The sequence below is a fragment of the Nothobranchius furzeri genome, chromosome 12, assembly GCF_043380555.1.
Source record: "Nothobranchius furzeri strain GRZ-AD chromosome 12, NfurGRZ-RIMD1, whole genome shotgun sequence".
In the NCBI taxonomy this organism is placed as follows: Eukaryota; Metazoa; Chordata; class Actinopteri; order Cyprinodontiformes; family Nothobranchiidae; genus Nothobranchius; species Nothobranchius furzeri.
Genome location: NC_091752.1, coordinates 6,380,292 through 6,518,874, shown reverse-complemented (window position 1 = coordinate 6,518,874; position 138,583 = coordinate 6,380,292). Strand labels below are relative to the sequence as shown.

At 42.4% G+C, this 138,583-nt stretch overlaps 3 protein-coding genes across 6 annotated transcripts in view; 2 read left to right on the top strand and 1 right to left on the bottom strand.

The window, feature by feature from the left end:
* Positions 1-24,204: 24,204 nt before the first annotated feature.
* Positions 24,205-68,144, bottom strand: fam204a (family with sequence similarity 204 member A). Of its 2 annotated transcripts, none has more exons than XM_015944134.3 (7): positions 67,790-68,144; positions 67,586-67,667; positions 67,462-67,492; positions 64,760-64,862; positions 60,034-60,123; positions 24,497-24,606; positions 24,205-24,388 (listed from the first exon to the last, which is right to left on the bottom strand). In XM_015944134.3, exons 1-7 carry the CDS (start codon positions 68,006-68,008, stop codon positions 24,337-24,339), a joined length of 687 nt encoding a protein of 228 aa, XP_015799620.1. In that variant the 5' UTR covers positions 68,009-68,144; the 3' UTR covers positions 24,205-24,336. The 2 variants fall into 2 exon arrangements, with proteins under 2 accessions (XP_015799620.1, XP_054605886.1); XM_054749911.2 differs by having other exon boundaries at positions 67,407-67,492; positions 67,790-68,080.
* On the top strand, positions 38,766-43,697 carry LOC129166742 (uncharacterized). Of its 3 annotated transcripts, none has more exons than XM_054749912.2 (5): positions 38,766-38,885; positions 40,269-40,385; positions 40,468-40,623; positions 42,099-42,188; positions 42,969-43,697. In XM_054749912.2, exons 2-5 carry the CDS (start codon positions 40,350-40,352, stop codon positions 43,284-43,286), a joined length of 600 nt encoding a protein of 199 aa, XP_054605887.1. In that variant the 5' UTR covers positions 38,766-38,885; positions 40,269-40,349; the 3' UTR covers positions 43,287-43,697. The 3 variants fall into 3 exon arrangements, with proteins under 3 accessions (XP_054605887.1, XP_054605888.1, XP_070398293.1); XM_054749913.2 differs by having other exon boundaries at positions 38,816-38,885; positions 40,248-40,385; XM_070542192.1 differs by lacking the exon at positions 38,766-38,885 and having other exon boundaries at positions 40,226-40,385.
* Positions 68,145-125,150: 57,006 nt separating the features above from the next.
* The window catches only part of pik3ap1 (phosphoinositide-3-kinase adaptor protein 1), a 34,762-nt gene continuing 21,329 nt past the window's right edge, over positions 125,151-138,583 (top strand). The window contains exons 1-11 of the mRNA XM_015944135.3: positions 125,151-125,400; positions 126,024-126,440; positions 127,339-127,562; positions 127,632-127,776; positions 132,555-132,697; positions 132,767-132,899; positions 132,978-133,174; positions 133,268-133,439; positions 133,530-133,592; positions 133,666-133,917; positions 134,090-134,146. Coding sequence (XP_015799621.1) covers positions 125,370-125,400; positions 126,024-126,440; positions 127,339-127,562; positions 127,632-127,776; positions 132,555-132,697; positions 132,767-132,899; positions 132,978-133,174; positions 133,268-133,439; positions 133,530-133,592; positions 133,666-133,917; positions 134,090-134,146 — 1,834 coding nt within the window. The 5' untranslated portion in view covers positions 125,151-125,369. The remainder of the gene's footprint in view (positions 125,401-126,023; positions 126,441-127,338; positions 127,563-127,631; positions 127,777-132,554; positions 132,698-132,766; positions 132,900-132,977; positions 133,175-133,267; positions 133,440-133,529; positions 133,593-133,665; positions 133,918-134,089; positions 134,147-138,583) is intronic.

Genomic DNA, 138,583 nt, shown 5'->3' with positions numbered 1-138,583 from the left:
GGTTTGGACTACTGGAGGACATAAAGACCACATTTCCTCTGTTTGCTCTTTACACTCCTAATCCTTTGTTTTCTTTTTCCCCTCTTTTTTTTTTGTTTTGTCTTAAAAACCAGAGCATGGTATTACTGAATCTGTTAGTATTTTATTATACTTGCATTCAGCTAAACTGTATATTATTCTGTTTGGTGGCATGTATCAGTTACCAACCAGATCTGTTTACCTTTTATACAGAGTCCTGCGATGATTGAATTAAACACAAGTCATTAGAGCAAAGGGAACATTTACCGTGGCATTTGCCGAAAGTGTCACTTGTCACATGATTTTCTAAACGTGAAAGGGTAGAAGAGGGTACCAGTGTTTGACTTCAACCCTCCAGCCACCTCCACCCACCCACCCACCCACACCATCTGTTTATGTATCCGTGCTCATGTCAAGCCCAGACCTGCACATGTCAGTTATCTTCCCACCATATGGATTTCAACTGTGGCTTTTGGCAGATGTTTGTCCAACCACTGTTCAATTAGACACACGGGACTTTGTGTCACCTTGTGGGAGTTTGAAAGATTGGTGTCAGTTTTAGATTTTCAGTCCTCATTGGTGGATTTTTTTAAGGTCGTAATCCAGTTCAGTTGTTATTCATACAAGAAATGGATTTTACTCTTATTTATTCATTTCACCTTTACTTTTACAATAGTCTGGAGTTTTACCAGTCCTTACCTACAGAACATGCTTATTTTATATGAATATTTATCAAATTATATTCTGGGGATTAAATCCTCCCCTTAGATGTAAAGAGGTAATAAATCATTTTTAGAGGCGGGGTTCCCATGTGCCTGTTGTCAGTTGTCAGTAGGCATGTCAGCACTTGATTCTCCCCGACAACCGAAGTACAGACGGCCGCATCTCCAGTGAGGCGTGCTGAAGTCCTCTGAGAGCCTGGTGTGATGTCAGCACTAAACAGTCATGATTTGTATCATGCTATATGTAATTCAACTCAGTTTATTTATAAAGTCACCAGCAAAAGTCATCTCAGGGTGCTCTGCAATAAAGCTAAACACCTAATCCAAACCCAGATTAAATCCAACTATTTGCAGTCAATTTAATCAAGCTGCAGTATAACCAGTCTCAGTGTGTTATGAGTATTTAAGCAGTAAGGCAGATTGCATCTTCATCATAATTAGGGGTAGACCAATATATTGGTCATGACGTTTACCTATCGGCAATAGAAAAACCAATATTGGTCAACTTCTAATCCTAATCCTTTCTGAGAATGCACGGGGTGACAGTGGGAAGAATTGACACCATTTAAAGCAGTTCCCTCACACCCTGGTCTTCACGGACCCCTATCCAGCATGTTTTAGTTGTTTCTCTGCTCCAACACACCTGATCTGAATCAGTGGGTGCTTCTACAGTGCTTCATGACCTGCTGAACAGGTGATTAAACAACTGAATCAGGTGTGAATCAAAGCGAGTGAAAGACTTTGATCCTAAAGTGCTCTGGTCCAAAAAACACAAACAAACTGTCATGCTTATTATCCAATTATCAGATTGGCTTTATTAGACATCACAAATAAATATAATAGAGTATCATCTGCAAAACTGTGGAAATGTCTTGCATAACGTTGAATATTTTTACCTAACGCTGGATTTTATTAAAATGTACTGATCCGAACATAAAACCCTGAGGAACTCTAAGGTTTAATTTAAACTCTCAACACCATGGCCAAGCCTCTGTAATACGTAGAATAATTTGATCAGCTGTATCTAACAGTACCAGTGCAGACACCAAACTACCTTATGAGACCATGACAGTTTTATTAGTACCTTCTTCCAGAGCTGTTTCAGTGGCATGATGAGCTCTAAACTGTGACTGAAACTCCTCAGACGGATGTAAAGTTACATTGCAGTCACTATTTCAAAAGGAGAGGTTTTCTAATGTAAAGCAAATACCTCCTTAACCCTCTCAGGCTCAAAATAAGTTTTGATAAAAGGACGTAGGGCTGCTCAATTAATCGAATTTTAATCACGATTACGATCTGAGTTTTGAACGATTATAAAAACAAAACAAGCCGATTATTTGCTCCTCCCACTTGTGCTGCCCCGAGTTGCAAATGAAGCGCTCCTCCCACAGTGTTGCCAACTTAGCGACTTTGATGCTATTTCTAACAGCTTTTCAGACCCCCTTCTTGACTTTTAAATCGTAAAAGTACCTAGCGAACACCTCAGAAACATCTCTGGTAACCCTTAGCTACTTTCTGGATAACTGTCGTCAACATTTCCTGCAGGTTAGCTAAACACTCCGCCTGCGCTCCGGACCGTTCTTCAGGACATTAGGAAAGGGAATGATGTAGTTATGTGTCAGTCGCTAAAGACAGCTCTCGGAGCCGGCTCCCTGTTGGATTAACCAGAGTGAGTGACACACACACCGTACCTGCGGACTCCTGAGCCGATAAAAACGGCTAAATGTTTGCGTGCGGCGCACTAAACACACGTGCAGCTTGCCCTGATTGCTGTGAGACCGGGTTGGGGGGTGGGGGGTGCAGCTGTGGTTGGGACAATTATAACATTAACTGATGGACCTGTAAATAAATAGTTTATAAATAAGGTAGAAATAAGTTCCTCACGCTGATAAATGATAACTAATCTCTCTGAGGACACGGTGCTAGTGCACTCTCCTACAGCACCTTGACACGAGTCAATAAATGTTATGCAACATTTTGTGAACATCAATTTATTTGCATGTATTTGTTATAAATGCCACTGTATAATTCTTGCTGTCAGTATTAGCAAGATATTGGTATTTGGGTCTGTACTGGTTAGACTTAAATGAGTTAAACCAAGGTCTATAGTCCTTGGGTCATAGACTATGAGCTATAAGTATATTGGTCTTTTTATCCTGGGAATCAGGAGTTATTTTAGTGATCATCTTGTTTCTTATTTATTTTTGTCCTGAATGTGCCCTGAGCAATTTTATGACTGAATAAAAACAATTATAATCAACATAAATTGAAAAATTATCCTAAATAATCGAGATCTCAATTTCAGTCACCATAATCGTGATTATTATTTTTGCCATTATCGAGCAGCCCTAAAAGAACGAACAACTAAGTCCTTCGGGGGAACTTCTGAGTTAAAAAATGCTCATGAAGTACGTGTGTGGAGTAACCAGGTAGGTAGGTTTTAACGTTGCTCATCTGCAACGCCTGCCTCCAGAGGGTTAAGCAGTGTTGTTGGGATCTAGCTGATTTGTTGAGGCTATTTTTTTTGCCAACTTCAAGTCAACAGGGCAGATAAATCAGATTCTGTTACGCCTGAAGTTGTCCAACTTTCCAACAAACCGACAGCTATAGTCTCTCTAAACAAAACCATGTGATAACTGTTCCTCCAGGTTAGATCCACCCTTCCAACTTAGTGCAACACTATTTTTATTCAAACCATCATCAAGTCTGTTTAAAAATGTTCAGCAACCTTCTCCGTTTACTGCCTTAACAGAAGATCAGCTTTGTCAAATGGAGTTAACATTAAAGCAGTAAAACGACCAATGAGATGATAAGTTAGGGCAGAAGTAAAATGCAGTTTTCTGCCCTTTGTTGTCTCGCCTCGTTGGACTGAAGGAGGATTCTTTAAATGTGGTTTCAGCGTTCTCTGATAGACATCTATATTAATAAAGAGGTCTCTTGGAGACTGAAGCCAGTTAATGCAAATTCAAAGTATCTAGTCAGAACAGGGTTGTAAGGATGGCATAGACACAAGTGATGCATCACTCATACTCAGTGGGTGTTTCTCAATGTCATGGAACCTTGCCTTGATGTCTTGGCCCCACCCCGGTTGCCTAGGAGATACGTCATCGGGAGCCGCCAAGGAGTGTTCCAATGTTCATGTTCTACCGAGGCGTGTGTTCTCCGTTTGTTAGCCGTTTAGCTAGCTGAGCGAGGATACACGGGAGGTGTCTTGTAGCCTAGCCTTGGTCAAAAATTACCCACAATACACCGCGGTATTTTCAAAAGGACGGCGGATCAGAAGCCGGCAGCTTCTTCGGGGACAATTTTAAAGTTTAAAAGTAAGTCAACTAATTGAAAAAGTTTTTATTTTTTAGATCCAAAGAAGTTATCTATGGTTGGTTAGTTGCTTAGTAGTTGCAGCTTCGGTGGCTAGCGGGTAGTAACTCACTTATCCATTTAATTTAATAAACATATACACAATGTAAAAAGTAAAAGCCTCGTTACATATTTATATTGAAACTTATACGTATAAAATATAACGTTATTTCCCATGTCACGTGACGTTACGTGACCGCCGTGGAAGCCGCGGTCACGTGATGCAAGTCTGTTCCATTTAACCGTTTCCTTTGACCAAGGAAGGACCGTGTCCTCGTAAGCAAGGCGTCTGGCCTCGCAAGACATCGCCTCGCGAGGCCAGGCGCCTTGACACTGAGAAACACCCATTAACTCCACGGAAATCGCCATAATGGCTCCCACTCATCATCTCCTACAGCGCACATTGCTTTGAGTTGCCACACATTTTTAGTTCAAAGTTGCTCCAGATTGCCCCGACAGCGGATGAAATGCTTGGTGCTCTTTGTTGCTTTTGTGCAACAAACCTAACAGCAGCGACGACGGGGAAGTAATTTATTCCTTGAAGTAATTAAATGCCTACTTGATCCTTTTTTTTCTCCCAGAGAAAATGCGAGAATGTGACAAACAAATTAAAGGAGCGCGGCTGTAATTTGTTTGCCAGGGCGAGGATGACTACACGTATCCCGTGCACGGTGGAGACACCACAAGTGGAGCAAACGCCTTTTTATCTACGGAGCTACATTTTGAAGTTTAGGAGAAAACTATTTGGAAATGTGCATTTTATTTTATTTGTTATTTATTTTTTTGTTTTATTAATTACATTTTCTACAACCCCACTTACTCCTGCAGTTTAATTAATGACGCTGGTTATCAGCCGTGCTTAAGGGGTAATGGACAATGGTGAATTTTGAGTGTGTACAGCACTGAGGAGAAATCCTGCTTTACCCCTTTGTAATGGACTGCCAGTTAACAAGAGATTAACAGTGTTTGTCTCTCCTCCTGCTGCTGTGTTATAAAGTAAAGGAAAGAGAGGGAGGGGGGGGGGGGGGGGGTATTAAGCACACAACTTTGAAATGATGACTTGAAATAGCTTCCATGGCTAAATGAACTGGCATGGCCCTTCAACACCTAATCCATACCATAATTCCTGATCTAATTAGTGGAAGGGTCAGCGCATTGAAGAAGGATGAATGCAGACGGCCTGTGAGCCCGGAAAATGGAGGTCATAAGAACTGGAGAGAAAAGAGAGAAGAAAGGCGAAAAGAACCAAAACACAACAGGGTACACATTTGTGGTTCTATTTTCTGCACAGAACATCTGAAATGTAAAAATGTTAGCATGTTTAAGTGGTCGTTAAATGTTCGTTTGTGCAATTCTAACACATTTCTTCTCTGTATTTACGCTCTGCGACAAAGAAAGTCCGAGAAACAGGCAACTCTGACATCACAAACGCAGAGAAAACGAACGATTCACCTAAACCCGACAATAGATTCTAGAACCCCATTGCTAACCCCCACCATTTAAGAAAATAAATTACATAAGAGAAACACGAAGAACATTAAACACAAAGAGAAAGCAGGAAGAAGAAATACCGGGACGAGACAACAAGAAGAATCTTATGTCGGACCAAAAGGAAAGAAAGAACCACATCTGGGTTTTAGTCCACTACCGTATTTTCCGGACTATAAGCCGCTACTTTTTCCCACGCTTTGAACCATGCGGCTTTTAACGAGGTGCGGCTTTAGTCAACCAGACAGGATGGATGCTGGAAAGTCTAATGAAGGAATGGTTAAAGGAGCGCTACGGAAAGCGCCCAGGAGGATTTTTTTCACAGTAAAACGGCGCTGCTTGTTTTCCCAGCTTCTCCCCGGGATGATGACAGCAACACGGAGAGCGACACTGACATCGCCACAGAAAAGGTGTGTGACGAAGCTCTTCTGAGGCTGTTCAACTCCGACACTGAAGAAGAAGAGGACTTCAGTGGTTTCAGTGCGCAGGAGGACGATGAATAAACTAATCAATAACTTTTCTGTTTTGTTTGATACTGATCAGTTCAGTCACGTTCAGTTAAACTACGCTTTCAATTCAGTAGATATCTGCGGCTTTTAGCCCGGAGCGGCTTAAACTGAGGTGCGCTCTATAGTCCGGAAATTACGGTACTTCTTCTATTGCGCCATCATCAGATGAACCGTGAACTTTGAGTGTTTCCAGTCCCAGTTTCACATAGGGCTGTCGCGGTAACCGCAAAAATGAAATATCGCAATATGAAGAAACCCACCGCGCTGCATCATGGGCCACCGCGATTACTGAACTTGGTTCAACTCAATGATGCATGTTGAGAAGGATGGCTGCACTGGTATCAAAACGAAACGTTACTTCGCTCCTTTGGGAGCACTTTGGTTTTCAGTACGTCAGCTGCTGCGCAGCCAGAGTCCTTGGCCGAGACAGAGCTGCCACCAGCGGCAAAATAAATAATAATAAACGCTCGGAGACCTGCTGAAGTCCCGGACAAGCACTGCTTCTGCAACCGTCCCGAAGAGAGTTTGAGCCGAGCTGGAGCTCACTCGCTACCTGCAGGAGGAATGCATCCACCCTAAAGAAACCCCCCTGACATGGTGGAGCAACAACCGGGAGAGATTCCCTTTACTCGCACGCAAGTACGTGTGCGTTAGTGCAACGAGCGCACCATCCGAGAGGGTTTTCAGTGTTGCTGGAAATGTTGCCACCCCTCTCAGATCCTCTCTCAAACCGTATATGGTTAACATGCTGGTTTTGCTTGTGGGTAACAAGGACGTGACCGAGCTATAAATCACCGTCATTCGTGTGTGTGAAAGTGAAATGATAGCGCGCCCGCCCCCCGGCGCGCGCGCCCGGTACATGTAATTTTTTATGCTTGATTTTAAACAACTAAACAAAATGGGGACTTGTTTCTTATTTGTTAGATGCTGCAGCCAAATTTGCATTTAAAAGTTTAACCTTCTCCTGAATTTTGTTGTTTTTAAGTTCAGTCGGACTCCGACTGTCGGAGAAACAAACGTTACTGCGATCAGTGTTGTTACTGCCCTTTGATCTGCATTCAGTAAAGTGTTATTAAAGAAGGCACGGCAATTTTTCACCTTTTTTAAATGTGTAAACATTATGTTTAGATAGTACTGCAGTAATATCACACACCGCAATATTAAGCCACCCTGAATCACAGCAGGGGGAATTCCTCAACCGCGACAGCCCTAGTTTCACATCTAAGCTGACTGACTTTTGGTTGGTTATTATCTACAAATCAGCACTGGAGGTCTAAGACCAGTTAGTGTAAAGGATGCAGCGAGAACATCGGTTAATGACGGTGTCGGCCTCAGATCTACACAGGACTACTGACACCAGTATTAACGGTTGGAATCTTATGGTTCTTGGAGAACTAAACCACCAACTTTCCCTACAATGATCCCAAGGTCAGCTGCTTGCATCTGCGACGTTCTCTCCTTGCAGCCACCTGCGATCTTCCCAGTTTCAATCTTCAGGCCCTTTCCGTCTGATTGTCGGTGGCGTTACGGCCACATCCCACCCCGTTAGTTTTCACTGAAAAGAAATCTGCATCGTGTCTGCCGGATGGTGCCGATGTACCGTTTTATGACGTTGTCTTCTGGACGGTTTCTGCCAGGGTCATGTAGACTGCTGGGGACCACACAAAGTGACAATGTGGTCTATGTGTGATCCATAACGTTCTCGGTTTCTAACAGCTGTCGCGTTCCTGAAATTCCCTCCTCCGGAAACCAGATCCAATGGTGGGGAGCATTGCCGAAACTGGAAAGACCTGACGGCTCAGTTGGGTTTGTCACGCCCACGGGGGCCAGACAGCTGATAGAGACCAACACCAGGAAACGCTTCAAAGGAAGGCTGAAGATAACTATCAAGGAAAGAGGCCTGGATACTCGCCCCGTTGTGTGGTTTACTTTATTGAATTAGTGCGATGACAGATTACATCCTGCTTGGACATTCAGAGACAAATAGAAAGAATTAAATAGAGGATCTAATCAAAGTTCCTGCTAGTTCCCTCAAACGTACGGATCAGTCCATTTATCCCATAACGGTTTACAAAAATTTAGCATCCAAGCAATAATATTTCCACTGGGCTGCAGTTAAATTGTGTTTTATTCATGACATCATTAAATACCACCACCAAAATAATAGGTACACGTTTTTATGCAGTTCAGTTAACAGTTTCTGTGGCTTAATATTGTTTAGGTAAGCATAACAATACCAATTATAGCAAGAGAACAAGTCTGAAGGTTTTTAATTTGTACTCCTGGATTTCTGAGTCTTCAGGGCAGCGCCGGCCATCACTCCCACAGCAAGAACCCAGAAATAAAAACCGAACCGCATTAAAACTCGCCAAAATGTAACGCACGTGCTTAATCTCCGTTTGTGAAACCGGACGTTTCTTCTTTCATCTGGACGGGATGAAGCCATTTAAAACGCCTGCTCCTGCTCAGGTTCAAAGTGTCTGTTTGAGGTCTCAGACTGGACACTTGCTGCAGGTGCTGAGCTGGAAACACTGATGCAACAGCAGAAATGTTCAGCCTCGCTCCTCACGGGAGGGAAGAGCAGCAGCTCCGGAGAAAGACCGCGTCGCCTCGCGTGGAGAAGACACTAATTCACGTTAAAGATGGTTATAAATCAAACTGCAAAAATCAAAGCTATCAATGTCTTTCCAGAGGCCGAGAGCGCAACAGCGAGTCAGCATGGCTTGCATCGCCAGCCGGAAAAACAATTGGGCTTTTCCAGTAATGAACTCATGAGGATGTCAGCAACTCCCCTGTGATGTAGCTTCGTAGGTTAAGAACACTGATCCACAAGGAAGATAGATGTGCTTACCAAGGTCAAGGAGGCTCCCCGGCGTAATTACCCGACTTACCGAACACAAAGGGCATTGTTATTGGACAAGTTTAATGCCACACATTACCACAGCAACGCAGCGGTTTCTGTCAGCGAGAAAACGAGCAGGGGAAGACACTGGGCGGGCATCAATTTAGACTACTTATCTAAAGTCTCTAATTACTTGGTTTATTAGATAAACAGAACAAGGAGAATCCTTAAATGATTCTGCGAGATCCAAAGGGGATTAATTTCTCACTCCTTGAAAAAATAAAAAAGCCAAATCGCTGCTAGATTCCTGTATTTCACACTTTAATCTCACATTAATTAGGAGCAATAGGGCACCAGTTACACTTGACATTTGGTGAGATTGGAGAGAAGAAGAAAAAGAGAAGAGCCCGCGTTAGCGTCTGTAGAAGAGGAGGTGAGCACATCGGGTGAAAACAAAAAGCGTGAGGGTGCTTCCCAAGCCACGTTCACACAGAAAACAACCGTTCAAATCCAAACACCGAGTCTGGATGGTCACGACTCAACAGACCGGGTCAACGTTTTCCCTTCCAAGCTATTTCAGCATAAGTTTTGTCTAAAAACAGACAAGAAGTCCTGCAGCTCATGGACAAGTGACAACAGAATAATTGAGTTTTAAAGCAGAACAAGTAACACATAAACTGGGAGAAGTGAAGTCCATGTGGCTGCAAAGGGCTGCGCCATGCACCTGGGGAACGTCTGCAAGCAAAAAAACAAAAACTATCTAGTTAATGGCATTTAAAGGAGTCGTTGGAGGAAGGGAGTTGTAATTGGAGGGGAGTTGTACCGAGGTTTAGCTGGAAAAGAATACCACTCAGGGAAAAAGGCTTAATGCAAAGCAGGGACTAAATACCTTGGCTGTGACTATACGCATGGAGTCACTTAATGAATGTCTAATTAAAGTTTTGTTTCACTTACGCTATTTACAACTAGGTAAAAAAGAAAAAGACCCTGAGCCATGATGTTCCTCTTTGACTATGATGGTTCAAACTAAATATTCTTCTTCTAGCAGGAACAGTGATGGAGTTCACGTGAATCAGCTTCTAAATGCATCTTTAACGGAGGCCTGTGTTGATTTATTGTTGATGTGCGAGCCGTCACGTCACATAGCATCTTATTGGACTGAATATGCACCCTGGGTAAGAAACAACCTTCCTCTTTAAAGTTTTGTGCGCACGAGAATGGTGCTTAAAAAAAATCTCATCAGTTTTGCACCTGGATGAAAATGCTATTTAAGGAACCATTTAGAAAACTTTCCTTACTTTTTTTTTTACTATAACAGGTCACACCGAGTTTCACATGAAAATAGTCTCCTCCATCTTCCGTGGGTCTTTGGGGGGCAGGTCTGTGGCCCCTCATACTCACCATTGAACCCACCTACAAAGAAACCTTACATACACAAGCACACACACACACACACACACACACACACAGGTGCTCACAAGGTGCTCTCACAAGTATGGTCCTCCAAGCTTTTGTTATTTACTGCAGTGGTCTCCTAACTGATCTTCCCAAAACAGCTGTGCAGCAGCTGCAGCTTGTTCAGAATGCTGCTGCTGGAGTCTTAACAAGAACTAGGAGAAGGAAGCACATCACTCCTGTTCTTAGATCTCTGCACTGGTTACCAGTAAACTACAGAATAGACTTCAAAGTGCTACTACTAGTTTATAAATCACTCAATGGCATGGGACCAAAGTACATGTCCGATCTCATTCCTGTACATACACCCAATAGGGCTCTGAGATCCTTAGGTAACGGTCAGCTGGTAGAACCTCGGGTCGGAACCAAACATGGTGGAGATGCATTTAGGCCCTGTCCACACGTAGCCGGGGATCTGCCAAAACGTAGATAAGTTTTGGCCTGTCGTCCACACAAAAACTGAGTTTTTTCACACGAAAACGGATCTTTTTAAAAACTCCGGCCAAAGTGAAGATCTGCGTTTTCTCCGTTTTGGGTGTCTGCGTGTGGACAGACAAAACCGGAGTTTTAAGGTCCGCAACGTCACTTTCCGCAACAAAAAATGCTGACATCACGTGTGCGACCTGTGTTTACACTAGCCGACAGCATGGATGCCCTCAGAGCTGCGCTCGCTTTATCAATTGTCCAAGCGCTTTTTGCTTGTTTGTTTTTGCAAGAGGAATTACTGCTCCTTGCGGAAGACCACAGACGAAGGACGAGGTTAAGAACGGGGGAAGTAGTGCCGCCTACAGATCTGGCATGTCCTTAACAACGTATTTATCCGGGTACGTGTGGACAGAGTTTTTTTTAAACGAGGTGGTGTGGATGCAAGTTTTTGGAGGAGCAGGTATTCATTATAAAAAAACCCGGCTACGTGTGGACTAGGCCTGAGACATTTCCAGAAACAGGCTATTCTTTGTTTTTTCCACAACATGAGGATATATCTGTCCTGTCCCGGCTGGACTACTGCAACGCTCTGTATGCTGGTCTGGCCCAGTGCACGGTTGCACGGCTCCAGTTTGTGCAGAACTCTGTGGCTAGGTTCCTGACAGGCACTAGATGTCGAGAGCACATTACCCCAGTGCTGGATGCTCTGCACTGGCTCCCGGTAAAATATCGAGCTCAGTTTAAAATCTTAACTCTCGTTTATAAGGCCCTCCAGGGCAGTGCCCCCTCGTACATTAGTGCACTTTTGAACAGGTATGCTCCATCTCGGTCTCTTCGCTCAGCCGAGCAGGAACTTCTGGTGGTCCCCCGGTCGAAAATTTCGATCGAGGGGTCGTCGTGCTTTTTCTATTTTGGCTCCAACTCTGTGGAACAAATTGCCACTGAGCACTAGGCAGGCACCATCCCTTCAAGTCTTTAAGTCTCGTTTAAAGACTCATTTTTATCTGATTGCGTTTTAGCACTAGGGTCATTTGAATTGCCCTGACATTATGGTTTTAACTATTCTTCTTTTTAACCCAGATGCTTGATTTTATTTTGTCCGTCATTTGTTTTTTTATCGATTAGTCTTATTCCGCTATCTCTTATCTGTAATAGTGTTTGCTTGATATTTTATGATTTTATGTTTTTATCCTGCTTTTATGCCCATGTACTGGGAATGTTTTTCTTTTAATGATGTTGTTCAGCACCTTGGGCTTCCGATAATGATGTAGAAGGTGCTATACAAATAAAATTTGATTGATTGATTGATTGATATTTAACAGTTACAATTTTTATTGAAAAGCACACAGTAAAACTTCATTGTACATTAAGTATCAACCACAGCCTTAGGTCATGTGTTTAAAACACCCAAGTCCTTATGCGTAAGCCTATATTGTTTTAACTCATTCACTGCTAATGACGACTAAAGTAGTCATTTGCATTTATTTACTGTTTGGGCGTCGGACGAGCCCCCGCACCATGAGAACAAACATCTCAGCTCTAAAGCCGATCTTCATCCGCGTACGTCACACGTCACGTGATCAGGAAGCAGAACATCCATGTGTTAGGAGATCGTTTTGGGTCGCTGCTGTAAAAAAAGGGAGGCACGAAGCGGAAAAGCTTCTGCCGATCACAATTCAACAACGGATTAGGAAAGAACGGATAACGCTCGAAATGCGTGGATTCTTCCTGATGTAAGAGGTGAGTCTCTGCTTTGTTTTGGTTGTTTTGGCGTCGACATCATCCTAGCGCGCAACGTTCTGTGACTCTTAAAAAAACAGTAAAAAAGGTGGGAAACGCCGGCAGCGAATGAGTTAAAAAGATGAATAAAAAGTTTGTTTTGGAAAATGTGGAAAAAAAGGCCTCAGGTTATAATAATAGTGTTTTCTTTTAAAATATGTTAATATGTTGATATAAAAAATCTGCAAACCCAATATTTTTTAGAGAAAAATTTTACCGATCTTGTAAATCTGGACGATGCATCTAAATACAAACTACAAATCTGTTGCCTTTTGGTTATGTGGTGCCCTTATTGTGATACTTTTTGAGCTTTAAAATTATTTTTGAAAACCAGCTGAAACCAGCAAAGGTTTGGCAGGTTTTGGCTCTGAATATTTGAGCTCTACCTCTTATCTGAAGCAATGAGCAAAAAAGGCCCTAAAATGTGTTTTGAAACCATTTTGCTCCCAACCTGCTTTCTGATTCCACCAGCTTAAATAAAGAGGTAGCTTTCTAAGCAATCTTGGTTTTGTTTGTTTAATGTAATTACTACTTGTCCTCCCATCTTGTCGGCCCAGATGATGCATGAAAATTACCATTCCCCTACTTCAATCAAAGCAGGAAAAAGAAAAGGGAAAAAGGGGGACAGAGGCGAGCAGATGGAAGGGGGAGGTGGTGAGAGCGGAGCTGTGAGCTCCCTCCCTGCATAACAAAAAAAGGGCACTGTCTCTGATTAATTAGCTGGAGTTGGTAATCAGTTTAATAAGACTGAAGTTGATGGTGAAAGGTCCCCTTTGACTGAGCCACACTAAGCCTAGCACAGTGTTCAGGGCCATTGCTTTCTTCTGTCCAGTAAACACACAGGCTCTTTCTACATAAACAGTTGTTTCTTTCGGGGGGGTGGGGGGGGGGGGGGGTACTTCCAAAATGCCTGGAAACCTAACTCCAGTACTTCAGTTATTCCCAACAATAGGAAACACAGACCAATGAACGATTTCCTTTCAACACATGAGAACTAATTAGCAGGTTCACTGAGAAACCTTTTTCCACTAATTATTTTTGAAAATGATCAGTAACTGAGTTTAACATGCAGACCGAACGTGGAACAAAAGGGTTCTACACGTTGCCTCTTTGTATGAAATGTGCCATGTAAATAAAGAAGCTGCCTTGCCTTACACCCGTCTCCTGCATTAGCTTCTGGTACAAAACAGATGGAGAACACTGATAAGAAAAGCCTGACAGATCTACATCACACTGTCACTTAACATTCATGGACTCACCCGTCTGGACCCACGACGGGGCAGGCTGTTGGTGGTTTAGTCCAGGAAACAGCAGAGAACATCTCAGCTAGTAGAAGCTAACTGTTAGCATTAGCAACGACCACACAGCAGAACTCCTCCAGGCTTGTGTTCTTTATGGAGATAAAACATCAACGATGGTAATCAGTTCAATGACTGAAGTTGATGGTGAAAGGCCGCCTTTGGCTGAGCCACACTAAACCTAGCACCGTGTTCAGGGCCATTGCTTTCTTCCATCCAGTAAACACACAGGCTCTTTCCAATGTGCCCAAATGTATGCCTGCCTAATTTTGTTTATAGCACACTTTCTGTAAATCCTCCACACGTTGTGTCACTTCTCAAACATCACTGTGTGTGTCTCCTATGTGATATATTAAACTAAAACTTTTTATCATAACAACCAACAGTTTATACAGGAAAACATAAAGATTAACAAGGCTGCTCAAACTTTGGCGTCCCACTGTACGTATTAATAATTTCTCTCCATCTGCTAGGAAACCAAAAGCTTCCTATATATTCTAAATAGCATTAGTTAGTAAAATTACCACGGTAACCATTAAAGACTGAAACCATCACCCCATAGTTGTCATAGACTTCTTCTATCCTCCAATTCTACTTCTGCATCGACAGCAGTTGCAGCTGTGAGGGTTATCTCTAAAGTAAACTCTGAGGACCGAGCTTGAGATAACGAGCACTCCTCATCACCTCGTGGCGTTAAATCATCCACTGTTACGGCACAATGGCAGTCAAGGAGCAGATAGCGCACAGAAATAATTTAGGCCATGCTAAGTGGTCTGTTGTCATTCAAATAATAAATTACGCTTGGCAGAGATTTGGGTCTTTTATAAAACATTGCTATTGTTTGTGTCGAGGCAAAGTTATAAGCAGCTGGAATACAGGGGCTAAGTTGGGTGTTCCTTTGGGTTTGGGCACAAATTGGCTCGCTCCTCTTATCGGACTTGCCCAAATGTTCAGACGAGCCTTTAACATGATGGATGATGTTCACACAGCTCCACACTGGTGAGACATCACACTAAAGAGGATCTGGGAGCAGCATGGCAGCTGTATCAGTGCCTTGGTGAAATGTAAGATCTAAGACCGTCAGTAGGTAGAAGCTGCTATTTGCTTCTGTCGGGGCGCCCCAGGGCAGGTGTGGCTACAATGTATCTCATCTACATCAATGTTTATGAATGGGTGAATGACATTTGTGTTATATAGTGCCTTCTACAAGCCCAAGGAGCATTACAAGTACAGGCCGTTTAATCCAAAAGGGTTCAAATGAAGGCAAATGGACTTCTTTGGTTTCTTGAAAACATTTTGCTTCTTACCCGAGGAGCTTTGTCAATTCTGACTGGAATATGGGAGAGACAAGCTTACAAGCTGTAGCTGTCTATTCTTGTTTAACTAGCAGAAACTCCTCTGAATACCCCTAAGATTGTGGCTTCTCAGGGGTACAAGAAAGAACTTCTGGGTCACTCCTGTTTACTGGCTTCGGTTCTTTAAACAACTCTGGAACTTTTTGTTTGCTGCTGTTGAATTTCAAATGCCGGTAGTGCAGCGTTAGCACGCCGAAGACATGGCAACCTCACAGGCTCACAGATTGTTAACAGTAACTACGTCTTTTTTAAGGGAAAATCTGACAAACCCCAGCCGGCTGAGGAAGAAATCAGTTTGAATGTAACCTTCCTTCCAACAAGATTGAGCCGTTAGACTGTTTGGTGATTATTTCACTGTAGAATTCTTACATTTTCCTCTTTTAACAGATCTACAATATAATTTATCTATAATATTATGATCTAAGTTTGCTACGTTTGACAAGAGAAGAAGAGTGATAAATAAAACATTAATTGCAAAGTTCTTCTTTGCCGTGAAAATAAACCTAATCCTAGGAACTCATTTCTGATGCTGCACCGGTGGACAGCTTGTGCAGCCGTGAGTTTATCTTCAGCACTGGGATGAGAAGGAAATGGAAGATGGCCTGTGATCAGGACGGGCAGCAAAGAACCTACTCTCCCCAGGAAACCCATCAGAACCAGACTGAGATTCAGCTGAAGGTCCAGGGATCGGCCGCTGAGGACTGGAGGAAAGTGGTGTGACCAGGACTGGACACTCGTGGTCTAAGGGTTAGCATCCGACTTGTTGCTCGGTAACCGATTGATCAATAACAAGTGGTGCAGTTTCCTCTCCACACTAATGGCTTGTAATTACCTGCAGCACAGTTAAGTCGGTGTTCTTCCCATGGAAACGCAGCAATAAATTCCCACACAAGCTGGACTTACTGAGCTCTTTTCTGAGATATATCAAGGCAAAGTTAATTACACCATTAAATTAATTCTCTTTGAGTAAATCCCCTCCAGCTGCTCTGGATCATGCCGAGTCTATTCTTGAGACATAAAGAGATTTTTCTGATCTGTGCAAAATTGAAAGCAGGTCAGTTTAATTTCTACAGTAAACATGTGTCTATACTCGGCTCTGGAAAGATGATCCCCGATGAGCAAGAGGCACATTTATTCCTCTTTATGCAGGTACTCGACCTGCTTAGGATGTCATTACCTCTGCGGGGAACGTTAAATGGTTCCGTAAAGAAAACTGAAATATTCATTCACTTGGTTAATATTTCATCCAGATATAAATGAAATATGTGCTTTGTAGAATGGAGATGAATAAGAAATGAGTGCGTGCTCAGCATTTTTGTGTGTGGGAAACTTTTCATCACACTTTCACAGAAGAGGAAAATTAATTGACAATGTGTTTAATTATTGTTAGTCTTTGGTCCAAGAAGATATGCTAAATAATAAAATTAATGCTCTTCAAGCAGTTTCCAGAGTAAAATATATGCAACCCAGGTTAAAGGTGCAATATGTAAGAATGACATCTTGTGGTCAAATTTGGTTACTGCAGCCATTTTACTTAAAAGTTACTCTCACTTTGTGAATTTCATGACGGTTGCCAGTTACGCATCAGCAACAGAAGATTCTAGCTGACAAGCAAAAAAAGTCATACGCAGTAAGTTTATAAGTAGATAAATACATTCTCGTGCAAGCACCTTTAGATGTTTTATGGTTGGGAGCACTTACTTATTACGGTAATATATCCCTGGCATTAGGCCTGGAATATACTCGCTGTTTAACCTTGCACTGGCGGATGCAGCAGGCTGGGTCTTTGTTCACATACTTGTTGCTACACGGCACTGCATTGCATGTAGTGCTGTTGTGTTCCGCAAGGGGGCGCAATAACACAGACTGGATAGAGAGCCGGGTTTGTGGATACAACCAAAACAAACATGGCGTCAATAAAAAAGCTCACCAACTAGTTAACCCTCTCAGGCTCAAAATCAGTTTTGATAAAAGGATGAACAACTAAGTTCTTCAGGGGTACTTCTGAGTAAAAAAAATCTCATGAAATACGTATGTGGAGTAACCAGGTAGGAAGGTTTTAACTGTTGCAAAACTGCAATGCCTGCTTCCAGAGAGTTAATTTTGAGTTCACGACAGAAAAAAAAAAAGACAGCAGCGGTATTGTAGATGGCGTGAAAGAACTCTAAACCAGAGATGGAGTCACCATGGTGAGTGTGTTTAGCTCGTTACGTCATCTCCACCTATTGGCTAATCGTGTACTGCAGCGTTCGGATGCTTTGCGTTAATTTCAGTGGACGCGCGCAAACACTGCTTCAAATCAACGCTAGTAACGCGTGGAAGCCATTTTAAACATGCCTTCACGCCGTTAAACAGCAAATATATCACGACCCTCAGAGGAAGTGCCGTTGTCTGCCATCTTGCTGTTAAAGTTCTGAACGACTCTTTAAAACAAGTAAAACGCCACAATTGATTCATTATTCACTTCACACATACGTTTCACTCTAATATTGAGTTGTCGGTAATTGAAAAAGTAGCTTTATATTTTCTGAGTCAGCTGTTGCTAATTCACCATTAGCATTGTTAGATCAACGTTAGCCTCTAGCCTACTTCACCCAAAATTAGAGTCAAACAAAAATATGCTGTGGCTTCTCAGGGGTACAAGAAATAACTTCTGGGTCGCTCCTGTTAACTGGTTTAGTTTCTTTAAACAACTCCGGAGCTTTTTGCCTGCTGGTGTCGAATTACAAATGCTGAATCAGCAACTCGGAATGTAAACAGTAACTACATCCTTTTTACCGTTTCAATGTAACCTTCCTCCCAATAAGATTGAGATGCTGTTTAGTGATTTACTGTAGACTTTTTACATATTCCTCCTTTAATATGGCTAATTAATGAGGGAGTACCTTTAACTATTTACATTAAATTGCTGATTTCAGCGTTCTCGTCTTGAAGAAAAAAGCTCTCTGATGGAGTCAGTGTCTTGATCACATGACAGGAAGTTTAATCCTGACTAAAATGATCCAGGTGTTGCTCCAGATGCCACTTTCTTCCCCAAACAGGAGGAAGTGTGTGCATTTGGTTAACACCAGAGCGAGGTGTTCCCACACTGCCCCGCCGCAGTGTAAACAACACTCATCCAAGCGCCGTCAAACTAATTTTCTCACACCGCAGAGGTCCAATTTAGCTTCAGATGAATCAGTTCTCCTCTAATTATCAATCGTGACACCCCTAATGACTCCAAAACTGCAGCACGGAATAAATGGCATGTATTTTGTCATTTTTCCGTCCATCTTGACAAACACGACCCATTAAACAAACCTGTGGCCTTTATTTAAGAGTGACAATTACACTAATTAAAGCCGCTAAAGATCTGAGAGGGCTGCAGATGTGCCAGAATTAAACAGGTTATTAAATCAGTGGAGGGATTTTTTCCCAACATTGGCTTTTCTGTTGCTGCTTCAGAGCAGAATGTACAGAAATGTGCTCTAAAAAAACCCGATTTGAAAAGATTTTGCTTTTTTGGTAAATACAGCAGCCCTGAAGCGCAACACACTTGAATAAACATAATTAACACAGAAGATGTGACAATGTTTAATTAATTAATTTAAAATTTAGTTCATTAATACAAACTGCTTGTTGTTGTTTTTTCTTGCTTGCTTTAGAGATTCATGTTTAATGATCTCGGTCACAGAGGAACCATGCAATACTTTTTCTCTATGAAATCCATGCATGCTGAACAGGAACATGTTCTATAACAGCTCGCCCTTGACTTGCCGAGTCGGCCATTTTCCACAGTGCAAGCCTCGGACTGTTTGGCAACCCGCAATGGTGCCCTCTATTGGCTGGTAGATGTAAACATAAACCCAGGGTCGTGCCCGTCAAAAATAAATTAATTTAACAAAACCATTCTCCACTGTTTCAGTACCTTCCAGAATGAGCCGTTTCAGGACTCTTATCACTTTAAGAAAACAATCTGGAGTTGGTCATGCCCACCCATTCTCGCTCAGGCTGCTGTAAGCTGAGCTCAGATATTCGGGAGAAGCTTGGAGTACAGCCGCTGTCGGTACAAGATCTGCTCGGGTGCAAGATCGGCTCGGGGTCCTTCGACTGCCGATGACGTCAAAGTACGGCAAACAGACTCGGACAAAATACACTACACATCTATACTGTTGGAAAGAATTTAGCACTTTCGTTATTAAAATAACGTTTCTTAAGACGTAAGTTTGTGTTTATAATGGTATTTGTAAAATAAAACACTATATCTTATTCATAATGTTGAACTCCTCTTTGAGCACATCCCTTGAAGAATCATAGGTATTAGCAACACCTGTGAAATTGTATTTGCAGGAAAGAAGTGTGTCCCGTTTATTGAAGTATTTTGTGTTTAGAGTTTTTGACGTCTTGTCATAGACTGTAGCTGCTAGCCAAAACTCTGGAGTTAAAAGTTTTCTGGCTTTACTAAAAAACCTTTCTGTACTTATTTGATTGATGGTATTTTTACTTTCTATTAGACTCCAAATGTAATCATTTGGCACGTTTGTAATTCATTATTTGCAATAATGTAATCGGCGATATTAGCATTAGCATTCCTATGGGTTTTTCCATGTATATTAGCATTACGCTAACCACTCGCTGCCAAATTGAAGCCTTTGAGATTAGAAAATCTCCTTTTGTCACATCGCAATTTAATTGCACATGCAGTTAATCGTTCAGCCTAATATACATGCAGCTCTATGCTAAAAGTGTATATTCAAAGAGGTAATGATGGATTTCTTTGTAAAAGTTGTCCATCTTTCCAATAGAAAGATTTGCCTGGACCAACGTAACGTGATAACAACGTAACGTGATAACAACGTAACGTGATTACGTAATTCCGTAAGGTTCATGTTCAGCCAATCAACTACTTTGACGTCATCGGCAGTCGACGGACCCCGAGCCGATCTTGCACCCGAGCAGATCCTGTACCGACACCGCTACTCCTTCAACAGCAGCTGTATCTTGCATGTGAGGTGACTCAAATCTAATTTCTCTGTTTGTGACATCACAAACAGGGACGTTCAAACAGCTTATTTAAGCACAAAATTCCTGAAACCAAGCACTGACCTAAAATGGACAGATTATTCTCACCAGGGCACTAGAGACCCACGTGCCAGCACAAAAGCATGCAAAAGGTCAGTTTTGCATACGTCTCAAAAGCCAAGTAAGTCATGTACTACTTGGTGGGTAACTGATCCAAGACTCGCTCACAGGAGAGATCGTATATCCTCTCTGAACTGGGAATGCTTTGGAATCCCCTAGCAGGAGTTTCTGACATTTTTGTTCTTTTAAATTTGATCTCATAAATCATTGTTTTCCATCATTTTAACAGATAAAGCACATAGAAGTGAACCTGCCAGCACTGGAGTGGGAAGCCACAGTAACCATTCCACAACAAAGTCAGACTCCCTCTGAGCTAGGCGTGGGGTGCTTTAGGATCTCAGGGTTTTATCGGCGGCATCTCAGAGATCTCTCCTCGGCTAATCCTCTCCTCGACGACGATGCAGCGACTGATAGGGCAGATGTCTCGTTACCAGCAAACACATGTTCCTTTTCATAGAACAGCAGCTTCCCTACCTCTTAATAGGATTTTTGTTGTTGGTTTTTAAATCTGCCTCAACACAACAAACACTTCCTCGAAGAGGTTCGGGTTTTGCCCAGAGGACTTTGTCTCGTAGTTTCTGAACAAAACAGCTAACAGGTCAGGGGCTAAGACTGGCCTTCAGTTATGAAACAATAATAAAAAATACCTTCACACGGTTCGAGGAAGAAGTGGACGTTCCAGCTTAAAAGTAGATTCATTTCTGCTCAAGGCACTGTCCTGTATTCAAAGAGATTAATAAAGCAAGATGCTAATGATATGCAGCCGTGGTGCTCTTGAATTGGGTCGCATCATGTTCACCGGCATCTTCTAGCTAACCAGAAATGGTTGCATGACTTTTATGTCGGTATTCTGGGGCTTTTGTCCAATACAAAGCTGATGAGTGTAATTCGATACCAGCTGAAACCAAAGATCAAATGTACACAGACAATAAATAAATGCATTCGTTTTACATTTGAACGAATCAGTTTTGATGTTTCCTCAAGTCAACGTGTATCGACTGTCTGCTATCAAAAGGTCTGAAATGATTTAGCCACTGGACAGCTTTTAATAAAACTTACAGCTGGTTGGTTCTTGCAACCTTCGTTGGATTGTGTTGTGTTAAACGTTGTTTTGACTTGTGTCTCATAATCATCACAAAATCTCAAAAACTGAAACATTTTAAAAACCTCGATCGGCAATGTTGAACCCTTTTAATCTGCAGGCCAAAAAATCACAAAGTCGAGGGTCACAAAAACGTGATAAAGTGGTTTCCTGCTCAGGAACACATTAAACACACAATATGTAAATGAAAGGGAAGTATTTGGTATTTTTTCACGATACAATTAAAGGGTCTTGAACGTTTGTCTCAATAGAATAACACACATCTGAATCTTTGGACCAACTGGGTGGAGTGTTTTCCAGTTTGTTGGTAAAATAAATGCGAGGATGTGGGTCACTCTTGTTTTCTGCCACGTTTGTTGGATTCATTCGTTTTATGAACGGTGATCAAGTCAGATGTTTAGTCAAAGTCAGTGAGGGTTTGTGCTTCCATTTACCAGGAAACCACAATAAAACATGCACTTTAAAGTAACACAGAGCAGTTTCCGGCTCCTTCACACTACTGGTTGAAAGTGGAATTACAACTGTCATAGACAACCCTGCAGCAGCTAGAGCTAACAACGAGCTAACACTGACATGAGCCAAGTCTAACTAAATAAGCCACAAAGTAAAAAGACCCACATAGCTGGACAAAAACATTATTACAAGTACCGCAGAAACAAAGCCAGGTCACCATCAGTTCGTGATTTTGTAGCCTTCTTTAGCTGCCTCAAACGGTCGCACCGATGTTCACTCTGGTTTTAGCTCTTACTTTTACTTCCAGGCTCCGCTACGATGTCAACAGTAAAGGCAAACTTCTTTTTGTTCTTCTTGTGTGTTTTATTGATGACTAGCGAACTGAAAATGCTAACAGCTGTTAAGCAGGTAAAGAGCACCTTCTAGGACACAAAACTATCGAGTTTGGTTATTTGGGCAGCAAAGGGCCGCAGAGTGGTGTCAATATGAAACTGGTCAAGTTTCTAACGCATCAGTCACTGAGATCAGTGTTACAGCTAGCTTAAAGTAAAAGAAAAAAAAAGCATCTGTTGTTACTTTAAAGGTAAAATACATTCTACAGAGAAATTATGACAAAACAGTTTGTCTCAATCATGTTGGAAGGAAAGTTTCATTGGAACAGGTTTCATTCTCAGCCAGCTGGGGGGTTGCCAGTTTTTCTCCAGTAAAAATGGCCAAAGAGGGATGTAGTCACTGTTTATGATCTGTGAGCCTGCGGTAAAGTCTGCATACATCACAGGCAACATCCATGAAACCCACGGATCGGCAGTGAGAAACGCACTCATTTTGTTTTGAAATAAACCACGAGATGTCATTCTTACATAATGCACCTTTAAAGGCAAATTACTGTTTATTATATTAAGAGGTTGCACATTTACATTTACTGTATTTCTTTTGTGTAGTGTAATTCAATCTGACCACTAGTCAGCAGCGGCTTGTACCACCTTCTGTCTGACAAACGTCGAGATCTCACATAAACTTCCTGTCTTTTGGGAGTTTTCAGTAAAATTCAGTATTAAAAATGACAAATATCTGACACTCGTTTTGAAACATGGAATACAATACCCAAATCGGAGCACAGAATGTTTTATTTTATAACTTCATTTATCAGTTTTTTTATGAGGCCTCAAACATTTTAACATTAAAATGTTAAACATCCTTCCTCCACTGACGAAAGAAAATTCAGCCATTCTGGAATTACAGTCGCACAAACTCCGTCTGACGGCCGCAAATGGCCCACGTGCCACACTTTGGACACAATGTGATTAAAAAAAAAAACAGTCCTTTCAGCTTATTATTACTCAGCCCATGTTAGAAACCATCTAGGATTTTGTATCATAATTGCCAGCCAACTTTTTTTCTCAATTTTTTGCTGATGTCGTGTTAATTTGTCCTCGCCCTGATTAAACCTGCAAACCTACAAAAATACTTCACTGGAGGACAAACCGCTCAAATATGTGCAATGCAAACAAGTTAAACTCATTTTAATTCTCATTACCTTGAAGCAAAGCAATCACTTTCCACGTTTTTTTTCCCTCCTCTTTTCTGGGTGGGGGATGGGGGAACCACGCATTATGAATAAAGTAATTGTCTTTTTTATTTAACATTTTTTCAAAGGACTGTTTGAAATTAAGACTTCCTGGAATGTGAATGAGCCGTTTTCAGCAGAGCAGAGTCGCCGTGGAAGCGAACGCTGCAGATGTAAAAAAGATCAAAGCGGCAGCAACAACAGCTGGAATTAGTGGATTTCCGACAAGTTTACAGATGCCGAGGAGAGCTCCGAACACAATGATCTGCAAGTGTAGACTCCACAAAAACAAAGGGAACAAAAGCGTGTCTTCCAGCGGTAGCAAAGTCTCTTTTCAAAGTTCCAGTTTACAACCGCTCACAACAGTTTACAGCAGCCAAATTTCTTTTTCTGCTCCCAAATCCTATGGCACATTATCCTGTACATTGCATTAGAGCTCTAATCTTTTCTTTCTCTGCCTCTGAAGAAGAAAGGCGCGCCTTCATGATTAACCCACTTTACAGCAATAAATAAACGCATCATCCAGTAATGTACACCAGATTTAATTTGAAGGGGAAAAAGGTCCAGAGTGCTCAAATGTAATGAAAAATAACAATGCAGACACCAGTAGGCGCCTTAGGAATTAATTGGAAGGCTCCATTTTTTTCTTTGCACTCTCTGGATTGGTTTTCTTAGCCGACAGCTCCCCCACCCTCACCCCCACCTCAACCCAGCTGGTTTAACACTTCAAAACAAAAACAAAAAAAAAAAAAAAATATATATATATATATATAAATCATGATCAGACTTTTTGAAACCTTTTCATTAAATCATATTTTAAACGTTGCTTCTTCTCCTTGGTTTCTCACATGTAGCCCATGTTGCTTTTGGTCTCCCATCGTTTCTTCATCTCAAACCTAGAAACAAAATAAACATGGAAGCGTACATGAATAGTTTAGATGTCAAAGCACAGCAAAGTGGCAGAAATGATGGCGACCATAAAGACGAGGACGGAGACGTCATACCCCCAGGCTAACTGCTTCCTCCTCTTCAGCGCCGTCCTCTTAGCTTCTTCTTCCTGTTTCTGCTGCACGAAGTCACGACAATCAGCAGCTTGAGCGATTTTTACAGCCATCTATTTAGAAATGGACGAGAGGTTAAAAAAAAAGGAACTTATTATCATTATTAATAATAATTAGAATCATAAGAATAACAATTAGGGATGTGTATTGGTGAAATTATGGTGATACGATACGTATCACAACGCAGGGGAGAAGATACAATATATCACGATACATTCAGTTAAACGGTATTTGTGATTTTTTAGACTGAATTTGTTGTAGGAAAATTCAATAAACAGTCCAAACTGATACCTGACATGTTTAACATGAGGTTTCTGAACCACAATAGAGGGATTTACAACTAAACCCACTGCACACTGCAGCCAACTAGTGGTCGGTGTTTGAATTGCACCAAAAGAAAAGAAAAGACACAAATATTTGCTTTTGAACATCGATATAATATTGCAGGAAAAAATCCCGATGTATTGCCATATTGACACTTTCTGACGTGCCTAATAACAAAGAATTTATATATGGATTTATATCATGCTTGTTAACGCACCCAAAGCGCTTTACATTCTTCACACACCGCTGGTGATGGTTTGTCGCTATTTCTCACCATCGGCACCTAGGGATGGGTACCGAATTCGGTACTTTTAAGGTACCGACCGAATTCCATAGTACCGACCGTGCACCGATTCACGTCATTTCAAACGGTGCCTCGTTTCGGTACCCGTCCATCCTAACGAGAACTTGCCAAGACAGCTGCGCATGCGCAGGAGCGTTTTGTCGTCGCTTGCTGTGAACCAGTTGTAAACAGAGCAGCATGGTCGAAAGAACGCACGCTAAAGCTTGGGTCCACTTCACTAAATGTGATGGGTAACTGGATGATGAAACCAGCGACAACGATCTAAGTGAGACATCCTCATCTTAATCTGCTCCGGTAGGTAAATATAATTAGCTTGATATATTAGCTTCCGTTTCGCTAACGGTGCGTTCGCTTTCTCCTCGGAACTCCGAATTTCCGACTAGAACAACATGAACGCGCTCTAAAGTTTGGCTTCACTTTACTAAATGTGACGGGTGATTGGGTGAAGACGAAACCAGTGACGATCTAAGTGTGAGGCATCATCGTTTTAATCTGCTCCAGCAGCTAAATAAACTGTTTAAGATATCGTTAGCTTGATATGTTAGCTTCCATTGCCACCATTGTTATCAGCTAATGGTGCGTTCGCTTTCTCCTCGGAAATTATAACTTCCCAGTAGGAAAAATCAAATGAAAAAAGACAGTAAAAGGAATGAAGATACTCAGTAAATTTAGTTCACAGTAAAGATGTTTGCTTCAGTTTAATTATCAGCTTATAAAACTACAAGGACGATGTTAAAATACAAACAGTTGAATGTTATTTATCGTGATATTTATCAAATATTGTTATATATTGAGAAAAATATATATTTAATTATAAAATAGAATTAAAATAATAAACACTCAAAAGTATCGAAAATTGGTACCGTTAAGTACCGGTATCGATTCCTAGGTACCCGTAATTAGTACCGGATCGATTCAAATGTCAAAGGTACCCATCCCTATCGGCACCCCTGACCACCACCAACACAGGCAAGTTGGGTGAAGTGTCTTGCCCAAGGACACTACAGCAGAACGCCCCTGGCGGGAGCTGGAATCAATCCCACAACCCTCCAATCATGAGGCAACCCGCTGTACCTCCTGAGCTACCGCAGCCTCATTTCGTCAAAAAATAAAATCATGACAGAAAAAAAGTTATGAAACTTCCTAATTTCTCCTGATGATAGCGTCTCTACAAAACAATAATAAATTAAATAAACGGATAATTTCGTCCTTTTCACATGATATTAATGATTAGGAAGAGTAGCATCAATTAATTCAACCCAAGGCAACTACCGTATCTAGCAACAAGAACAATGTTTCTTTCATTCCTACATATTGTTCAATTGTGCAACAAAAGCTAACATTTTTGTGACATCCAGTCACAGCAGCACTGCGGTGAATGCCTAAATCGGCACCATGAGTTTCTTCAGATTTTACTCGCTCTAGTCTGTAGGGTGTTTGTTTATCGTCTGTAATTACAGTGTGAGAAAAATAAAATACATAATAATTAAAGTTTTTAGAAATGTCCAGGCTAGAGACCCACAACATGATGCTACCACCACCTCAAAAGATGCGATGTTTAACCGTTGAGGAGGAAGTGCTGGAGAACCTACACTCACGCCGAGCACTCCAGTCTCCAGTGGTGAAGAAAGAGCTGAGGAGAACAGCTAAGCTCTTCATTTTCGGTCCATCTAGATCCCAGTCCTCACCTGAGGTCATGAAATTTGGACCGTGACTAATTAAAATGAGAAAATGAAAACAAACCTTTCTAAGTCAGGGACTCCAGTACAACCAGAACCATTCACACACGCATGGCAATGAGCTGTATCCACAGCTGCCCTAGGGCAAATTGGCAAAAGTGCGGCTGCCACACAATCGGCGCCGCCGGTCCCTTCAGCCACCGCCAGCAGGGAAACAGGTTACCCAAGGACATAGTGATTGACACAGACAGAGCCTGGCTTCTAACTGGCAACCACCGGTTACAGGGCGAACTCCTAACCTTCGAGCCACCGTCGCCACCTCCAAGGTGAGGATCCCCGTTGTCTGAGTAGAGCTGCTTCACAATGAAGGTTATACAGACACTTCCAACTCTCTAGGCATAGAAAACCACATCCCTAGAAGGTTTCGGAAATTTTTGCTTGGGAAAAGGATTTCCAAGTTCCCCTTTGGATTAACAACCCCTATCACCCAACCTTGGACAAGAAATGGGAGAATAAATGACTGACTGACATTAGCTGCAGGCAGATCCGCCAATTAACCAAGTAGGTCTATTGACTCAAAAATGTAAAAGTGTGGAACACTGAAAAACCATTTTCTAAATCTTATTTCTGATCGTAACGGTTCACTCTGGGTTTCTCATGCAGGCCGAACATGAAAATAGTCTCCTACATCGATCCCCTGCAGTAGCTTCTGATAGAAAACAGACGTTGAAACTCCAGGATTAGAAAATCCTGACAGATCTACGTCACACTGTCACTAACATTCGTGGACTCACCCGTCTGGACTCACGACGGGTAAGGCTGTTGTTGGTTTAGCGTCCAGGAAACATCAGAGAACGTCTCGGCTAGCAGTAGCTAACCATTAGCATTAGCAACTCCACCACACAGCAGAACTCCTCCGGGTTTGTGTTATTTGTGGAAGACATCAACATTGCAGAGCAAACAGAGTTAATGTTGGAGCTGTGTTGCTGTTAGCCAATCAGAGGAGAGACGTCCAAATATCAGGAAATAAGACTCCAACTCCTGCCGTCTGAAGCTCAGCTGTGATGTGACTCACTTCTAGTTCCTAAAATTGTTGCACCAGTGCTTCTTTTCCTTAGAGTACGACTTACAAGGCATTCACTCCTACTGGAGAACACTGCTGATTTTGTCACTGATTGACCTTTCTAACTGTCTAATGTCTTCATTTAAAGAGCAAGTCACCCCCTACCAGAGTCCTACTCCACTCCCACTTCCTGTTTAAAAAATGCAACAAGTGATGTTGCCTGGCAGACTGAGAGGCCTGAGCTGCTAACAAATACACACACACACAGGCTCACAATGACATTGTGATGTCATAATGTACCAGCTAACGTCATAGTGCACCTTTTAGCCAATAGCGACTTTGGCACATTTGAATTCAAATGCAATGTAGAGTTGTAACCCTGTTAATGCCTTTTTTTTTCTCCCTCCCCTGAACTTTCCTCACGTATTCCCTCATTCATCTACAAAGGAGCGCCGTCATGGCTGCTCCCATGGTCTGCCTGTATCTGTCCTGTCTATATGTGTGTGTAACCTTGGTCAGGTTGTACTATGGAGTCAAGTTCCTATGCTCTGATCTGGAGCGCTGGCAATAAAATTCATTCTGATTCTGATTCTAAAGACGGCCCAACACTGACAGTTTTAGGCAGAAAATTTAATTTTCAACTAAGATGTTTATGTTTATTCATTTAGCAGACGCTTTTATCCAAAGCGACTTACAATTTCAAACCTATAGGGCATGTTGTGATCTGTGGGGGAAACCGGAGTACCCGGAGGAAACCCACGCATGCATGGGGAGAACACGCAACTCCACGCAGAAAGGCCGCAGCCGAGTTTTGAACCTGCAACCTTCGTGCTGCGAGGCAACAGTGCTAACCACTGCGCCACCAAGATGCACTAAAGTGCCAAATGATTGACTAAACGTGTCTGCAGCACATTTAACACATGCAGGAACCGATGGAAAATAGTCAGCGGAACTGCTAAATAATCCAATTTTTTAAAATAAAAGTGTGTTTGATAAAAAATATTATACTGTCAATTTTTACATTTGGTGTTGATGGCCATTTAATCAACATAGATCAATGTTGCACTCCTACAGCCTAAATCTTAATTTTATTTTACAGCTGTCGGTTAAGGCTTATTATAGTCTTTTAAATTCCTTTAATAAGCAATTTAATGAAATATATTTTAAAAATGTGAATCCCAACGAGTTTTTCACAATTCAAAAGCTGCAGCGGGATTTGTTTTGCACTTGTTACCAAAGTGAAGGAGATTTTTCACTTTGGAGTAAATCTGGATTGAAGAGAAGGACCATGACTGCAAGAGGCAAACATTCAAATCCCAGGGAAGACGTGCATGTTGTGAAGCAGAATAATCCCAATAACCCCAGTCACACGGAAGCCCGGGAAACAATGGGGCGGGGGGTGGGGCAGATCCTGCAGCTTGGCTCGATCTGAGTTGGGTTTATTATTCGAGCAAAGGCAAACTTTGATAAACTTTGAACAAATTCACCAAACCTTTCTGTAATATGGGGGGGGGTGTCTTGAGGTAATGAGGGAATGTGCCACCAACGTGCCACGTGGAAAAAAATCAAAAGAGCTGCTTGGAGGGGGGAAAAAAGTGTTTTAATTGTAATTAAGTGGGATAAACTTTATTAGAAAGACTGAAACTAAAATATCTCCTAATGCATGCTGGGATTAAGCAGGTCAGAGCGAGCAGGCAGGAAAATTTTAACTCTAAAGGCTTTTTATCACCATATTTCAGGGACCACGGGTGTAAAATGTTCTTATTTGGGATATATTAAAAGCCATAAAGGTCTTTCAAAAAGATTAATGGTACTTTGCTTGGATTTAAGATAAGGGCCTCGGCTGTCTGCAAGTACTGGGCTCCGGCTGGGCCCTCAAGGCATTCATCTATACAGTCACTGGGAGATTTGTGAAAGCGTCTGAATAACCTGAGGCACGCACGCTATGACAGTTCTCCAGTTCTTTGCCATTTTATAGCTTTTAAATTCCCCAAATCATGTTTCCTCCTCGTAAAGAGAGTTAGAACGGACGATTACTGCGACGTTTGCGGGAGATTTGTAAGTAGATACAACCACTTCGGGGGGTTCCCTGGTCCGTGTTAGGAGCAGCAGATTAGAAAACACACGTTCATTAAATAGTCCACAAACCCAAGGACAGCTGAACTCAAATCAAATCATAGCAGCAAATTCTGGGAGCAAATCAAACAAAACTGCATGATGCTAAATGGTTTTTATTTGGAGATTTACAGAAAGGGCTTTTCCGTTTCCCCCCCAAACACAAGGATTACCCACATTACCCAGCTCTCCAGTGGGGATGCATCTGAAACGCTAAAGATCTAAAAAACACGCCTTCTCCGACATTCCAAAAGCAAAATTTAAACCGACTTATTTGCCTCGTTCTCCCCTTCTTTTTAATTCTAAACACAAAGCAGTTTCTATTTTTAAAGCATTAAAGGTCTTTAATTTTCCCAATTTTTTTTATCAGTTTGGTCTACACTCGCCGATTGTCTTTACTGGGGCTCCGCATTAATGTCAACCAAGTTACCTTGGAGACAGAACAGATCAAAGAGACAAAAAAACCCTCAAATGTCTGATTAATCAAGCCTGCAAACAGCTTTTTCCTTTTAGCCTGCATGCAAGTATGAAAATGAGATTCCGAAAGCAGTACATTGTGCAGATTTGTTCATTCTTATCTGAACAAAGCCAGCGGCAGCTTATTTCATGGATCACTGGCACTGTCAGAGCCGTGGCGCCGAGCAGGTGACGGCTCCTCTTTCTGTGGCGAGACCAAAATTAGCAAAAAGTCGGCACAAATTAGCCTCTCGTATTTTCAGTAATATGACATTATTTTTCATTTACTGTTTTTATTATTCACTTTTCCGGGTCTCCCCCTCCTCCCCCAGAGTGAATCTTAGAGCCTAATCCTCTCACATCAGCCTGGCTAGGATGAAAAATGGATGCAGGAATAAAAAAAGAAGGGACAGGAAACATCCTGCATTCTTTGTTAGCGGGCTCGACTCTTCCCATTTCACCTGACATTAGCACACAATTAAAGACCCATCACCAGCAGCTCCTGTATGGTGTTGCTCTTTTGTGTGGCTTGTGTGCAGTGCTGCAAAACAGCAGCAAGCCTCATTCAGAGGATTAATTCTCTGACCTTTGAGAGATTCGATGACAAAAAATAAAAAGCATCCTGCACTGTGTTGGCGCTGCAGCAGCAGCTCAGGACCACTAGGAGGATTTGAGGTGTTGGCAACGTTCTCTGCGTCCGAGTCGCTCGCCACGGAGGTGGAAAGGACGTTAAAGAAACGGGGCGGCACTCATCTTCACTTGTGAGTTGATATTATTGCATCACGGCTGAAGTATGTGAGAAAACCATCACAAAAACAGTGTGGCAATTAAAGTTCACAAAGACAACAGTTGTGTGAAAGAGGAGCAAAAATACGTGTCCGTGTGGATAAAGTGTTAAAGCTCCTATTAACAATATGAAATAAATGATGGCTTTAAGGAAGAAATGGCCTTAAATCCATTCAGAAATTTCCTATCCAGTAAGCCTCTTCCAATTAAAACGTGTGAGAGGTGGATTAACACGAGCTATATGGCTTTGCCTCGCTAAATCACCTCCCCGAGCTGCTCTGCTGCATTTGACGTGTAAACGATTAATGACCAGCCTAATTCCTTTATCACACTACCGTAATGCCTAAATATGGGGCCTTAGTCAACTTTGGAAAGCAGGGCTGTATAAGAAAGGAATGAATATCAGATCGGGCTGCAGCTCGTGTGTTTTCTGCTAAACGTGTAGGGGAACGAGGCAGAAGGGTGAAGATAAACGTGTCATTAGCTGCAAAGCTGCAGGGGTGAAGATCAAATGCTGTATTGTTTTGGTCGGTCGACTTGAAAAGATGTTGGCTAAAGTCTTTTCTGTTTGCTTGGTCTGATCAGGGGTTAAGGAGTCCTTACAGTGTTGTTAAAGGCAGAAGAGTTGAACTAAACGTTTATCCACCTTTTACATTTCTGGTATTTGCATTATTTTGTCATTCTGGCTCTTTCTTTGTTTCATTTTAGAGAAAAGTGTCAAATTATCTTTTGAAATGCAGCAAAAAGAAAACATGCATAAAACAAGAATAAGTAGGTACAAAACTAAAAACGGCACAACGCCTCTAACTGGTGTCTCTTCACTGATGTTTAAAGAGCAAGTCACCCTCAAATCAACAATTTTTTTCTGATAAACTATATAAATGCGTGTCTAATCGTGCTGCAGACACATGTAGTCAATAGTTTTGCACTTTAGTGCATTTTAGTTAAAATTTAAATTTTCTGCCTGAAACTGGCAGTGTTGTGCCGTTGTCAGGTAAAAACTCTTCACTGCATTTGAATTTAAATCTGCCACCGCTATTGGCTAAGAGGTATGCTATGATGTAAACTGGTACATTATGATGTCACAATGTCGTGAGTGTGTGTATTTGTTAGTGGCTCCGCCCTCTCGGTCTGCTAGGCAACAGCATTTGTTGCATTTTTCAAACATGAAATGGGAGTGAAGTACGCTTCTTGTAAGGGGTGACTTGCTCTTTAAGTAACGAACAAAAACAGCTTTTCTCCGAACGTTATTCATCGTCTGATCCAGTCGGCTCCAATCCTTCTGATATGAGACCGGCTGATTTTACAAGACAAAGCGAATAGAATAAATGTAGCTATTAATGTAATAATTCAGCTATTTTCTATTATTTTCATGTTGTAATATAAATTAGTATCATATTTTTCTAACTAAAGCCCCCTGATGAACATCATTTATTTTCACCCTTTCACTTGTGACATCTTGAGGCAAGATTTTTTTATAGTTTTCAACTGCCTTTTGTCTGGAAAAATATTTTAAACTTCATTTTCCTTAAAATATAATGTTTATTTTCATTTTTCCACATCGCCACTCGGGTGATGCTTTGCAGCAAGAAGGTTGCAGGTTTGAATCCCACCTGCAGCCTTTCTGTGTGTAGTTGGCGTGTTCTCCCCATGCATGTGTTGGTTTTCTCTGGGCACTCTGGTTTCCTCCCACTCACCTAAAATATGACTGTTGGGTTAACTGGAGAGGGAATTCCTATAACCCTCCCACTGTCCTAATGGGCGTGACCCCGCGAGGAAAGTTGACCATTGAGCAGGGTTGATGGTTTATCCCTTGGGTTCACGTGGCAGTGGTGAGGTGGTGCGAGGATTGAGCACCACCTCACCCCTGCCATCAACCCTGCTCAATGGTCAACTTTCCTCGTGGGGTCACCCATAAAGACAGTGGGAGGGTTAAAAGTGAGGTTCAATGATTGTGTTGGTAGAAATGTGACCAACTTCACATGGGACAGCACTCTACTGCCCTCTGCTGACCAGAAACAGCACTCAACACATTTGTGGAGTGGGTAGGTGCCCTAAGGGGGCGCTCGTTACCTTCGCTGCCAGCCGATATCTAAACAAAAAGCCCCCGACTGCCAGCGTTTTACGTTTTTTTTTTTTGATGAGTCACAGAATATTGTGCTCTATGAGCACGTAAACACCAAAACTACCAAAAGAAAGAGTAGACTCACTTCTTTGGAAGAATCTGCTTGTTTCTAACCTTTTCCATTCTTTCCCAATCTGCTGTTAAAGTGTGATCAGCAGAAGCTTTTCTGGTTTACGCCTCGCTTTAGGCATAGCAGCCTCCCAAACCGATCTACTAATCATGGTTTGTCTGCTTCATGATCACGTGATGTGTGACACGCACGGGTGAAAATCTACCTCAGAGCTGTGAGGTTTACTCTCAGCTTTCGTGAGCTCGTTCCCACACCCGCCCCGCTTAAAAAACACAATTGTGGCAGTGAATGAGTTAATGGCTGTTAGCCAACGTCTGTGCCGGTAGCTAACAAAAAGCTAGTTTGGTTAGCTCTTTAGTTCGCCGACCAACACTAACAAAAAAAAAAAAGAATGTGGAGACTGGCAAAAGTCAGATAGTTATGTCTTCGGGGGTGAAGCCAAGAGCTAAAACCAGAATGAAAATTGGCGCGGCAAACATTAGCTTGAGGAAGCTGGACGGTGAAACTCTAGGATTAGAAAAGCCTGACAGATCTACGTCACACTGTCACTAACATTCATGGACTCACCCATCTGGACTCACGACGGGGAAGGCTGTTGTTGGTTCAGCGTCCAGGAAACGGCAGAGGACGTCTCAGCTAGTAGAAGCTAACTGTTAGCATTAGCAACTCCACCACACAGCAGAACTCCTCCACGTGTGTGTTATTTGTGGAGATAAAACATCAACGTTGCAGAGCAAGCAGAGTCGGTGGTAGAGTCGTGTTGCTGTTAGCCAATCAGAGATGAGGTGTCCAAATATCAGGAACTAAGAGTCCAAATCCGTCGCGTGGTTACTTTCTCCTTGAGCTGACTTGATCTTCCTGATACAGGCACAGCGCAGCTGACCTGGGATTTCCAGTTAAATTCAGTCTTAAAAATCACGAATTTCATCTGAGCGGAATAAAGGGAAATGACATCATCAACATCTGGCGGTTACTCTGATGAAGGTGGCAGTGAACGTGAAAATATGTCAGCAGCGTTAACAACAAACCCTTATCACTCTGTGTACAACGAAGAACTAAAGGAAATAAGTTCTTATAAACGGATGAACGGAGAAGGAAGCGACGCCGCCATTAGCGGCTAGCTCTGATGATCGAAACTGTCAGCAAGGTAAAAAAAAAACATTCTTGTGTTTAAAAAAAAACTACTTCAAAATGCATTCAGAAGAAAAACAGAATGAAAATACAAAAGATGTATAAAGAAAATTAAACTGGATAAATAGCACAGTACGAACGTAACAAAGAATTTCGTTTGGCTTTTAGTATCACTAAATATTGTATCGCCAGATGGTTGCCAATAAAGAAACCCTAAAAATATATAATAATAATATTAATAATAATGTTAATAGAGAAACAGGTGCTTATGTAAATATACCATCAACAACCCCAGGAAAACAGCTTTAAGACCTGCTTAAGGGACACGGCTGCTTGAAAGGGTCGAGTCCCGATAAAGAGGGACATGGAAAGACTCATTCATGCTTTTATTACCTCAAAAATTGACCATTGCAATGGTCTTTATATTGGTGTGAGTCAAGAATGTCTCTCAATAACAGTTGGTGCAGACTGCAGCAGCACGTTTGCCAACAGGCACCTGTAGGTCCCGGTGCTAGCTTCTCTTCACTGGATTCAGGGTTTGCCCCAGCGCTTTATAAGCTTGGTCACCCGCCAGGCTAAGCGTCATGCTCCGCCCCCTCCCCGACCCTACCGTGTCCGCTGACACGAACGGCACAACGAAACTAGAGCCCTCCATCAGCTGATACTGGTGAGAAACAGCAGCGGAACACGTGCAAGCCCCCCACCCCGCTCTCACGGAGGAGCGCCGTATTTTTACCCTGAATTATTTTAGTTGAGATGTGTTTTATTATCGGTGTGTTTTTGTGTTTTATGTGTTTTTTATATGTGCTTGTTTAATTTTAACTGTACGACACTGGCCGACAGTGTTGTGTAGAAATTGCTATAGAAGTGAAATTGGATTGGAAGAAGTATATAATCTTTAAGCGTAGCCAAAAACCAAACTACCCACGAACTGGTACCGGTCCAGACCAACAGCCTGAGCATCTTTCCATCTGAAGAAACAAAATCCCTGTAAAAATAAAACGCAGACTACTAAATAATATCAGCGACTCCGAGCCCGAAGCGTGCAACAGCCGGTTTGATGCTGAAATATTCCCGCAGAAGTTTATCAGCATTTCTTTGGGTCGACCTCGTGAGAAGAGCTTTATGTAATCTCGCCTCCACTTTAACAAACAGAATTACACGACAAGCAAAAAGAGCCACTCTAGGGAAGGCACCGGCGCGCAGGCACGGCTTCGCTTTCTTTTCTCTTAATCTGATGCTAGATACACATGTCGTGTCATCTTTAGGGAACAGACGCGTGGGGGGATCTCCAAAAGTTTGCCTGTTTTGTGCACATCCCATTATCTCGCCTCTTCTGGCAGGCTTATTAACAAGCTTTGAACTCACACTTACAATAATATGTCATCAACAGTTTTATAAGCTAATTAGAAAAAAAACTCTTTAATTAATGAGTGACTGGCAATAAAATGGCAATCATAAAAAAGGAAATTGAGGGTGCTAAGCTTCCACTACCACCAATTAGGACCTAATTACAAACAAATTATATATGTGTTTTGCTGTGGGCTTTAAATAAAAAAAATGCTTTAATTAAAAGAGAAAACATTCTAATTAATTATACAGCACACAAATCTACATTGAAAAGTATGCTTTGTCTATCAAGTAATTAATGGAATACAATAATCCAAATGAGATTCCCAGGCATTTGATAAAAGCTTAGTACCCATTTTAAAATCCATTTCTAAATTAATGGGCGAACATTTAATGTGAGTCATCCAGAGATACAATATAAGTTCATTCAGTGATAAATTGCTTACGCTGAAGGAAAAAAAAAAAAGAACAAAGAGGAGAGTTACCCTAAACTCTGCGAGGTGCCTGGGGGGGGCTGGAGAGGAGACGGAGTCAGACTACCGCTCTGATGTGGGGTGGAGAAACTCAAAATCTGATAAGCGCTCACTTTCCACAAAAGAGCTGCTGATTAAATGTTTTTATTACAAACACGGGGCATGGCGAGGAGAAAAAAGGTGTTAAATAATAAATATCATGAAACCCTCTTAGTTCAGGTCTTTGTTTTAACTAAGCCACCATGTCTCTTCTGACAAAATGCCGCAGCACCTTTGTTCTGCAGCGTTTAAGCAAAGCTTTCCAAAGGGTATATTTCAAGGACAGTGGGGCTTTTCCTTTTAGCAGCTGCTTCTATTGAAATATGAGCTTAGACATAATGAGGGATGCTGTAACAGCCGCGTGTTCAAAAGGCCACAGAAACAGCTTCGGCTGATACATATTCATACGGCCGATTACTGCAAAAGCAAATTATTAAACGAGCTGTTTAATCAGGTTAGTCCAAGTCACGTCAGAACACGAGAAAGGTCCATGAGAGTTCAGGAGGTCACCAGTAGGGCTGCAACAAACGATTATTTGGATAATCGATTAATCGGATGGGGTCTCGACACGATTAATCGATTAATCGGATTACATGGGGAAATTTTTAAAAACTGCTAGGGAAACGTTATTTCTCTCCTTCCTTCACTTTATTTAACACAACATTATTAGAAAACAGTTCAATAGCAGAAAAACAACATGCCATCACCTAAATTGTCTTATAAGGTGTATAGACAGAGACCCTAAGCTACATCTATCTGTGACCTAAAATGCTTGGTCCAAGTTAAACAGCTTAAGGGCAATTCTCATCTGTTTTGTTTGATCTCATCTGTTGACATTTATTTTAAATGTAATTAAACATAGGCTGTGAATTAATCAAAATTGATCACTATTTCCAAAAATGACTGAAAAAATACCAAATAAAACAAAAGTAAATGAATGCCATCCTCCTTGCGATGATGCCCTGGGCAACTGCCATAAAGTCACATCAAGAAATGCTGCTGATCATTCCAATGATCCCAAATAGACTCACATTAGGCCACATGAAAGCAACTGAACCCAAAAATATATTAACCAGTATATAACTGCACTCTCACACAACACGCCTGCAGCAACAGTTAGGACTCCTCCCTCCCTTTTAAAAGCGTTTTTGCTTCCGAGGACATTGTGGTTGTAAAACCACATGCTAGTGGTCTGGCCCCGGTGTGATCAACCAGTTTCGGCGGGAATGTGACGGCGGAACCAGGGCCAGATTAACACTTTGTTGTACCCTGGGCAACAATATTCAAGGGCTCCATCATCACGACCCGAGGATCACCATAATGTGGTCCCATTCAGAATATTTTACTGTAATATGCAGTAAATATACTCAATACTTGAATGCCTGACAACACGTAACCCGCCCAGAGTAACCTTTGACCCACCTCGTGTGGACTGACCAATGAGGAGAGGGTCTTAACTTGAGGCCCTCTCTTCATTGGTTAGTCTGCATGAGACTGACTCTCAACTGACGTTCAGTCATAGGCAGCGAAGCGTCTCTGTGCAGTGCAAAATCCCGGGTGGACAGTTTGTTTAATATAGGGTGATCATATTTCCATTTCCAAACAAGAGGACAGGGGATCTGTGCCTATGACGTCACACTATGGCAACGCCACACAAACCATGTTGGGACCCATTTTTTGTAAGAACTAAATTAATATCAGATTCTGCCAATTAAAGGGCTCTAAAACAATTCATATGTAAATATTTTGCATATTTAATGCAAAATCTAATTTTTCTGCTTTAGTGCTGCAACAAGGTTTTATTAATAATAAATTATTATACCTTTTGTTTTACTACAGCATCGGTAAGCTTCCTGTGCACAGATTATTAAGGATGCTTGTTTCAGCTGTGAGATTAGACGATAGGATCAATGAAAAAATAAGTTGTCACACACTCCATGGAAACTTTCAGAGAATCCACAAATAGTGGCTTTCAAATGGTTTTGTTACACTGAAATAAATGATTTTTTGGCCCTGTAATTATTATTTCAACTATCTATATAAATTCTACTAAATAATATGAGTTCACTGTTTTTACTTTAAAATAGCTATTTTTCATGTAGTGCATTACTTGGTGATTGTTTGTAATTATGTTTCCTCATTTTTGTATGTAAATGGAATCCTTCAATCCAAGTAATATTCACTTAATCAGTTTGTTGGCTTACTCAGTTGATATTTCTAAGTAAAATGTAATAGAGAGACATCATTGAACCCTACAACCTTCTGTATTCGGAGCATGACGTCAAAGCCCCTCCCCCACTCTTCAGAGGCCTTCATCGTCGTAAGACAGTAACTGTTCTTCCTCATGCCACGTTTCATATGTGTTGGGGAATTCATTGAGTGAGACGTGAAAGAACTAGCACATTGGAGCCAAGACGGTAAGTTTTAAGTTAATGAAACTATACGTCCTCGTTGGCTCACTGACTTCTCACTGAAAGCAGCAGCAGCTGCGGTAGCAAATGGTACTTTTTCCTGCTAGCTAGCTAGCTAGCTAAGCTAACTAACTTGGCTGACACGTGTCCTTTTCGCCTGGAAAGGCCCCATTAATTAAAGTTCGCGTTTTATCAAAGCCAGACTTGGTAAAGATTATACTTGCTGGAGTGAGTGCATTTAATAATTATAAACGCATTTTACAGAAAAAGTTGCAAGCTGCCGGTGCACTGGTGTCTGTTAACTTTGCGCCACCCATTACATTTCACTGAAGTTGGAAGTTATTTGACTTGTTCTGTTGTTGAAACTGTTCCAATGGACTTGAGTTTAACACAATAAAATGACCACGGTCTAATTTCATATCATTGCTGCAGTTTTACACCACTGTAATAACCATTAATTTGAATAAATAAAAAACTGCTCTCCACAGCTCCATTTTATTCATGTTATAGTCAGAAACATACGCTGTGTCTGCATCCTTCGAAGGACCCAGCCCACGTCGGCCGAGTAGACCAGATGTTAACGGCTGTGAATTTGGACAGGCCTAGCCTTCATGAATTCCCGCCACTCCCTCAGCGAACGTTCCATCGCCTAGCAACAGTGGACCCGCTGAGCAGAAGGGAGAAGGAACTTCAAATGATGGAGCTCGAAGTTTTTAGATTTTTAATCATTTCCTTGACTGCTGGAGAGCTAATTCAGAGAAAATACTTTAGACAAGCTGAGCCTGAGCAAAGATGTGATAATAGTTTTTAATACTTTCTAAGGGTCTTCATTTGACCAAAACCGATTTATCACCTTTTAAGACGTTTCAAGACCCAGCGGATACCCTCTAGTAAACAATTCTCATTTGTAAACAAAAATAAAATCCAAGATTTTAATACAGAACTGATTTTATTTAGATATTTCTTTTATATGTACATGTTTAATCTTTCTTAACCATTTTTTCTAGCAAGCCTGTCAAAGTTCTTCCTTCTCTCCTGTGCCCTCTGCTGCTCTGCCTCCCTCTGCAGCCTCATGTCCTCCCTGATCAGCTCCAGGAGCTGTTCATCGCTGTCACCTTCCCCTGGATGCCCATTTTCTCCAGAATAGTCTTAACATGTAAGAAAAAAAAACCAGGAAGAGAAAAGAGGAAAACGGCTTATTCCTTTCATATTTTCGCAGAAAAAACTAAACTCAAACGAGTTATTTAAAATATGAGATGTTATTGTACCTCCATGTCACAGCCGCCAAACACTTTGTTCCAGTGAACATGTGGTCCATCTCTGCCCTAAGCTTAATAAGTCCCTGGTTTTCTCATTTGTTCCTAAAAGACAAACTTCTATTAAAATCAGGGGGAAAACGTAGCGGGAGAAGTACGACCGAGCGGCCGAAGAACTGAGGTTGTCAAGGATTGTCCTGCAATCAAAGACCTCATGGAGAGATGGCCTTCTCTGTTCAGTGAAAATCAGGTAAATCCAGTTATTGTTCATGCAGTGTGAGATCTCATGAGTCATCATAAACATGATTTTGTGTTTTTATTTCTCATTTCAGATCAAAGAAGAGTTTAAAAGACTGACCACGGTGCATCTGGAGCAAACCTTTTTGTCCAGTTTGGACAGGTTTACTCCAAAACTCCTGGCAATGTTTCAGAAGAAGGGCGGGACTGCAGGGACCAAAATAAGACCAATGCTGGACTCACTGAATGAGGTAACCTTTCTAATTATTTTAATTACACAATTTAATGATGATGATATATGCACTGTAAATATACTAGGGCTGCAACTAATGACTATTTTAATAGTCGTCGACCAGTCACCGACTATTGAAATTATTAGTCGACTATCGGATAATTATTAATTTTTTTCTTAAATTTAGCATGCTTTCATTATGTGAAAAATGATAACACAACAAAGATGGGTACTTCAATGGAAAATGCATATGTTACTGAACTTTGCTGCTGATAGGCCAATTCATTTTAAACGTAAATAAAAATACCAATTAGGCACAGTGCTCAGCTAGTATAGACATAATGCATAAATAAAATTAAAATACTTTTTTCAGGCATAGTCAGGCATAACATTAAATCTCTCTTTTTTTTAAAAAGCAAAAATATGTTTAAAAATATGTACCTCCAACACTAAACGTGTTGGCTTTCTTGTTATTTAAATCTTACCGAGGTGAGTCAGACTGTTTCATTCCAACTGTCCAACGTGCTTTCTCGTTAAGTGTTCATGCATCACCGAGGTGCTGCCGTGATACGCAAGGACTGCTTTGCAAATAATGCAGGTAATATTCACCCATTTTCTGGGGGAACCCTGATGTATGTATGTTACATATGTTATAGGGCTGCAACGATTCGTCGACGTTGTCAGCAAATATCGACAATAGAAATTGTCGACAATTAATTTCATTGTCGACGTTGTCGTCAGACATGTTTTTTCCGACCGAGTGAGGCATCTCACTTCATTACAATCTCTGCCCAGAGTGGCACATGCGCAATAGCATCTCTGCTGAGCATCAACTAACAGAAATGGCGGCGTCCAACATAGCAGCTACTAGTACCAAAACATCTAAAAGGTGAGAGCGTTCTAGCCTCGGTTCGGCGAATAAAAAGTTTACCTGCATTATTTGCAAAGCAGGCCTCGCCTATCACGGCAGCACCTTGGTGATGCATGAACACTTAATGAGAAAGCACGAAGGACAGTTGAATGAAACAGAGTCTGACTCGCCTCGGTAAGATTTAAATAGCAGGAAAGCCAACACGTTTTGTTTTGGATGTTAAGTTTTTTAAATGTATTTTCGCTTTAAGATAAGAGATTTAATGTTATGCCCGACTGTGCCTGACAAAAGTATTTTAATTTTATTTATGCATTTATGTCTATACTGACTGAGCACTGTGCCTAATTTTTATTTACTTTTAGTATGAATTGGCCTTTCAGCAGCAAAGTTCAATAAAATATGCATTTTCCATTGAAGTACCCATCTTTCTTGTGTTTATTTTCATTTTTCATATAATTAAAGCAATCTCATGCTAAATTCAAGAAAACTTTCATAATATCCGATTAGTCGACTAATCTTTTCAATAGTCTGTGACTAGTCGACTATTAAAATAGTCTTTAGTTGCAGCCCTATTATGTTATGTTATGTATTTTCTGCAATAAATTGTCTTTTGTGTTCAATAGCATCATGTTGATGGCAGAAGGGACATCATCATTAGTTGCTTAGTTGAGTATCTTGGAGAGAGTGGAGAGGAGCTGATCAAAGACTATAAGGTACCTGATGATATATCATTATAATGAACATGTATAGATACTTTATCATACATTCCTACCAACCTGTAACTCTACTTTCCCCCCAAAATGCACCAGACTGATGCGTTTAAATATAAAATGTCCAATAATTTTTTTCTGGGGGGGCATGTCCCTGGACCCCCCTAGAGTACTTTAATACTTATCATCTTTTTTACCTCAGAGAAATCTCAACACCCACACTTTTAAACACTGTGTATGTGAACGGGTCATTCCAAATTTTTCAGAAACAAGAATACTGACCGTAAAACCAATCAAAACCCCAATAGTGACTGCATGTAAACAATGTGTGCACACACCCCTCCCGGGCGATAATTTTCAGTCAGATGAGAATTTTTTGCTTCGATCCCTGCTCAAGACGCATATTTTTCATATCAGGCTTTTAACTGATGCTTTTACCCTCAAATCTCATGAGAATTCATCTTGCAGCGCAATGTTACCAGCCTGAGAGGCTGGAGTGCTCTGCACCTCTGTGCCCTGACCATGGTGGTCACTGTAGCAGTGCTCATTGTGGTCGTGGGTGTTGATTCCTCTCAGTCTTGATGGCCCAAAAAAGTGTTTTTCTTTGGGATTTCAGGGTCAGACCTGTGAAGCACATAGTGTAACTTTGCATTTAAAAAGTGCCATGTGAATATTATTTGATATGAGTATACCTCTTTTATTTTAATATTTTTTTTCTTAACTGCTTCTTTTACTTGGAATCTGTTGCTAGTTATTCATAATTGTGGCTTTTTTTCCCCTCAGGATGTCAACCAAGAAGCGGCGAAAGAGGACTGCAATGATCACTTGATGAAGGTTGCTGTTATCCATCCCAGTGTGGCACAGGACAACCAAGATCCAGTGTACGTGTGTGTCATTATTGAGGGACTCGAGGTTTTGCAGGACTGCAAAACTGTGACAAACGCTTGCCTCCTCCTCATGGGAGTCATCTATGCTGTCAATTTAAGTTATCCACAGAAACTGAAATATACTTTTGAAGCATTTCAGAAGCTTTTCCTTGAGCTTGACAGCCTGAGAATGTCAGCAAAGGTCCAGTCTCTGCACAAAAAACTTCTACAGTGAGTGGTCAAGTGTTAATTGTGCTTTTGTTCAGCACAAATAATGTTTACGTTTGTCAGTGATTTCACATGTTGGCCAGTTTTATAAGCTCTTACTGTTATGGTCATCCTATTAGCAAAGGTGCAGTCTCCATGAGAAACTTTGTGAGTTTTATTGCATTTGTATTTGTGCTTTTGTCCAGCACAAACAATTTGTTGTCATTTTATGTCAGTTATCTGACAGTTATTTCAAGTGTTGCTTTTTGAAATTCTAAACTGCGGTTTATATCAATCTCTACCTTTATGCAGTTTTTTACACATTGATCACTGCACTGTATTGAAATTTAAGAAGGTTTATGGGCATGCATGTGCAATGTTATATAGATATTTTTAATATCTACACTTTCTAACATTAAATAAAAATGTCATTCAAATATCCCTTGTGTGCAAATTTTTGTTTTGGGGAAATATTTATTTAATAGAATAGTAAAAAAATTTACTTCAATTTATATTAACAAATACATTATTAATACATATTACTTTATAATTTCATAGAATATAACAAAGAAAAGTGGAGTAAAAAACACAAAGAAACATCAGCAACTTTTACTTGGGTTTTGTAATTACAAGCAATGGTAAGGTGAGTAAAAATTACAAACTGTATGTAAGTATGGCTTGTAACATTTACTTAGGTCTTTTTCATAAAAAATACTTGGTTCTAGAAAGTATATATTACTTAAAAATAGCCTGAGTAAAATTTACAAGCATTTTATGTGTGTAAATACTGTCCTTACTTTTTTTAAGTAAATGCCACTCCAAATTTATTTCAGTGTACTTTTAGCAAGTTTAGAAAAGCAGCAGATGAGACAGCATGTCTGATAATTTAGTTTTTCATCTGATAATATTAGAACATGTCAGTAATGTCTGAGGGGCTTTTATAAACACCATATAACTAACACTACTGGAGAGGGCATGAATTACACAGAGGCTTCTGGGGAGCCCAGTTATTGGGGGGGGGGGGGGGGGGGGCATTTTGCCTTGGCCCCCAAAATGTCTTGAAACGGCCCTGGGTGTGTGACTGAGTTTTGAAGGTGATCTGAATTGTATCAGATGTATAAATATGACATGTGTATAACTTATTGTTTTTTATAGGTAAAAACGTGTAGTGGTGATAAATCTACCTACATTTTACTTTTCAACACTTTGTTTTGTTTTCTTGTTTTTATTGAACTATTTTCCTGTCCTGTCTGTCTCTCATCTTCCTGCATCTCCTCTAAACTCTCCAGAAAATCTGTTGCCTGGATTCTTACCTTTTCACCTCATCAGTTACTTTTGAGCAGATCAAAGAGATCTCCTGACCGAAAAGCGCAGAGCGCGTTTTCGATGCTGCGTGAGGTGACATCACCACAGCACAGGTGATGAGCTCCGCAGTAGCGAGCTTCAGGCACAAATAAGACAGAAAATAGAGAACATGTGCGGACATGAACGATCGTGTGCTAATTATAGTTTTTTGGTTGCGCCACTTTGAGAATGGACCGTGCCCTGGAAGCAGCAGCCTGGATCGCTGTGCAACAATGCGGAACCGGTTCGCAGCAGCGCAAGTCTGCCGGCTCTCCCTTGCGCTGATCTGCGGCTCTCCCTCGCGCTGATCTGCCGGCTCTCCCTTGCGCTGATCTGCGGCTCTCCCTCGCGCTGATCTGCCGGCTCTCCCTCGCGCTGATCTGACTTGCTCTGGTCTGCGCGCAACGGCGGGCGGGAAGGGGGGGGGGGCGCTTTTGGAAGAGTTGTGCGACACAACGAATCGATGACGCAATTCGTTGCCAACGCTTTTAGTAATCGATTTTCATCGAATTTATCGATTCGTTGTTGCAGCCCTAGTCACCAGTAGGGCTGGGCGATATGGCAAAAATAGAATATCACGATTTTTCCAATATTTTATCACGATTTCGATTTTATCACGATTTTTTATCCATGAATAGCATAACTTCAATTGTGTATTAAAGAAGAGAAACATTGAATAAATAAACATTTATTCATATTAGGGATAATCAGCACAGTGCTAACACACTTATATTTTAAACTCACACCAGAGATGATAAAAGCCCTGAGAGAAACGATTACAAAAATCTGTTTTTCTCGTTTTTCAAGTAACTTAACATCAATTAAAATCGTAAACATATTTAAAGTGCAAACATGTCAATTGCAAACGTATTGTGCAAACATTAACTTGTTCAAAATACTATGTAGCTCCCAGTTGCTCATGTAGTGGATAGTTAAGCTCAAATAAGGCTCTGATGGGCGACTGGACCAGAGATCGCTTGTGGTAGCAAAAAACTGCGCATTCTGAATATTTTCTGCAACTCTCACTTTGCATTGAGCGTACATGCGTGGAATGGCTGTGCTCGAAAAATACTTGTGGCTGGAAAACTCGTAGCGCGGATCCAATGTTTTTATCATGTTCTTAAATCCCACTCCTACTGTTCGCACGGGACACAAATATTTAACCAAGTGGTACGTCACTGCATCGGTCACGCTGTTCCATCGTCTGCTGTCTCTGTCGTAGGGAGTGAGTTTTGTGAGTGGTTGTTAGCGTTTGCTGCCTGGAAGAAGCACTAGCCGCTGCAGCCGCAGGCTTTTTAGCTTTAGCTGCCAGCTGGCTCTCATTGTATTGTTTGGGATGCTTTCTTTTCAAGTGATTAAACAAGTTTGTGGTGTTGCCATCACTTGCCTTGACACTCTACACATCAACTACATCTTAGAGTTTTAAATGCATAATTAATCAGAATAAACGTCCATTTACCCAAATAACTTAAACAAGCATCATCATGACTTCAGGTTTCCTCTTATTTAATAGAAACTACTTCATCTCCTGTGAATTCTTAATCATTTCCTCTAAACTGCATGCAAGAACGAGGAGGCTTCAAGTTTTAAGGTTATTTCAGGAACATTTGTAGGTACCATGTGTTAAAAAGGAATGACTGGAAACAAAGCTAAAGTCGGTGAGTTATTACTTTAAAGGAGACAGATTATGGCTTCTTAAAGTTATAATAGTTGATTGGTTGATAAAAAAGATGTTTATGAAATTCTCTGCATAAACTCCCTCTCACAAAAAGCAATCTCACCAGTTTTATTCTTGCCAGTTTCAGTTCTATGTTAATTTCCTAGTTTGTGAGGTCACTAGGGTTGTCACGGTAACCGGTGTAGAGGTAAACCCCGGTAAATAAGTTGACAATAATAATAACCGTCTTGTTTTTTTAACAAATATATTATCTCGGTGGATTTTCGTGGCTGCGGTGTAGGCGCGGTGACCCTTACCAGCCACAGTATCATCTGCTGAAGTTGCCGGCGGCACATGCGCACTTTGTTGTTTACAACCAAAACTTTCTTGAAGCTAAAGCTGAAATAATGGTCAAAGGAGGAGACGGCAGCGCTCAGGACATTTATTATCCCTCAAAGAAGACAAAGTGGGAAGTACGGGCATCTTTTGGATATTTGAAGAATGCCGAGGGACAGCTGATAGAAGACGGCTATCCTGTTTGCCGCACGTGCAGAAAAAGTGTCTGTGAAAGGCAGCAACGCTTCAAATCTCATGACACATCTGCGTGACCATCACCCACAACTCTACAGTCAACACAAGGCAAGCTAACGTTAGCGTTTTAGCTAAAATGCGTGATCCGAGGATTTGGGTTGAGGGAGAACGCAACGAGTCGCTATATAAAGCAGCCGCAGCGCCGCTACCTGCATATAATCCGTGTCGCGGACACCGCCATGTTGAAATGACGCTATGCATTACGGGGCTCCCAGGGGCAGATAAGAGTTGGTCTCTCTCCGAGAATAATTATGAATTTAACAATGATTACTGCCTGATGACATGTTCCCACATCTGCAAAGCTCACTGGAAGGACACAAAATGAGGACAAAATTTTCCTTATATAGGGGTTATTTAGTTGTCTGAAAATGTAACACTTTAAAAAAAATACCGCGATAATACCGTAAACAGTGATAATTTTGGTCACAATAACCGTGAGGTTACATTTTCACACTGTGACAACCGTAGAGGTCACAACAGGGACTTTTTGAAAGAGCTTGTTTTGGGCATAAAAAATCCCAAACCAAACACTCAAAAACCCAATTAGTGCCCGACTTAGACTGAAGTCGGACTTTTAAAATGCAAGTTAGCCTGGCTGAAGTCAAACTGAACTGGACTAGTTCTAGTCAAGCTGAAGTACCCAGATAACACAGTTCGAAACCAAATTCCTCTGCATGTAAACAGCCCAGCCAAGCTATGACTGGCAGAAGTGTTGGGATCAAGGAAGAAGTCTTCTAATAACATCATCACCACAATGTAACACCATCAGACTGACAGTATGAACCAAATAAGCTGTGATGCAGCGTTGCTGTTGTCTGTTCCTTCGGCCATTTCACCAATCCTGCTTTTTCTCTGCTTCGCTCCAGACAGCGTTTGTTTACCGTTTGTGTAGCTATCGGCCAACCAGAAGCCTATCACCACCTACCGTAGCAGAGTGGAAGACATCTCATGCAATAACTCGTTTTTATAAAGTGGCAGTGTGTAATTTGCTGGCACTAGGGGGCAGTACATACATTTCAGGGTAGTTTTACACCATATAGCCGTGACTGTTGCTAGTTTAAAAAACATTACGGTAAATGTTGTTACCTGTGGAGCAGAAAGCATGCAACCTCAGCATGACTTCTCAGACTTTGATGGTCCTTCAGTTAATTCCATCCAGAGAAGGCAATGCTGATGCTAGTTTCCTGGCGCTGTGCTTTCCGGATCTGCTCGGGGTCCTGCACCTACCGATGATGTCAAACTGCGACAATACCACTTGGCCAAAATATATTGCATCTCTTCATTCTGTTCTTTCGCATCGGTTTTGTAAAAAGTTTAGCAGTTTTGTTGTAAAATTCATGTTTCTTACTACCTAAATGTTTTCAAACGCGGTAGCATAACTTCTGTAGTTTGTACATCCAGCCAAACGTCTAGTATGATGTCATCGGCAGACGCAGGACTTCGATCCGGCCAGAAGGAACCATGGTGTCTGATATGGCGTGCCCTAGAGTTTTAGACGACCCACACCCTATGTACTTTAGACTCGATTTCTATGGTTATATGATACAAACTAGGGTTGTCACGGTATGAAAATTTAACCTCACGGTTATTGTGACCAAAATTATCACGGTTTTCGGTATTATCGCGGTATTTTTTAAACGGTGTTGCATATGTTAAGAAAGCATTGATAGTCCTGTTCTACACAAACTGAAATAGTTTAGAAAAGGTTTAACAGTGTTTATTAAACCTAAAATAACACAAAGCCTTAGCAAAAGTGCAACTTTTCACAAGTAAAGGAACAAATAGCTTCTTTTTCTGGAACATGTTACAGTAGTCAGTGCAGGTTTAAATTATACAAATCCAAACATTCAAAACATAAACAATATGTAAACAAATCAAAGAAACATCACTTGTTTTCTCATATACTTGTTTTCTTCATTATCAAAATGAAAATCTAAAACTCCAGTCCACACTTGACTTGAGCACTGTACAAGTCAACCTTAAAAAAATATGTAGTTAAAATAAATAGCCACTTTAAACAAATTACTAAAATAACTACTACACTATGTAATCAAATCCAAATGTTCAAGTATAAATGGCATTGAATAAGTAAACAAATCAATGACAAGGAACTAATTGTATATTTCTCTTCATCATCAACAAATAAGATGCTTCATCCAGCAACAGGGTGTCCGTGACACGGTTTAAATGCTGGCAGAGGACGCTGCGGCTGCAGTATATAGTGACTCGTTGCAGTCTCCCTCAACCAAAAGTCCTCACGTCCTCACGTTTAAGCTAAAATGCTAATGTTAACTTACCTTGCACCGGCTGTAGAGACGTGGGTGATGGTCAGGCAGATGTGCCATTAGATTCGAAGTGTTGCTGCCTTTTGCAGACACTTGTTTCCTGCACGTTCTGCAAACGGGATAGCCGTCTTCTATTAACTGTCCCTCAGCATTTTTCAGAAATCCAAAATATGCCCATATTTCCGATTTAGTCTTCTTTGAGGGCTGATGGATGTCCTGGGCACTGCCGTCTCCTCCTTCGGCCATTATTTCAGCTTCAAAGTTTTGGTTGCAAACTAAAATGTGCGTGTGCGCGGGAACTTCAGCAGAAGCGACGGTGGCTGGTAAGGGTCACCGCGCCAAAACCGCGGTCGCGGTAAACCCACCGAGATAATTTAGTTTTTTAAAAACTGGACGGTTATTTTTATTGTCAACTTTTTTTTTTACCGGGGTTTACCGCTATACCGGTTACCGTGACAACCCTAATACAAACCCACCAATATTTTTCAACGACTGGACATAATTTTATTCATATTCAACAACACGTCGACTCTTTAACGGACATGTAAACTAGGATAAAGGGTTTTAGTTTTACCTTGATAATCACCATAGCTCCACTTAGAAGCACATGCAAACACAGACTGATGAGCGGGTTGTTTTAATGTTTAGAGTTGAAACCCACATGGCAGCAAACAAGGATGCAACAGGTGAGTACTTGTTCTTTTAGAAATATGATCGCTCACGCAGAGTTGCACATGTATATTCTGTAGTAATTAGTAATCCGCTCAATTAAAGGTAAAAATGGTAAATGGTCTGTATTTGATATAGCGCCTTCTAGAGTCCTGGAACCCCCCAAGGTGCATTACAACACAATCAGTCATTCACCCATTCACACACTGGTGGGGATGAGCTACGATGTAGCCACAGCTGCCCTGGTGCGCACTGACAGAGACGAGGCTGCCGAGCACTGGCGCCACCAGTCCCTCCGACCACCACCAGCAGGCAAGGTGGGTTAAGTGTCTTGCCCAAGGACACAACGACAGACTGAGCGGGGCTCGAACCTGCAACCTTCCCATTATGGGGCGAGCACTTAACTCCTGTGCCACCGTCGCCATTTACCAAGAATGAGGGGAAAATATCTGTCTGTCAGAGAAGAGTTGCTGTCAGGATCTGGGTGGTTTGAATGTGCCATTCCTGCCACATTAGAATAATGAGTCGCAATCAAAGAACAGAGACCCAGTCGTCCTAAACGGGAGACCTACTAGAACTATTGCAAACAGCTTTTTTATGCTAATTTTTGCTCTCTAAAGCTTGTGAAGAGAAATCTAAACCCACTGAAGAGGATCAACAGAGAAAAATAAATCCTATCTGCAATGACTAGAGGAATACATTAAAGAGCTTTCTCTAAACTACGTCAATAAAAGTAGTACGTTACCTAGAAAAATATGTAATTTCTTTGCTACATCTTTGGACTCGTTAATACGTTCACTTTAAATAACCGAACGCGTCTTTGTTAATTAATCTTTAAACAAAAGCTTTCAGCCGTAGAAATGCAACGGGAATTTAAAAAGGACTCAAACTGCAGAGAGTCTATGAAGTCGGAGGGATGAAAGGGTGCATATCTCAAAGTTTGTATATTAAAAACAAGTTAGTAATCAGTTCATTTGAATGCTCGGATTGAAAAAAGAGGCAAGCAGAACAAATGGAAATCATTAATTGATTTGAGGGAGCTCAAGTCAACAGAAACAAACATGGCCTTCCTTTAAAAGGGGGATTCTGACAGCAAGCTCACTATCTGCTTTTCATTTCCCTTTGCTTTGTGAAGATAAGAGGGAATCTGTAAGATTGAGGGTGTAAATACACTAAACATTGTCATTCAACATGTACCAGCGCTTTCTTTACAAAACAATGCCTAAAGGGACAAACGGGCCTCTTTACTTCTTCATAGCTGTCAGGATGCTTTAGCATTTTTTTGCTAAATAAAAACCTCGCTCTATTGTTCCGGTAAAATGCCTGCCGTGATCATGTCTTGCTGTTATGACCGTAAACAAATTAAAACATCTAAGCCTTTCCAAACCAAATGAGGGATTTAATTATAACCCTGAGAATGATTCAGGCCACAGATGATCGATCTTCTGTTGTGAAAGATCAGTCTGTGCTATTTAGAAGAACTATTTTACACTGATTTTGCATCTTCGCCTCCTTCATTTCCTTATTTTTTATGTACACGTAATATGTGAAGCAGCTTTTTTTTAAATAATATAAACAAATAGGTAAAACTTTGCATCACTTTGGTTACGGGATTAAAAAATGGTTAATTTCTTACTCCCCTGAAATGAAGTTATCACTGCTCAACGATAATGAGTTGATGCTGCTGCCAGACTGCTGTCAAGTCCCATCACAGCTCTGGCAAGAAACGAGGAGCCGGGGAGGGGAGAACCTGAGCTCAGGCTAAAACCAATCCACCGGTGCTGTAAGAGGCTTTGGAAAGAACAGTGAAGGTGGCGCTCACAAGAGCATTTTTCACCCGTTCGTATTTGAACAAAGATGGGGATGGGAAGGAGTTCTGTTGCTATAGACCAAAGTGCTTTAAGTATCGGACATATTGGACCATGTATGTAACACCAATTCAATTACTGGTGCACATAAAGCTCCTTGTGTGGAGAGGCTCTACCTGGTGGGTAAAGGTGGGTAGGAGATGTTTTTCTGGAGCATTTTTTTGCACTTCACAAACCAAAGTAAAAAAAAAAAATAAATAAATAAAAGAGAAAAATAGTAAAAATCTCTGACAGGTACAAAAAAACACCCAATCATTTAGATGGGGACATTCTAAATGATTGGATCCTGATCCATCAATCAAACTGTTCTTCTGGACATTAGGGTGTCACTTAAAAATGAAAGTCTGAATTACACATATCTCACCCTCTAGATCTGTTTTGTTGGTGATAAAATGGACCCAGAAAAATTTTCACTTAAAAATATCATTATTTACAGGTAGCCCAAAGCCTTTGTTAGCACTGTAAGCTTGCATTGCACGGTAAATTATGCCACATGATGACCACGATTTTACAGGTACCCATCTTGCTAGCCACATCAACGTCTTACTTATTTATAAACTGACAGTGATAGAGTGATCCCTCGCTACTTTGCGGTTCGTTTATCGCGGATTCACGACTTCGTGGATTTTTTCTTTGGAGCCTTACCTAAGGGAAATTTGCCGATTCGCGGTATTTTTCACCGATTCGCGGTATTTTTCTATGCGAAATATCAAGAAATTCCTGTTTTTTCATCAATTTCATCATAAAATGCACTTGCTGTAATAAAACTATAAAAAAAACCAAGTAAATTTTTTTTCTTGAGTTTTACCCACAAAAAGAGAATGTGATCGTACGATAATTCAATATAGTACTGTACTGTAAATATGGTGTCCCTACTTCGCGGATTTTCACCTATTGCGGCCAGGTCTGGAACGCATCTACCGCAATAAACCAGGGATCACTGTATTTAGCTATTCTATGGAAGTTAATTATTCTATGTGTGGCATCCTTAACATTTAACATTTAATAGTTAATTAGTTCCCTCATCCAATCTTTTTCAGAGAAACCTGTTTGTTATTCTTTCAAACCTCACCCATTTTTAGACACAAAATTTGGCCAATACTTATTTGCACCAATAGGTGGTATCATATTCGTTGGTGAAGTTCCTTCGCGAGGAGTGAGTATCATGGCTCCAGGATCTATACATCATGCAAGGTGGATGTCAAAGGTTCTGTATGCTTTGAAGATATGGCTGTTTTGTGAAGAATTCAAGCTGAAAGCAAGGGAGCAGACAGGTCTAAGAGACCTTGCAGTTTTTGCAGTGAGAGTATACCTGAAGACTTGGATAACAGCCCCTTCAGCCATTTCTGCTCCTCTCAATGATCTACAGCTGATTAGGGCTGTCACGGTAACCACAAAAATGAAATATCGCAATATGAAGAAGCCCACCGCGCTGCATCATGGGCCACCGCGATTACTGAACATGATTCAACTCAATGATGCATGTTGAGAAGGATGGCTGCACTGGTATCAAAACGAAACGTTACTTCGCTCCTTTGGGAGCACTTTGGTTTTCAGTACGTCAGCTGCTGCGCAGCCAGAGTCCTTGGCCGAGACGGAGCTGCCACCAGCGGCAAAAAAATAATAATAAACGCTCGGAGACCTGCTGAAGTCCCGGACAAGCACTGCTTCTGCAACTGTCCCGAAGAGAGTTTGAGCTGAGCTGGAGCTCACTCGCTACCTGCAGGAGGAATGCATCCACCCTAAGGAAACCCCCCCCGACATGGTGGAGCAACAACAACCGGGAGAGATTCCCTTTGCTCGCCAGTCGCACGCAAGTACGTGTGCGTTAGTGCAACGAGTGCACCATCCGAGAGGGTTTTCAGTGTTGCTGGAAATGTTGCCATCCCTCTCAGATCCTCTCTCAAACCGTATGTGGTTAACATGCTGGTTTTCCTTGTGGGCAACAAGGACGTGACCGAGCTATAAATCACCGTCATTCGTGTGTGTGTGAAAGTGAAAGTGAAATGATAGTGCCCCGCGCCCGGTACATGTGATTTTTTATGCTTGATTTTAAACAACTAAACAAAATGGGGACTTGTTTCTTATTTGTTAGATGCTGCAGCCAAATTTGCATTTAAAAGTTTATCCTTCTCCTGAATTTTGTTGTTTTTAAGTTCAGTCGGACTCCGACTGTCGGAGAAACAAACGTTACTGCGATCTGTGTTGTTACTGCCCTTTGATCTGCATTCAGTAAAGTGTTACAAAAGAAGGCACGGCAATTTTTAACCTTTTTTAAATGTGTAAACATTATGTTTAGATAGTACTGCAATAAAAAAACAGTGCTGCAATAATATCGCACACCGCAATATTAAGCCACCCTGAATCACCGCAGGGGGAATTCCTCAACCGCGACAGCCCTACAGCTGATGAACAGTCTCCTTGAATATTCATCCATCAATCAAGCTATATCAACAGCAACAGCAAAGAAACTGTCTTCCCATCTGAGGTATTTATCGCAAGACCTTGTGGGTTTGTCTCTGTTTGATGACCGAGTCGTCTCCTCAACAAAGAGTGATGGTTGCGGCTATGCAGAAGAAAGGTAAAGACAAACCATCAAAGCGAGCAGAAATTAACCTCGAGGAACTCCGGACAATCACTCTAGATCAGCGTGTAACTAGCAACTCGATGAATCTGTTTCATTGCCTCAAACTGCCATCAGATTTCTTGACCACTGATGCAGATATCTGGCCATCACAAGAAGGATACATCGTTGGGAAACGTCACCTTTCAACACTGAAAGTTGTCAATGACACTGCAGAGAGGGGAGTAGCACTCATCCAAGAATATAAGACACTCACTAGTAGGGTTGTCACAGTAACCGGTGTAGCGGTAAACCTCGGTAAAAGAAGTTGACAATAATAATAACCGTCTTGTTTTTTAAAAAACTATATTATCTCGGTGGATTTCCGTGGCTGCGGCGTAGGCGCGGTGACCCTTACCAGCCACCGTATCATCTGCTGAAGTTGCCGGCGGCACAGGCGCACTTTGTTGTTTACGACCAAAACTTTCTTGAAGCTAAAGCTGAAATAATGGCCAAAGGAGGAGACGGCAGCGCTCAGGAGGACATTTATTATCCCTCAAAGAAGACAAAGTGGGAAGTACGGGCATCTTTTGGATATCTGAAGAATGCCGAGGGACAGCTGATAGAAGACGGCTATCCTGTTTGCAGCACGTGCAGAAAAAGTGTCTGTGAAAGGCAGCAACGCTTCAAATCTCATGACACATCTGCGTGACCATCACCCACAACTCTACAGTCAACGCAAGGCAAGCTAACGTTAGCGTTTTAGCTAAAATGCGTGATCCGAGGATTTGGGTTGAGGGAGAACGCAACGAGTCGCTATATAAAGCAGCCGCAGCGCCGCTACCTGCATATAAACCGTGTCGCGGACACCGCCATGTTGAAATGACGCTATGCATTACGGGGCTCCCAGGGGCAGATAAGAGTTGGTCTCTCTCCGTTAATAATTATGAATTTAACAACGATTACTGCCTGATGACATGTTCCCACATCTGCAAAGCTCACAGGAAGGACACAAACCGAGGACGATATTTTCCTGATATAGGGTTTATTACTCAAGTAAGGGTAAAAAAGTATCTGATTAGAAGGCTACTTGAGTACTGAGTATCATCTGATCTAATATTTTTTAAATGATGACATCAAACAGACATAAAATAAAAAGTTATGGGCAAATATTGGTATTTTAAAGACTAAAGGGGAAAAATGTAAACAAATAAACAGCATAATTAAAAAAACACATTTTAGGCAAAATTTAGACACAAACTGAGGACAAAGTTTCCTGACATACAGGGTTTGTTTAATTGTGTGAAAATTTAGCACGTTTAAAAAAATACCTCGATAATACCGAAAACCGTGGTCATTTTGGTCACAATAACCGTGAGGTTAAATTTTCACACCGTGACAACCCTACTCACTAGGGATGAAGATGACCTGCAGTTTCTCTTGCAGGTCGTTTCTGATCATCGTCGGCTACATCCAAGCACAAGGAAGACTGAACTATAACTGGTGACAAATGACAATGATCACTGAACTCGTGTACTTGCTGTACTGTGACTGTGACTATTTGATCATCAAACTGTGGCTATTTTCTAATAAATGAAACACTATTAAATTGTCTATCTTTGTTCTATGTTGTTGAGCAAAATCATTTCGTCTAATCGGTTAATAAAATGTGTATAGCGTCACCAGTTTTGCTATATCAACCAAATGCAGTTGGGCGACCTGTAAATATTACATGATCTTGAAATAATTTGACACACGATAATCTTGGACCAAATGGAACAGATCTGAAGGGTGAGAGTAAGGAAATTATGAATTTTTTTTAAATCATGGTACCTAAGTGACACCCTATTGCACATTCTTGACTCAAAGCACCTGAACAGGTAGTGAAGCCAGAGCTGGGCAGGCATACTAAATTGTTATATGGTTATGTAGCCTGACCGGGGGTAGTTGATGGCAGGGTATCTGCAGGTGTAAGGGAGCCAAATTTAAGACTTTTTAAGACCTTTTTTAAGGCCACTTAGACCAAATTTAAGCTATTTTTATAATTAAATGTAAGCTTTATTTTCCAGCTATTGCCTGGAACCGGTGCTAACCGCGTCGCAAACATGGGATTAGCCATCCAGTTACCATCGAACTTGCACTTCCCCATGGCGCAAGCTCCCACTAGTTTAACCAGCTAATGTGCTCATCTAAAAGTAGTCCCATTTCACAAGCAACTGAATGTGTACGGTTCTGCTTACGCCAACATCATACACAAAAAATGCTGAAGACTAACTAGAAATTCATGAAAATTTCATAGAAATAAAAGAATCTTGTTTATTGGGTCTTTGGTAATTTAAGACCTTTGGAAACTGTATTTAAGGATTATTTGTCATTTTTAAGGATTTTTAAGGCCTTAAATTTGGAAAAGCTAATTTAAGACTTTTTAAGGACCCGCGGATACCCTGTGATGGGGTTTGCAGAGCAATATCAGAAAACAATAGATCACCTAGCCCTACCTGGTGGTATTTCAGTCCTAGCTTCATCACTACTCATTCAGCTATATAAGAATCAGACCTTTAAGGGGATTGTTTTCACCTCAAGACTAACTTTTGTTGACATTCAGTTGTCCGCAGCAGTCAGACTCATTTTAAATCAGGAAACAAGATATCAGGTTGAAGCCTCATAGTAGCTCCACACTATTCGCCCCCAACTTCCCTCTGAACGCCGTCCTCAGGTCCAACACTCAAACCCAAAACCCCACAAAGCAAACAAGCTTCTATGAACCTTGTGACCCCATAATTTATTATCTGTCTCCAGCTCATTGTTTAGCGGGACAATTCCAAAGTCAGGGTCAGCCTCTTGTCAAAAGCCTTTTACGTCCACGTTTAGATGATGTTTGCCTGAGACGCTCAGCTGGACGTCTTCGTTTACACCACTGTCTCCTGGATAAGCCAACATCTGAGAGTGTTGCTGGTACCGGCTCGTCATTCTCTGAAGTAGGTCCTTCCCCACCTTTCCCTTAACAAATATACACACACCTTTGATTTGCTCCATGTTGAAAATCAGCTCCTCCACCTAAATACTGCCACCGCTTTGCTTTGTCCGTCTTTGGCTTGAGCCATTTCCCCTTTCTAGCCGTTTCACGTTGTCGTGAACCACCTTGATTTTAAAAAGTCCTCTCTGACATCCAGTCAGGGTCTCTAGAGTGTGAGAAGCACCTCCCACAACAGCGGTGCTTCCTTCCTTTCCAACTTGTTTAGGAGACGACAACACATCTCTAAAACAGGTGCAGAGACTCAGACCCATAGGCACCCAAGCAAAAAACATGCTTGTTTGTTTAGAACTATACCATATTGCATAGCGACGTTATGTCACAGTCTATTTTTAGCTACTGTAAAATACACATTAGGTTTTTTCTGGAGTTGTTTTAGTCTTCACTCTGTAGAAGCGACATGTTTTTATTTAGCAGAGTAGCAGCAGTCCCATTTAGTGTGGAAACATTGAAATATTCCACACTGGTGGCTTTAACAAATGTAGGATATGAAGAAATATGCTTTTTTTTAAACTTTCTTAGCTTATCAGATGACTGTTTATTGGTATTTGATAACTGGCCTGCACTTGAGATAGCCCCTGCTAGGGTACAACGGTACATGAAACAGTTTGTTGCTTTGTTAGCCAATCAGAGGAGAGATGTCCAATTATCAGAAAATAAGACTGCCGTCTGCTGCTCCCCTCTCCTCTGGCTTACTTCTATTTCCTGAAACAGGAGCGCCAGAGCTTTTCTCCCACAGAGATCCACTCACGAGACATTCATTTAAACTATACTACTGCAGATTTGTTGAAAAAGCAAGTGAACTTGGTCTTTAAAGACTGACGCCAGAGTGACTTGTTTTATATGGATAGACTAATATGAAAAATGATATTGTGATAAGTCTTTTTTTTATTTATCGTTATCAAAATTTCTGACTCTTATCGAGATCATTTTTCCCGTGTCAATAAATTTGACAATAAAAATTTGAAAGATGTGTGTAGATTGTTAACATTCACGTCCCTTTAAAGGTTGGTTTACGCTTGACGCAACCCGCGAGGTTCGCACGGCTCCGTGCGGCAAAATTGCGTCATGTTAACAACCACGCCCCTCCACCGCTCGGCCCAAACTTTCCGCACCGCGCACTTAGGAAATTTTCTAACCACGCGGACAGTTGAACACGGAAAAACATGGCGGACTGGCAAGAACTAGTATGGCAGAGGTTCGTAAATACAGACATTTGTATGATTCAGCTCTCAAAGATCACCGTGATCAACATGTTGTTAATAATTCTTGGAGAGAAATAGCTCGCACTGTCGGAAAAGACGAGAACGCTGTTAAAAAATGCTGGAATGCCATGTTGTAAACAACAGTAATTTTTACTTCTACTGTGGTGTAGTGTTGGATGCATGTAGAGCTCCATGCTGCCCCCTACAGTTTGGGAGAATATTGGCTCACCGCAGAGACGAGCCGCATGAACCATAAACGCTGCGAGTTGTGAAGCGCGTTCCATCCGCGAGCCGCATCACCGCGCGGAAAGTAAATGTGTCAAGCATAAACCAAGCCTAACTCATTCACTGCCAGCCGTTTCCTGATCGCTAAAGGCCTTCGCTGCCAGCGTTTCTTGCCGTTTTTTAAGAGTCGCGGAACGTTACGCGCTAGGATGATGTCGATGCCAAAACGACCAAAACAAAGCAGAGACTCACCTCTTACATCAGGAAGAATCTGCATGTTTCGAGCGTTATCCGTTCTTTCATAATCCGTGTCGAATTGTGATCGGCAGGCGCTTTTCCGGTTCGCGCCTCACTTTTTTCTACAGGAACGGCCCAAAACGATCTAACACATGGACTTTCTGCTTCCTGATCATATGACGTGTGACGTATGCGGATGAAGATCGGCTTCAGAGCTGAGATGTTTGTTCTCTCGGCGCGGGGGCTCATTCTGATGCCCACGTCGTCAATGGCAGTGAATGAGTTAAGAAGCTGTACCACCTTGAGTCACGTGACAGCCCCATCTAGTGGACAACTTTTGTTTCTGCGTACACTGGTAGTTATAGCCATTTATCAATATCGAGGTGAAATCCTCAATATATCGTGTTAGACTTTATGCCACATCACCCAGCCCTTTGATCAAGAGCAGATTGTTGTATTTGATAGTAAAATATGTTTTAGATATGTATTAATGTGTGTGTGTGTGTGTGGGGGGGGGGGGGTCCTCCTATTGCAGCTCTACTGAAAAACTCTCCCGACAACAAAACAAAGGCCGACACGGCCCTACTTCTTTGTGTTGACGGCCCTGAAACAAAGCAGTTCAACTTTGATGTGGCGTGGTTTTCTCCCTCTGCGGAGGATCACACTGCAGCTCTGTGTCTTTTTAACCACAATTATGCAAGCGTGGGGGCTACATTTTATGCTAAATTACTTTGAAACCACTTGATCCTCGATGCCCACCAAAGCAGTTAGTTACAAAACTTCAGGCGGCGCATTCAGGGACATGCACACTTCAAAGGTAGGAAACTCTTACCTGGAGAATTATTTAACAGTTGGCTTGAAAAGGAATGTGCCCTTCATTAAAAAGCAAAGCCAAAAGTCCTTTAGACGCTGCAGCACTTCAAAACTAAGGGGAGGGCTTTTCTATTAACTCAATGGAAAAAGGCTGCGGGACTGAAAGGTGGATATCTGCATGGGTTTGTTCCTCTCTGTCTTTGCAGCAAAAAATGGCCACAGATCCATTAGCCCGATTTGTCACAGCAGGAGCGCCTCAAAGATCTCTTATCGAGTGAACGTACCTCTCGAGTGGCGAGCCTGTCGCTCATCTCCTCCGCGTGTGCGATGTCCCCCTCAGCTATGGCCTGCTCTATGCTCTTTTCTAGGCCGGACTGCGAGAGACGGAGGAGAAAAAAATGAGATATTCGTTTTTCAAGGAAGCAGGAGGAAGAAAAAAAATCAAAGAGTAACTTTAAAAGTCCCTGGGGTCTTATTTTTAATATAACATCCATTTACCACAAATATGTAGATTTTGCTTCACAAATGAAAATATCTTTTATTGGATATTAGCGAGGAAATCTCAGGAATGCTACAGGAGATCACTGAATATCACCGTAATTCTTTAATTGCACATTTCCGTTGCAAGCCCAGGAAAGAAGGAGGGGTGCCGACTAGTTCCTGGTTACTGATGCAGGAAAAGACAACAAACACAGATTTTCTTACTTTTTAATTTTTCATTAAATGACTCAAAAACAGGCTTTGGTTGGTACCTTTATTTAAAATCTCCTAAAGCACAGAGGATCTTTTTCTTTGGGTGAGGGTAGGGTGGGTTAGGGGCCATAGCTCCTTTGATAAAACACCTGAATCCTCACCTGAGATCTCTTTCTGAAAACCACGAGGAGGTACGGGGAGGCTGAGGTCATTCTGGACCTGCGTTGGTTCTGGGAGCAGCTCGGTTGGGGGTTCTACAACAACATATACGGGGTGTAACAGCACGTGGACTCATACTCAGATTCTTCTGTACGTAATGTTCGAGTTCCCACACAGAAGTGAAATTTCGTTGCACTCTAGCCACCGACACGTGGCTGTGTCCACATTCAGGAGCTGAATCCTTTGAAGGACCCGACCTACGCTCCACGTCAGTACTGCACAGCAGGCCAGGAAGACTTTTAGTGAACGGCTGTGACTGGACGGTCTTCAGATTCATTTCCTCTCTTACATCGACGCAACTCCTGTTGCCTAGCAACCATGACGGCGCTAAACACTGGTTACTACTCTTAGCAGCAGTACGGGACGCACCATACGAGCTGCCCCGTCCCTAGCAACAGTGTGTTTTCTGCAGCTGGAGACATTATTTTAGCTCCCAATGGCTCAAGAAAATGATATAATCTTTTACAGGGTGAACGAAGTCGCTCAGCCCCCTCCGCCCTTTGTGAGCACCCCTTCAGCCTCTCCGGACCTCTCTGAAGTCTCACAAAGTCACACTTTATGATGTTTACACCTCAGGACTAACGCGCTACACCTGAGTAGCATTTATTGTAACGTGTTTATCGTGGAGCCTCAGATGAAGCTAAAGAAACAAGAAGAACGTTCGACAACAGGAGTCTAATTAGAGTCAACCTGGGGAGATTTCTGACTGGTGAAAGCCCAGAGACGTGATTCCTGCATGCTTTAGATCGTGAACACAGCTGATTTGATTGATTCAGTGACGAACCTCTCCTGTTGAAACTAGTGAAGGCTGAGAAGACTTTTGAGCAGATAAAGGTGTTAAAAACACGAGGAGGAGAGTTTCAGGTTTGTTTCTACCACAGTGATTTAAAATGGACACCAGGGGGTGCTAAAAGTAAGCCAAAAGTGTGAAGTTCTCCTTTTAAGGTTGACTATGGAACACAGACAGTCTGGAAACTCTGGTGTTCAGAGGTGGTATCGCAACAGCTTAACTAGTTTCCCAGCCGTTGGGATGCTGGTTGACTTCTGACACGTTCCAGCACCACGTTCAGGATAAGGACTCATCTCTACTAATAGGTTTATTTTACAACAGTATTTACCGTTAGAACATCTTCTGGCCTCAGACTCAGTTGCTTGACTTGTCAAGTCTGCCATTTTACACAGTAGAAGAAGACGATCTTTTATATAGCGCCTCTCAAGCAAAAAATCACGAGGCACTTCACAAAAACAAACAAACAAAAAAAAAAGAACATATATGTTAAAAATATGTTTAAAGGGAGAAAAGAAAAATAATGTAAGGAAAGGAAGAGAGAAAATAAATAGGAAAGAAGAAAATCAGTTTATGCCGGGAAAGGCGGGATGAGAACAGAAAAGTAGAGGGAGGTGATGAAGGTCACACAAAGCCTGAACAGGTGAGTTTAAAGGAGACCACTGAGTCCACTGATCTCAGGCTCAGGGGGAGAGAGCTCCAGAGTCTGGGGGCCACAGCAGCAGATGATCTGTCACCTTTGGTCTTTAGCCTGGTGCTGCACAACCAGTAGGCTTTGGTCACTGGACCTCAGGGACCTGCTGGGGGTGTAGGGACTAAGAAGATCACCAATGTAAGATGGTGCTTGTCCATGTAAGGCCCTATAGACCAGAACCAGGATCTTGAAATGAACCCTGAAGTTGACTGGCAGCCAGTGAAGCTGGAGGAGAAGCGGGGTGATGTGGGTGTGTTTGGAGGACTTGGTCAGAAGCCGAGCACAGACGGTTCAGGGAGGTTCTGCTCACAGTCAGACAGTCTGGTCTCCTTTAAGAAGCCGCTGAAGACTCACCTGTTCAGGCTTTGTGTGACCTTCATCACCACTCTCTCCTTTTTCTGCTCTTATCCCGCCTTTCCCGGGATCCACTGATTTCCCCCTGTCCTATTCTTCATCATTCATCATCATCCTTTATTTCTATAGCACCTTCCAACACCTTTGTACTAGCCCAAGGGCCTGTATACTTTCACAATAAAAAAAAATGAAGCAAACGCAAAGAATATAAAAAATTTACACTCAAGACAATAAAAAATTCTAATAAGTCATAATAAAAGTGAACTTAAATACAAATTCTAAACAATAAAAGAATAAAATCACAATTAAACCAAGTCTGACTTGTGACTCAATGGGTAAAGGCCAATTGTAAAAGTGTGTCTTTAAACCAGACTTAAGACCAGAGGGATGGTGCCTGCCTCATTCATTTTCTCTCCCTTTTAATCACTTTTGTTCTCACTTTAAACATATTTTCAACATTTTTGGCTTCTTTTTCATATTTGAATTTTCGGTTTTTGTGAACCGCCTCGTGACTTTTATCTTGAGAGGCGCTATAGAAAAGATCATTGTCTTTATTTCTTTCTTAAGCTTGGTTTATGCTTGACGCATTCACTTTCCGCGCGGTGATGCGGCTCGCGGATGGAACGCGCTTCACAACTCGCAGCGTTTATGGATCATGCGGCTTGTCTCTGCGGTGAGCCAATATTCTCCCAAACTGCAGGGGGCAGCATGGAGCTCTACAGCATGCATCCAACACTACACCATAGTAGAAGTAGAAATTACTGTTTACAACATGGTATTTCAGCATTTTTTAACAGCGTTCTCGTCTTTTCCGACAGTGCGAGCTATTTCTCTCCAAGAATTATTAACAACATGTTGATCACGGTGATCTCTGAGAGCTGAATCATACAAATGTCTGTATTTACGAACCTCTGCCGTGCCGGTCCGCCATGTTTTTCCGCGTCCGACCGTCCGCGTGGTTAGAAATTTTCCGAGGTGCGCGTTGCGGAAATCTTGGGCCGTGCGGAGACGCGGTGGAGGGGAGTGGTTGTTAAAATGACGCAAAATGACGCAAATTTTCCGCGCGGAGCCGTGCGGACCTCGCGGACGCGTCAAGCATAAACCAACCTTAATGTCAGTTTCCTTAAAAGTAAACACTCTGATGCTAAAATATAGTTGAATTTTATTATTTTATTGCATGCATTCTCATTTTATCTACAAAAATTTGTCTTGTGAATTCACTGCAAGCAAAGTTTTATTTGAAATGCCTTTAAAGGTTTGCCCGTTAACTTTCTGCCCTCACTGTACCCAAAATGATCCGAAATCCAAGATACATACCAAATCAGACACTTTATACACACACACACACACGTGCACACACACACACACACACACACACACACACACACACACACACACACACACACACACACACACACACTTATGATTTGTTTGAGGCGAGTGAAGAAAAGCTGGTCGTAACTGAATTAGGACAGCTGTCGTGTGTATAACTCTTGCCAGATTTAAAATAATACTTTAGTTATGAAGATCTGCTGTTTGAGAAAATCATTATTATGTCCATGTGGCCAAGTTCTGTGTGATTTAGCTTGTTAATCATTTCTTTTATTCCTTTATTGTACGAATTAAAATAAGGCAACCATCAGCGAAAACTCCATTTTATGCTGCTCTCAGATAAATTAAGCACAAAATACTACAAAAATAACCATTAAAGGCATTTGAAATTGAAATAAGAACAGTTCCCAATCACGAGGTCAGTTTTAATGCTGCTCAGGCTCGCACACACTTTCCTTCATTTGCAATTTGCAAGCCTTTGCATAAAAGGTTCATTCATTACTAAGTGCATTAAAAGAAAGTTTAATTTTCATTTTAATAATGAATTCTACAAAAACTAATAAGCCATGCCTATCAGTTACATAACTATTCATTTAAATGTTTCTGCTTCGGTTTGAGGCCTCACAAAGAACATGCCTTCTTTTAGATTATGAGAGGGGGGGGGGGGGGTGTTCCAGTGAAAAAGCCACATCTCAGTCTAATCTTAACCACATTAGAAAGGAGATCCATCCTAATCTTATCACTAAACGCTGCTGAGCATAATCTCTAATATTCTTCCCTCTGTCAGGTGAAAGAGTTCCTCTAATCCACGTCGTATCACGTGAAAACAATGTGAAGATACCAGACAGGAAAGAAAGGAGAGGTGTCAAACAGCCACAACATGCACAGGATTTAGCATCGGGAGATAAGGGGGGGCGGGAGTCGGTGTTACCTTCAGCGGGGGTGTGGAGGAGGCGGGGGGAAGAAATCGATCATTCACACCGAAGTACTGCTTCAGCTCATCCCAGCGCTCGTCTGGGTCATCGTGGTGCTCTCTGACGACAATAACCAGATAACGGTGTTAAAACTACTTACAGCTGACTTTTACGCTAAATTAAATCTATTTCAACAGTAAAACAAATTTTTTGTCATCAGGATGTCACCGTGAGTGACAGGTTTAGATTTGATGCTCAACAATTATGCTTAACATTCCTTTTGTGCAAATTTTATAATTAATGATCTTTTTTTTGTAGACAGCTTCTTGAATAGCCTCAGTTTGGAGAAGTGGTTAATTTCCTATAAAGCCATTTTTACGAGCCACACAGTGCCGGCAAATCAGCGTATTATTACCGCAACGGTGTGTGTGATAAACACTCCATGCCGGCATGGCGATGTGCAAATTTTGCGACATTTGTTTGGTAGTAATAATGCTGTAATTACCTTATAAATGGCAATTACGCCTTGGTGCAACAGGGGGAGATGTCATGATCAGATGGGGAGTTGCTGCCAAGCTCCTGCAGCAACTTTATTGAAAATGAAAGTGAAAATGGGTCGTATGTTTCAGTTTTAGAAACGGAATCAGCTGAGATGATAATCTGGAGCAATGCAGCGCTCCAGGAGCTTTTCTCCGTCAGAGCTGGATGTCAGATCACCAGAGATTGCACAGGTACTGTGGAGGACAGACACCTTTAGGAGCGGCTTGTAAATAAAAACTTTTGAGCGTGGCTTCGATCTCAATAAAAAGCAAATTATGTCCAAGAGAAACACAAGTTCACGGCAGTGCAGAGACCGCCCCCCTACCTCTTCATACCGCCATCGCAAAGGACAAGACTGCACAACATTACTGCCGCAGTCTGACCACTTATTTATGGTAAATGGCCTGTATTTGATATAGTGCCTTCTAGAGTCCTGGAACCCCCCAAGGCGCTTTACAACACAACCAGTCATTCACCCATTCACGCACACATTCACACACTGGTGGGGATGAGCTACGATGTAGCCACAGCTGCCCTGGGGTGCACTGACAGAGGCGAGGCTGTTGAGCACTGGCGCCACCGGTCCCTCCGACCACCACCAGCAGGCAATGTGGGTTAAGTGTCTTGCCCAAGGACACAACGACAGCGACAGACTGAGCGGGGCTCGAACCTGCAACCTTCCGATTACGGGGCGAGCACTTAGCTCCTATGCCACCATCGCCCGCACCCCTATGACCTAAGCCTCCCTCATGTCGCTTCAGCATTGCGGCAAATTGACGGCATTGTTTAGTGAAAACAGCTTAAGACTGATAGGCTAATGGCTAGTCTAGGATCAGCCCGGTGTTACTGCTCTTTTAAAACATATTCAATGCCAAAAAATTTCACAACTTGTGCAACGTTATTTTATGGCCAAATTCACTTATTAACATCTAAAATTTCACGCTACACATTTATTTTTACATGCAACCGTGTGGTTATTTATGACATCACCAGCACCACTTGATGCACCCAGGTTTGGCAGGAATATTTAAAGTTCAGAGAGGGTAAGGACAAAGATTATAACACAAACACAATAGTGAGCTTGTGGTTGTATATCATCCTAATAGTTATTTGGGACAGCCACAATCTTTTATTTATTTATTTATTTTGTGTAAGTAGCAACAGAAATGTGTCATCCCGATGCTTCTGATGTGATTAAATGACAACACCACTTGGCTTCATATACAAAAGTCATGAATATTAATATAGAAATATTTATTAACATTAGTTTATTTGTGAGACCTAAAAATGTTGTTTTGGTTTTGATTTACTGACACGACACTAGTCTTTTCAAAGAACAACATGCTAAATGTGGTCATTTTGTAAAGAAAGGTGTTTGATTTCCTCATAATGGTTACTAAATAAACTCTTTTACTAATAAACATGCAGAAGTGGCTCTCTAACTTTCATCCATCATTTCGGTAATGGGAACAACTAAAAACTGTTTTTAAAACAAAGTTTTACTTTAAAACTAACAGATTTTTTTCAGCTTCCTCTCTAATGTTGCTCTTTATTTACGGGGCTTTCTGACATACCAGAAACATTTTTTTCAACACATTTGAGGTAAACGGCAGACCTTTTAGAACTGACTGAATACCAAAACCTCAAAGGTTTATGTTGGGTCAGCTTAAGCACATTGTTCTTACATCGAGGAAAAAACACTGAAATATAAACCCAACACGGATAAAAATGCTAATAAAGTTTAGGTGATCTGAGGAAAATTCACTCATAAATAACGTGATGTTTATATAACATAAAGACAGAGCCCGATGCTTTGTTTATTTCATGGTGTGTTACTTGTTTTGCTTTAGTTCTTATTTGATCGTTTTTGTTTTGCCTAAACGAAGACAACAAAACTAAATAATTTTAAGGCTACCTAAGCTGTATTTAACACACAAACATGCAGGGAAACGTTGTTTTATCTAGATATCAGAAGATAGAAATAATTTCTGAATAAAAAGGTTTTTTTTTTTTTTGCAGAAGCAATGGTGGAAATGGCTTTCAGCCATGGTGGTTGCACGCAGACCCATGTGCTATTTGTAAGGTTTATATTGAGATATTTGCTATTATAACTCATTTCCTTACTTGCATGGGTCATTTAGTTGCTTATATATAAAAACAACGATAAGAACTTCTGTACCCAGTGTCTGCAGGTTCCTCGCACTTTCTGCCTGCGAATTCAATAAAACACAAATCAAGTTCAGTTAAAAACCTGCTATAAAGAATCTTTCAAGAGACAATAAAGATGATCTCACTGCTGTTACCTCTCTTTCGTCGTCTTCTCCTTTTCTGGGGGACTTCCATAGCCTTAATTTCATCTTTCTTTTTACGGAGCTCCTGGAATTTCTTTAGCACAAACATTTAATGATGAATAACAGAATATTTAAGCTATTTCTGCTCTTGGCTGTTATGTTTTCTTCTACTGCTAATAAACAGAATGGATGCTAGCTAGCTGGCTAGCTCATTACCTGCCACGCTCCCTGAGATACGCCTGGCATTTTGCATGTCGGAGAGTCATCGTCAGCGCCAAAGTGAGGCGAGCGTGCGTCCACCACAGGCATTGTATTTGTTGAATGTTCACCAAACTCTTTTTCTTCATCGTCTCCCTTGACAACACCATCTTCTAGCTCGGCGTCTGAACTCAGATCGTCTTCGGTTAAATCTTTCGGCAGAAGCCCACTGTACATCCTGAGTCAATTGTGTGCACAGATATAATTTATTGTTTACTTAGGTAAAAGTTCCATATATATATACGAAACTACGAGAAATAAACAAGTTAAATGGTCGTTCGGGGTTTTCATTTCCGGGTAAACACGGTGACGTTTATTGTTGTAAAGCGCTCATTGGCTCATCATTAGCGGAGGTGTCGGTGTCGTCCAATCAGAGTTGTATCAGAACTAGCTAAAACTAGCTCAAACAAAAGCTGTCGTCCGCCGATTTCGAAGTTTTGCTGCTTTTCTTTGTTTTGTTGAGCTGAAAGCGAGTTGCAACTTGTCCTTACACCCTGCTAATCACCATGGTAACCGTGTCCCTGAACTCAACATCTGCGAAGCAGCAGGTGATGGTGAGTTCAAGTACTGGTTTGAATGTTTGTAAAAAAGCACAACCTGCTCACTTTTTATTTATAAATCTCAGGCAGAAAATCTGGCTAAAACAGCGTTTATAGATCGTTTTATGTCACTTTTTCCCAGTAATGTAAATTTTAAAAAATCTGCTCCCATCTTAAAACACATACATCAAGTGTTTGCATCTGAAACCGTCTTAACAGATAAAGTCAGTAAATTATTTTTAGAAAGTTTATGAAATACAGCGATGGAAGTTCGAAAAACACATTACTTCCACCTCAACTTAATAATTTTATTTATTTGTAATTTTTGTTACTTCAAATTAGATTATCATCAAGTTTGACCAACACAATGATTATGTAGAAATGTTTCATATTAAATATAGAAAAAAGTATATAGTAAAACAACAACAACAATAATAATAATAATAATAATAATAATAATAATAATAATAATAATGAGAAAATGAATAAGTAGATAAAAAGATTAGGGTTGCCATTTATGATTATTATAAAGTATTGATCTAAAATGAGCTTGTATGTTTTTATATTTTTCTATAATTGATAGGAAATCCATAACTTTTGTATTTTGATAACGAAACATTTTCGATGTAGAGCCCAGCCCGAGTCTGCACACAACAGAATATGTAATAAATACAACATTCAACTGAAATATCTCAGTAAAGAAACAGTGGAACAAATTGTAACGAGTCTCTATGAAGCTTTCTGTCTCAACAATCGACATATATTTAGGTCTCAACCTAAACACCCGATTTACATTTTTATCAACCTTCATCTCATGTTTTAGTTGAAGTAATTTAGCACGACTTGAGACAAGTGGAAGTTGATTTTGTCCTCCTGTACAACAGGAAGTAACACCAGAAGTGTCCTGACAGCACACCTGAAGTAAACTGGGTTAGAGAAGAAAGCCTGGTTTTGTTGAACCCACTCCCTCACAGCTTCCCACTGGTCTTTAGTAAAAATGAGCTCAGAACAAACACCTCAAAGTCCTTGAATGGCATCCACGTTAAAAATTTGATCCTGAATTGTGAAAAGTGGATAGAAAACTGTTGTGGAGCGTTTCTAATTGAGGTGAGCCATGGCTACCGGTCCGTGAATTACTAGGAATCATTCAAATGTTAACCTATATTTGTGTCATGTTCTGGCTGAGATAAGCCTCCCTTCTATGACCAGTGGTTTGCAATTTACTTAAAGTGCTTTGGGCATAACATTATTATTAGAATAATTAGCATGCAAATCTTGTATAGCCCCTGGCACTGGCACAGGCATCTACTCTTAAATTGCTCTTTCACAGACATTCACATTAGGCCCCTTTTGGTTGCATCTTATTGCAAGGCCCATAATATACATAAATTATAGCCTGTATTGTGTGTGTCATATAAATGCATTATAAGGCGTAAGACCCACAGCAGCCATGTGTAGGATGAGAGGTCGACTGCTGGACTGGACTGTTCGTTTAGCGCTCTGGACTTTTTATCTAACTAGTCAAAGTTTACTGATGAGAAGTCCTAAAATGATGCAGCATCCTGATTCAGTTCTAAAAAGTTAAAAGAAAACAACAATGAAGTTATTAGCATTTATTTTTACTATCAAATCTAAATACAAAATGCAAATGAGATATATTTTCTTATTTGTTTATCTTGATTTATTTGACTAAATCTGTTATATTTTGTGTTTTTAGGTTTTAGGGGACAAAACTGTAATTTTTGAGGACTTGTTATGTGCATTTTTTCCATAAATTGGGGATTTTGTCCTTTTGACAGCCCAGACCTTGTCCCTTATATATATTTATATATATATATATATATATATATACATACACATATATATACACACACACACACATATATATATATATATATATATATATATATATATATATATATATATATATATATATATATATATATATATGTATATATATATAAATATATATATGTGTGTATATATATATATGTGTGTGTGTGTGTATATATATTACACACACACACACACACACACACATATATATATACATATATATATATATATATATATATATATATATATATATGTGTGTGTGTGTGTCTATATATACACACATATACACACACACACACACACACACACACACACACACACATATATATATATATATATATATATATATATATATATATATATATATATATATATATGAATGTTTGGTTAAAGAAAGTATAATAATCCAAACCCCAAACATAACTTTTAACATAAAAATATGATAATATTATTATTACTAAACTTTTGTACCCATTATTGTTCAAATAAATATTCCTGTTGTTTTTATTTAATTGTCACGAACGTTTAAAACATAAAAGACTCTCCTTATCAGTTCATTTCAGTTTATTTCTATACAACAAGAGTCGTCTCAAGGCTCTTCACAAAGTACACATTCCCGTAAAGTTGAGTGTTTTTAGTTCGTTACATATATTTATACATATTAAAAACATTTTTGACACATAAAACTTGTTTTCTGGCCCTAAAGTCTAAGAAACAGAAATGCCCTGTTCTCTTATGTGAAGGCGCTGCAAAATGAAGTAGGTCTCTAAGACTGGTGCTATGTTGAACGTCATCTGAAACGAGTAAAACATTCTCCGAAACACGCAGCCATTAACTAGCGTCTCTTACTCGTCGTTGTTGTGACTTTAATTACATTTTCTGCCGTGTTTAGCGGCGTATCGCTGGCTGAAGGTAAACGAGAGCCACAAAGTCCTATTAATACTAAATAATTCTGGCTTTGCAGGCCTAAATCGTTTTCTTATTGATTACCAGGCTTTGTGTTCTATTTCACACTTGGATTAATGTCCCTCAGCATCCTCCCCGTCCATGTCTCTCCCTGTGTCCCGCACCCCTGCCCCTCCTCCTCTCCAGACACGTGCTCCAGTTCATTATTTCTGTCATTTCTTGGTAATTTGGAGTTTGCTTTTTTAAAACTTAGAGCCTCTTATTAAGTTTTGGGCATGGCGGATAAGAGGCAGGACTGTAAGAGCACAGAGATAAACTAATCATCCTAAAACCCTAATTATTAGTATCTTACTGTGACAGACTGTTTCTGCGAGCCAGCTAAATTGAGCCTCAAATGAGGAAAGGCAAATCTGTGGAAGTGATAATAATTTTAAGTCATCTCGATCTCGCTTGGTGTGGCAGAATTCATTAGTGGAGATTAGCACTGTGTGTACAAAGTAAATGAGATATCTAATAGCAAACGCGGAGGTCTGGGGACTCCTAATTTCCTCTCCAGCATGAGGGATGATGTTAAGAGGTGATTATATATATTTTAACATTGTGGCTTTGGTTATGTAGATTTGCGTGGCTCCTTTACACTAAACAACGCCTCTAAACTGCTCGTGTCTCACCTTCCTCTGAGTTTCTGCAGAGAGGTGACAAAAATTAACCCCCAAATCAGATTAAACCGTGTTACTCCGACGCAAAGCCAAGTTTTTTATTATTATTATTATTGTGAGGATACGAGGTAAGTTAATTATGTGTTTAAGGAGGAAAAAATAAGATTACAAAGAATAATTTGCTGATATAATTACAGCAAAATTGGGTACACACAATCGTAAAATACATGTATTGCTTGACCTGGGTTAGCCAGTGAAATAAATCCTCCTTCTATAGCCTTTGTTAATTTGTTTTTATCATCTCCAAGTGGTGTTTGTGCAGGTAGTTCAATTTGCATGTGTAATTCCACTGTGCAAATTGACAACAAGTAGATAATTCGAGGGAATAGGCTGGTTGGAGGCCCCTGCTATCTTCTCAAGCCCATTCATTTTGAGGAACCGCTGAGGCATGAAACTCATACATCAACTATTTCCTGACAATGCTCTGGCTTATTGTCCCCTAAAATGTCATTACAGCCATTATTTATGAAGCTAATTCATTTATTAAACCATATTTACTCTGACAGAATTTGTTTCATTTTATCCGGAGTCTGAGCGCTGCTTTTTGAACGCCGTCCCGCCGCGTGTGAACACGCGCTGCTCGCAAAGTTCTGAACTAGCGTTTGCCAGAATGGTTGCAGAAATTCACAATGCTGTGAAAAAGTATTTGACCTGTTCAGATTCCTTCTGTTCAGACAAAGAATGTCAGACAAAAATAACCTGAGTGAGTGAAACATGCTCTTTTCAAGGGATTTTTCTAAATTTCTGGAACAAAACTATCCAAGCATACAGGGGCAGATTTAGGACTGAAGAAGATCCGGGGCTTAACGCACGCACGCGCGCACAGACACGTGACACGCACTAGTCAACATCATACATGTCTTGTACCACATAATTTTTAATCTGAAGCTACATATTAAGCGTATTCAGGGCAGAGTATTGTTCCTGTTAGTGTTTAGTGTGAGTTGATGGTAAATATTCCCTTTCTTTCTTCAACAACTTTACCTGATAGTAAGCTAACTTTAGGCAAACCAGCAGCACAACAAATATTTTCAAATAAGACTCACAAACCTGAGTCAGCACCAGTCTCATCAAAGCTGGGGTTCTGTCGTTGTACTTTTTGTCTAAAAAACGTCCTTATGTCCATCTTCACTCATGCGTTTCAGACAGAGAGTGTAGAAGAAGCCGGCTGCTGAAGGGCTTCTTCTTCAGTGGTGGAGGCTCAGGCAGGCTGTATACAAACTACTGCCAGCTGCGCCCTCTCTGTTGGACTTTGGTACTGCATGTTACTTCCACGATTTAGATCCAGGGCTTTTCATGAAACATCCGGGGCTTCAGCCCAAGTAGCCGGGCCTAACGCCGCCCCTGCAAGCAAACCTGGACCTGTGTGTAAAAGTTATTTCCCCCATTGTCAAATGATTAATTAGCTGTAATTAAACGCATTATTTAGAAATCTGAGTTCAGTTCCACCTGCCAAACCCAGACCTGTAGATTATTAATCTCTACAGCAGAACCTGTCTGACAACATGAAGTAGGCTAAACGATCTCAAAAAGCAACAAAGAATGCATCATGAATTCTGGGTAAATATGCTGTGGCATGACAACAGAAAAGCAGAACTTTCTGGAAGGTGTGTGTTCCATTCAATCTGGAGTCAAACAAACACTGAAACATCACCATAGCAACAGTCAGACATGGTGGTGACAGTGTGATGGTCTGGGGCTGCTCTGCTGCTTCAGGACAACTGATGGAACCATGAATTGTGCTCTCTAGCAGAACATCCTGAATTCAATTCAATTCAAGTTTATTTATATAGCACCAAATCACGACAAGAGTCGTCTCACGGCCCTTCACATAGTAAACATCCACTACAGGTCTGGGGTCTCATTTATCAAGCTTGCTTACACACAAAACGGGGTCGGAAAACTGCGTAAGCAACTTTCCACGCAAACTTTGGGATTTATGAAAGAAAACTTGGCGGAAAAATGTGCGCAACTTTAGGTTGACTAAGGACCTGGCTTACGCACATGTTTGACATGGAGAGCACCTGCAGCGCTGCTGCTGAGAAGATACAATTATGAAATCCTGCAGCATTATCACTGGTACTGCTTCGTTTTCACACAGAACAAGACCCCCCACACGCACACACACGCGCACACACACACGTGCGCACACACGCACACACACATGTGCACGTGCACGCACACACATACACACACACACAGCCTGAAGAGCAGAATACGGAATGCAGAATATCAGCAGAGGGTCAGATTGAGACAGAATGTCATGCGTCTGTGACAGTGTGTGTGTCCTTATGTTTATGTTTATGTATTTAGCAGACACTTTTGTCCAAAGCAACTTACAAGTGTCCTGTCACTGTGACCCGATTGATCATGCGCCCTGGCTACTTGAACAGGGGAGATCTCTGTTTGGATGACTGGTTAGCGTGACTCACCTGAGAGTCTGGGGATCGAATCCTGATCGGACTATTTCTTTCATATCCGCCACAGATCTCTCTGAAGAACTCACAACATTGACGGCTTCAGCAGCGCTGTGCCACTCCGTGGATTTTCTCTTATTTGTTTTGCAAAAGCACTTCCTTTCATTTCTCCACCTCACCCACAAGTACCTCAACTTCTGCTTGTGAAATAGCACTTCCTTGATCTGCGGTCGTGATCGAAACGCTGCAATAAGACGGCTTATGTATATGCATGAGGTCCACAAGGCACTTAGCATTGACTATTTATGGCAGTAAGTGGGCGTGGTGAGGGCGAGATGTGACTAAAATGCAACTGAGAACCTTTCTAGATAGTTTCCGATTTATGAAGCGGAGATTGCGTGCAGCTGTGTGTACTCCATGTTTGACAGATCACAAACCTACTTGACTTAAGTACATTTTTTTTGCTGAGCTTAAGTACGGTTTTAGTACAGATTCTACGCAATGTTTTATAAATGAAACCCCAGTTCATTAAGCCAATCAGCAAAAAGTTTCCTATATAAGGAACCCAGCTAGCCTGGCAAGCCAGACTAAATAAATGTATTATTTAGTCTGGCCACACTCCATTGACGGCTCTCGGTTGTGGGGCGGGTTCTACCGTAGTCTTTCAAATGATCTCCGCATTCCACTGGACAATCAATGTGACATACTCTTGTTTCACTCTGTTGCATCATCCACCCACCAGGCATATAGAGCACCCTGATTGGCCCACAAAGCGGATAAAGCTCTGTGATTTGTTCACTCGTGCACTACGCATAGTGCACTATGATTGGCCCACCATTATGGACCGTTTACCGTTTACCCAGGGCCCACTGCAGGGAGGGGCCCTGAGACAGCTTTGAATAAAAACGTTTTATTGTTGTTTATTTTCCCCCAACTTACTTAATGTCTTAATAAACTTCCCTTTACCTGGATAAAGAGGTTAAGAAACAGAATTTCGCCTTAAAAATAATAACTGAATAATCTCTGAGGCATCTATCACCCCTTAAAAATGTGCAAAGTGGTTTAGTCCACACCTGCGGCCAGGGGCTGCACTGCCGCATGTACAGCTATGAGACATCGCAGATGCCGACAGCCAGAGCTGGAGGCAGGAGAGTCAGTCATGTCTTTTCCCAAGAAAGGGAAATCTGGCTTCCAGAAAAGAAAAGAAGGAGAAAAAGTTAATTGAACAGAAGCAAGTATTGACTAGGGTTTTCAAGAAGGAAGGTGAGCAGCAGCAGAACACAGTTTTAGCTGATATTAGCTAGCTCTCAGAAGCTGCATTCATGTTAGGTGTTCAGTGTTAAACGCCTTTAGTTTCACCATCAAGATCAAATATAAATTAATTAGTGTTATCAGTGAAAACACTAATTAATATATATACATTAATCAGAATTATTATCGCGGGCGGCCGCCGCCAATTAATTCGCAGACCTCGCTGTAAAAACAGGTTCACTCTGTGTGGATATTTCAGCTCCTTCCCAGTCATGGACCAGGACAAACTTGGTATCGATGGATTCGTGGTAATCTCAGGAATGAGAAGCTGCCACTGTTTTTCATATAGCATGATGACACTGGTGTTAGAGGATTGTTATTGACTTGGTTAGATATTTTAAGCCTATTTTAAATTTCTTTATATTTGATCTTGAAAACGGACAATCTTATAATTTGGCTGATAATGCAGGGATTATAAAATTTAGAGTACATTACATTCACAGAGAGAACCTGGTTTATTTCATGTCATATGTATTTAATATATCAATACATATCAGTATTAGCAAAGCTTAACATCATGAACCATGACAGGCATGACTGAAGAGCAGATGAAGATATCATGCCAGGCACTGATGAGAAAACATTACAAGGATCTCACAGCTGAATTTGAGAATGAGATGATACACCTGAGAACAATATATGGTGCCACATTTCCACACATTCGGTCTCCTCTTGAGCTGCTTAATGCCATCTATACAGGATGCAATTACAGAGCATTTTTGGAGAAGTTTGTATTGGACTGAGGATATTTTGCACACTACCTGTGACTGTTGCTGGGGGTGAACGGGCTTTTAGCAAACTGAAACTGGTGAAAAATTATTTGAGATCAACAATGTCCCAGGATAGACTGAACAGCCTAGCTCTTCTTTCTATTGAAAGCCAATTAGCCAAAGGATTGGACTTTAAAGATCTCATAAGTGATTTTGCTAACATGAAGACCCATCAGTGGGCATTTACTGGAAAATAAATTCCAGGATTTTTGTTTGAACACATTGTCGGCAAATAAAAATTATATGTGAAGTCTGGGCATTTCACTTTTATTATGCTGGCATTTGTATTTGCTCAATATAGAGGTTAAACTAAGATCATATTTATTATCTTGTCTTATAGCATGACAAAAAATGTGTAAGAGAGATATTAAGTAAATGAGCATGGGGGCCCACCTAGAAGACTTGTACCTAGGGCCCAGAATTTTGTGCTACGTCCCTGCACACAGACACACACACACACGCACGCACGCACACACACACTGTAAAAAAACGACAGCCTCAAAAAGTTGTTTCAATTTATTTTTCCTATTCCACCTGTCTCCCTGTTAAGTTTTAATTGTTAAACTCAAATTTGTGTGTTTTGATTTTGAAAACTTAAAATTGCTTGTTATTTCAACAAATGATTATGTTTTCCTCATTCTCGTGCTTCAGTCAACTTAAAACTGCAATTTATAGATTAAAATTTATCCTGCCAACTGTAAAAGCTGCAGTGGGTGAGGTGCATTGTGGGTAGTCATGTTCTTAGTTATTTTGTTCTAATTTGAGGTGTTTATGCACATTTATTGTGGGCGGTTGTGTTGTGTTGGGAAGCATAGTCACATCAGATGGTGGCACGGACCGCGACGTCGCATTGGAAAGGCAGCGGCAGTGTTCCGGCGGCTACAGCCAGTCTGGGCGTCTGGGTCCATCGGGCTACAAACAAAAATCCGCCTATTCAACACGATCGTCATTCCAACCGCCATATACGGGAGCGAGACATGGAGGTCGACAGCGGCCATCACACAGCGCCTCAATGCGTTCCAACAACGATGCCTCAGGCGCATCCTTCACATTTCCTACCTCGACCACATCACGAATGAAGCGATCCACCACCAAACGAGAACACGCCAACTCGCTGAGGTCGTTGCAGAGCGACGGTTTCGGTTTGGGGGCCATGTGCTACGAATGGCTCAAACACGCATACCAAAAGTGGCCATGCTGTGGACCCCAGGACGCGGAAAACGGAAACAAGGACGGCCGAAAATCACATGGCGCAGAACTTTTATCGAAGACCTACGTGCCGTAAACCTGTCATGGGATGAAGCCGAGGCCGTCGCGGCCGACAGAGCTCGCTGGCGATTACTTTGCGCCCAATGCGCCAGTAGGCGCCGGAGGAACTAAGTCTAAGTCTAAGTGTTGTTCTTAGTTTTTGCTTTGTTTAGTGTTCCAAAGGAGGAGTTATTTGTTGTTGTCATGTTGGCACCGAAAGTGAGGAGGCCGGTCGCGAATAAGAACGTTGTGCCGTTTCATTCCACTACACTATATAAAGTTGTAGTTCTCACTAAATGCTCAGGACTCAGCTCCTTGTGTTGTGTATGAGGTGTGAGTTGGCCATCAATTTTCAGTGTTGTTAGCTTCCTGCTTCACTGATTGCCTGTATTGGCATGACAGCTGCCGTTTTGATAACACCATTTCAAATAATTCATATTAAAATTAAAGTAGAAATGACTCACATTTTTAAGGCAGCTGTTGAACTTTAGTTTTTAAGTTATTCTGGCCTACGATTTATTACAATGCAGTCTAAGCCTATAGCAGCATAACTACAGAGTAGTGATGGGAGTTCCGGCTCTTTTTAGAGAGTCGGTTCTTTTGGCTCAGCTCACCAAAAAGAGCCGGCTCTTTCGACTCCCAAGTGGCTCCTCAGATTTTCTGTTGCGTTGAGTACATTTATAACCAAAATAATGCAAAACTATATGTAAAATTATTTACTAATGTAAAAATTACAATATGTCTAATATTTATAATTTCTATGGATTTAATAACTGAACACTTTAAGAAATCTCCACTTTCCGACTGCTGGCGCTCATTTTCTCACCGTCTTTGTCACTCTCTCTCTCTCTCTCTCTCTCTCTCTCTCTCTCGCCTTTTTCCTCCTCCTCATCCCCTCTCGTCTCCTTCCGCCCGCATGTGCTCTGCTGTGCATCTGAGTCTGATCCTCCCTCTTCCCCGCCCCTACTGCTCTGTGTGTGGACAGTCTGGACATGCAGTTACACATGTTGACCAATTACCTGTAGCTTTCACCAAAGCAAGAGGGGAGGGGGTAGGGGAGGGGACGGCTCCCACTGACGAGCCGGCTTCCGTCGTTCACTTAAAAGAGCCGGCTTTTAGAGCCGGTTTGTTCGTAACCGACACATCACTACTACAGAGATAACTCTGGATATCCTAGCCTTTTAGATGGAGGCGTTTTGGAGGCAGGGCAAGGGAGAGCCGTCTTTACCGACTGTACACTCCACCTCCCTCTACTCCCTCACTCGTCCAGATCTGGGTTAACATCAGAATTTAATCATAGGCTCTATCACATAAAAATGAATGAGAACCTTTGACCTTCAACAGACCGTTGAGGCTGGGAGTCCCTCCAATGTGGATGAATGGAACTATTCTGTATAAAGGTGTGACAAAATTCCTTTCGAAGATATGATCACTGACTGTATGTATAATATGGATGAACACTCCATGCCATCACCTGTTAGTTTCTGAAGAGCTGAACTGAAGCCCAACAGGCGGTTCCCACCACCGCCATCTTGGTCGCGTCTCGTCACTCCCGGAAAAGGCAAAGTGTAGCTGAGAGCAGGACTGTGAGGGTGGGGACAGATGATTGACACCTATCAAACTGTGAACCAATGTTGCTACAAGCTAACTGAGCTAGCCGAAGCTAACGGAGATTGGCAGGCACTTTTAGCCAGAAAACCACGGTTTAGAGCGACTCTGCTACCCTCTAACTTCTAAGCTGTAACACTTTAAATGTGAGGCTGAGACTGAGGCCTTCCCTGGAGCAAGCAGGAGGACTAACCACTAGTGCTGATAGCTCATCTGGCACATGTCAATCAAAAGAACACACCCCTAATTATTCATAATGTCAAGCTTTAATTACATCTAAACGGATGAGTTACAGAAAAGTTCACCCCCTCAGAGTTGTCATGATGGTAAACCTGACATATAAATGTTTTCTTGTACCAGGCTGTAAACGTGTTTATTTCTGCTGTGAAGGTGTTTTAATGGAGCTCCGGAAGTCACGTGACTCTCAGAGAGTAGACGCCATGTTGGCAGGCAACAAAGGTAAACAAAATGAGCGGGATCAGCTTGGATTTTACTTCGTTGGAGTTTACTTCACACTTTAAAACCAAACAAATCGTTTTATATAGTCAGAAATTAAATAGACTAAACATCTCCAACCCTTACCGTGCCCCTGGGATACTTTTTTAAAACGCCAGAAGCTGTCAGAGCGGGCCTCTTACCGGACCTGGCCAGGGAACGCCTTGGGATTTCCCCGGAGGAGCTGGCCCAAGTGGCTGGGGAGATGGAAGTCTGGGCCTCTCAACTTAGGCTACAGCCCCCGCAACCCGACTCCGGATAAGCGGATGAAAATGGATGGATGGATGGATGGATGGACAAATAACATAGATTTACATGTAAGTAGTTTAAATAGAGTGCTGTGCTGTTTGAATGTATAAACTGAACGCCAAGAGAAATCACTAGTCTGATTTTTTTCCGTGAATAAAATAAATATGTCAGGCAGGAGCGTCTCAGGATCTGTCTGAGATCCGTCTCGGTGAGACAGATAATAGCAATCCAAAGTGCTTTTTTTTACGTGATGTTTACTTACTGCTATGAGTAATAAGACAGAAAAAGCCACACCAAAATAAGTTTAGGAAGCCCACTAAGAATCGTGAAAAAAGCATTTAAAATAAATACCATACGCAGTTGAGGAAACATTGGTTTAAGTACCTGATGTGAAGTGGTCGCTGCATAAGCAAAAACCTTTACTCTCGGGATCCCACAGCTTCATTTTAGCCCGGTCACTAGCGCGTTTTATTACAATGATCCAACGTTTGCGGCGCTCCGGATCTTGGGGAATCCTGTAGATGGCTCATTCCTTATGTCGTCCGCGTCTGTTCTGGCATCCTGGGGCACAACAGGAATCTACCATATTTCCCATTTGATTGAGTTTTCTGACAATAACAAATAGCCCAGCTGCGGCCTTCTGCCTGCCAAGATGGCACCGTTTCGATTTGAACTGTTGCATGCGGGAGAAGTGACGTCAACTCCCCAAGCTCAATTGAAACATACTCCTTTCTGGAGCCAGCCCCGAGTGGATGAGGAGGGTACTGAAATTCTTGTTCTTCTGTGTTAGCTTCTCTTTGGGCAGATGGAGTTTCCTCTTTTGTATAAACTCATCAGCGCCAAGGATGTTAGGTACCAAGTTCAAGGTTCAACTACTTTTTCACACAGGACCAGGTTGTTCTGGGTAGATTTTCTCATTTGAAATTAATCATTATTTGAAAACAGAATTTCGTATTTGCGAAAGACAAAAAAAAATAAAAACAGAAGAAACCTATGAAGGTTCACAGCACTAGCATCCGCGCTCGTTGTTATTGACTTACGGATCTGTCAGTTTAGTGCAGCACACTACATGACAGCATGGATAATTTTCTATTGTGAGCAATGAAGTAACACTTGAGGTCATACATTTTAATGTTATTGAATGTTCTCCTGGGATAATTCCATCACACCATTCTCTCCCATCTCCTTCCTTACCTGTCAGCCACCAGCACTTATCACGGCAGCGGCGGCCACGAGTTGTGTTTAAACTGTTTTACAGTATTGATTCGGAGGTGTGACATTTTAATTAATACTGGTTCTTGGCTGTCATATAGGCAGCCATCATGGGTGGTTGGAATATGAGGCAGATGAAGTAGGAGTGCTACGATAAGGCTAAATCACTTACTGGGGAAAAAGTTGAAAAAAGAACTGAAGGAAGAGTCATGGGTTGAATTAAAGGCGGAAAAAAACCTCAGAAATATCTGAGCAGACTGTATTTGTGTCAAAGCCGTTCTGTACGCCGTAACACAAATTGGTGAGACAGGGCATGGCCTCCGTCTTCCACAGGAAGCAGAGTGCATTATGTTATTGGGAATCAGCAGACCCAGAGAGGAGCTGCAGAGACGACCAGGGGGAAATTAGCTAACTTTGCAGCACTTCATTGAACATCAATGGGCTTTTTAAGGCTTAGCGAGCATAAACACATTAAACTGATGAGATTCATCAGCGCTCATGTGCCAAATCTATTGAGCCCACGGAAAAACACGTATCAGCTGCTGAAAACTGTAAAGAAAAAGGGAGGCTTTGAGACAAATCAGCTGTTTTCTGTACTTCCTGATTAAAGCTGCATGAATCTCACAGCAACCAATAAAAAACCACAAACTTTGAGTTGGAATCACACTGAGATGGTCTGCAACGCGTTTTTCTGAGATGATTTTTAAGCGGCTGTTTGGTGGTGCAGCTGGTAGCACTGTTGCATTAAAGGAGCAATAAGTAAGAATTCTACAATGAGATAATCACATAACAGTCAGACGTTTCAATCATATTGGAAGGATGGTTACACTGAAACAAATTTCTTTCTCGGCTGGGTGGGGGGGGGGGGGTCCGCTTTTCTCCTTTCAAAATGGTCAAAGATGGACGTAGTTACTGTTTAACCAGTGAGCGCGTGAGGTTGCAGAGTCTGTGGCGAGCTAACGCTGCAGCGGCGGCATTTGTAATTCAATACCAGCAGGCAAAAAGCTCCAGAGTTGTTTGAAGAACCAAAGCCACAAGTCTTCTGTGAATCTGTGTGGGATGGGTGGGAAACCGACTGCTGTCTGGTTGTTTTTAATATTGTAAAGCGCTTTGAGCTGCATTTGTATGAAAAGCGCTTCATAAATAAAATTTTGATTGATTGATTGATTGATTTGAAAGCCAGTAAAAGTTATTTCCTGTACCCCTAAGAGGCCACGGCAAATTGTGGCTGAACTGTAGATGAACTGCCGGTTCATCTCCTGGTTCCAACTTCACTGAGCACTCTCAGAGTGACCTCTTTTCTTCTGTGCACGCGGACCGCCTTGGGGTCATGAACCGTTTGCAGTGCAGTGTTTGCTGACAAATTTCAGTTATCCAACCACGTAAAAAAATTCGAATTCACTCAAAAATTGAGCCTTAAGACCTGAAGCATTAACATAGAGGCTAGTAGAAGCTAACCATTAGCATTAGCAACTCCACCGCACAGCAGAGCTCCTCCAAGATTGTGTTATTTATGGAACATCCACATTGCAAGTCAGTGGTAGAGCCACGTTGTTGTTATCCAATCTGCGGTGAGATTAGGGCTGGGCGATATGGCCTTAAATCAATATCACAACATATTGAGGATTTCACCTAAATAATAATAAATGGATGATAATTACAAGTAGTACAGGTATGTGCTGAAACAAAAGTTGTCCACTAGATGGGGCTGTCACTTGTATTACATTGAGTCACATTTTTAAGACATACAGTGATCCCTCGTTTATTGCGGTAGATGCATTCCAGACCTGGCCGTGATAGGTGAAAATCCGCGAAGTAGGGACACCATATTTACAGTGCAGTGTCAGAACCCAAGTTCCCAGGCCAGCCTCTTCCCGCTAGCCGGCCTCCACTATGGACCACAACTCCCAGCATGCCCCTCGCGGGGATTCCCTCCACGTCGCACCTACGTCACAAACCGCGGCTATAAACGGAAGTCGCCTTTCCAGCTCACCACTCAGTCATCGTTTCTTCAGATTCATGATCAGTTTCCAACCTACCGATCCGTCCCACGAACTATCAGCTCATAGTAAGTTATCTTACTTACTTCTGGAAAGCCCGGCATTTCCGTGTCACTTCGTTGACGCTCGAACGCTCGGGGGTTTCCTAGATTAAATCGTGAGCCGGAGTTTCACCGACGCTCTCACTTCCGCATCTGTGAAACCACGCTCCCTCAACTCCCGAATCCAGCCGACCAGTCTGACATACAGTATATTGAATTATCGTATGATCACATTCTCTTTTTGTGGGTAAAACTCAAGAAAAAATTTTTTAACTTGTTTTTTTTATAGTTTTATTACAAAAAGTGCATTTTATGATGAAATTGATGAAAAAAACAGGAATTTCTTGATATTTCGCATAGAAAAATACCGCGAATCTGTGAAAAATACCGCAAATCGGCGAATTTCCCTTGAATAAGGCTCCAAAGAAAAAATCTGCGAAGTCGTGAATCCGCGATAAACGAACCGCGAAGTAGGGAGGGATCACTGTACCTGCTTAACTCATTCACTGCCAGCCATCTCCTGATCAAAAAAGCCCTTTGCTGTCAGCAATTTTCAGTATTTTCACAGTTTTTTTGAAGAGTCACAGAACGTTGCACTCAATGATGATGTCAACGCCAAAACAACCAAAACAAAGACTAGACTCAACTCTTACATCGGAAAGAATCCGCGCCACACCGCGCATTTTTTCATAATCCGTTGTCAAATTGTGATCGGCAGAAGCTTTTCTGGTTCGCGCCTCCGTTTTTGTACAGCAGCGGCCCAAAACGATCTCCTAACACATGGATTTTCTACTTCCTGATCACGTGACGTGTGACGTACGCGGATGAAGATCGGCTTTAGAGCTGGGATGTTTGTTCTCATGGTGCGGGGGCTCGTTCCGAGGCCCACACATAAAAAAAATACAAATGCCGACTTTAGTCATCAATGGCAGTGAATGAGTTAAAGGGACATGAATGTTGCCAACCTACACACATCTTTTCATTTTTCTATTATCAGATTTATTGACATGGGGAAAATTTTCTCGACAAGAGTCAGAAATTTTGATAGTAAAATTTCAATTTATTTCCCAGCTCTAGGTGAGATGTCCAAATATCAGGAAATAAGACTCCAAAACCTATCATCTGACGCTCAGCTGTTATGTGGCTCACTTCTAGTTTCTGAAAATGGTGAACCGGTGGAACCAGCCAGAGGGTGACGTGTCCTGCCAAAGGACACAATGGACAGAGCTGCGGTTTGAACTAGCAACCCACCAGTTAAAAGGCAAACTCCAAACTCACCCTAATATGAGTAAAATGTTGTAGTATTTTAAAGATTATTATTGTGTGTACTACCAACATCCACGACAGAAAATAGCTTTTTAATGGCTGACAACTGTAATGACCAGAGCATGAAGGGGTTGAATATTTTCTGCGTGTGGACGGATTTTAGCATGAACAATGTTTTACGCTCATAATGTGTCACATTTCACTGGCTTTAGGATCATACGAGGCCTTTGCTCGTTCGCGGTTCGTTCCCCGTATTCGGTGGCTAATTGGTGTAATCGGAGCCCCACAAACCTGGAGGACCTTATTCTGATTAAATGATACATTTAAATTGAAATATTTTTACTAAAAAGGTTAAAAAAAAACCTTCAACTTCATTTGACTATTTATCTGTTGTCGTTCCATTCCAAATGATTACAGCCGATTGCTTTTCTGGATAGTTTCACTGGAGGCAACCAGATCAGCATGAAATTAGCTTAGTTTGGATTTTTATTTGGTCCAATCAGATGAGCTGAGATGTAATCTCCGTTGGTCGGCTCTGGCTGAGTCCAACCCCTCACATCAAATGGACTACATATTCATAGGTTCACTTGCATGCTCGATTATATCAGCATATGTGGAAGGTAGAGCATTTATGTTTTTCTTTATCCAATTTTGCTGCATGAGAATGAAAAGATTGGATGTTGAACGTGAACTCACCCTTCGCTGATGAAGCTACGAGGAAATCGAGTTTGCTTTTGCACGACTAAACGAACCAGATTTCATCAATTTCTCAGCTGATTTTTGTCCGTTTAAAAATGTTTATTCTTTGATTTTCAGTCAGTGTTACGTGTACGGCGGACTGTTTTTTTTATAAGAATGATATTGAATATTACTTGATTTATTAATGTCCACAAGGTGCAAATGAAATCTTCAATAACACACGAGTTTATAAAACTTGTTCAGATTGTGTGAAAGAAAAAAAAAACAGATATGAACATAAATGATTCGTAGAGAAACAGAAAAGGGTTTAAATATATTTTATCTCTAAACTTTTTACCTTTGGTTATTTTTCTGTGCCTGAAGGTAGTCGTCTTCAGTAGAGCATTTTTCACTCATTTTATTCACTTTTTCTTTTTCAACATAAAATGCCAAAAGTTAAGTGAATAATTCCTTGATAGGAAATGCTAAAACCTACACATGGATGTAATTTATTGTTTTTTATGAGCAGTAAACAGATGGATGCAAAGCTTTTCTTTTAAAGGGACGTGAGACAATATTTGTGTCGAGTAAAACAAAAAATGGGATTAAACACCGAAATTGTTTATGTAGTGAAAATAGAAATGTAATTTCCCTAAATTTGCAATAAACAAAATTTGATCCTGAAAGCAGAAACACAAACTAATTATTATTGTAAATAAACATATGCTTGTGCTTTATTTTGAAAAGCCGTATGTATTATGTATTTTTCTCCTCCTTCACAAATGAGCCCAGTGCTAATTAATGCACATCTACAGTAAGTTCACAGGTAAGCTCTTCACCACAGAAATCAGGGTAAAAAAAGCCCACATGTGGAAATCTGCTCCTTCTAGAAAGCAGACGGAGCGAAAAAGCGAGAGAAGGAATGCCTTCCTCATTACACCGCTGTCATTTACTCTTCATCTCCCGTACTCTTTAGTGGCATTAAGATGGGATGTAAATTTGACAGTTAACGCTGTTAGAAAATGGCTAGTTCAAGAAGGGCAGGAATTAGAGATGGGCATTAGGCACTGATAAGCCCCTTTCCTCTGCTGCGGCAGCTGCTTAACATTCATGGGAAAGTCATCATCAAACAACGTTATCACAGCTCTGTTGACGGCTGAGGAACATCATCACTATGATAATTTTTTTTATAGCTGTGAGCCAAAAAAGCACTCTTTTATTTCAGCGGCTTGTTAATGAGATGGGAGCTTGTTGGTATGGGCGAATGCAAACTTGCCACTCTCCGGCGTTTGTTTGAGCCCCCCCCCCCTCTCCTCTCTCCATGCCTCCTATCCACCCCCCACAATGTTTAATGTTGCAGGAAGGGGGTGTATTTAAATGTACTCCTTTCAAAGTGCTGTGTGTACATTGCTAAAGGAGGGCCTCTATGTGTACCTTTGCTTCTCAAAGAGAAGAAAACACGGTTCTACCAACGAGCACTCGTCTAACGGCCTCATAGCCGGCACCTGTCACTCACCTGGGACTCGCGCACAGATCTGCACCGATGGTGGCTAAACTCCCATCAGCAATTCTTCACTTGATGAAAAGGCTACTCGAAAGTGGCGACAGCCCTGGGAGCGTTGAGTTCTCGGGTTAGCTCATGGAGCAGACTCACTGTCAGCTCCAGCTGCCAAGGCTAAGCAGCTTTCTTACGGACGGGGACGCAAACTGTGATTCGCAGATATGACGGTCTGATTTTGGCTTTATCGCTGTTTGTTTTTGTCTAGTTGGTTAAGAGAGTTTTAATCTGTGAAAATCCTCACTGAGGGAGAAAACAAATCATCTCTGAGTCGTTCTAATGACTTCTAAAACTTTTGATTTGTGCTGGTGCCAGACAAAGGTCCAGGAATTTACTGTGTACCACCAATATTCAACTCGTTTGGACGTTTTAAATTTAAGATAACCAATTATGTACGTTTGTGCTTTTTCATTTTACAGCTTGGAAGAAAATGTGGAGCCATCTCCTTACGAATGTGTGAACAAAGCACTGCAAAAGGTGCAAAAGCCTAATTTAACTCATCAGACTCACTAAAGCAGATCATTATGAGAGGCTGGTGGTTAAGTAAGGAGACATTTACCTTTATGTTAAGGCGCTTTGGTTGTATTTTAGTTCTATTAAATGGACCATAAATGAATCATAGTGAAGCACTGTTGCCTCGCTGCAAAAGGGTCACAGGTGTAAAAGTAACACTAAATAGATCATTAAACTTTAAGCTAGAGCATTAATATTGATCTCAGTGATTGTTGAGTTGGACTCTTGGCCGGTTTCATATTTGACACCACTCTGCAGCCCTCTGCTGACCAGAATACTGCGCTTAACAGTTTTGTGGAGCGGGTTGGGGGGGGGGGGGGGGCTCCTTACCTGCTTTACGATTAGCTGTAATGTTAGCAGTTAGCTTTTTCAGTTTGCCGAGCGTCAATTAAATGAACAAGAAGAAAAAGAAGTTTGTTCATTTGTTTGTATCTTGCCTGGAAGTAAAAATAAGAGTTGTACTAAGTACAACTGTTAAACATTTCAATGCATGAGACTGGGGGGGGGGGGGGGGGGGGGGGCTCGAACCTACAACCTTCCGATTACTGAACAACCCACTCTACCTTCTGAGCTACTTGCTTTGTGGTTTATTTTAGTATTAGTTGGCTCACGTTAGCTCATGTTAGCTGTATGGATACCTGGGAAGGGCTTGGAGTAGAGCTGCTGCTCTGCTAGCAGCGTTATGCCACACCTGTGAGCTGGGTTCACAGTTAGTAGAACTACATGAAAAACTATGTGAACAACTAGTGAACAGGGACTTTTTAAAAAAGAAAACCCTAAACACTGAATGACAGCAGCTGCAAGAATAATACTCATTAAATAAAGACTGGGGTGCATTCTGACTTTTAACATGGCTTCATGGAGGAGGCGTGGCCTAAATATTGTACATACATTCTGAAGCAAAGCAAATCCTCATTGACTCTCGTGTTAAAAATGCCTGTTTCACAGCAGAAATAAACATGTTTACAGCCTGGTTCAAAAAACCGATTTAGGTTTAATAATTCTGAATAATTAATGAGCATCAGAGCCACGTGACTTCAGAGCTGGTTCCGTTAATAGATATTCGGCCACTTCGACTCTCTGAACTTTATTCGTGTTTGGATGTTAATCATGGAATTATTTGAGGGCAAGCTGTGGTTAATGGCTGCACTAACAGATCAAACAAGCAGTTCCAGCCTCTTTTGTTCTCAGTACGCAAATTTATATTTCTGTACTTTATTTTGTTGGTTGAATGGGGAAATGTTGTGTCATTTAACCGCTTGGTCAAACATGTGAGTGGGGCTGTTGGTTAGATACGAAACTTGAGCAGATGCTCGTCTTCTGTCTCCTGCCCCAGCCGAGTTGCTAGAGCAGGCGGCTGGCTGTTCTCGTTTCTCGGCGCAGACCGGCTCCGATGCCAGACTGTAGTCATGCTGGTCACGTGTGGATTTCTGACGGAGATCACAGAAACACTGCAGCTTTTTTAGTTGATGCTGCTTTGCTCTTGAGTCACTCAACCGCATTTTTCTTGCTAATAGCTCGCTGGCTGAACGGGGATAAGTATATGCGTTTACCACAATGCTCCTTGGTCTAAGATGGGTTAAAATCTGTGTGGCTGCTGGGTATCTGACCGAGGATGGTGTAGGCTATCAGGCTTCGCTGGTCCACTGCGGTGAAAGATCCATGAATCCGCCATTGTAGACACTCTATTCTCCAGTCGGGAGTACGACACGGAGCTGTGAGCCGAGTCAACGCTCCCGGAGCAATGTGCTTCAACAATGACACACTTGCAGATCTTTGACGGCGGTGGACCAGCGAAGCCCAATATCCTCTGTCAGCTTACCTGGTTATTTTTTCATTAATAAGCAGGACAGAGGTGCCTTCATTTTGAAGTTGCTCTACCGCATTTTCTTTCGAAAACACCCGGGAAAAATTCCATTAGCTTTGGGTTAGCATGTAGTTAATGTCCCACTGATCTCTGACCGTGAAGAATGAGCTGATCTGCAAGGCCAGGGCTCCCGGTTGTAGTGGTCTGGCTCTGCTTGTAAAATAACAGTCCCAATCCATATTAGAGCTCCACAGGCGACCACCATGACTACAGCCTCGCACGGAAGCCTGTTGGCCGTGCGAGCGGGCTACTTCGCCGTGCCCGTCTTAGCTTCTTGGGTTACCTAAGTTAGCTAGTAGCTACATTGGTTTCATTTGCTCCAACCCCGTTCCAAACGTAACAGCCTCACCCCCAGCTCCACTTCTTTTCCCATTGTTGCCACTTGGTCAAAAAATCAGTGATGGTAACCTCCCATTTTTGGCTTCAACCTCCCCCCGGGCGGAGCAATGTCCATATATTTTATGTTGATGATGACAGACACCAGAAAATTTAAACTATACCCCAGATGCACTAAAGTGCCAAATTATTGACTATGCATGTCTATGGCACGATTACACACTCATTTATGTAGTTTATCAGCAAAAAAAAGTTGATTTGGGGGGGTGACTTGCTCTTTAAATACCGTATTTTCCAGACTATAAGCCGCTACTTTTTTCCCACGCTTTGAACCATGCGGCTTATAATGAGGTGCGGCTTTGCTGAAGATCTTCCTTCACCCGCAGGGGGCGCTTTAGCAGAAAGTGAAACAGGTGGAAGTCAAAAGTGGAAATCGAAGAAAGTGCTCATTTTAATTTAGCACATGCAAGCAGCCGGCACCACGAAGAATTTGTTTCAAGTCCATACCCCCTCATCATGGTAACTACACGTATGAGTTCATATGATGCCGCATTTAAGTTGAAGACCATCGATCTGGCAGTAAAGGAGGGAAACAGTGCTGCCGCACGTAAGCTAGCTTCACCCGGGGATGATGACAGCAACACGGAGAGCGACACCGACATCGCCACAGAAAAGGTATGCGACGAAGCTCTTCTGAGGCTGTTCAACTCCGACACTGAAGAAGAGGACTTTAATGGCTTTAGTGCGCAAGAGGACGATGAATAAACTAATCAATAACTTTTCTGTTTTGTTTGATACTGATCAGTTCAGCTACGTTCAGTTAAACTACGTTTTCAGTTCAGTAGATATCTGCGGATTTTAGCCCGGTGCGGCTTATATTGAGGTGCGCTCTGTAGTCCGCAAATTACGGTAGATATGGAGTGGTGTTGATAGGGCCTTAGGTCTACTTTAAATAAATAAAATATTCAGCTCCTAAAAACCCTAGTGTTAAAAAGTGTTGTTTAAAGCTTTTAAATATAAATATATAATGCTAACTTTAATGCGTTACTCTGTTGCTTAATAGGAGTTCAGCTGGTAAACAGAAATTAATGCCAGAACTAGGGATGTCCCGATACAACCCTTTCACTTCAGATACGATACCGATATTCCAGCCTTCAGTATTGACCAATACCGATATCTATTCGAAACAATATCAGCACAGATCATACACACTTTACCTAGTTCGTAGTGTGGAATGTATGAAAGGCTTGATCAAGTGATATTACTCAATCGAAGAACAAGCTCCAATAACAGTAAGTGTGAAAATAAAGACAATTTTTTTAGCCATTGGTTGGAAAAATGTGAACCTTAACGGAGTGCTTATATGGGAGATTTTTGATCCAGTCCGATATAATCCGATACAGTGTTTTTGGGCCGAAATCGAATTACTTCCGATATCAATATCGGAACAGGACATCCCCATCAGAACTAAACTAAAAGTGAATAAAATGTAAAAATTAAACTATTTAATGTTTATGTTTCTTAAAGCAAATTTGACTCATTTCTGGATTTATTTCTAAAGCCTTTTAAATTTTTAGCTTCTCTTTCATGAATCGACGCAAACCAAATGATTTCGTATTTGTGGTGATTTTTGTAATGACGTACCAGCTGATGGACAATGTCGACCACCGGGGGGCACCAGTGTTTAGGTTGTAACCTGACATGTGGGAGCAGAAATGAGTTGACAGTTCCGTTTCAGAACAAGGAGCAAACTGGAAAGTGCAGTGTCTTTGTCATTTTGGTGACACATCAGACATTATAATTTTAGTGTAGCAGTCTTTACCCCGATTACGCCCTCATTCATTCAGGTACAAGTTCAGCTGCCTCAAACGCCCGCTGAACACCGACCTCGTTTCTTACTAACAGTTAATGGATTCACAACAGCAGCTTTTTTTGTTTGGTTTTAAAGAGGAAAAATTAAATTTGAGCTATTCTACATGATTTGGGTCTGTGCTTCGGTTTAACCCAGCCACAGTTTGTTTTCTCCTTATTTATGATAATGAAATGTAATTCCTCCCTTTTACTGACACCAGCACCATTCCCGCTCTCCTCTTACTTCCATATTTTGAAGCCATTACCTAATCAGATTGTCAAAATCCTCCATTCCTCCTCATCAATCCCACACGGAGCTTTATTCGTGATCCTCTGTGTCTTTTTGCCCTCGCCCGTTTTATTCACTCCATTTCCCTCATTCATGTTTGCCTCGCTTGAGTGTTTATTTATTTTGAGGATGACTGGATTACTCCTACTGAAATAGCTGTTACTCCGATTTTAGGTCATCTTCCAAATCCATTAGGGAGAAATATTTAAATAACCCTACTTTTCTCTGCCATCCGTAGCGGCCTGCTGCTTTCTCATCTTGTTGTTCTGCAGAGATGTTAGCACAAAATAATCTGGACCCCCACCCCCCCACCCCACCCCGCTCTTCTGCTCTTAGGATCTGTTGGCAAATAAACATTTTCATGAAGATAAAGCTTCTAAATACGCCGTTTGGGTTTTGCACGGAAGCGGCTGCTAGTTTCTCTTTATGATTTATGAAGTATTCATTTGCAATTAGCAGGTTTAATGAAACTTGATACCTCAATATTAGTTATTAGAGTTTGTGCAGAGACAAATCTGCTCATTGGGTACAACAAACGCGTGCTCGCCAAAGAAATAAAGTGAAGAAGCAAAGAAGCTAACGAAGTGTATTACACACTTATTAAAGTAATTTTCACTTTGCCTTCCAGATCTGACCTAAACACTTGCATTTTCATTGTACTCTGAGGTAGGTATCCGGAGTGGACCCCCACCCCCCACCCCTCGTGTTAACTTTGAAGTGAGTTCAGAAACGTATAGGTAGACAGGGGTGGCATCAAATAATCAGCAACTTCAAAAAGCATGCTGCCACTTAGCGGTCCTAAAGCTAATGTCTCCGAGACATTCAAAATGGAAATTATTCAAACTCATTTAGCGGCGGCAAATTGGTCTAAGTTCAATCAGAAAACATACTGACACTGAACAAGAAGTGCAGCCTAATTAGACTTGTTTGTCAAATGAAAATTTCATTTGGGCAGAAATGGAAGCTTTAAGCAACTTCTTTTAAGGTGAGCTGCTAGTTGTATTATCAGCTAAAATGCAGTAAAATCCATAATCATGTGATGATAATGAAAATGGAGCCAATGTTAACATTCAGGCTTCCAATGCCCGGGGCAGCCGGCGATAAAAATTAAGTACCATAGTCCTCTGCCAGGCGCGCTGACACTTGGGCTGGTCTTTAGCTTCTTAGATGCGTTTTTGCATTTTAAAAACTTTATCAAAGCACTGTTGCAATGTGGAAAATGTCATCGTGAAATGCACTGAAGGCAAATTGGAATTTCATTAATAGTGAAATTATTGCTTTTGACTGATGTATTACTATGCTTGTTAAAAGCAGGGGAGTGAGACGCTCATCCGTCTGGTCTGCAGTCTTGCCTCTTCTTGTCCTATCCCCCATTTGCTAAAAGTTAGAGATCTACTTTCTAACTGAAAATGGAAAATATGAAGTTAGGAAAGCTGCAGAAGGCTGAGATTATCTTGGTTTATAATGTTGGGGTATCTCAGATGCTGAACTGAGCGGTTAGGGTTAGGGTCTACTGATCCTACCCTAACTTACAGTTTAAAACACCGGTGATGTATTTTTCCTTTAACCCAACAACAGAAGACGGCAAGGGAATGTTGTCGGATCGCTGACATTTTCTAAAAGAAATCAGATCAGAGTCATTAGAAGGGTATCGCTGGTTGTGCTTAAAATTAAATCATAAATATTGTAATAATTTTAGTTTGTTGTAATTTAAGAAGGATTGCCTCCCGTCTTTTTCTGTGTCACTCCAGGAGAACAGGTTTCCTTCCTTGGTGTGTTGGAATAAACCAGTTTCATGCTTTGTTCTTCAGGTTGGAGCAAATAAACTATTTAAAACATTTTTTTAATCAGAAATTCAGAAAAGCATTGATTCTGAAAGTATTGTTGCCTTATTCTCTCCAGGTTTCACATGCTTCAGCGTCACTCGTATTGATTTAGATCTGAATTAAACACCTGTAGTGTTTTAAGAGGTGCTTTTACTTTGAAAAATGATTGATTTTCGTTTCATGGAGTATTTTGGGACACGGTCTTGCACCTGTGGAGCTCTTTTCACGTTCTTCATCTCGGGTGTTTCAAAAGATTAAGTCAAAGTAAGTTAACCTTGTTTATGAAGTTGTATAGTTTCTGTATTGTCAGATTCTTAATAAACGCTTATTAATATATTCTAGTCTCAAATCCTGTTCCTGCTGAACAGAATCTGAAGTCTTCCGTGTTTTTATGAATCCTTCCTGTTGGATAAAAGCCGGCGGTTCGAGCCACGCAGCACCGCCTCCTTTTGATAAAATCTACTTCTATTCACCATCAACTTGTTCAGCTTTTTGTCATTTAAAAGAAATTCAAACCACACAATGCTGTCGCCCCTTTCATCTGCTCTAATGACAGTATTAATTGAATCTGTAATGATGTTTTAGGCAAACTTATTCCAGGAGACACCTTTCAGGTTCTGGCCTGCGTGATAAAGATGAACGTTCATGTCTGGCATGCAGCAGCTGGGAATCAGACACCAACAGGACATTTCTAGGGTACTTATGACCTCTTGTGTTTTACTGTAGTACTGCAGATTCCTATTAAAGCTGGCTGATGGAGAATCTGCACTAAACCTTCTCAAAGACACTTTTTATTCAATCAGTTGCAAATCTTTGGAACTTTTGTGGTCACCCTAATAACAAATCTTTAACGAGATATCCTGAAAAGTCCGTTTGTGCAGCAAATATCTGCTCAAGCAAAGAAAACTCGTTCCAGGCCGGTGTTGTGACGGTTTTATTATCTGTGTATTTGTTAGTGTTATCCCCTAGACAAGTCTGTTCATGTCTCACGACCTTTGCTCCTTGACCTCTCCAAACATTTCGCCCGTAAGCACACATTCAGAGCAGAAATGTCACAAAGGCTTCTAATATCCCTTAAATCTTTAAAGCCTGTATTTGTATAGCGCCTTCTTAGAGGTCTACAGCCCCCCAAGGCGCTTCACAACACAATCAGTCATCCGCCCATCCACACACACATTCACACACTGGTGATGATGAGCTACGATGTAGCCACAGCTGCCCTGGGGCGCACTGCCGAGCACTGGCGCCACCTGTCCCCCCGACCACCACCAGACAAGGCGGGTTAAGTGTATTGCCCAAAGACACAACAGCAGCATTCTCTGACAGGAGCCGGGATCGAAACTACAGCCTTTCGATTACTGGACAGCTCACTCCACCTCGTACTGCTACTGCTGCCCACAATGACAATGATGCATTAACTCTATTGAATTTGAGGGATGGGGACATTTTCTGTCTATGTGATATTTTATTTACTTGGGGAAAAAAATATTATTGTACAAATGTAATTAAAACAACGTAAGGTCTGAATTACCGTGAGAAGATGCTTTGGTCCAATCAGCTGCTAGACAGATGGACTCACATTAGACTCTAGAAGACTTTGGTCTACAGAGGAGTTCATGGTGGACTGGAAGGAGCCCAAACCATCAGCCCTCCACCACCGTGTTGACTGTGTTTGGTTTTCACCAAACTTGGGTCACTAATCAGGCATGTTTAAAATGACAGTGTGTGTTTTTCCTGGCGATAGGGGGCAGTAGATACCTGAATTGTTGCAAGCAAGCAGTATTTTTGTGTTGGAGTAAGATCTTACCACTGGATGCCCATTAGGGTCAAAAAGCCCTGGGGAGTGCGAACTTCAGCTAAATGACAAGCACATCAGGCTCCCTTTCATCACTGGCAATGAGTAAATACGTAAACGTGTAAAACGATGTTTATGAATGGTGAAAGTTTAGCAACCACTTGTTACACATCGGTAAATGCATTTTGTCCTCAAGGGCTTCCATAGAAGGAAACATGGCATCTAATATGGTGTCGCCTTGAGACATAGACCTGCTCCCATGTATTTTAGACCAGATTTTTATGGTTATATGTTAACTCATTTACTGCCATTGACGACTAAAGTCGTCATTTTAGATCCAACCGTTCACTGCCGTTCTTTAGTCGTCATTTGCATTATTTTACCATTTGGGCATCAGAACGAGCCCCCGCGCTGAGAGAACAAACATCCCAGCTCTGAAGCCGATCTTCATCTGCATACGCCACATGTCGCATTATCAGGAAGCAGAACATCCGTGTGTTAGGAGATCGTTTTGGGCCGCTGCTGTAAAAAAAGTGAGGTGCGAACCGGAAAAGCTTCTGCCGATCACAATTCAACAACGGATTATGAAAGAACGGATAACGCTCGAAAGGCGCAGATTCTTCCTGATGTAAGAGGTGAGTCTCCACTTTGTTTTGGTTATTTTGGCGCCGACATCATCCTAGCGCGCAACGTTCAGTGACTCTTTAAACAGTAAAACGGTGAGAAGCGCTGGCAGCGAAGGGCTTTAGCAATCAGGAAACGGCTGGCAGCGAATGAGTTAACAACAAAAACTAAACATTGTCCCTTTACCATGCTAGATTGCTCTGCAGTGTTGGGAAAGTTTGTTTTAAAAACAAACTTGTTCAAAGTTCAGTTCATTAGTTAACATTTAAATTAACATTTTTTAACTATGTTTACAATTCCAAAAATGTACTAGTTCCAGAGCCGTGTCCAGGACTTTTAAAATGGGGTGGCCCATGTGGGGCACTTGTTTATGCATGGGTGGCACCAACGGTTATGCTTATTTATTTATTTACACAAATCGTTTATTTATTTATTTACTTTCTAGTGAATTTTGGAGTTTCACATTGCACAATCACCATGTATTTCTATTTATCTTCTAGTTTTGTGGTGGTTAGCAAGTCACTTCTTGATGCATTATTGCCGCCAACTGGAGTTGAGTGGAACTCTAAATACTATTTATGTGAATATGAAAAAATCATAAATAATATTAATACTACAGAAATGTTCTGTAGGCCTGGGCTAGTAAACAATGTTAAAGGTGCATGCTACCACACTATTTTTGGAGTTTACAACTCAAGCCTTTTGTCGACAATATAAAGTCAATTTAAACTGGAACTTAGTAGGGTGGCACCTGGGGTGGCCAATCAGATTCTAAGGGTGGCATGTGCTACCCCAGGCCACTCCCTGGACACGCCCCTGACTAGTTCATTGTTTTAGTGTTTTTTTTTTCCCAATATGTTGAGGCGAGCTAGAATTCTGGCATTTTCCTTTTGCCACCCGTTCAGCCCACCCAGCTGAAGCTTCTGCCCCTACAGCATATTCTCAATAGCACAGGAAAAAACTTGCTGTTTGAATTTTAAATGAGAAATTAGTCTGAGGGAAGAACCAGGCTGAGACAGGAATCTGTCTCTTTTTATAACTTTTCAAATTTTGTGAAATATTTTTCTGACTTGTTTGCCCAAAGAAAAAAAAAGTTATAGAACTTGGTTCATAAACTGCAACAACTAGCCCCAAATGAATTAACAAAAAAACAATGCAAAAAGACAAATAAATGGATAACAAATAACCAGAGCAAATCTGGGACTAGTGTTTCCAGATATCCCCCGTATTAATGGTGTGTTCCATTTGTACTGTAGAATTTCCATCTTTCAAATAGGAAAAATCAACTGGAACGCCCCCAAAAATCAGAATGTTTTCTAATCCGACTTCAAGGTTCAATATGGCAGCTCCTCGAAACAACAACGGCAGTGGCTGCGGTGGAAACAGGTTTATTTTACATGATAAACTTGTAAGGGTGCGTCTAATGTTACATCTAGTTGTATTTTTGCCACAGTAAATGAGGTCCATTCTCAACAGCATAGACGTTGGAGAGTAGACGCTGCATCGACCTCTACCGCCTAAAGCTTGGTTCGTGCTTGACACATTTACTTAATGCGTGGTGATGCGGCTCGCGGATGGAACGCGCTTCACAACTCGCAGCGTTTATGGTTCATGCGGCTTGTCTCTGCGGTGAGCCAATATTCTCCCAAGCTGTAGGGGGCAGCATGGAGCTCTATGGCATGCATCCAACACTACACCATAGTATAAGTAGAAATTACTGTTGTCTACAACAGTTGTTAATGAAAGTTGAGAGCCAACTCAGCTCTTTTAGAATTGGTGGAGTGTTCTTGTTTCCACCAGGATCACCGCTTTTCCGTTTGTTCCCCTTCCTTGCCTCCACATATCGGTCCCTCGTGTTTTTCCAGCATTTTTTAACAGCATCCTCGTCTTTTCCGACAGTGCGAGCTATTTCTCTCCAAGTATTATTAACAACATTTTGATCACGGTGATCTTTGAGAGCTGAATCATACAAATGTCTGTATTTACGAACCTCTGCCATAACTAGTCCTTGCCAGTACGCCATGTTTTTACGCGTCCGACCGTCCGCGTGGTTAGAATTTCCTAGGTGCGCGGTGAGGAAAGTTTGGGCCGTGCGGAGGCGCGGTGGAGGGGCGCGGTTGTTAAAATGACGCAATTTTGCCGCGAGGAGCCGTGCGAACCTCGCGAACGCACCAAGCATAAACCAACCTTAAGCTGACTTTATTGCTGGGGCTTTGTTCTTTATATTGTCTTTGGGGAACAGGATGTTTTTAGCCACTGGTTTAGCTCCGTGAGAGATTTGGAGCTCTCAAATGACGAGAATGCGCCGTTCATAAACCCATTCACAAACAGCAGAACGAACACCCTCACTTTCACGTTCATCAGGCAAAATACGAGCGAGTTCAGTTCATGTTCACAAAAAGTAGGAACAAGCTCACGATTCAGTGAACCCGTTCAGGCACAACACACCTGCCTTGGCCCCATTTCAAGGACGAATGAGCGTGCTGCTGCTGAATGTGACATGTAGCCGATCAGAAAGCGAGGTGACAGCAGCACACTTCACGCTCCTCTTCCGACGTATGGATGCTAAACGTGAACACTTTCTTCGACCCCCATCATCTGCATTAGTCGCAGAAAGGAAATGGATGAATCAAACGAAAAGCCGGTCTCTTCTGCGTCACAAGGACAATTAGTATTCATGGCCCCACCCACCTTAACTTGGGCCAACCCACAGGAAGAAGAGAGCACAGCTTATCTTGGCTAGTACTAAAACGGCGGCACACGTTCTGGCTTGTGAAATTGGTGGAGATAAAACATCAACGTTGCGTTTTTTACTCCAGAAAGAAGAGCGGACCAAGGCAGTGGAAAAGTCATGTTGCGGTTAGCCAATCAGAGGCTAATCAATTGCATATCATGAATATTAATGAGCAAGACTGGTGGTTTTCCTCCCTCCACTCCTCCGACTAACTTCTGTCCCCTGAAACAGGAGCGGCGGCATGGACGTAATTTGGGGGGGGGGACAGGGGGGACATGTCCCCCCCCCCCCCCACCACTTTTTCCAAAGTCAAGTTTTGACCCCTGCACTTTTTATCATCCAAAATCAATATTACGCTATATTAAATTGACACTGGTCGAGCTCTAGGACCAAGCAGAAAACAACCATTTGTGTTGAAGTCCGTTTCCTATGAGAACATACTGTAAAGATACCCCCCCAGCCCCCATGTCCCCCCCCCCCCCCCCACCCCCCCCCCCCCACACACACACACACACTTCTAAAGTGAAAATTACGTCCATGAGCGGCGGAGCTTTCTATCCACACAAGACAACTCAAGGCATTCATCCACACGAGAGACCACAGCAGATTTATTTAGTTTTATTAAAACACCTTTAAAGAGGATCAGCTGAGAGCAGCTGTGTTGGATCAGTTTTGGTTGGAGCACACCGTCACAACTCCACTTGATCTAGTTTTGTTCCAAACCCACAACAACTTTTCTAGCTGAAAAGATCCATTTCTGATTTCATTTCCTTCTTCGTTGTAATTCATTATTTCTGTTTTATGAATGCTTCGGTCAACTTGAACTCGACATGATTTCTCATGAATCCTTTAAGATTACTTATTCATTTTGAGCTGCAAAGAATATATTCGAGTCTTTTAGAGGAAAGTAAAAGCTTTTGTTGTTCCTCTTCTTCTGTTTTCATCTTTGTCTAGCTGATGAATGCTAATACAGCAGCAATTTGTCTCATTTACATTAAACTGAGGGGTGGCAATTTTCGTTCCTCTGTAAAATTAAACCATTATCTTCAACTAGATATGCACGACGCTCAATATAAATAAGTAACAAGGCGGTTATCGAGTTGGCAGAGGTGATTACTTCAGCCAAAGCCGACATCCAAATTGACTGTCTTATCATGTGGAAGTGACTTCAGCAGAGCGAAGACTTTAGATGAGAGCAAAGTGATCTTTAAATGCTAGTTAATGATGATTGGTTGATAAATTGTAAAGCAACAGTTTTGATCAATGAAGCATGCATTCTAGATAGAGCCTATTTAGATTTGAGAGATACGCTGAAGGAGTCTTCTAAATGGTACACAAGTGATATTTTCTTTTTAAAAAGTCTTTAAGTCATACTTATACATTCACTGGCCACTTTATTAGGTGCAACTGTTGAATTGCTTGGTAATTAGCCAATGTGATGGCAGCAACTAGGAGTGTAACATCGATTATACGGCCATTGATCCAAAATGTAGTAATTGATAAAATAATCATTTTATTATTATTATTATTATTATTATTATTACTAGCAGGGTGGACCTAATAAAAAAAGCCGTTACAGCTGCTATAACGAATCTACAGAACACGCTAGGTTTTGAATGCCAACACGCTCACCCCTCCCCTCAGGTGTCTTTCTGAGATGCTTCCCCCGGAACTGGAAAGCCGCATTTCAAGAGGAAACGAGATAAAGCTAAACACCAGTCGCCGCTTCTAGGTCCAAATGTCTTTTGTTTTCTGTGACCTCAGAAGGTGTTTTTCTGTGTGGGACTCTGGTAGTTTGTCCTAACGTTGAAGTGGTAGCAGCCGGCTGTTTCTCCATCGCTGACGTTATCAAGTGGAGAACCTCTCACACCAGTAGTGTTCTGTTGCTGCATGCATGAGTGTGTGATGAGTGGAGGACCCGGGGAAGTGCAGCGAGACTGAGAAAATTGGATTGACTTATTTTTCATTATTATTAATAAAGAGTAAATAATGAGATTCTCCTGACAGAAAAATTAAAAGAACGATTTTAAAACTTCATGAATAAAAACGCTGAGTTGAGTTTTACCCAGAATTCCCACGGTTTTCTAGTCAGGTGGGATGTGCCGCTGTAGAGAAACTGTTTTCGTCTTTACTAGTCAATGCGACGCTTGTTTAATAGTAATTGGAATCTTATCCTGCTGTTTGCTCATCATTTCCTGCTCCTGGTTATTCAGCAGCTAAACTCCATCTAAGTTTTAATAACGTTTTTGAACGATTCCTGTTGAAGTAAACAGAATCTGATTACCCTGATGGATGGAAAGTGCACGTCTGACAGATTATTTATGTAAGGGAACGCAAATAGAGGGAAATAAACTGTTTCCATACATTTTTTAAAATAAAACATGAAGATGTTGTTTGCTATTTTCATTTTTTGTTGGTTTTTATTCTCACTTTGTTTCAGAAACATTAAGAAGATTTTTATTAGTGGCAGAACTAGAATTTGCCTGTCTGTGTTTTTGTAAAACACACATGAGCAGGAGACCTTCTAGCTGGGTTGGCTTCACGGAGTCTTCCTCCTCAAAGTGTGATGCTGCAGCTCCTGTGGCAGCCCGATCCACTACAGTCAGAACTGCAGACACATGATGGAGGCGTATTTTGGGTCATTATCTTTTTTTTTTTTCTGGAACTGCGCTGCTCTGGGTGGCTGCATGTTGGAGTAGCTCTGTTGACTATATGCAAGTTTTGCCTTTTCTTGGGCATTTTTTCTTATAGTTTCTCAAGAAAAACTATTTGTTGGACACTTTACTTTTCTGTTTCTGGTGCTGTGAAGCTTGGAGGATTTTTACTGCTTTTTTTTAAGCTTTTTTCACTTTTTGAGCATTTGTTATGATGCGTAACCATGGCAACAAGCTGGTTTACAATCGGGAGCAGCAGATTAATACTGGAAAGGCAAATCAATTTCCCTCTGGGATTAATAAAGTATTTTTGAATTTGAATTTGAATCTTGTTGAAGGGTGAAATTGGATCCAATCAAATGTTCTCCACAGGATTGCCTTCACACCACTCTGCAATTTTACCACCTCAAAAAAACGGAAACACAACTGCAACAGTAAGAAGTACATCCTGTGGTCAACTTTGGGTACTGCAGCCCACTTTCTAAACACACGAGTCACTTCCCGACTCCCGTTAGTAAGTTTCACAGCTGTTGCTAGTTACGGATCAGCACCAGAAGATCCTAGATGACGAGCGAAGATGAGTCAAACACAGTAAGTAGATCAATATGTATTTTATTGTACTATCGACTTGTTGGTAATTGAAAATGTAGCTTTAGATATTCTTAGAGCCAACTATTTGTTTATTACCATTGTTAGCTCATTGTTAGCTCAACGTTAGCCCCCAACCATCTTAACCTGATGTCAGAGTAAAACAAAAAGATGCCGTGACCTCTTAGAGGTTCAAGAAATACCTTCTAGATTGCTCCTGTAAAGAATGACCATTAGGATCTTTATCAAACGCTGCTGCGTTTTGCTGGCCAGGGTCCAATTACAAAAGCTGGTGCTGCAGCGCCGACTCGACGTAGAATCAGTAACCTCATGCTCATAGGTTGTAAACAAAGACTATGCCTCTCTCTGGAGAAGAACTGGCCACCCCCAGCTGGCTATGAAGGAAATCTTTTCCAATGTGACATTCCTTCCAGCGTAATTGAGACATTAGATCACATGTGTCAGACTCAAGGCCCGCGGGCCAGATGCGGCCCGCGGAGCATTTTTATGTGGCCTGCGAGATAAATATCAAAAATATATTAAAACTGGCCCGCTGGCCGATTTTACCGCAAAGACTGCAACTCCCATGATGCGTTGCGGCGTCAGCGCGGAGCCGACGCGCCCCCTCCTTTGTGTTTTTCCAGCGTCTGCTGCCGGTGTCTGCAGCTCCGCTGTCTCGGACAAACTAAACACTCCTCTCACTCAGCGCCGAGTTCACTCAGCTATTTTCTGACGTTGAAGCCCAGAAACGGGAGATTCTAGCCGCTCAGTAATGTGTTCACGACTGAAAGAGAAAGTTTTCCAACTAACTTCCAGACAGAGCTGATATAACTCCAGCGAGCAGCGACACGCTCAAACCAGCACGACTCTGTGGCTGCTGTAGTTGTTATTTTTCCTCCCCGACACACAACAACGTGGTCAAGCTGCTCAGACATAGTCAGCAGCACAAACCTATGTGAGCACCTGTTGTCATCTAATGTTGTCATTATTATGATGAAGATGAACAAAACAACAGGAGTCTCCTCCTCAGCTCAGATCAACCCCATGATGCAGGTATCTGGCTGGAACAGGTGAGCATCACAGTAAACCAGTGGAACAAACTGAGCTTTAAATATGTTGGTTTTATGCTCTTTTTCTGCTCCAAAACATGAAAGTTAACAGGTGAGATGTTGCATTTTCATTTAAGATAAAATTATATTTTTATTTTGTTGTTGGCCCGTGAGAAAATATTTAAAATATATAAAGATTTAAAAGATTTTAAAAAATGCTGATTATACCACAAGTAATGAATACCACTGATGCCTTTTATTTAAAACGGACTTGCTCGTGTGTAATTTGGTTATTCCACATTCAGTGTTAATGCAGAAATAAGTTTGTTTCCAAATTTAAAGGTTCAAAATTGCTTATATGTTAATAAAGAAAATGTGCAAATTTGCCGTCACTTTTTCAAAAAATATGAAGTTTGGCCCTCGACTCCGTCCCAGAGTTTCATTTCGGCCCCGTGTGTGTTTGAGTTTGACACCCCTACATTAGACTGTTTTTTTTTTATTTCACCATGAAATCCTTACATATTGCACCTTTAAACTATCAATTAGCTAAGTTATCAACTTGTTTTCATTCCTGATTTTTCCACCCAAAGCCCTGGCGGAGAGGCTGAAAGAAAGGATGATCCAGGTTGGACAGCATGAGTTCAGGCTTGACAGTTTCAAGTAAACAGAGAATTAACAATCCAACAAATATTTGCTGCCTTTTGATTGACCTGGACTTGCTTTCATCGGTGTGTCCCAAAGCCTAACTGTTGCACCGGAGCCGATTCAGACATTCAACAAATATTTTAAACAGCAGGAATTGATGTTGATTCATCACTGCAGCTGCCGCCAGAGGTTCTCCTCATGTTCTCTGTCTCCAACAGCTGGGGTCTATCTCGCAGTCATTGGGAGAGAGACTGTGGACACCTTGGACAGGTCTCCAGTCCATAACAGAGACACTCACATCTAGGGACAATTTAGAGTCTCCCATTAGCATAATATGCATGTTTTTGGTCTGTAGTAGGAAACCAGAGAAACAAGAAAAAAAAAGATGCATGCATGAGGAACAACTGCACCACCGTGCAGCCCAACGTTACAAACACAAAAATAATTTTGTAAATGAGACATCCTGTCATTTATTTATTTGTCTATCATGCTGTCATATGTGAAAGTGATATTGACTTTGTTTTCATGCCAAAATGGTCTAGATAAAACTACATGTTTAATAATGACTATAATTACCGTATTTTCTGGAGTATAAGTGGCTCCGGAGTATAAGTCGCACCAGCCATAAAATGTATAATGAAGAAGAAAAAAACACATATAAGTCACACTGTAAGTCACATTTTGGGGGGAAATTTTATTATTTTTCTTACAAAATCGGAGACCAACCATTTCACATTGCAAGACAAGTACCGGTAACAATAACAGAATAAACAATCAGGGCGCAGCACCCCGCCTCAGGCAGCAGCAGGTGATGGCGGTGTTTCAAACCCTCCCAGCGGGGCAGAGGAGCTGAAACCTGGACCGGAGCCAGCCTGCAGCAGCACGCAAAGCTCTCCAGCAGGTGATGGCGGGGCAGGGGAGCTCATTCCTGGTCCGGAGCCGGCCCGCAGCAGTGTGGTATACATAATTTGGTATATAAGTTGCACGACCAGCCAGACTATGAAAAAAAGTGCGATTTATAGTCTGGAAAATACGGCTTTCCTATTCTGTATAACAGGAATGCCCAAAGTGTGGCCCTCGGAGTGGTTTTGTGCGGCCTCCAACTGCATTTGTAGGATGATGTTTTATCGTCTCCAACAGGTTGTTGAAGTAGATCAATATTTTCTAACATTTTATGTTCAGATTTTTACTCGTATGTCTTTTTGGACATGTTGAAAAAAAATCACCAAAGTCATTTTAGAATTTTTCTAATTTCAATATTCAAATGTTTTGGCCTGCTAGGACTAGTAACATGATGATTTTGGCCCTCGTTTGGAAAGCTCTTCTGTTTTTACAACAAGATGTTTTTGTTATATTTAAAGCAGCAACCCAAAGTTTCCTCTTTTCTTAGGAATGCATAAAAGTAATTGTCGTACCTGTACTGTGGTACAATGTAGGCAATACATCAATTTCATATAATATTTTGCTAAGCTGGTCTCTCGTAGAGCCTCATGGAATGCACAAGTTTGCAGGAGGGCATAGACTGAGCGGCGTTTTCGAGATACGTTGAACCACGGAGCAGCTACAAAAATACAGATTCCACGTTTGCCTGCTTCTAGTCAATGACAGACAAGAGTTAAGAAAAACTCACGGAGTAAAGTTACCGAAAGGTTTGTGACATTTCTTTATTTTTTTTTTAAATAATTGTAAAAGAACATGATTTAGTTCTACTGGCCCGCTAGATGGCCACGTTCACGAGCGGCGTGGCTTACAGCGGGACTACGGAAGTAAGGAGAGGAGCTTCAAGGTGTGATTCATTTTTCTGTCCCTAGGTGGCGCCCTCTGACAAAACCTCCAGATTCTGCTTTAAGGTGGTATTTTTTAAAGATTCTTTTAAGGGCTGCCTTCATCAGCTTTATATAAACAAACTGGTCATTCAAACCCGAGTTAGCGTACAACACCTGACCAGAGGATGTCGGGCCAGAATAACAGCAGTTTTTACTTTGTTGCATTAAATGTTTTTCCTTGCAAAAAGAAAAAGAAAAAAAAAAAACACCCGTGCAAGTGATCTCTGTGTGTTTTCATGCTTTCGGTCATTCCACACGGAGCCGGCGCATGCTGTCGGCTGGAGTAGATTGTATGATATTTCTGGGTACATGTGCACTCAGAGCCAAGGTGCAGCAGACTAAAACTAGTTCTTGGTAGTTTTAGATTTCTTTCCCTCCATAAACCTCTCATTGTGCTGGAGGACCTGCTCAGTGCAACAACTTGCCAGCTGCTTACCAAATGAGGTTATAGTGTTTCCCTATCAACTGTAAATTTCAATAATTTGTTGGAGGGGCTTCTCACTGTCAGTTTTTATCATATTATCAATGACTGCTCAATTTTCCTCTGCCACTCCATCTCAAGCACTGACCCCCGGCCCTATTACAGGCCTGTAATGAAGTGCAATGGAGTGGTAATTGGTCCACATTATGCTGGATCAGGTAACAGTGGACTCTTTTTTTCTTATCACAATGTCCCTCCTGGTGACTCTCAATGAGAAACCAAACACACTTCCTTTCTTATGCAGGCTATCATCCAAATAACATTTTAGCTGGAGACCCTTTCCCAGTTCAGTTTTCCATTTCAAGATTGTGCTCCGTGTCCTCGGACTGCGCTTTGTTTCTGATTCCCTCCACATTTAAAGTCCCCCCTAAACCAGCAGATATGGGGTAAAGCTCTCCGAGATCGGGAAAGTACAGTAAACGAGACTGTAACACGAGCGGACCGTGGACTATGTCAGACGTACGGCACACTGCCCCCTCCTCTAATAACAACTTCCTGCCCTGAAGTTCCTGGTTTGTTGTTTTTCACGGTTGGTGCGAAAACACTTTTCTCAGTTTTTTTTTAAAATGCAGTGCAGACACTGTTAACATACAATTGTATTTTTTCATTTTCTCCCAAAAATTACCTCCACAGATGTGCTTTTTAACCAGGAGGCACATCGATGTGACTGAAATCGAATGCAGTTTGGAAAATTGCTACCAATCCATTTGCTGAAACCTGATGCATTATTACGTGACTGCCAGCTACAAAAAGGCAAGGCAGCTTTTTTACGTAGCACATTTTATACACAGAAGCAATTCAACGTGCTTTCTAGAAGCCAGAACAGCAAGAACATAGAACATTAAAATCAACAGAGGGACTTCATGAGTCTTGAGTCACACTGAGTTAACTCAAGGTGCAAAAGAAAAGACGTTCTGCCCAAGAATTAAATAATTAAATGTGCACTTTTCTGTAAAACAAGCAGTTTCGTTAATGAGACGTAAACTACACCCAGGAGCGGAACATCACAGCTGTTAGTCTGCGTCTGAACTGTAGTCAGGATGTCGGCTCTTTGTTGTGGTCGATGTGAGACCTCTACGACCTCAAGGACGGGATGTTGGATAACAGGGTTAATCTATAGACAGGGAAATATTCTCTTATTAAAGTCAAGCTACACGGACTTACTTTGAGCTGTCTAAACCCCCTTCAGACAGGCCATGAAAAAAGGAAATGTTCCGGACTCTGTCCGTAAGGCCTTTGTGTCTGAATACAAACATCCGGATAACGTGTTCCGGAATTTAACCGGACGAAGCCCCTAGTAACAGGTCCGGACTTGTTACGGACAGGGTGGCTGCTTCAGACTGGTGAGGTAGAGTTCCGGACAAGGGGGAGGAGGAGGGGACCGGGGGACGCTGTGCGCACCTAGATAGCTCGCTCCTGTAGCATGCGGCGAACCACGGCAGCTCGCCTCCTACGGTACCGCCTAGACGCGCGACGGAGCGCTTCACACCGCTTCAGTGATTCCTTTAACCATTGAGCTTCATCATCCAGGTCTCTGATGCGTCTTCGTGTGCGCAGAATTATGCTTAAGCGCCTCGTGATTTTTATCTTGAGAGGCGCTATAGAAATGATATTTTCTTCTTCTTCTTCTTCTTAACATGAGTCCGATTCTACCCCCCACCCCACCCCTCCGCCGCCGTCAGACATCTGGAACTTTTCCCTGCTGTGTGAACGCAGCCGAAAGGACAAGTCCCGGTACAAAAGTGGTGTGTCCGAAAACACAGTTCCGGTTAAAAACCGGATTGAATTGTCCGCAAATATTATAGACAGGGACGCCCAAACAAAAGGTAACAGACTGGTCGTGCTTTCAGCAGCTAATGGGAAATTTAGCAAGCGTTTTTTACATCTATTTACCAGCAGGAAATGGTACTTCGTGGGGTATTTTGGACATTTTGAAACACGTTTCTGTACAAAACTTAGAACTAATTATCATCGTATCGGTTGTAGAAAGCTTCCTGCAGGACTGATGAGTGAACAGCTCACCCACGAACAGCTGAGATCTACAAGATGTTTCTGACATTTTTAAAGGTTTTATAAACATTAAACGGGACACAGCCCTGAAATCCTCACAGAGGTGCTACAATTAGCTTCTGCTAATGACATTTACATTTATCAATAACTCTACATCAGTAAATAACCTGATGCTGATGGCTAAATAAGGATTTGTTAAATGCTAGGTTCACTGAGACACCTACGATAATTTTCTTTTAAATTTTGATCAGCCACTCTGAGTTTAACATGCAGGCTGAACATGAAAGTAGTCTTCTACCCCTATTTCCTGAATTAACCGCAGATAGAAAATCAACCGGGATACGGTCGGGCCAGATAAAGTCATGCAGATCTACATCACACTGTCACTTAACATTCACGGACTCACCCTTCTGGACTCACAACAGAGAAGGCTGTTGTTGGTTTAGCATCCAGGAAACGGCAGAGAATGTCTCTGCTGGTAGACGCTAACCATTAGCATTAGCTACTCCACCACACAGCAGAACTCCTCCAGGCTTGCGTTATTTGTGGAGATAAAATATCGAGGCAGAGTAAACAGAGTCGAGTTGCTGTTAGCCAATCAGAGGTGAGATGTTTGCATAACATGAATATTAATGAGTAAGACTCCAAATCCTGCCGACAAGTGTAGGCCCACCTACACTTTCAAGATCGATTTTAAGATACTTTTAATGGTTTTTAAACGTCTTAATGGTCTTGGCCCGTCTTATGTCTCACAACTGCTTTTACCATATGAACCCTCGCGGTCCCTGCGCTCCTCTGGCAGCCGTCTCCTTGTCATTCCTAAAGTCAGGACTCACACTCACAGCGAGGCGTCTTTGTTATTACGGCCCTCGCCTCTGGAACGGGCTGCCGGAGGACCTCAGGGCCGCAGAGGACGTTCATGTTTTTAAGAATAAGCTCAAGACCCGTCTATTTAGATAAATGGTAAATGGCCTGTATTTGATATAGCGCCTTCTAGAGTCCTAGAACCCCCCCAAGGCGCTTTACAACACAATCAGTCATTCACCCATTCACACACACATACACACACTGGTGGGGATGAGCTACGATGTAGCCACAGCTGCCCTGGGGCTCACTGACAGAGGCGAGGCTGCCGAGCACTGGCGCCACCGGTCCCTCCGACCACCACCAGCAGGCAACGTGGGTTAAGTGTCTTGCCCAAGGACACAACGACAGCAACAGACTGAGCGGGACTCGAACCAGCAACCTTCCGATTACGGGGCGAGCACTTAACTCCTGTGCCACCGTTTAGTTTAGTTTAGCTTTTAACTGATTACTATTTATTGCATTGCTTTTTTACTTATTTATTTATTTTTAATTACAGCTGTGTTACACATTTATGTTGTTTTTTTTTATATTATCACGTTTTATTGGATATTTTACATCATACATTTTGCATATTTTCCATTTTAGCTCTGGTCATGTTACGTATTTTAATCCTTCCAGTGTTTCCTCTGTGGAGCCCTCTGCCTCGGGACCGGTGGTCGGTGGCGGCGGCGGCGGCTGGGACGCTCCTAGGGTAGTGCCCAGGTAGTGGTGGGGGTTGCCACCCTCCCTCCCAGGGCGCCCTGGATTGGTGTCTTGGCTGCTGCCGTGAATCTGCTGCTGTCGAGGCAGATGGCTCCCTTGATGGCGTGTCTTTCATTACCTGTCCAATCTGAGGTCAGCCTAGTGTTTACTGTGGCCTTTTGATGTGTTATGTGTACAAGTGTGTGTGTGTGTGTGTGCGCGCGCGCCTGGGAATGGTTTGTAGATTGGGGATGAAACTGTCACGGTGATTGTTTTAAGTGTGGGAAAGGGAGGGAATGTGGGTTATACGGGTCATTTTAATCTGTTAAGCACTTTGTGTTGCTTCCTATGCATGAAAAGTGCTACAGAAATAAAATTTGATTTCATTTCATTTAAGAAACATCACATGAAAATTATGACATTGGAGCCGTTAGCTTAGCGATCCTGTATGATGGCGAAGTTGGTAGCACTGCTTCCTTGCAGCAAGAAGGTTGTTGGTTCAAATCCCAGCTGTGGCTTTTCTAAGTTAGCATGTTCTCATGCAAATGGGGGTTTTCTCCAGGTAAAAGACCAAAAACATGCATGTTGGGTTCATCTGTACCTATGTTTGGATAAAAGCATCAGCTTAATGCATGAACAGGAATAAACCATGAACTACAGTCAGAGATCATCTCAGCCAAATCTCTGAACTTAGGATGTTCAGGAAGCCCTCTACACTGGACAAGATGGTAGATATGGTGTATCTAAAAATATATTTCAAGATGAGCAAAATATTATTTTAAATCTGATGGATTTACATTATTCACCTGTTTTAGACACGCTCTTTTTATACTGAATATTTATTTAAAGCACCCTTTAGTTAGTTTAGGAGCTTTACATGTCAGAATTATACATCTGTCTATCTACATTCACACACACACACACACACACACACACACACACACACACACACACACACACACACACACACACACACACACACACACACACACACTTATCTAAAGAATGACTAAGGTATCTGTGTGAATGGTCTGACGCACTTTTCTGGTCACATTCATGCTGTGACAGAAAGCTAAACATAAGCTTCATAAATAATCAAAAGTTAACCATAAGGGAAACCCAGCGTTCACATTTCAACCTGATCAACGTCAGAGAATTTGTGCTTTAAAAATCTCACTAAATTCACACCAAACAAAAGTTTCCGGCCTGAAGGATTAAATCTGTGACTACTGGAGGGTTTAAGCCTGTTTTCATACCTGCATCACTCACCTCTGCTCCTTTTAGGTCTTGCTCTCTTCTCTTTATTCTCATTTTGGTGACCTGCAGCAGTCTGTTGGTGTCTTCTGCCCCCTAGTGGCTGCAGCACCGTAGTGCAATCTGTTAAATAACAATCAGACCCAAGAACTTTCTTTGCTGTTACTAATTACTAAAATGCAGTTTTCAAAAGAGGATTTATTCATCCTCCACTTAAAGTAGGACCTGATTTCTGACCTGCAAGGCATTCTACTCTTTTCCAATTCAAGACCATGGTCTCAGATTTAGAGGAGCTGATTCATCAAGTGGAGGAGTTTAGGTATCTCGGAGTCTTGTTCACAAGTGAGGGAAAGAGTGAGTGAGAAATCGAAAGGCGGATTGGTGCTGCATCTGCAGTGATGCGGGCGTTGTACCGGTCTGTTGTGGTGAAGAGAGAGCTGAGTCAGAAGGCAAAGCTCGATTTACCGGTAGATCTACGTTCCTACCCTCACCTATGGCCACGAGCTTTGGGTAGTGACTGAAAGAACAAGATCACGGATACAAGCGGCCAAAATGAGTTTTCTCTGAAGGGTGTCTGGGCTCTCCCTTAGCGATAGGGTGAGAAGCTCGGTCATCCGGGAGGGGCTCGGAGTAGATCTGCTCCTCCTCCACATCGAGTGGAGCCAGTTAAGGTGGCTCAGGCATCTGGTTAGGATGCCTCGCTAGTGAGGTTTTCTGGGCACGTGCAACCGAGAGGAGACCTACAGGAAGACCCAGGACACGCTGGAAGGACTACTGCTGGTCAGGGAATGCCTTGGGATCCAGATAAGCAGAAGAGGATGGATGGACTCTCATCCCAGCTGCTTCACACTTGGCTGCAAACCACTTCAGGAAAAGCCTGAGATCACAGTCTTGTTATAATTCCTCAAAATAGGTAAAAAATTTGCTCCTCGCAGACAGGGTCCGAAATTAACACTCGCCAAATGCAAGCAAATTGCTCCATTTGGCGAGTAAATTTTTGAGCTCTATCTGCCACATGGCGAGTAAATGTTTGCACCAAATTAGTTATGTTTATCAGTCATCTTCCATGGATTTCTGATACTCCTCCCGCCTGCATGCAACGTACACAAACATACGCGAAACGTGAGCGCCGCATCCAACGTCATTTCCACCTATCCCATTCAATCAGTTTATCAAGTTAGCAGTTAGCTTCGTGTTAAAACTAGCGGTGAAATGTGGCGGTTTTTAACTGGAGTCAGCCAGCCTTCCAAAAGAAAACTCGTCGAACTGGAAGAAAAACCACCAGGACCAGTGGCAACCAGAAGATTTTGTGAAAAGTGGAGGAGTCGTGAGACAATGGCTGCATTATGATGGCCACGTAGCGTTGCTGCCTTTCACAGACACGTTTTCTGCTCGTGCTTTAAACTGGATAGCCGTCTTCTATAAACTGTCCCTCGACATTCTTCAAATATCCAAAAAATGCCCATACTTCCGACTTTGTCTTCTTTGAGGGATAATGAATGTCCCGACTGCCGTCTCCTCCTTTGGCCATTATTTCAGCTTTAGCTTAAAGAAAGTTTTGGTCGTAAACAACAAAGTGCGCATGTGCCGCCGGCAACTTCAGCAGACGATACGGTGGCTGGTAAGGGTCACCGCGCCTACACCGCAGCCACGGTAATCCACCACTGAGATAATATATTTTTTTAAAAACAAAACGGTTATTATTATTGTCAACTTTTTTACCGGGGTTTACCGCTACACCGGTTACCGTGACAACCCTAGCCCTGACACACTTTCAGATATTCTCATGGTGCAGCTGTGTTCTCCAGAGACCAAGGACTAGGACCCAAATGAGGCTGTAATGCTTTGGCACAAAGACGGTGTCAGAAGCAGGAGGCCAGACTCCAGAGAAAACAAGGAGTCTGACTAGATTTCAATGAAAGAGTTCATAAAAACATCTCTAAAAATAAATAAATAAATAGTAAAAATGACAAAAGAGTTGTTTTTCTTATTAAATGATGTTTTAATTATTTTGTCACTCTGTTTGGAATCAACATAATATAGAATTACATGCTTTAGGTAGATCTAAATCATTTAGAATTTTGGCCGCTAGACTTTCATCATCTACCAGCCAACTTGGCCGGTGAGTAAAAATTTTTATTTCGGACCCTGCTCGCAGATCATTCAACCAGTTTATGTACTAAATGAGATCTCTGCCCATTAGAATAGAATAGAATAGAATATTGATCCTACAGTAGGGAACTTGGGTTCTAGAACTATGCAGCATACTGTAAGGGACACAGGTGTGAAAAACTATTTGCCCCCTTCCTGATTTCTTGTTCTTTTGCATGTTTGTCACACAAAATGTTTCTGATCATCAAACACATTTAACCGTTAGTCAAAGATAACACAAGTAAACACAAAATGCAGTTTTGAAATGTGGGCTCTTATTATTTAGGGAGAGAACAAAATCCAAACCTACATTGCCCTGTGTGAAAAAGTAATTGCCCCCCTTGTTAAAAAATAACCCAACTGTGTCACGATCTGCCCCTGCCCGCCTGACTGTGTTTCTCTCCTGCCATGATTACCCTTATTGTTCTCACCTGTCCCTCGTTTACCTGCCCATGTTTCCCTAATTAGCCCTCTATATTTATACCACCTGTTTTGCCCCTGTCTTTGTCAGATCATTGTTGTTGTTTGTTGGTGTTCCTGTTCATCCCATCCTGCCATTAAACCATTTTTACCTCCTGCTCAGCTCATCCACACATGGTCCGCTGTCTCCACCTCCTACACCATGACAAACTGTGGTGTTTCACACCTGAGTTCAATTTCTGTAGCCACCCCCAAGCCAGATTACTGCCACACCTGTTTCAATCAAGAAATCACTTAAATATGAGCTGCCTGACACAGAGAAGTGGACCAAAAGCACCTCAAAAGCTAAACATCATGCCAAGATCCAAAGAAATTCAAGAACAAATTAGAACAAAAGTAAGTGAGATCTATCGGTTTGGTAAAGGTTATAAAGCCATTTCTAAAGCTTTGGGACTCCAGCGAACCACAGTGAGAGCCATTATCCACAAATGGCAACAACATGGAACAGTGGTGAACCTTCCCAGGAGAGGGCGGCCGACCAAAATTACCCCAAGAGCGCAGAGACAACTCATCCGAGAGGTCACAAAAGGTCCCAGGACAACTTCTAAAGAACTGCAGGCCTCAGTTGTCTCAATTAAGGTCAGTGTTCACGACTCCACCATAAGAAAGAGACTGGGCAAAAATGGCCTGCATGGCAGATTTCCAAGACACAAACCACTGTTAAGCAAAAGGAACATTAGGGCTTGTCTCAGTTTAGCTAAGAAACATCTCAATGATTGCCAAGACTTTTGGGAAAATACCTCGTGGACTGATGAGACAAAAGTTGAACTTTTTGGAAGGCAAATGTCCCGTTGCATCTGGCGTAGAAGTAACACAGCATTTCAGACAGAGAGCATCATACAACAGTAAAATATGGTGGTGGTAGTGTGATGGTCTGGGGTTGTTTTGCTGCTTCAGGAACTGGAAGGCTTACTGTGATGAATGGAACCATGAATTCTACTGTCTACCAAAACATCCTGAAGGACAATATCCGGCCATCTTTTCGTCAACTAAAGCTGAAGCCATCTTGGGTGCTGCAGCAGGACAATGACCCAAAACACACCAGCAAATCCACCTCTGAATGGCTGAAGAACAACAAAATGAAGACTTTGGAGTGGCCTAGTCAAAGTCCTGACCTGAATCCTATTGAGATGCTATGCAAGGCCGGATTAACCAAATGGGCAACTGGGCAATTGCCCAGGGCCCACGAACTCTAAAGGGCCCAAGGCAACAAGGGCACAAGCAAAATACTGTAGGCCTATCTGTAACCTCCCGCTTTATATTAAACTAGGGTGACTGTTCTGTTTTCCCCGGACGTGTCCACTTTTCACTCTCTGCCCGGGCGTCTGGACTGGGGGCTCTTGTATTGGTGAAAATGTCCGGCTTTTCATCCAGGAGCAGGGATCGAATTATGGGGCAGCTGTATATCCTACACATCCAGGGGAGCCAGAAAAAAGTTTTCTACCTCTATTACATCATTTTTGGACTCTTTTGAGCAGAGAGCACAGAGAGTGGCACAGCGCTTTGTTGCGCAGCGCTCCAGGCAGCTGCTTCCAGCGCACGGTCCATTCTCAAAGTGGCGCAACCAAAAAACTATAATTAGCACACGATCATTCATGTCCGCACATGTTCTCTACTTTCTGTCTTATTTGTGCCTGAAGCGCTCTGCTACTGCGGAGCTCATCACCTGTGCTGCGGTGATTTCACCTCACTGACGCAGCATCGAAAGGCGCACTCCGCTTTGCGGTCAGGAGATCCCTTTGATCTGCTCAGAAGTAACTGATGAGTTGAAAAAGTAAGTATCCAGGCAGCAGTTTTTCTGGAGAGTTTAGAGGAGATGCAGGAAGAAGAGAGACAGACAGGACAGGAAAATAGTTAAATAAAAACAAAACAAAGTGTTGAAAAGTAAAATGTAGGTAGATTTATCTCCACTACACGTTTTTACCTGTATAAAACAATAAGTTATACACATGTCATATTTATACATCTGATACAATTCAGATCACCTTCAACACTCAGTCACACAGCCAGGGCCGTTTCAAGACATTTTGGGGGCCAAGGCAAAATGACAGCCCCCCCCCCCCCCCCCCCATTACTGGGCTCCCCAAGCCTCTGTGTAATTCATACCCTCTCCAGGAGTATTAGTTATACACTGTTTATAAAAGCCCCTCAGACATTACTGACATGTTCTAATATTATCAGATGAAAAACTAAATTATCAGACATGCTGTCTCATCTGCTGCTTTTCTAAACCTGCAAAAAGTAACAAAACCATGTGAAAGCCACTATTTGTGGATTCTCTGAAAGTTTCCATGGAGTGTGTGACAACTTATTTTGTCATTGATCCTATCGTCTAATCTCTCAGCTGAAACAAGCATCCTAAATAATCTGTGCAGAGGAAGCTTACCGATGCTGTAGTAAAACAAAAGGTATAATAATTTCTTATTAATAAAACCTTGTTGCAGCGCTGAAGCAGAAAAATTAGATTTTGCAATAAATATGTCATGCCACCACTCCAGCCAGGCCCGGTTTCCCCAGCAACCACAACCAGCTCATCATCTACCTGATTCAAACCACCTGTCTCACATTAACTCATCAGCTCCACCTGCAACCACCTCTATATAACATCAGGAGAAACGCCAAGCCAGTGCCAGATTTTTGAAAGCATTTGTTAGTAGATTATCCAGCATTCTAAAACCCTGCCTAAACCTCAAGTTCCTGACCTTGTTTCTGAACCTCGACCTTGCCACCTGCCTGCTCCCTGACTGGATTATCTCACAGTTTCTGATCTTCTGGACTCCTGACCTTGGATTTGTTACATGGACTCTGCCTCTGGATTTCCCCTCCTGACCAAGCCTTCTGCTACTGCCCTTCCTACAGACTGGAAACACTCCCCTGTGTGTTCTCAAATAAAAACTTTAAAGCGTCTTACTGTGTCTGGTGCTTTCACGGGTCCTCCAGCCCTGGTTGTTACAGAAAAATCTGGCCACCATGGACCCAGCACCGACACAGGAATGGCAGCTCGGTGTGGAACGCTCCATTTCTGGTCTGGAAGACAAAGTAAACGAACTCCTGGATCTGCTCCGAACCAGTGACTCATCTCATCATGTGACCGACGTCCCGATGGCTTCCGCATCCCCGGTTCAGTTCCGGGTCTCCCCTGTCCACGAACCTCGTCTTGTTCCACCGGAAGTTTTTAAAGGTGAGCCCAAACAATGCCGCCCCTTCCTCACCCAATGCGAGATTCACTTTGAACTACAGCCTTCATCATTTCCAACCGAACGCTCTCGCGTGGCTTATGTGATCTCGTTATTGTCGGACCAAGCCAAGGTTTGGGGCACCGCTGAATGGGCTAAGGACTCTCCTATCTGTTTTAATTACTGTGCTTTCTCGAATGAACTCATTCGGATTTTTAACCCTGTTTTACCAAGTAGGGAGGCCACCCGAGGATTATTGATTTTGGAACAAGGAACCCGGAGGGTTAACGACTATATCATCGACTTCCATGCTGTGGCTGCAGGGAGCGACTGGAATGAGGCAGCCCTCATGGACATGTTCTATCAGGGTCTCTCGGACCGGATCAAGGATGAATTGGCAACTCGAGAGTTTCCTAGAAGCCTGGAGGACCTCGAGAATCTCGCCACCCGCATCGACCTCCGACTGTTGGAGAGGCGGAGAGACAGGTCCAGGAGACCCATGCCACCTGTCAGTCCCCGCTCTGCGCCCATAGGTCCGGCAACTTCACCTGGAAACGCAACTGTGAGTAACTACAACACACCACAGTCCTCCCATGATGAACCCATGCAAATCGGGAAGACCAAGCTCACAGAAAAAGAGAGATCTAGACGTCGGTTACTCAACCTGTGTTTTTATTGTGGGGGCTCAGATCACAGCGTACGTAACTGCACGTTAAAAGGGCATGCTCAATAGAGAAGGGGAGGGCTCTATTGGGTCGTTTGGTTCCAAAACCCCCCGTACGACCTTTTGCCTCTGCTACGTTTTTTTATGCCAAACAGGAGCACAGCTGTCCTGTGTTTATTGACTCTGGAGCTGACACAAACTTTATGGACATTTCTTTTGCTGAGTCTATTGGCCTGCCCCTGCACCCCATCGCCCGGACTCAAGAAGTGCAGGCTATTGATGGACACATCATTTACCAAGCCACCCATGAAACTGACCCAATCACCATGAGGCTTGGGGGGAACCATGTCGAAACCCTAAATTTCCTGGCCACCCCCTCTCCTAACATCTCTGTCATCTTGGGAATCACCTGGTTGCGCACTCACAATCCACAGCTGGATTGGCGTAAGGGGGAGATTTTGGGATGGTCTGACCAGTGTATGTCCCAATGTTTGACTAATGCCTCTCCTAGTCTCCTACGTACACCTGACTCATCGGAAACCTACCCGGACCTCTCAAAAGTCCCTATTGAGTACCATAACCTCAAGGAGGCTTTTAACAAGCATCGTGCTACCAGGTTACCTCCTCATCGCCTCTATGATTGTGCCATTGATTTATTGCCTGGAACTTCACCCCCTAGAGGGCGTCTGTTTTCCCTTTCTCTTACAGAGCAAGAAGCCATGAGGAAATACATCCACGAGTCCCTACAATCAGGAATCATCCGCCCCTCCTCTTCTCCGGCTGGTGCTGGATTTTTCTTCGTGGGGAAGAAGGATGGTTCTTTACGACCCTGTATCGACTACAGAGGACTTAACAACATTACGGTAAAGAACCGCTATCCTCTCCCTCTTATCAACTCTGCTTTCGACTCCCTTCGAGGTTCCCAGGTTTTTACCAAGCTTGATTTGCGCAACACTTACCATCTGGTGCGCATTCGAGAAGGGGATGAGTGGAAGACTGCTTTTAACACCCCAAATGGACATTATGAATACCTGGTCATGCCCTTTGGCCTCACCAACGCCCCTGCTGTTTTCCAGGCCCTCGTCAATGATGTTTTACGTGATATGGTGGGGAGGTTTGTGTTTGTTTACCTAGATGATGTCCTTGTGTTCTCTCCCGATCTGGACACCCACAGAAGACACGTCAGAGCAGTCATTCTCAGGTTGCTGCAAAACAACCTCTTTATAAAAGCAGAAAAATGTGAGTTTCACAAGGCCTCCATGTCCTTCCTGGGATTCATACTCTCCCCCAATCAGATCTCCATGGACCCCACCAAGGTGACCGCTGTGGTTGACTGGCCCCCTCCGACAGACAGAAAGCAGCTCCAACGCTTCCTGGGGTTTGCTAATTTCTACCGGCGGTTCATCAAAGGTTACAGCAGGATCGCTGCACCTCTCCATGCCCTCACCTCTAACAAGGTCAGTTATGTGTGGACTGATTATGCTAACCGGGCATTTCTCAAACTCAAAGAACTGTTTACAACCGCTCCAGTTCTCCACTCCCCGGATCCTGCACGCCAGTTCATTGTAGAGGTGGATGCCTCAGCTGTTGGTGTAGGCGCCGTTTTGAGCCAGCGCAGCTCTGATAACAAGGTTCACCCATGTGCTTTCTTTTCTAAGACCCTATCTCCAGCTGAACGAAACTACGACGTGGGTGACCGGGAACTGTTGGCGGTTAAGCTCGCCCTGGAGGAGTGGAGGCATTGGCTTGAGGGGGCTATCACACCTTTTCTGGTCTGGACTGACCATAAAAACCTGGAGTATCTACAGACAGCCAAGCGTCTCAACCCCCGTCAAGCCAGGTGGGCCTTGTTTTTTAGCCGTTTCAACTTCCACTTGTCTTACAGACCTGGCACCAAGAATACCAAGCCAGATGCTCTATCTCGGATCATGGAACACCAGGTACCTGAACCCAACGCCTCCACGGACTCTACAGTCCTCCCCAAGGGGGTCCTGCTGGGCGTCTCCCGCCTAGCTCTGGAGAACAAACTCAAGGAGACAGAACATCTCTACCCAGCACCTCCTCAGTGCCCGCCTGGTCGGATCTACGTTCCTGACCACCTACGGACAGAGGTATTGTTATTCTGTCACAGTTCTCGCCTTTTTTGTCACCCAGGCATTACCAGGACTATAAACGTGGTCAGAAGCAGATTCTGGTGGCCGGCGTTGGCCAAGGACTCCCGGGAGTTTGTCAGGGCCTGCCCCGACTGTGCCAAAGCAAAGGCCTCTCGTAGACCCCCTGCCGGTCTTCTACGACCTTTGCCCGTCCCACACCGGCCCTGGTCTCATCTGAGCATGGATTTCGTCACAGGCTTACCTCCATCTAACTCCTTTAGAGTTATCCTCACAGTCGTGGACCGTTTTTCCAGATGGTCCATCTGGTCCCCCTCAAGAAACTCCCCACCGCATCTGACATGGCTGATATCTTGGCACGTGAGGTCTTCCGCCTCCATGGTCTTCCACAAGACATCGTCTCGGACAGAGGACCCCAGTTTGTGTCCAGGTTCTGGAAAGCTTTTTGTGCCCGGTTGGGGATTCAGGTGAGCCTCTCCTCTGGGTTTCATCCACAGACCGACGGACAGACGGAGAGACACAACCAAGAAATGGAAACCAAGCTACGCCTCTTGTGCCAGGACGACGCCACAACCTGGTCCCAGAACCTGCCTTGGGTGGAACACGCTATGAACTCTCTACCCACTACTGCGACAGGTGTGTCTCCCTTTTTCACTGTTTTTGGTTATCAACCCCCTGTGTTTTCCATTCAAGAGACCCTGGCCCACGTCCCCTCTGCCTATGCCGCCGCCCTCAGATGTCGCCGTGCCTGGTGGTCCGCTAGGCGCCGTCTCCTCCAAGCCTCTGCAGTATATGCCCGCTCGGCCAACAGGCGGCGCATTCCGGCTCCCGCATATAGGGTGGGTCAGAAGGTCTGGCTGTCGACGGCCGATATCCCGCTCAGGGTGGACTGCAGGAAGTTGGCTCCCCGTTTCATTGGTCCCTTCCCCATTTCCAAGGTCATCAACCCTGCTGCTGTTCGCCTCCGCCTTCCCAGGGCCCTTAGGGTCCACCCCTCTTTCCATGTGTCAAAGGTGAAACCTGTGGTGTCCTCGTCTCTCGTGCCCTCCTCCGGGCCCCCTCCGCCCGCCCGGCTCCTTCCTGGTGGTCCGGTCTGGGCTGTGCGGCGGGTCCTCCGTTCCCGGCGCCGGGGCCGTGGGCTTCAATACCTGGTGGACTGGGCTGGTTTTGGTCCTGAGGAGCGGTCCTGGGTTCCCGCTCGCCGCTTCGTCGACCTCTCTCTCCTCCGGGACTCCCGCCGCTCCCGTCCTGGCCGGCCGGGTGGGCCGTCCGGTGCCGGCCCTTGTGGGGGGGATTCTGTCATGCCACCTCTCCAGCCAGGCCCGGTTTCCCCAGCAACCACAACCAGCTCATCATCTACCTGATTCAAACCACCTGTCTCACATTAACTCATCAGCTCCACCTGCAACCACCTCTATATAACATCAGGAGAAACGCCAAGCCAGTGCCAGATTTTTGAAAGCATTTGTTAGTAGATTATCCAGCATTCTAAAACCCTGCCTAAACCTCAAGTTCCTGACCTTGTTTCTGAACCTCGACCTTGCCACCTGCCTGCTCCCTGACTGGATTATCTCACAGTTTCTGATCTTCTGGACTCCTGACCTTGGATTTCCCCTCCTGACCAAGCCTTCTGCTACTGCCCTTCCTACAGACTGGTAACACTCCCCTGTGTGTTCTCAAATAAAAACTTTAAAGCGTCTTACTGTGTCTGGTGCTTTCACGGGTCCTCCAGCCCTGGTTGTTACAAAATATGCAAAATATTTACATATGAATTGTTTTAGAGCCCTTTTTTGGCAGAATCTGATATTAATTTAGTTCTTACAAAAAATGGGTCCCAACGTGGTTTGTGTGGCGTTGCCATAGTGTGACGTCATAGGCACAGATCCCCTGTCCTCTTGTTTGGAAATGGAAATATGGTCACCCTACATTAAACAAACTGTCCACCCGGGCTTTTGCACTGCACAGAGACGCTTCACTGCCTACGACTGAACGTCAGTTGAGAGTCAGTCTCATACAGACTGACCAATGAAGAGAGGGCCTCAAGTTAAGACCCTCTCCTCATTGGTCAGTCCACACGAGGTGGGTCAAAGGTTACTCTGGGCGGGTTACATGATGTCAGGCATTCAAGTATTGAGTTTATTTACTGCATATTACAGTAAAATATTCTGTATGTGACCACATTATGGTGATCCTCGGTTCGTGATGATGGGGCCCTTGAATATTGTTGCCCAGGGTACAACAAAGTCTTAATCTGGCCCTGATGCTATGGCATGACCTTAAAAAGGCGGTTCATGCTTGAAAACCCTCAAATAAAGCAGAATTACAACAATTCTGCAAAGATGAGGGGGCCAAAATTCCTCCAGAGCGCTGTAAAAGACTCGTAGCAAGTTATCGCAAACGCTTGATTGCCGTTATTGCTGCTACGGGAGGCCCAACCAGTTATTAGGTTCAGGGGGCAATTACGTTTTCACACAGGGCAATGTAGGTTTGGATTTTGTTCTCTCCCTAAATAATAAAAACCATCATTTCCAAACTGCACTTTGTGTTTACTTGTGTTATCTTTGACTAACGGTTAAATGTGTTTGATGATCATAAACATTTTGTGTGACAAACGTGCAAAAGAATAAGAAATCAGGAAGGGGGCCAATAGTTTTTCACACCACTGTACCATGTAAATCCGGTATTGCACAAGTATTGAACACATACTGGGTATTGCATTGGTGGTGGTGTGTACCAGGATAATGCCAGTACAGCTTAAACTGAAGAGTTAAACACTCTAACTGCAGAGGGGATGAATGACACTGTAGTGTTCTGTTTTACATCTGGAATGTCTCAGTCTGCCTCTGAAGGAGCTGTCCATGGTCTCCACAGGTGGAATGCAGTGGGTGAGAGAGGATTTTTAAGATGGCGGTCATCTTCCCCACCATCTTCTTTCACACGCCTCCTCAACTGAATTCAGTGGGCAGCTCAGAACTGAGCTAGCTTTGTGAACTAGCTTGTTCAGTCTCTTCCTGTCTCGTTTAGAGTTGCCTGCACCCCCATCAGACCACAGTCCATGGTGACTGACCTGTTCTCATGGTCATTCCCAACAGATACAGAGCCGACAATGGCCGAGTCATCAGAGAACTTCTAGAGGTGACAGCTGCTGGTATTGTGGGAGAAGTCTGAGGTGTAGACGGTGAAGAGAAAGGGTGAGAGCACCGTACCCTGTAGTGCTCCAGTACTGCACACAACCACCTCAGATGTCAAATGGTAAATGGCCTGTATTTGATATAGCGCCTTCTAGAGTCCTGGAACCCCTCAAGGCGCTTTACAACACAATCAGTCATTCACCCATTCACACACACATTCACACACTGGTGGGGATGAGCTACGATGTAGCCACAGCTGCCCTGGGGCGCACTGACAGAGGCGATGCTGCCGAGCACTGGCGCCACCGGTCCCTCCGACCACCACCAGCAGGCAACGTGGGTTAAGTGTCTTGCCCAAGGACACAACGACAGTGACAGACTGAGCGGGGCTCGAACCTGCAACCTTCCGATTGCGGGGCGAGCACTTAACTCCTGTGCCACCGTCACCCCAGACAGATGTAGTTGTGCAGCCCCACGAACTGTGGCCTGTTGGTGAGGTTGTTTATGGTCCATGTAGTCAGACGTTCGTCCCCTCCTGCACCCCTCATCTTCTGCTGCAGTAGATACGGCTGGATGGTGTTGAAGGCAACTGAGAAGTCAAAGAACATGACTCTCACAGTGCTTTTTTGCACCTTGAGGTGAGTGAGAGCCCAATGCTGCAGGTAGATGAGCGCGTCCTCCACTCCCCTGTGTGCAGGGTCCTAAATTAACACTCGCCAAATGCGAACAAATTGCTCCATTTGGCAAGTAAATTTTTGAGCTCTATCTGCCACATAGCGAGTAAATGTTTGCACCAAATTAGTTATGTTTATCAGTCATCTTCCATGGATTTATGATACTCCTCCCGCCTGCATGCAACGTACACAAACGTACGCGAAACGTGAGCGCCACATCCAACGTCATTTCCACCTATCCCATTCAATAATTTTAGCAAGTTAGCAGTTAGCTTCGTGTTAAAACTAGCGGCGAAATGTGGCGGTTTTTAACTGGAGTCAGCCAGCCTTCCAAAAGAAAACTCGTCAAACTGGAAGAAAAACCACCAGGACCAGTGGCAACCAGAAGATTTTGTGAAAAGTGGCAAACTGGAGACGGCGGAGTCGTGAGACAATGGCTACATTATGATGGCCACGCAGGTGTGTCATGAGATTTGAAGCGTTGCTGCCTTTCACAGACACTTTTTCTGCACGTGCTGCAAACAGGATAGCCGTCTTCTATCAACTGTCCCTCGGCATTCTTCCAATATCCAAACATGCCCGTACTTCCGACTTTGTCTTCTTTGAGGGATAATAAATGACCCGAGCACTGCCGTCTCCTCCTTTGGCCGTTATTTCAGCTTTAGCTTCAAGAAAGTTTTGGTTGTAAACAACAAAGTGCGCCTGTGCCGCCGGCAACTTCAGCAGATGATACGGTGGCTGGTAAGGGTCACCGCGTCTACACCGCAGCCACGGAAATGCACAGAGATAATACATATTTTAAAAAACAAGACGATAATTATTATTGTCAACTTTTTTACTGAGGTTTACCGCTACACCGGTTACCGTGACAACCCTAGCCCTGACACACTTTCAGATATTCTCATGGTGCAGCTGTGTTCTCCAGAGACCAAGGACTAGGACCCAAATGAGGCTGTAATGCTTTGGCACAAAGACGGTGTCAGAAGCAGGAGGCCAGACTTCATGGACAGAGAAAACAAGGAGTCTGACTAGATTTCAATGAAAGAGTTCATAAAAACGCCTCTAAAAATAAATAAATAAATAAATAGTAAAAATGACAAGAGTTGTTTATCTTATTAATTGATGTTTTAATTATTTTGTCACTCTGTTTGGAATCAACATAATATAGAATTACATGCTTTAGGTAGATCTAAATCATTTAGAATTTTGGCCGGTAAAAAATATGCTTGGCCGGTAGATTTTCATCATCTACCGGCCAACTTGGCCGGTGAGTAAAAATTTTAATTTCAGACCCTGCCTGCGTGGTTTATATGCAAATAGCAGTGGGTCTATTTCTGGTCTCACCACTGAACGTAGATGGGTGAGGACGAGTCTTTCCAAGTTCTTCATCAGATGGGAGTTCAAGGCGACTGCAGTGGTCTGGTTCCCTGGGATGTGATGTTTTGGGACCTGGAACCAAACACAGGATGGAGACCTGCTCCAGCTGAAGGCTCAGGTTGACCATGTGCGTGACCACGTCACAAAGCTGATCCCGTCAGGACCAGCCGCCCCTGTTCTCTCCTCACCTGGACAGATGTAACTGGAGGGTGGTGGGGGAGATGCTGTCATTCTAGAGCTGATAAAATGTTTTCTCTGAAGGAAACACGAAAATTCCTCTCAGCAATAACACTGCGCGTCCCTCTTGTATTCGTCACGTTAGACTTCTGCATGTAAGAAACTTTGCATCTGAGTGCTTAAACAGGTTTTATGATCAGGTTCTTCATTAACTTTGATATCTGCACCACAGTGGAGTTTAAACTGTTGCCACACATATCGAGCGTTATTGTCTCTTTGATAAGCGAGATTTTAAATGTCAGCCACAGGTTTGAACCCTGAAACGTTCCCAAAGATCTGCATCTTGTTAAGGAAGTGGAAAAACGGAAGCAGCATGCAATCGTCACAACAGGTGAATGGATGTTTGTGCATTATTTTGGATAAAAGAGAACAAAAGAGTGCCTGAAAACGCTGCTCACATAGGACACCGTGCCTGTATCTCTTCTCAGGTCTAAAACACAAAGTTATTACTTTACTGTTACTGCTTTAAATCCGTTTTACCTCAAAAAAGCCCAAATTTTCCTGGTACTTTACGACAAACAGCACATAACTGCAGACGTGTTGCACTTTTTGCCATGACAGCAGCACGGTTTCTCACTTCTTCAACTGTTTCAGGAAGTGGGGCAGAGCTACCAAAATCAGGAAACTAAGTGTTGCTATTTATACAACAGAGCAAAGGGCTGAAGCTGCTCATAGATAGTTTGGTGTGAGGTGGTGAGACGCAAAGCTCCGGTGAGTTCACCGAAGCAAAAGGAAATATTCTGGTGGAAATTCGCTGCTTTTGGGATGATTTTGGACATATTTGAGCCAAAACGATGGAAAAGCTCATCTCAAGTCCTGAATCAGGTAAATACGAGATCTATGATGTTCACCAGGATGGTGTAAAAGTATACGTGTAAACCAAAAACACGTATCTATTGGAAAACTGTCATCATTCTGAATAAATAGGCTTATTTTGAAGGATTTTGTTGGATTCTCTGGTGAAAATGATCCACTCTGACTTTTAAAAGAGGAACAAAGTATAACTGCATCCTGTGAGATTAAACATCTCCCACATTTAGGCGTTTCACAAGCAGACGTGTCTCAGCGGTGATGAAGGTGACGGCTTGTGTTGGGTTTCTCTCCCAGTTAGCGTGTTCAGGGGTGAACTGGCCCCGGTTAAACGCTGTAATGAGTCGACCTGAATCACTCCGATCAGTGTTGACACAGTTCGCTGTTTGCTCGGCTCCTTGTTGGCTCCGCTCTGAAATCCCAAACAGTGGGGACATTCATTCTCCCGACCACAGTCACCTTGACATTCCACAGTTGGACAGGTGCTGCGTTGTGGAGCCTTTCCACGACAAACACAACCTGCTGCAGCGTGGAAACCCACAAATATTATCACTAGTGGCACGTCATTAGTGTGATGTTTCTGAGCAGACCTCTCTTCTGACCTGGTCATGACGCCTGTTCTCTGTTCTGTTCTGCAGGAGCCTCAGAGTCCTACGAGCTGCTGATTCTACACACCGACGAAGCTCAGGAATGGGCCACGTACTTGCAGCAGATCTTAAAATCATCTCAGAAGTTCAACAAAGAGTCAATTTTGCTGTACACCGTGAGCCCCGCCGATCGGCTCCACGGTTACAACTTTGACAACTTCCAAAGCTGCAGCTGCATCGTGCTGCTTCTCACGGGGTTGTTCCTAGACATCCTCTTCGACCGAGAGCTGCACGGAGCGCTCCAGGAACTCCTCCGCCCTCCACACAAGGTGGTGACATTGCTGTGTGGGGTGTCCGAGGATGACGTCTCCACTGGGAGTTTCCGGGATTGGCCGACATGGAGAAAACTCTATGCTGATGATGAACCGGCGGTTTACATTTCCACCATTCTGGAATCCATCACCGACAGTAATGATGACTGTATTATTATTTAACTGTGCAGTGGTTTCCTATGTTGTGGCATAAATGTTGTTCTGTGTGAACACAAAGCGGTACAAGTGATAATTGTATCTTCTCAGCAGCAGCACTGCAGGTGCTCTCCATGTCCAACATGTGCTTAAGCCAGGTCCTTAGTCAACTTAAAGTTGCGCACATTTTTCCGCTACGTTTTCGTTTATAAATCCCAAAGTTTACGTGGAAAGTTGCTTTCGCAGTTTTCCGATCCCGTTTTGTGCGTAAGCGAGCTTGATAAATGATCTGCAGGGTTTCCCCCAGAAAAAGCCTGGGGATGGGGGGTGTCACGTGCTCCGTCCCGCAGCGCTCCTCCGTGAGAGGTGGGGTGGGGGGTGGGGGGGTTGCACATGTTCCGCTGCTGTTTCTCACCAGTATTAGCTCAGAACCTGTACAGGGCTCTAGTTTTGCTGCGCCGTTCGTGTCAGCGGACACTGTAGGGTCGGAGTGGGGGGCGGGGCATGACGCTTAGTCTGGCGGGTGGCCAAGCAATGCCTGGCGGGCCGCCAGGCTTATAAAGTGCTGGAGGAAACCTGAATCTGTAACTGGCAACAGCCATGAAACTCGCAGAACAAGAATAACATTTTTGCTCAAAAAATGGACTGCAGAAGCCATATTTGACCACAGTATGTCAGTCCTACAAATTTCACCTTTAAAGGCCCCCGAAATTCAGATTTTATACCAGAACGCACATAATTAATTTTTATCAATCCTTCAACCATAAGCGTCGTTAGCGGGTTTGAGACACTAACAAACACCTTCAAATAATAACATCAAGTGTCTCCTAAATACTTTTGATTAAAAAAATACTAATTTTAAGAAATTATTTTAAATTTGTTTCTCTCCTCATCAAAAGGTAAACGAGCAGCATCTAAAAGTGGGAGAGAAACCTCAGCAAAGATGGGCATAAAAGCAGCACCTTCCCCTGAAAATCCCACCACAGACAAAAACACGGAAGTGGCATCGGAAAACCCAAGTTTAACAATCCTGATGGAGGAGAAGAAGTCAACAAGCCAAGAAAACCCGTCTCCCAGTCACCAAAACTGCCTGACCATCCAACCCAGCAGGGTCCTGTGTGGGGTAAGACTCAAGATTATGTGCTTCTGATGATGATGCTCATCTGTTCAGCATCTCATATTTCTTTTTTAGGAGCCAGAGACACTTTTCATCATTTTCTCAACCAAAATGCATTATGGGACAGCACCAGAGGTGGAGTTTTCATCTGAAAATGGAGCTTCAGAGAAGGTGCCAGCCAATGTGGAAAATGAATACACGATAAGTGTTGCTGCACCTGGTGAGTCTACCTGCAGGAAACACGTCATAAGCAGCTTAAATGTGTGCGTAAATGCATGCGGGTATGTGTGTGTGCGTAAATGCGTGCAGGTGTGTGTGTGTGTGTGCGTAAATGCATGCGGGTATGTGTGTGCTAAATGCGTTATGTGCATGTGTCTGCGTAAATGCATGCAGGTGTGTGTGTGTGTGTGTGTGTGTGTGTGTGTGTGTGTGTGTGTGTGTGTGTGTGCATAAATGTGTGCAGGTGTGTGTGTGTGCGTAAATGGATGCGGGTATGTGTGTGCGTAAATGCGTTACGTGCACGTGTCTGCGTAAATGCGTGCAGGTGTGTGTGTGTGTGTGCGTAAATGTGTGCAGGTGTGTGTGTGTGTGCGTAAATGTGTGCAGGTGTGTGTGTGTGCGTAAATGTGTGCAGGTGTGTGTGTGTGTGCGTAAATGCATGCGGGTATGTGTGTGCTAAATGCGTTATGTGCATGTGTCTGCGTAAATGCATGCGGGTATGCAGAGGCGGAAAGTAACGAATTACATCTACTCACTTTACTGTAATTGAGTAGCTTTTTTGTATATTTATACTTTTTAAGTCGTTTTTTTAAATCTCTACTTTTACTTTTACTTGAGAACGTTTTTAAAAAAATAATTGTAATTCGCTACATTTTAAATCATATCCGTTACTGAGTAAAAATAAATTGTAGGCTTAATAAATTAAAAATATTGCGTGTAGCAGCATCGGCACCGAAAGAGGCACCTGCATGAGCGCCGCATCTAACCGCACATAGCTCTCTTTAACACAGATTAATGAGGACAAACAGCCATTTTTACCGCAGTTTTGCTCTAAAACATCAGTTCAGTGCCTGTGATCCACTCGCTGTTTACCTCCTCTCCTGTGGGTTGGAACCCGCACCTTTGCACGCCGGTGTGACGTCATCAGAATTCTGCTCGGTTTCGTGTTTGAATTGTGTTTCTCTACCGCTCCGCACGGAAGCGGCAAAATAACGTTTAGCGCTCCTAAGAAGCCGATTATCAGCGCTCTGCTCATAAAACAGAAGACCTGCAGCCTCTGTGAGTTAATCCTGATACTGTTCAGGTGTAAACATTGTGCTCCATCCCTGTGTTTGAACTCAGAAGATGCTTCTTGATGCCACCGATATGTGATGATTTAGCTTGTTTCTTTATTTTACTCCAGAATAAGAGATTAAATTATTACGAAAGCAGTTCAGTGTAGTTAAATTAGACATGGTGTGTGTGTGTGTGTGTGTGTGTGTGTGTGTGTGTGTGTGTGTGTGTGTGTGTGTGTGTGTGTGTGTGTGTGTGTGTGTGTGTGTGTGTGTGTGTGTTACACATATAGGACTGCATGAGACAGCATGGTTTCATCAAATCCATGCATCCTATATCTTGGCTGAAGTAATGGCTCAGGAAAATAACGTATACTGTATTTCATACATAATGATGTCTCTACAGTGTTTATGATAATGTTTTATCTTATCTTGGACCTATCTTTGGTCTGGGAGGTGTAACATATCATGATACAAGCCTTTTAAAACATGTTAAAGTGTTACAAGAGGAGATAAATGCATGAATTTAAAGTTCATGTTTGGAGACCAACCTTCACAGTTTGGAGGCTCACGCTGGTGAGGAGACACCATTAGTTCTAGTAACACCTGGGCTCCCAAGGCCTGTTCTGACAGGATGGACGTTACGGGACCCTTCAGGATTCCAGCTGGATAATTGGAGGATTATTTAGGAGGATTGGAACGAACAAAATGATTTCAGTGCTGAAGGGTTAAAGGTATTGGCTCGGCATTAAAATTGTAGAAATGCAAAATAACTACACTTTAATATCTATATAAACATGTACTGGGTTCAGTATTTTATTTTGTTAAGGACTTTTGTCATAAATCATTACAGAAAATCCAAATCCTCTCCTCCAGACAGTGAAGAACTGTGTTTCGCATACCTTACTCCAGCACGTAAAACAAGATAGCTGATGATGCTAGCATTGTGAATCACTGTTTGTTTACTTTCATGCTCCTAATTATTACATAAAATTGTGTTTACGGCTGCAGCAAAAGGTCTGAGCCATTTGTCCGTGTCCTACAGGTCTGATCTAAAATAATAACCTACATCTATACATCCATCTAGAACCGCACCGCTACTTCTGGACTCTAGACAAGTCCCGTTAGCATGACTGCAGCAAAACTGCTAACCGTGTTAGCTCCGGTAAGGAAAGAACAAGGCCTTTGGGAAAGCTACGACACACACACACACACACACACACACACACACACACACACACACACACACACACACACACACACACACACACACATATAATCTAAAAGATGATCTCTATATTTCAACATTAGAACCTCCATGACATCCTGGATTAGTGCAAACAACGAGTTGAGCTAAGGAGTTACTCCAGCATCAGGAAGATTTATTCTGATAAATTGTTGGTTAAATATTTTCCAGAGTTATATCAATAAAAACACACAGCAGTAAAACTGTAGATTACTGAACTATATTGGGACACATGATGGAGCTAAGACCAGCTGAGAACTCGTCAGCTTAGAGCTCCCAGTGGAGCACAGAAATGAAATATTTAAGAAAAGTAAACAAACTGTACCGATTTTGGTTCTGAAGATGAACAGAATCCTCCTCTATGTCCAAATCGGGTCGCAGATCTTCTGAGTCAAACGGTCTAAAACATGTCTGCACCTCTGGTAGTGATATCCAGCTGGCGGGGTCGGAGTTCGGTTGAACTTCTCCAGTAATCCAACATCCGTTCTGGTCGCCGTATCCCAGAGAAAAAACAAATCTGATGGACTAGTAGAGGCTTCAGAAGCTACATCTGACTGATGACACAATGTTCTCCGCTATAACGCTAACGCAGAAACACCGGAGTCAGGCGTTGTTTACTACAGCTGTTTCAGCAGAGCTCCATGTGAAACACCACCAGCTGCCCAGGGCTTAGACCGAAAGTTAGTTTCTGTTTTTCCTGCGCCGGTCACAAACATCAGATTTTCTTACAATTCCAGCCATCAAAATCCAAAAACCTTTTTCATCTGAGGTTTTAATACACATTTACACATGCTGTTCAAGCGAATTTTGCCTCTGGCCGATATCTTTAAATGAGTGAGTGAACCCACTACCAAGGATGAACTCTGCTAACTTTAAAAATCAGCTGCTCTAAATAAGCATGAAGGTCAGAGAGGAGCTCTAGGATGGACATGGATAAAGGAACTGTAATGTAGAGGTAAAGTAGGGCAGGGCCAACGTTAGCAGCTGTCATACGGTCCATCTGAAATGTTTGACTTTCATTTAGCTTGTTATGTGACAGGTTAGAGCACAGTCTCATGTTAGAGTTTTGTCATGAGAACATTGAGATACCTCACATGCTGATGGCATCTAAAAACTAACATTTGTTTTCCAAAATAAAGAATAATTTTAATCACAATTGAAACGTACAATCATAGAATAACCTCGTCCAATCAATGTGCACGTCCTGTTCTCACTGATTGGATAGAAATCCTTCCATCAAACTGTGTGTGTGTCCGTGCGTGTGCGTGCACACAGGAGCGTGTTGTGAACTGGTGTTGTGGTTTTGCACTGATGCGTAAATGCGTGCAGGTGTGCGTGTGCGTAAATGCGTGCAGGTATGTATGTGCGTAAATGCGTGCAGGTATGTGTGCACGTAAATGCTTGCATGAGGGTCTGTGCATAAATGTGTGCAGGTGTGCGTGTGCGTAAATGCGTGCAGGTGTGTGTGTGTGTAAATGCGTGCAGGTATGTGTGTGCGTAAATGCGTGCAGGGTGTCTATGCGTAAATGCGTGCAGGTATGTGTGTGCGTAAATGCACGCAGGTATGTGTGTGCGTAAATGCGTGCAGGTGTGTGTGTGCGTAAATGCGTGCAGGTATGTGTGTGCGTAAATGCACGCAGGTATGTGTGTGCGTAAATGCGTGCAGGTGTGTGTGTGCGTAAATGCGTGCAGGTGTGTGTGTGCGTAAGTGCGTGCAGGTATGTGTGTGCGTAAGTGCGTGCATGTGTGTGTGTGCGTAAGTGCGTGCAGGTATGTGTGTGCGTAAATGCGTGCAGGTGTGTGTGTGCGTAAATGCGTGCATGTGTCTATACGTAAATGCATGCAAGTGTGTGTGTGTGTAAATGAGTGCATGTGTGTGGGTGCGTAAATGCATGCACGAGTCTGAGCGTAAATGAGTGCATGTGTGTGGGTGTGTGTGTAAATGCGTGCAGGTGTGTGTGTGTGCATAAATGCGTGCATGTATGTGTGTGTGTGTAAATGAGTGCATGTGTGTGGGTGCGTAAATGCATGCACGAGTCTGAGCGTAAATGAGTGCATGTGTGTGGGTGGGTGTGTAAATGCGTGCATGTATGTGTGTGTGTAAATGTATGCATGTATGTGTGTGTGTAAATGCGTGCATGTATGTGTGTGTGTAAATGTATGCATGTATGTGTGTGTGTAAATGCGTGCATGTATGTGTGTGTGTAAATGCGTGCATGTATGTGTGTGTGTAAATGAGTGCAGTCAGCATCAACAGACCCAGAAATGACTAAAAGGCAATCGCTCTAGAAGAGGCGGAGCTTTGACGTCGTGTTTAGTATCTGACGCTCTTTAACAAACTCTGAGTGAAAATGAATGGTTGAACCTTTCTTGTGAGTTTGGACTTTCTAAGCTTGACCGAAAAGTTTCAGCCTCTCTAGCCTGAAAGGTGTCGGTCGATCTGCATCTCTTTAAGGATATTTTTATTCTTTCTACCTCTAGACATGCCAGCCGGCATTACATCACTGACTCTCTACACCGACCAGTCACGTGTCAGCCTGAAGACGGTCACGTTTCACACAAGTATGGGAGAAGTCAGCCGATACCTGGAGAAAGCTGTTGACCCCGTGGACTTCATCTGCCAGGTGAGGTAAAGTTATTCAGTTTGTAGCGCTGATGGAACATATCTAATTATTTATTTTCTTTACTTTCAGGCTTTTGACCTTTCTTCCAACGCGACTGAATCACTGGACACTTTGCTAACTGACTCATTAAAATCCAAGATGCCTGAAATTGGTCTTCAGCTGTTTGGAGTCCACCAGATCGAAGAAGACAACATGTCTGCGTGTGAGCTCAGCGATCTGATGTCTTGCTTCACTCGTTTGGCCTTCTCACGATCGACGGTTGTTTACTTTTGTGTTTAAGATCAACGCGCTGAGGAGTTTCCCACTTTGCTCCACTTTGCCGCCCGATACGGCCTGAGGAAGCTCACCTTGCTTCTCCTCCAGTGTCCCGGGGCGCTGCAGGCTTACAGCGTGAGCAACAAGAATGGAGACTACCCAAACACGCTGGCAGAGAAGAGCGGCTTCAATCACCTCAGACAGCTGTTGGATGACTTTGTTGTAAGTGCAGCCAGGACCCTCGGTCATGTAGTTTAGGATTGGTTTGACATCCCGCCTTTTTAAAAGTGTCTTCTGGTCTTTAAATGAATCCAGGAGACAGAAAACATTCTAAAGCCATCCTGTGGGGACGACACAAACTTAGAGAATGATGCTGAGGTATACGAGCCGATGTCGCATACAGCAACAGACATGAAAATCCCGAGCTGCTCTGAGGAAATTTATGAATCAATGGTTGGGATCGACCCTAACTGTGCAGAAGACCTCTGTAAGATCAAAGTATTCATGTTTATTTTTATCAAACGTCCTACAAGGCTTTATTTTGTTTTGTCTCAACTTGATTCAAACATTTTTTTAGATGAGGTGATGACTGCAGTGGATAAGAATCCAGAGGAGGCGTTGCTCCGGATGTTTTTCCAAGGTATACTTTTGTAATTCACAGATTGTTTACGGTAAATAACAACCCACCGTTCACACACGTTCACCTTCAACAGCAACACCACAAACTTCTGAGCATAAAGACAACAACCTTCCCCTCAAACACGAGGAGGGGAAAGACGAACGCAGGGACTTTGATCTAATAGAGGAGGAGGAGGACCCGTATAACATTTTCCCGGAGGACATTTATGATACGGTGGATGGAAACAGCACTTATAACCCGGCGATCCTGAACCGTCCACCAGCCCCCATCCCCAGACCAGAATCTGAGTCGGAGCCTGAACCACCCACAAACTACATTTCTAGAGGTATTTTTGCAGTTTTATATCAATAAATGAAAAGTTTATTTGCAAAAACAGATTAAAATGTTCTTATAAATGTTCAATTTGTGAGTCATTGTAATTGTTTCAGCTGATATCAGTTTAAACAAAGTTATATATAATATTAAAGAGATGTATTTACTTCAGCTGTTATCTTTAGTTTTTTCAGATAAAGGTTCATCCCCGAGTAGACAGCTGGAAGGAGAATACAGTACAGGTAAAGTTTTGTCTCTCCAAGAGATGCTTCAAGGTCATTGGTTCCATCCATCCATTCACCCATCCATTAATCCATCCATCCATCCATCATCCACCCATCCATTTATCCATCCATCCATCCATTAATCCATCCATCTATCCATCCATTAATCCATCCATCCATTTATCCATCCATCCATTTAACCATCAATTAATCCATCCATCATCCATCCATCTATCCATCCATCCATCATCCACCCATCCATTTAACCATCCATTAATCCATCCATCATCCATCCATCCATCCATCCATCATCCACCCATCCATTTAACCATCCATCCATCCATTAGTCCATCCATCTATCCATCCATTAATCCATCCATCCATCTATCCATCCATTAATCCATCCATCCATTTATCCATCCATTAATCCATCCATCATCCATCCATCCATCCATCCATCATCCACCCATCCATTTAACCATCCATTAATCCATCCATCATCCATCCATCCATCCATCCATCATCCACCCATCCATTTAACCATCCATCTATCCATCCATTAATCCATCCATCCATTTATCCATCCATCCATTTATCCATCCATTAATCCATCCATCATCCATCCATCCATCCACCCATCCATTTAACCATCCATCTATCCATCCATTAATCCATCCATCCATTTATCCATCCATCCATTTATCCATCCATTAATCCATCCATCATCCATCCATCCATCCATCCATTAGTCCATCCATCTATCCATCCATTAATCCATCCATCCATCTATCCATCCATTAATCCATCCATCCATCTATCCATCCATTAATCCATCCATCCATCTATCCATCCATTAATCCATCCATCCATTTATCCATCCATCCATTTATCCATCCATTAATCCATCCATCATCCATCCATCCATCCATCCATCATCCACCCATCCATTTAACCATCCATCCATCCATTAGTCCATCCATCTATCCATCCATTAATCCATCCATCCATCTATCCATCCATTAATCCATCCATCCATTTATCCATCCATTAATCCATCCATCATCCATCCATCCATCCATCCATCATCCACCCATCCATTTAACCATCCATCCATCCATTAGTCCATCCATCTATCCATCCATTAATCCATCCATCCATTTATCCATCCATTAATCCATCCATCCATTTATCCATCATTAATCCATCCATCATCCATCCATCCATCCATCATCCACCCATCCATTTATCCATCCATCCATCCATCCATTAATCCATCCATCTACCCATCCATTAATCCATCCATCCATCTATCCATCCATTAATCCATCCATCATCCATCCATCCATCCATTAATCCATCCATCCATCCATCCAACAATTGAGCCATCCATTCATTAGTTCACCCATCCATTACTTCATCCATCCATCCATCTCTTCTGATGCTTTACATTTCAGCACTCCATCCATCCATTAATCCATCCACCATCCATCCATCCATCCATCCATCCATCCATCCATTAATCCATCCATCTATCCATCCATTAATCCATCCATCCATCATCCATCCATCCATCCATCCATTAATCCATCCATCATCCATCCATCCATCCATCCATTACTTCATCCATCCATCTCTTCTGATGCTTTACATTTCAGCACTCCATCCATCCATTAATCCATCCATCCATCCATCCATCAATCCATTAATCCATCCACCATCCATCCATCCATCCATCCATCCATTAATCCATCCATTAATCCATCCATCTATCCATCCATTAATCCATCCATCATCCATCCATCCATCCATCCATCCATCCATTACTTCATCCATCCATCTCTTCTGATGGTTTACATTTCAGCACTCCATCTATCCATTAATCCATCCATCCATCAATCCACTAATCCATCCATTAATCCATCCATCCATCCATCTATTACTTCATCCATCCATTAATCCATCCATTAATCCATCCATCTATCCATCCATTAATCCATCCATCATCCATCCATCCATCCATCCATTACTTCATCCATCCATCTCTTCTGATGCTTTACATTTCAGCACTCCATCCATCCATTACTCCATCCATCCATCAATCCACTAATCCATCCATTAATCCATCCATCATCCATCCATCCATCCATCCATCCATCCATCATCCACCCATCCATTTAACCATCCATTAATCCATCCATCATCCATCCATCCATCCATCCATCCATCATCCACCCATCCATTTAACCATCCATCCATCCATTAGTCCATCCATCTATCCATCCATTAAACCATCCATCCATCTATCCATCCATTAATCCATCCATCCATTTATCCATCCATCCATTTATCCATCCATTAATCCATCCATCATCCATCCATCCATCCATCCATCATCCACCCATCCATTTAACCATCCATTAATCCATCCATCATCCATCCATCCATCCATCCATCCATCCATCCATCCATCCATCCATCCATCCATCCATCCATCCATCATCCACCCATCCATTTAACCATCCATCCATCCATTAGTCCATCCATCTATCCATCCATTAATCCATCCATCCATCTATCCATCCATTAATCCATCCATCCATCTATCCATCCATTAATCCATCCATCCATCTATCCATCCATTTATCCATCCATCCATTTATCCATCCATTAATCCATCCATCATCCATCCATCCATCCATCCATCATCCACCCATCCATTTAACCATCCATCCATCCATTAGTCCATCCATCTATCCATCCATTAATCCATCCATCCATCTATCCATCCATTAATCCATCCATCCATTTATCCATCCATTAATCCATCCATCATCCATCCATCCATCCATCATCCACCCATCCATTTAACCATCCATCCATCCATTAGTCCATCCATCTATCCATCCATTAATCCATCCATCCATTTATCCATCCATTAATCCATCCATCCATTTATCCATCATTAATCCATCCATCCATCCATCCATCATCCACCCATCCATTTATCCATCCATCCATCCATCCATCCATCCATTAATCCATCCATCTACCCATCCATTAATCCATCCATCCATCATCCATCCATCCATCCATTAATCCATCCATCCATCCATCCAACAATTGAGCCATCCATTCATTAGTTCACCCATCCATTACTTCATCCATCCATCCATCTCTTCTGATGCTTTACATTTCAGCACTCCATCCATCCATTAATCCATCCACCATCCATCCATCCATCCATCCATCCATTAATCCATCCATCTATCCATCCATTAATCCATCCATCCATCATCCATCCATCCATCCATCCATTAATCCATCCATCATCCATCCATCCATCCATCCATTACTTCATCCATCCATCTCTTCTGATGCTTTACATTTCAGCACTCCATCCATCCATTAATCCATCCATCCATCCATCCATCAATCCATTAATCCATCCACCATCCATCCATCCATCCATCCATCCATCCATCCATCCATTAATCCATCCATTAATCCATCCATCTATCCATCCATTAATCCATCCATCATCCATCCATCCATCCATCCATTACTTCATCCATCCATCTCTTCTGATGGTTTACATTTCAGCACTCCATCTATCCATTAATCCATCCATCCATCAATCCACTAATCCATCCATTAATCCATCCATCCATCCATCTATTACTTCATCCATCCATTAATCCATCCATTAATCCATCCATCTATCCATCCATTAATCCATCCATCATCCATCCATCCATCCATCCATTACTTCATCCATCCATCTCTTCTGATGCTTTACATTTCAGCACTCCATCCATCCATTAATCCATCCATCCATCAATCCACTAATCCATCCATTAATCCATCCATCATCCATCCATCCATCCATCCATTACTTCATCCATCCATCTCTTCTGATGCTTTACATTTCAGCACTCCATCCATCCATTAATCCATCCATCATCCATCCATCCATCCATCCATTACTTCATCCATCCATCTCTTCTGATGCTTTACATTTCAGCACAACATTAAACAGAAATTCAATTCTCACCAGATTTTAAAGTTATTTTCCCACCCAGATAAAAAAGAAATGAACTATCTTTAGTTATTTACCCAAGACTTTCTGACTGGGTTCATACTGCTGTGGACCTGCTGCTGATTTTGTGATTATCCACCCTTTAATGACCCAGTTTGATCCAATCAGCTGTCAGGCAGACAAACTCATGTGCCTCTACTATCCTTTGGTGAAAACCGAGCAGAAGGGAATGTCAGCGGGTTAAAGTTAGGAGGTGAATACGATCGAAGTACGCAGCCCAATGCTACAAACAAACAGGTTCTGTCAGGAAAAGGTGGTCTAATTTTGTTAAACTGGATTTGGACCAAATGAGAAGAATCTCCGTTATGTCGTTGTTCCTTTAAAGGAAATAGTTTTTTCAAATGGCCAGAGAGGGAAGT

Excerpts from the sequence above, each read along its gene's own strand:
- LOC129166742 (XM_054749912.2), top strand. The coding sequence starts at position 40,350 with ATGGAGAGATGGCCTTCTCTGTTCAGTGAAAATCAG. Across the intron at positions 40,624-42,098 it reads TGCTGGACTCACTGAATGAG|CATCATGTTGATGGCAGAAG; the intron begins GTAACCTTTCTA and ends TGTGTTCAATAG. Across the intron at positions 42,189-42,968 it reads AGCTGATCAAAGACTATAAG|GATGTCAACCAAGAAGCGGC; the intron begins GTACCTGATGAT and ends TTTTCCCCTCAG.
- fam204a (XM_015944134.3), bottom strand. The coding sequence starts at position 68,008 with ATGTACAGTGGGCTTCTGCCGAAAGATTTAACCGAAGACGATCTGAGT. Across the intron at positions 24,607-60,033 it reads ACAGGCTCGCCACTCGAGAG|ATGGCTGTAAAAATCGCTCA; the intron begins GTACGTTCACTC and ends ATTTCTAAATAG. Across the intron at positions 24,389-24,496 it reads AGGAAGCAGTTAGCCTGGGG|GTTTGAGATGAAGAAACGAT; the intron begins GTATGACGTCTC and ends TTTTGTTTCTAG.